The sequence below is a fragment of the Schistocerca nitens genome, chromosome 2 (assembly GCF_023898315.1).
Source record: "Schistocerca nitens isolate TAMUIC-IGC-003100 chromosome 2, iqSchNite1.1, whole genome shotgun sequence".
In the NCBI taxonomy this organism is placed as follows: Eukaryota; Metazoa; Arthropoda; class Insecta; order Orthoptera; family Acrididae; genus Schistocerca; species Schistocerca nitens.
Window position 1 is genome coordinate 369,140,352 of NC_064615.1, and position 144,179 is coordinate 369,284,530.

The following is a 144,179-nucleotide window of genomic DNA, read 5'->3' on the forward strand; positions in this document are numbered from 1 at the left end:
TATACCCAGAACGGTGGGTTATCTCCGTGGTGCAAGTTGCGCCGACCCTCGACGCTGGAATAACTGCTATCGAACTAGTTTTTTCCGCTTATTGAATTTAGATTCCCCCCTAGCCAATCAGAAAGACGCCTATGACTAGATAAGCACAAGAAGTAGATTAAAAAGTGCGTTATAGTTAATTTACATCGTAACATCATTATAAATGATATTTTGGATATTATTGGACGAACAGCTATGGGTCGAAAGTTTTCTACTAGATTCCTGTTTCCTTTATGTATATACAACGGTTTACTTTCAATGAACTCACTTTTATTTGAATTTTTTCCTTCACCCTCTCGATCTTTTGAAGTACTATTATTATGAACTCTCTGCTCCCTTCAGTTTCAAATTACCAGGAGTCGACTGTACCAGCAACTTGAGCGGTCTATTCTACATGGCATGCGAATGTTGGCTGCTCTCGTGGTTGCCTTGGTGATACTCTGTTTACAAATGGAAGACGTAAATTTGACGGAATGGAAGCTGTAGATGAGCAGTGGAAAAGTGGTGTTGTGGGACGTCTTTCAAATGCGTTGCAGAGCGATGACAAAAGACACAGGAAAAAGGCTCTGGAAGAAATTTCAAAGGAGATGTTATGTGAGAGATCTGAAATTAGAAACAATCTTGTTCCAATATTGAAAATGTGTCTTCGATGTTTTTCTGACAAAGCAGAAGTTTGTCGGGAAGCAGCAGTCCGCATAGTTACCGAGGCAGTGCAGTTAATACCTAATGTCGATGAACATATTATATCCTATATATTACCGGTGTTACTGCAACGAATTGGAGATAAGGAAATAAATGAGCCGTCAGAAGAAGTGAGGTTAAGTTTAGTGATTTTGTTACGCAGTGTCATTGTTAAATGTTCTGACAAGTTAGTACCTTTCATCGAGGATGTAATAACTATTCTTTCGCGAACCATTCCTGATCCATATCCAAAAATCAAAAAAGAAAGTTGTGATTGTGCTACTGAGTTGTCAAAGTTGGTCCCACAACATGTTCACGAACACACGGATCTTTTAATAAAGCCACTTCTCCAGAATTTCTTGTTTCAGCAATACCGGATTAGATCTGCTGCCATATTCACAGTAGGTAGGTGCAAGTGAACAATCTTGAGTTCTAGTAAAACTAAAGCTGTATTTAGGACAATCCATGGTTTGCAGTGCTGTGTTTAGTTCCTTCAATATTGCCGTGTATATTCTCATCCAAGAAGATAACTGCTCAGGGCTTGATGTCAACGAGTGCAGTGCAGTTTTTAAAACGTGCCTCAGGTTTACACTTGCCAATAATATGACTGTGCTGATACAATATTTTTAATGTTCATATTCTTAAGTTGAATTTGAAGTTGCAAAGTATAAATACACAGCAGTGTTATTCATAATTGAGTTAATGATTTGCTTTTACACTTGCATTTCATTTTGTGAATAATTGTTTGTTTACAACACTACTAAAGATGAAAATTACTGAGTGATGCTTAGGGTCATGTTGTGTGGCATAATTTGGGTATAAAGGAATGGCATTTATAAGGTTAATGGCTTATTATCATGGTACAGTTTTCCTGACAATTCCTCACATGTTAGCAACGTGACCTAGATGATTCTACTACATTTTCAAGTATGGTGATCCTTTCTTATCATAATAATAAAACTGAGTTTGAACTATACCCAAATTATCCCATGGATGGGGGGAATTTGTGTATAAGTATACTATTAAGTAAAACAGACTATGATGCTATGAATACCCCAACAAAGAGTAGGTCCATGAAATCCACAATGTACAGATCTCAAAGTTTCCAAAAAGTTTGATGAAAATTAATAACATGAGATACATGACAGGATAAACAGATAAGTCTACTTCATGTCATGCAAGAAAATTTGAAATATTTTCCAATAAAATATGGTGCAAAAAACACATTGTCCTAAATCAATCCATTTGATGTCGGTTGTCTCAGGAAAAATGTAGCAGTGAACACCCCCTAGCATTTGGATAAAAGCTTCACTGATTATTTGTTTTGCTTGTGTGGTTCTTACACTGTTACCTTTGCCCCACACTCCTTCACTAACTTACCACATTCATTTTGGTAATGCACTGAAACCCTTGATCATATTATTATTTTTGAATTTTAGTTAGTTCTTGTAATACAACCAAGTCTTCACATAACTAGGCCTAACAAAGACCACCTTAGTGTTTTGTATGGAACGTTGAATATTTTTAGCAGCATTGTACAGATTTTTATTACTTCTCTGGCCTTATCAAGATCACTTGAGTCATATCTGGCCGTTCTTTTCTTGACATACATGTGGCAAGACCTGGATGGGAAAACCAAGAGCGTTGTGCCACCCTCGCCTACAGTTATACCCAAATTACTCTACATTCATAAACTATAATTTACTAACAAACTGTTAGTGATATATTACTAATTTTTATTAAAACTGTGTTGAAAAAGTATGTAGGCCTAGTTTGAATTAGGTTACTGTAGCACAGCTGGTTTCTTAGCAAAATATCTTCAACTATCATTGTTGGTCTTCATTGCATTGTTAAGAAAAACATACATTTATTTCAAAATGACATTATCACTGGGACCAACACAAAGGACTGACACCATATTATAGCCATCTGAGAAATCTAGAACATTTGAATATTTAGAAAGATTAAAATTACCCCATTAGGCTACCTCAACTGACCCTACAATGATTTGACTGTGCAGTTACCATTTGCTATTATGATCCAGACATTAAGAGTTCGGATGAGTAAAGTGCCTTTAATAGTCATTACATTGGCATTTTTGTGGTTTACTACTTCAAATAGCAGGACACGTATATGTAGATTCAGAAAGGCTTACATATTATAATAAAGGTTGTTAGTTTTTGCTGAAAATTTTTGCAACTTATCCATATCAATCAGCTAGGATATTTTATTTTTTTAGTATGCTGTAAAGGCATTGTGATCAGTAGTAACTACAAAGTTTGGTTAGAGTCTCATAGTGGCCAACTCACATTATCATTTGGATACAGGTCCATTCACCAACTTTTTAGATGCATTTTGAAAGTTAGAAAAAAAAAAAGAATGTCATTGAAGACATAGTTATATTATTTTCATAAAGTGTATTTATCTGACAGTTATACGTTACAGGTACTGTGATTCGTTATGGCAAGAGTAAATGTATAGAGACTGTGGCTGTGCCACTGGCAGAGCGTCTCTTTGATTCAGTGCCAGCTGTACGCCGAGCTGTCACCCAGGTCGTGGCAGACTGGCTGTGCAACCTACCAGATCGTTATTCATTTTTTCATCGTTTGGTGCCTCTTGTCTTAACAAGGTAAGGTTCACATATATTTAAAGGTAAGATTCCAGAATTAGTTTCAGTTGCCAATACCAAAGCTCCCTTTACAGCATCAGCTAAATAGAGAGAGAGGGGGGGAGATTGTGTGTGTGTGTGTGTGTGTGTGTGTGAGAGAGAGAGAGAGAGAGAGAGAGAATCTGACATTTGTACATAATCAATACAGAAAATAAGCTAAGAATTGAAAACTGTAGCTGGAACTTTCTGCTTTCTGATAGATTTTGCAAGTGGAGTTGTGGTTTGTTTTAGAAAAAGCTTTGAAAATGTATGAATGCATTGTCTTATGGTGATATGGATTAATAAAATCTTCTTGAGTTGTCAGCTGCATCAGGTGATTAAAATCTCATGAGCTTTCGACTGAGCTCTCCTCAGCCATTGTCAGATGCATGCAAAATGAATGCTTGTTGGTGTGGCCTCACTGTTATGTAGCGACTCTCCTGGCTGTGACATCATTGGTGCTCTCTTCCTTGCCAACTGCAGTGATGTTTTCATCCCTTGTCCGCCACGTCCACTTCAACCCTGTGATGGCAGAGTCCCAGGCTGTGCTGAGCTGCAAACTGCCATCCTTGTTGATGGTGTTTTCAGATTTTTTTATTTCTGCCACTTCTTTTGTGATGCGACCCTATAATCCTTGACATTTTCACTGGAAAACCAGTGGGCACCTCAGCCACAGTGTGTGTAGGGAAACTACACACACCCATCCGGCACAAAAATGTGTTGTTCTGAACACCCTCATCCACCATGCTAAAGTCGTCTCAGGCGGTGGAAATCTGCACTACAACTAGAACTACGCCACATCCAAAAAGTCTTCCACGAAAACGGTTATGATCACCAAAATGCATTACAGACTACTTCTGGTGAGACAGGCAGGAAAAACACCACAGAAGAAGAGAACAAGTGAATAGTATTTTCGCCTATGTCAAGAAAGGTTAGCCAGCTCCTGGAGAGGCACATCATCTCATCAGTGCTAAGGCCCCCAGCAAAAATATGACAGCTCTTGAGGCCTGTGAAGGACAATCTAGGGCTTGGAATGCCTGGAGTTTACAAAATACCATGTCAGTGTGGCTGCTACTACGTCGACCAAACAGTATGCATTGCGGAGCAATTTCAGATGGAACACGAGAGGTGCTTACAACTATGCTAGCTTGAACAATCAGCCATAGCAGAACATGCTTCAGAAAATCAACATCGAATTCTATTTGAAAAAAAATCTGTCATTTTGAAGATGAAGGGATTTTGGGATAGCATCATAAAAGAAGCAGTAGAAATAAAAATATCTGAAAACATCATCAACAGGGATGGTCGTTTGCAGCACAGCATGGGCCCGGGCATCGTGAGATTGAAGCAGGCATAATGGACGCAGTATGAAAACATTACCACAGTTGGTGAGGATGAGAGCACCAGTGACATCACAACCAGCAGCACTGCTGTATAATGGTGAGGCCGCAATGACATGGCAGTCGTTTACCATTTGACAATGGCCGAGTAGAGCTCGGTCGAAAGCTCATGGAATTTTAACTGCCTGATGCAAATGGAAGTCTGAGAAGATTTTATTAAGCTTTAAGAACATTGTGTACAAATTTCCTAAGGATTACTTGGTAACAACATGCATCTTCATTTTTCCAGCTAGTGATTGTCAGAGCAGTGTCTTACAACTGGAGTGGAGATCAGTGTAATTTGTTTGTAAGAGTGTTGTAAGAATGGTGTTAGAAAATTGGTCCAAGAAACAAGTGAGTTGATCTACTTAAGGTGTTAGTCTCTCAAAGATCGCCTGTAACTATGCCTTTAATCCGTGAGCAATGATAAAGTGCATCAGAAAGATGATAATTATCCTGCCAAGATGAAACTGGTAAGAGCTTGCATACATTGGCCGCCTCTTTTATGTATCTGCGACATAGGGGTTGGAGCTAAAGTGGTGCACTTACACTGCGTGTTGATGTTGGTAATTAGTTGCTGCTGGTTATAGGCAGTCAGGTAATAATATAGGGTAGTGAATGAAAATTCCTTAATCTAATGATATAATTAAAATTTTCCTCCCTTAATTATCTGAATAATTTCTTTTACCTCATCATACAGTGTTTTAATCTCTCCTCCATCTTCAAAGCAAGTTAGCATAAAAATTCATACTGTTGTGCTAGGGGTTGACTTCTTGTCTATCTTGTCTATGATAACGCATTCACAGTGCTATTCATAATACCTTATCATCTTCATATTTTCTTATTCATTATTAAACCTACTCTTGCATTACCCCTGTTGTGTAATTAACTTTCACTAATACCCACTATATCTAACTTTAACCTCTCCATTTCCCCTTTTTAAATTCTCTGACCTACCTACCAACAAATTATGGAGTCTAACATTCCATGATCTGAACCATAAAATATCAGCCACCACCCCCATTGATAACATCCTCCTGAGCAGTCCCTACCCAGAGATCCAATTGTGGGGGACATCTTCACCTCCAGCATATTTTAGTGAAGAGGATGCCATTAAAATTAAGCCATACAGTAGAGATATATGCCCTTGGGAAAAATAACATATATAGTTTCCCCTTGTTTTTAGCTGTTAGCAGTACCAGCACAGCAAGGCCATGTTGGCTAATGTTGCAAGGTCAGATCAGTCAGTCATACAGACTGTTGCTGCTGAAACAACCGAAAAAGCTGCTGCTGCTCTTCAGGAACCACGAGATTGTGTGGCCTCTCCACAGATTCCCCTCTATTGTGGTCACAGCTATGTTACAAATATCTGTATCGTTAAGGCACAGAAGCCTCCCTTTCTTGACATGGTCCAATGTTCATGAAGGGTGTGGGTTAAGGAGGGTGTTAAAATTATTTTGCTACAGTGTATGACAGGAAGCAAATTGCAGATTATCCGAGGAAAAGTCAACTTGAAATACTCATGCCTTTAGACAAACGTGGAATGTTAGTGAATAAAATTAAAAAATACACACAAAATGCTTTAAACAGTAATTTGCCAGACATAGTGTTGAGGAATAGGAATGAGCCTTGTCATGCAGTAACCATGTTGGAATTTGTTTTGAAATAAGAATTTCCTCACAGTTTAAACAAACTGAAAGCCATGTTGACAAACAAAAGTGGAGCAAATCTGGAATGAGCTTAAGGAGAGCAATGCAAATAGTGTTTAATGAATTATATAGTAAAATTTTTCCTAACTGATTTTGGGAGGTAAAAATGAAGTTTCTGTGTTACATGAAGTCATTAAACTGATCTATACAGTCACCCGGTGCTCATACTGGGACCAAAATGGAAAATGACGAGTTGAAGGCCAAAATGTTGAAGTTATACTCCTGCAGATGTTTATGCAGTTTTTCTTTTCATTCATCATTCAAATGCCAAACTAACAGCCCTTGATTCAAGTGATCACAAATAGAAATTCAAATAAAACTGTTCAATAGAAAAAGGACTACTGTACCTGACGAGATACCTATACAACTATATACAGATTATGTAAAATAACTTGTTTCCCTTCTGGGGGTAGTTGATTCTTGGTTGCTGGAGCAATAAAGTGTTACAAGCAATTGGAGAAAGATTTAGATCATTCCTGTTTTCAAGAAAAGTCATCACATATATGTACATAATTATAGGCTTATATTGCTGAGGTCAATCTGTTGTCTCCCCATGTTTTATGACTGTCTTGAAAAAACAAAAATTACCTCTGTGGGAAACAACATTTATTCCACAACTGTGATTTTTTAAGTAGACCTCACTCTGTTCATCAGTGACACTCAAAAGGTAATCAATAATGATGCCTAGGTTGATGCCATGCTCCTCGAGTTACACAAGTCATTTGATACATTTTCACATTGCTACCTAGTGAACAAAATGTGAGTTTATGTGATACTGGACCAGCTCATTGTTGGTTTCTAGATTTCCTAGCAGACAGGACTCAACACATTGTTAAATGACTAAAATCATCAGATGGGAAATAGCTTTGGGAGTTTTCTAATGGAGTATTACAGGATTGTTACTATTCAGGATGTTTATAGTAGCTCATTTTGCCACAGATTCATTTAGTAAGTGAGAAAGTACCACAGAGGTGCTCAAGAAACTTCAGTGGCAGACAGTACAAGAGGGGCTTTGTAAATCACAGAGAGATTATGTTCATGAAAGTCATTCTTCCCACACACCATTCATTAATTGAACTGGAAAGGGGAGAAAATGATAGTGATACCCCAAGTATTGAAAACTTGCAGCTCTTCATTCATGAGACTCAGTGGGTAGTTAACAACAGTTCCTTGCCAACCAGAAGGCATTCAAAATGATTCCAACCTGTGAACTAGGAACAAAACACGAGCTTAAAGAATATTGGTCCAAACTTCCTGGCAGATTAAAACTGTGTGCTGGACCAGGACAGTTCCAACCTAAGACCTTCGCCTTTCATGGGCAAGTGCTCTGCTAGCTCACAGATCTACTTCCACCAGTACCTCATCTCCTACCTTCCAAACTTCACAGAAGTTCTCCCACAAGACTTGTGGGACTAGCACTCCTGGAAGGAAGGATATAACAGCAACAAGCTGTGAGGATGGGTCATAAGTCATTCTGGGTAGCTCAGTTGGTAGAGCACTTGCCCACAGATGTCAGAGATCACAGGTTAGCGTTCTGGTCCACCACACAGTTTTAATCTACAAGGAAGTTTCACATCAGCACACATTTTGCTAAAGAGTAAATATTCATTCTGGAATGTTGGACCAGCTTTGTGCTTGTACTGAAGACACAAATACAATGCAGCATGTAATTTTATCAAGGATAAATTGTCAGATGTCAAAATAGTTCTGGACCTGCCCCAAGATGGTGATATAGGAACATTAACATTTACAGTACCAAAACATAGTGATGACACTCCGAAATACCAGCAGGGAGTTGGTGCCTGGAGCAGGAACTGGCATTTGCCTTCCAAAATTAATAAATGTATCAAATCGTACACAAAAATAGAGAAAGACCAGTTGTTGTTTTATTACATGATTAATGGTTAATCACTGGTTGCAGTCACCAGCTGTTAGATATGTAGGAATTGGTTTCTGAAGGGAATAAAATGGAATTACAATATAAAACTAGTTCTAGGAAAGGTAGATGCTGGGCTCAATTCTTTGGAAGAATTATAATGAAATATAATTAACTTACCAAGTCGATCATTTACAGTATCATCATATGAGGTGGTCATCCAACACAGTGGCAGGCACTCAAAGAAAGGCATTGTACTTCACTAAGAGGTTTATGTTAACATTCTGAGAGTGTACATTCCAAGAAGAGAGAAGGAGTGTATTAATTTCTCCCATACATATTTTGCTAAGTTACTGTAGTGGTAAAATCAGAGGAAACTTGTTCATACATATGCTTACCTATACACTGTTGTGTTGGTAACAAGAAAGGAAGAAAATGGTAATGTTATATAGAGTAACCTGTACCACTCACTTTATTAAAGTGGGTTGCAAAATAGACATGTATAGTAAGTGTAAAATACCAATAGTAGTTTGTCTTTTATGGCTTTCTCACTACTGTGCAGAATTAATTCAGTGTGTACATTGCTCTTTCTTCTTGCAGCTTAAGTGATGAACTTGAAGAGATTCGTGTGGAAACATGGCAGCTTTGGGAGAATATTGGGCTACAGTATGCTAAAGAAAATGAAAATGACTTGAAAGACAAACTGGATTTCTTGGCGGAAAGCTGTGAAGATTATCCCACTGGTCGTGAGTATTATTATTATTTTAAGTATATTAATAGCTAATTATAAAGTCAATAAACTTTTCTCTTTTGTGCATCCAATAAAAGCTTACAAATAAAACTACAGACTTTTGCACTTCATTCTATAACTGTATGATGCTGATGTATATAAGTCACTGTAACAGATTTAATACTATTTATCCATAAGCCTCACAGCAGGTGGATGTGTCTCAATCTGTTACAGTGTGGTCGAATTCTGGAGTGCTGGAGTGTCCTACCAATTTTTTCTCCCCCTCCAATTATCCATCTAAATGAGTGTTTCTGGCTGTTCTTAATTTGTGAATAAAGGAGACCACCCACCAAATAGCAGAAGTATTAGCCATCAACTGACACACATAAAAGAATGAAAACTTTTTGAGTTCATGTGCCTGCACACACACACACACACACACACACACACACACACACACACACACAGAGGATAGGCACAGGGTAGCACGTACATGGACTAGGCATGTGACATACAGCACCAGAGCTGGTGAGGTGTGGTGCATGATGAAGGTAAAGGGAGGCATGGACTGGGAAGGGTGAAAGGACAGTGGAGGAGGAAACTGTTGGGTAGCGGGTGTGTGATATTGGTTAGCAGAGACTGTATTACAGGAGCAAAGTGTGTGTTGCAAGTATAGCTCCCATCAAAGTAGTTCGGAAAAGCAGGTGCAGAGGGAAGGATCCAGATGGCATGGGTTGTGAAGCAGCCACCGAATTCTAGCATGTTGTTCTCAGTAACATTTTGGGCTGCTTGATAGTCAACTCTGTTTTTGGCATAGTTCAGTGGTAACTATTCTAGTTGGTCAGCTGGTTGGTGGCTACGCCCACATAAAATTCTGTGCAGATACTGCTGCAGAGCTGGTATATGACACGACTGCTTTCACACGTGTCCCTGCCTCTGAGGGGATAGGATAAACCTGTGATAGGACTGGAGTAGGATGTACTGGTGAGTGACTCAGGCAGTTCGTGTACTGTGGTTTTCCAGAGGAATAAGTGGGTATAGAATAGTGATGGACCAGAATGTTGTGTAATTTGGATGAGCGATGGAACCACTTTAGAAGGGCTGTGAAGGATAGTATGTAAGACGTTCTTCATATCTGGGTGTGATGGCAGTCAATGCGCTGGTGAAGGATACGGTTCAGTTGCTCCAATACAGAGCGATATTGGGTGGCTGGGGGGGGGGGGGGGAGGGGGGTAGTGCCTTTATGTGAAAGCCTTTGTTAGACCATCAGTATAACTGGGCAAGGGAATTCTTGTCACTACAAAGAGACCATTCCCACTCCCAACCCCTTGCTACCTTGCTGTAGAAGACCCAGGTGAAAGACATGCCTCATTCACCAACCCTGCCCAGCATATCCTACTTGACTCCTGTCACAGGCTTACCCATCAGCTGCAGGATCATCTATGAAAGCAATCATGTCATATACCAGCTCTTTTGAAATTTCTGCACGTCATTTTATGTGGGCATGACCACCTTCTGCCAGTTGAGAAGCTACTTGATTGAGAAGTAGCTACACCACTCAGAAAAACTGATAAAGGCTGGGAGAGTGGTGTGCTGACAGTATGTCCCTCTGTATCTGCATCCGGTAATGCCTAAGAGCTGAGGATGACACGGTGGCCGGTTGGTACTATTGGGCCTTCAAGGCCTGTTCGGACAGTGCTTGTTTTTTTTGTGTTTGTGACCACCTTCCAGTCATCCACAGACATTGCATCAACAGTGACGAGAATTATCTTGCCCAATAGATAACAGTAGCATGGTGGTGTAAATGCAGTTCTGTCACCTTAAGACATACATAACGATAGCATGTAGACGTAATCAGTGTTCTAGTCCTGTCTAAAGGCCACTTACAACACTCACGGTTTCTACTCTTACCATTACGTTTAGCACTTCAGATGTTATTCTAGCTTCGGTAATTGAAGCACTTAAACACAACTACCTCCTTAACAACCACTAGTGACCTCAGATGCCGCATAATGGATAAAGCTCGGCCAAATGTGAAGTTATCGTATAGTCTTGGTTGCAGCTTTTCTATTCCATCAAACTACTTCTTGCGAGTGATAATAATACTGAAAAACATGGTCGCCAGTTTAAATGATGAATCGGTTGACGTTATTCAACAAATTCACCAAATTTGGTCTTTACTATATTTTGGGTCTTATTAAAACTTTTTCTCTTTTAATAATTTCTATCACTGAAGGAACAGGCTAATGCACATAGATAGCTGAATAATGACTGCTTTCAGAGTAGGTCACACGCGCACACTTAGAAAGTTTTGGCCCATGAAAACAATGCTCAGACGACAATAATACCTACTTCCGTTTCTGAAGGTAAGATCAGCAACACTGGCTCTGAAAACATGTGTTATACACAAGTAATATTTTACGATACTTTTGTAAGTACCAAATTGATTGCTAAAGGTTTTGTACTTGGTTTTTCTCAGTTTTATTGAAATAGTTGCTTTACATAATTTCTTGGACAGAAGGTCCCATTAACCATGTTCACACACTAGGTAGAATTGTTATTTACTTTACTTACTTTCAAGGCAATCTAATATTCTCCACATTTGCTTTAATTGTTGCACTTGAGTGATAATTTAAATTTACTTTGCAAGAAAACACTCAGTTGCCCAGTAATTGGATTCTCAGTTTCATTCTCTTTAGTATAGGAAAGGAACCGTACTTGGAACACTTTAGGTTAGATGGGTAGATTTGTGTGTGTAAAAAAAAAATTATTGAACAAAACACACAAAAACTTGGCAACACGGCTCGTATGCAGAACTGTCGACGGTTAATTTCATTAGTGTTGTTGTGAGCACAGTTGCTGGAGATTTAGGTGCTTTGAAGGCAAGTACCGTTTTGCAGTATTTTGTCTTCGTGGCATCAAATTATGTGACTTATACCATCACAAATATGAGTTTGGCTTTCCTGAGGATCTGCGGCAGACTAAGTAATAGATGCCTTAGACCGTTTCACATCCAGGAACCAACACTCATTACAGACGTAAGTTTGCATCTCCTCTAAAGTGTTGCAAACTTGTACCTTAGCACTTCCCCTTCACTCACGTCTATTAAGCAGTTAAACTTTGACTTGTTTAAACAATACTGTGGAGTACAGCGCGCATCAGTTTTCATCACCTGCCTCAACAGTGTCTTGCGCCTATCTGACTCACTCCACTTCTCCCCTCTCCTACCTGCTTCCGTTAGCAGCAAAAAATCTCCACCTTTTCCGAGCTTCCAGAACGTTAGTAAATCCCTACTGGTTTTCATCTATATTTGACTTTAGCCCTGAGCTGGTGTTGACCTCACTTTACAAACAATTATACATAGTTAAATAAAATATATTCATTGTTACTTACATAACATTATAAACATTTGTTAATTACATACAAACATTGAACTTCACACCGTCAAAGAATATTGTCTTCTGTAGACCCTCTTATACACTGTATACTGTACAAATCTCATTCTTTGCTACATTAGTGCAAAGTCTCTTGACTCTAAAAAGGTCGATAGTGTTACAAGTACACTAAAGGTCTCGCAAAGGTCTTCACAGATAGGCACTAACTACACCCAAACCCTCCTCCCTCACGCCAGCTATTATTTCTCTTTGTACTCTCAACTAGTGTAGATTTTAGTTTGTGTAATGTTCAATATTATGTTTCTTATTACAACAAAACTAGTTACATTAGAAAAGTCTGTAATTTTTTCTTTTTCTTAACTTTCAGAGAAAATTTAGTAATCTATATTAACACTAATAGAACCTTAATTGTACTTATTGTTAGCTTTATTATTACTCTGAATGCTACAGTTTTACCAAATTATAGTTTATAAGTCTGACACAAGTTACATAATGTTTGTTGAACTCTGTTATATAGTTTTATTATTACACCTTAATATTGTACCTTACCTTATTTCTCTCACACATTTTTTTTGTATTTTTAATGCGTACAACTTGTTCTATACCTTTCATACGCTGTACAACATAAGATTCATGGGACCAGAATTACGAAATAAATAAAAAGTAAAAATATGTTCTCTAAAAGGGAAAAAAGTGCCAAAACTAGTGTGCAAGAATCTGAGTTTCTGATGAATGACAGAATGATTCTATCGTTGTCTTCAATTATATGCCAGGAAACAGAAAAACAGTTGCAGTATTTAAAACCACACTGCATGACTTCTTCCTTATTAATAAATTACACAGAAATGGGAAGGATGAAACTTTTTAAGCAAGCACATATTACCATATTGTTGATTACTTGTTACTTAGCATTTAGCTCTGAAATTTTTATGTAGACATATTCAGTGTGAGAGAAATATGGCAACTGGAAAAAGTACAATTTTAGGCTCATAATTATTTTCTGTGAAGTAAATAGTGAATTATTCATGCTGTTAGTAATAAATTTGTCTGTATTGTTCACTAGAGGTATAACTTGTTATACATCAAAGGTGGGGCAGTAGTCTGTGATATACCATCTTATGTGGCCTACTGCTTTTACTGAACTTTTGTGTATTCCTATTATAGAAGTTTAAATAAAGCCATGTGTTTGAAATGGCAGTACATTGTAAATACTCCCATTGTAGAACAATTGCCATAGTTGGACTTATTGTGTTGTATAGGAACAGTATTTGCAATGTGTTGTAGGTTTATACTGCATCCTCCTATTACAGTTTTTTGTTGCCAGTATTATAAATGCAAGCATTGCAGAAAGTGCTGTATTTATTATAGAACTCATGCTTGTCATTTCTTACTGTAACAGTTAGACGCCCTAATCTGGGATGTCGCGAGCTGGTTCAAAGGCAGCTGATGAAAATAGTGGCTGCTGTCTGTGGAGATATTTGTGACTGGCGCGCAGATGTGCGGATACGAGCAGCACAGCTGGTTGTGGTATTGTTGCAACATGCAGAGCAGCATATCATGCAGCACTTGGCACGCCTGCTTCCCACACTTGTGCGCACAGCTCGTGATGATGAAAGTGTGGTTGTTGAGAATGTTAGTAAGACTTGCAGATTTGTCACTATCTTAATTATTGATCTAACAGTGTGTCCCAAAAGTCTTTCCCCAAAAACAAACATGTATAAAATAGAAAACACATGTCTTTTATTTTGAAATGCAGGAGACATATTCAAGTTTTTGTGTACATATACGCAATTAAAATAAATTTTGGTGTTTGCTCCTTTTACTGCCTCTCATCTGAGAAGAGGGCGTATTTCAGATAGTCATCATCATCCACAGTCTCAGCCAGCATGGCATCAGGAAAGTCATAACAAATGCAGTAACCCATTGGTTGGAGGGATTGCACTATCTGGACTTTGTATGCCTAGGAAAGAAGTTGTTTATGTAGGATGCGATGCACTGATGTCTTCGGAATCTGAAATTCACAAGAGGCTCTGTAGTCTGACTTCTTGTGACTGCTCACAAAGGTGTGTCTCACTGTCTGAATTGTCTGCGCACTAGGTCCAGGTCTGCCAGTCGTAGGACACACCCTTGTTTCCTTAAACTTTGCATATCACATCTTGGTGATTTTAACATCTGGTGGCTGTTTGTGGTGTGCCATCTGGCTCTTTCTCTTGACTTTTTTTGGTGATTGTCTCTCATGATACTAGAGGACACATTAGGCTTTCCTCTGGTGTGAGTGCATGTTGCTTGCAAATGGTGTACCAATTCTGCTGTTGTTATGTTACTGGACCCTGTACCAATCAATGTAACAGTAAATATGTATGCACACAAAAACCTGAATATGTCACTAGCAAATTCAAGATAAGAAGTACTTGTCTATGATCGTATTTTATGCCTTTTGAATATTTGTAATTAGAGAAATACTTCTGGGACACCCAGCATATTAATATCTCCTCTCAAATGTTTGAATCACCCACGGTGTTTCCATGGTACTGATAAAAACTTTGATGGACGGTGGTGAAAGGCAATTACATTAATTTGAAACAAAGAACTATGATGCAGAAACAACCAACTTCAAAAATTACAAAGTGAAGTAGATTTGTGATAACTCTGTCAGTGGAATGTTAGCACCTATGCAACCTAGGTTCTCTGTACTTTGTAATAAATTGGTTTATTATGTTCATCAGCAGGCCAACAGTAAAACTGAAATTTAATAATTTTTGTTTATAATGTTTCATTCAGTTGCTTCCACACCGGAGCTCCTCTTCTCAAGCTGGTAAAGTTTCCCATATCCATCATCTATAGAAGTTTATGCACTGAGTGGACAAAAATCACGGGATAGTGATATGCACATATACTGATAGCAGTATTATCACATACCGAGGTATAAAAGGGCAGTTCATTGGTGGAGCTGTTATTTGTATTCACGTGATTCATGTGAAAAGGTTTCTGATGTGATTATGGCCGCACAATGGGAATTAACAGACTTTGAATGTGGAACAGTAGTTGGAGCTATATGCTTGGGACATTCAGTTTTTGAAATCATTGGGGGAATTCAGTATTCCAACATCCATAGTGTCAGAAGGACGTGGTGAGAATTCCAAATTTCAGGCATTATCTCTCATCCCGAACAATGTAGTGGCCAACAGCATTTGCTTAACAGCTGAGAGCAGTGGCATTTACGTGGCATTGTCAGTGCTAACAGATAAGTAATACTGTGTGAAATCAGTGTGGGACACACGACAAACATATTGGTTAGGACAGTGCGACATAATTTGGCATTAATGGGCTATGATAGCAGACAACTGGCAGAAGTGCATTTCCTAACAGCACGACATCACCCATAGTGCCTCTTCTTGGCTTGTGCCCATATCAGTTGGACCCTAGTGACTGGAAAACTATGGCCTGGTCAGTTGGTCAGAGCTGATGGTTGAATTCGAGTGTGACGCAGACCTTGCAAAGCCGTGGACCCAAACTGCCAACAAGGTATTGTGCAAGCAGGTGATGGCTCCATAATAGTGTGAGTTGTGTTTACATGGAATGGACTGGGTGCTCAAGTCCAACTGAAACTGACTGGAAATGATTATGTTTGGATACTTAGAGACTATTTGCAGTCATTCATGGGCTTCATGTTCCCAAACAGTGGTGGAATTTTTATGGATGGTGCACCATGTCACTGGGCCACAGTTGTTCATGACTGGTTTGAAGAACATTCTGGACAATTTGAGTGAATGATTGGCCACCCATATCACCCAGAATGAATCCCATTGAACATTTATGGATCATAAACAAGAGGTCAGTTCATGCACAGAATCCTGCATCGACAACACTTTTGCAATTATGGATGGCTATAGAGGCAGCACTGATCAGTATTTCTGCAATGGATGTCCAGTGACTTATTGAGTCCACGACATGTAAAGTTGCTGCACTACATCAGGCAATAGGAGGTTTGACATGATGTTAGGAGGAATCCCATGATTTCTGTCACCTCAGTGTACTGTCATAATGAAAACATTAATGTGAGCCATCTGAAATAGTTTCTGATTTCTTCTCAATATTGGCATCCTTGTCTCAAAATATTGGTTAATTATAGCGGAAAGGTGTATACAGAAAGACAGAAGTAGTGATACTTCTAAAAATGTTTCTATACTTGAGCCTCATCAGAAGCTTGATATTTCTTGGTGTGTCTCCACTTTTGCTGTTACAAGAGTAAGTTAGGGCATGGAATTTTCTCAAGTTCTATAAATAATGTCAGTTGCTATCCATATTGCAGGTGGAACGTGGATGTGAACTACTAGGACATTTTGTACCTGCTGAACTATGGATAAAACTGCTGTTACCACCACTTGAGGATTCTCCAAATGATGGTGCACTTCGTATTCTGGCAGCAACAGTTCGTGGAGCTCAGCCCTCTAATTTTAGAGAACACATACCTGTAATTGCTGAATTTCTTGCACACAAAAATATCTGCTGGTCGAGACAGGTACTATTACTCAAAATAGAATACCTAACTTTTTACAAGATTTTTTTTTTATGGATATTTTGTTTGATGTAAGCACAAAATATGATGATTGCGGTTGCCCGTGAAACCATGAACCCACGAGAGCACCTTTCTTTCAGAGCAAATCGATGGGCAGGCCCACATGTTGCCAGGGTTATTTTGACTACACTGCAGAAGTTTCACCAGGAAGCCCTTACACATCATTCATACAGTCCAAATCTCTCTCCATTTGATTTCCATATTTTTCGAATCCAGAAGAAAAAAATTCTTTGCCATCAATTGGCTTCAGACAAAGATGTGCATGCTTGGATACAATCGTGGTTCTTCAAGCAACCGCAAACATTTTTCCTTGAAGACAACGACCATCTTGTCTTACAGTGGGATAATTTTTTTAACATTTATGACAATTACTTTTGAAATAACAAACATTTCTCTTACTTTTTTGTCATCTGTCTCATTTTCATTTGACTACCTTTTATAGTTACAAATTCTGCCTCCTCCTCATTGGATCAAGCAAAAATATGATGTCACACAGATAGAAATTCCATAGCAATGGTGGTACTTATTATGATGATAGTTCGCAGTGTGTTGTGAAAATGAAGAAAGGCTGCACCAGTTTCACACAATTTCCCACAGCAAAACACTGTGTATTTTTCTTGATATAAATGTGGCCATCTGACAGCTGTCTGTCTTGCACAAATTCCACCTCAGCTGGTACGAGAAACCTACTCAAAGTAATGATATCAACATGTTTGGGAGCAACTAATCTTAGTTTGGTAATATACGTTGATGAACCAAAACATTACAACCACTTGCTTAATAGCTTATTTGTAATCTTTCAACGAAATACATTACTGATTCTGCTTATCAGGGATCCAACAGTTTGTTGGTAGGTTTGTGGAGATATGCAATTGATATCAATAATGGGTCGTTGATGTGCGTATGCGGTGATGGCACCCAATAGCAACAAAGATGGGTTCCATAGGATTTACATCAGGCGAATTTGGTCACTGAGATGTCAGCTTGAGCTCACTTCAATGCTCCTTAAACTACTACAGCACGGTTCTGGCTCTGACACATGGCAGTCATACTGCTGAAAGATGACATCGCCATCAGAGAAGACATCAAGCATGAAGGGATTCAGAAGGTTCCCAGCTATCAGTGTGTCTTCAATTACTACCACAGGTCTCATGTAATGCAGGAGAATGTCTCCCATAGAATAATACTGCTCCAAACAGCGTATGTCCATGGCATGCTGCAGGTTTCGAACCACCATTCACCTCGATGACGGCATTTTTGGAGACAACCATTGACCTAGTGTAGTAAAAATGTGATTCAACTGAAGAGCCAACACATTTCCATTAATCCCGATGGTCCTGTGCACACTGTAGTTGTTTTTAATTGACAGTGTTGTTTGGTCAACATGTGAACACGTAGGGGTGGTCTGCTGTGGATCTCCATTTTCATCAATGTATGATGAACGGTGTACTCTGAAACACTTGTGCATGCACCAGCACTGTGCTCTTTTGGCAGAGATGTCACAGATCACTATCTATCCTACTTTACAGAGCAGACAAGCCTCCAAGACCCAAACTCTGTGAAGAGTCATGAATGTCCAACACCTAGTGGTAGTTTCACTGTCCTCATACCTCTTTCTGTAGAAGCTCATGACAGTAGCACATGAGTATTCGACCAGATTTGCCGTTTTTGAGATACTCGTTCACAGGCTTTGTGTAATAATAATCTGTCCTCTTGTCAGAGTCACTTATCTCAATGGATCTCTCCATTTTCTGCCTATATCTTTGTTAGGGAGATCTTCCATCTGTGTCTGCTTCACTTACATACTTTTGTTACCACGTCTAGTGCCCGCAATGCTGGAAGGCGGCATCGAATGTCATAATGGGCAGTGATCATAATGTTTTGGCTTATCAGTTTATAGTAACCATTCTGCTGCTTTAAAGGGCTAAGTAACAGTCAACATCTTATGTAAGTGTATACATAGACCATAATCAAACAATGGGAAATCCAGGATGGAATCTTGGGGGGCAGACAGGGCGTGTCTCCTCCAGTTTTATTGGGTGTTCGTTTGTTGGCGGCTGGACTATGGGTGCATGGTGTTTGGGTCAGTGAGTCCCTCTTATTTGTGGATCATAGACGCTGTCCACCATGAGGAGATTCAGCTGGTCACGGGTGCTTATCGTTCCAGTCCCTTACACAGCCTCTGTGCTAAGATGGGGGAACCGCCACTTACCATGTGGCGCCAGCTCCTCATGGTGAGCCAAGCATGTAAGTTCCTTGCAGCTCCAACTTCACACACACACACACACACACCATACTGTTGTTTGTCCACATCTGAAGCACCTTTTTTAACTGTCTGCCGCCCTGGTTACTGAAGAGGTGTAGAGTTATTTTAGATTTGGTGCAGTACAGGAGAGATAGCACTTCTGCTTCCGTTTTTAATGTGGTGAAACAGCAGTTTTATCTGAGCACCACAATCATGTAGCTGTTTCTATGGATGGGTGTAAGCAGGTTGACTCCGTTGGTTGCTCTGTTGTTTTCCTGGCTCGTGTCCTCAGACTGCCTTCCGAATTTACGTTCTTTGACGCAGAATTATATGTGATCTTGCGGGCACTAGAGCAGATGAGACATTCTCACAGTGTTAAATTTCTCATCTGTTCAGATTCTTTGAGTGCCCTTTACTTTTTGCAGTGTTTGTATCCAGCAGATAAAGTAATCACGACTATCCAGGATGCCCTCCTCCATCTACAGCGACTGGGGGGGGGGGGGGAGGAGGTGTCTCTCTACTGGGTACCAGGGTACATGGAAATTGCAGACAACAAAAGGGTAGATCGAGCAGCCAAGGAGGCGTGTTGTGATCATCAGGTCTTTCGGTGTGCTTATCCCCCTGCATGCTGTCATCTCGCTTTTGAGGTATAAAGTCCTTTTTCAATGGGAAGATGAGTGGCAAGAAGTGACCGACAACAAGCTCTGTGTCATCAAGCCCACAACCCGGCCATGGAGTACTTCCTTCCAGTCATGTCGACAGGATGAGGTCCTTCTTACTCGTCTTTGCATAGGCCACAGCCCTCTGATGCATGGAGTTTTATTCTGGTGAGAGGACCCTCCAATGATTGGTGTTTGTGGCGTGCAGATCACGGTGCGCTACATTTTATTGGACTGCATTTTATTTGCCGACCAGCGGACTGCGATGGATTTGCTGGAGGATCTGCAGTTTATTTTATGTAATGATCAAATGAATGTGGTTCATGTTTTAGTTTTGTGAATTGTCCAATGTTCTAACAAGATTTTGGGGAGATGTTTTTAATGTGTCAACAGGGTGGCTGGCTCACTCATGTTTTTTGTAAGTGGTCAGCCAGTTACATTTCCCTGTGCTTTTCTTTTAGCTTTTCTGTGTTTTGTTTTCCCTCTGTTTTAATTTCTTGATTAGCTATCTTCCCTCCTCATTGATTTTAGTGCATGTGAGATAGAGTGACTGTGTGGTCATTTTGAGTGCATGCGTGTATGATAATTTTAGCTCTTCTCCACATTCATTTGTTTTAATAAGTGTCAGGGCACTGAGAACCTCGCCATTGGGCACCCATAAGACCCTCCTAAGACACCACATAGGGGAGATGCTGAGTCGCAAATAGGCACAACAAAAAGATTCTCACAATTACATGTTTTGGCCATTAGGGCCTTCATCAACAATAGACGCACATACATACACACGCATACTCATGCAAATGCAATCCACACACACGACTGCAATCTCAGGCAATTGAAACCACACTGCGAGCAGCAGCAGCACCAGTGCATGATAGTTCGCTCACTGCTTGAATACTGCTCAGCAGTGTGGGATCCGTACCAGATAGGGCTGATAGACGAGATAGAGAAGATCCAACAGAGAGCAGCGCACTTCGTTACAGGATCATTTAGTAATCGCGAAAGCGTTACGGAGATGATAGATAAACTCCAGTGGGAGACTCTGCCGGAGAGACGCTCAGTAGCTCGGTACGGGCTTTTGTTAAAGTTTCGAGAACATACCTTCACCAAAGAGTCAAGCAGTATATTGCTCCCTCCTACGTATATCTCGCGAAGAGACCATGAGGATAAAATCAGTGAGATTAGAGCCCACACAGAAGCATACCGACAATCCTTCTTTCCACGAACGATACGAGACTGGAATAGAAGGGAGAACCGATAGAGGTACTCAGGGTACCCTCCGCCACACACCGTCAGGTGGCTTGTGGCGTATGGATGTAGATGTAGATGATGGGAGTGGCAGCTTGGTGGGAGTAAGGAGGAGGCTGGGGTGAGGAGGGGGAGGGATAGTATGTTGGGGGTGGCGGATACAGAAGTTATCACTGTCCTCACCCGTCCATCCCCTTCCCTGTTCCCATTCCAGCACTACACAGCCGTCATTCCACCACTGCACCCAGTCTTTTTATCCCTCTTTTTTTCCGCTGCTTCTCCCCCTCCCCTCCTCTCCCACCTTTCCCCTGCCCTCTGTGTATCCTGCAACACTTCACTGTGTGCCACCCTCACCATACTATCCCTCCCCCTCCCTGCCCCAGCCTCCTCCTTACCCCCACCAAGTCACTACTTCCATCATGCACTGATGCTGCTTCTTGCAGTGTGGTTTCAGTTGCCTGAGACTGCAGTCGTGTGTGTGAGTTGCATTTTCGTGTATGTGTGTGTGTGTGTGTGTGTGTGTGTGTGTGTGTGTGTAAAGAATACTCTTATATGTCTAAATCTGATCTGGGTTATGTATGAAATATTAAACCACAAATATCATTAAAACCTAATGCTTCATTTTACTTTTTGACCTACGCCCGTGCCTTTTGCTGTGATGGGAGCAGCTAAAGTGGAATTTAAGGCATGAGATGTTGTGACACCATTCACATAGTGTTTGTTATTAAAAAACCTAAAGGCAGAATTCAAATTTGTAGCAGTATTGAAGCATCTGTTAATGTTTAGTCTAATACATATGTTTATATGATTCAGTGTGTGGAAGATTTCCTGCCAAAGTTACTTGGGAGGCTAGTTTTCTTCTAACAAGGGGGGACCTTACAAACTATCCATCTTTGATCTTCTTCATAATTATAGGATTTGCAATTTCTTAAAGCAGTATAATGTAATCTCCAAAAAACTAGAAAAATTTGTCATTAAGAACTAGAAGATTTCCAAGCAGTGTTAAGTATTAAAATTGTAATTTTTTAACAAATTTGTCGGTAGCTTAACACTAGCATAATTGGATTGTAATCATAAAGTCACTGGTTCAGACCTTGCTTGGAGCATACTTCTTTTTTGTACTTTTTCTTTAATTCCTTATTTATTAACAAATGGAAATGATAAATATGGAATTACAATTATTTAATGAAATTAACATACTTTTATTTTTAATTACTCGCCTATGAAATCAAATTAAAATTTTACAAGCATGCAAAATGCCTTTTTGTTAAATGAAAAAAAAAAAAAATTGTATACATCAGCAATAGTGTTAAATCTCTAGAAATAAAAATCTTGAATTTTCTCTTCGTGTTTTGCATTTTTGTAAAAAGTTCTAAATTTGTTGATAATATACTTGCAGATGTTATTTTATTAAAAATTATGGTTACATATTTGTTGCTTGCGTATATGAAAGGTGTGTGCTTCTCTTTTGCTGATGAATGCTGTGGCCGAAAGCTTTGTGTGTGTTAATTGTGCCTGTCTGCAGCTTAACGTATCTCGTTTACAGTAAGTAGCAATCTATCTTTTCCTACATTATCAATATTCCTAGCTGGAGTTTCTATTTTTTGGTTAAGATTTCATTTTTTAATAAATTTGGAATTTAAAAAATTAAAATAAAGTATGCTTTTACCAAGAAACTGTGATTACAATTCGATTATGCTATGTACTGAACTACCAATAAATTCATTAATAAACTACAATTGTTTTATACTTAACAATGCTCAGAAATCTTCCATCATTCAAAGGCAATTTTTTTTTAGTTCTTTTGGGAACTGAATCATAATGCTCTAAGAAATTGATATCTGGACACTGACCTACAAATCTTGGAAGTATGAAGAAAATTGACAAGATCTACTCCATAAGATCCACTTGTGAAATAGTTTTATCTGGCACTTACCTGCTATTACCATTAGGTGCAGAATCAAAGTGTTGTGTGGTAACCGCTGTGATTCTCAGGTTATATCAGTACAATAGCTTACATTTTAGTGTTGCAAGTTCTCACCCAATATTTAAAAAATTCTTATAGCGGCTTATACAGAGGGTTACCGCAAGCTGTGAATTATTTAGATGACGTTACACTCACTTTGTCTACCAGAGAACAATAACTAAACAACTAGAAACATCTGTTTAATAGACTTAGTGAATGGGAATGCAAACCACACACTGCATAACGATGATTGATATTCCCCGTATGCCAAAAAATTTGAAGGAGTTCCAGTCATTCTTAGACAACATAAATTTCTATGGCAAATTTATACTGAATGTTGCACAGTTATCACACTCTCTAAATCACCTTCATGTAAAGGGAATCAAATTTCAGTTGTTTGCCTCTAGACCGGCAGTGTACTGAAAGCTAAAATAGTGATTGAATTCTGCTTCCTGCATGGTCTCACAAACCAGGAACACATTTCATCCTGGCAACAGATGCCTCTCAATTCGGGGTTGGGATTGTTCTGTCGCATAAGTCTTCCAGTGGCACAGAACAATTGATTGCATACACTTCTAAAACAGTAACAGTGGCACAAGTAAACTTCAACCACAAAGCAAAGCAGGCACTGGACAATATTTACAGTATCAAAAAATCATGTTTCCTTATTCAGAATAAAATTCCACCTGCTCATGAACCATAAGTCATTAGTTTTGTTAGGCCCCCAAGCAAATCTACCGGATATGATGCTGCTACAATTACAGTGTTTTTGTCCATTGACTTGGTGCCAATCTTGCTTTCCACACTGTGTTGTCATGCCAGTTAGCTGCCTAGTTTGTGTCAGTATGTTTTAATAATCCTTACATATGATTTTCGATAAATGCTCCACTGACACATATAACATTGTCAGTTCTACGATTACTGTCTCATCCCCTTCATTATCCCACTGTTTACAAAACAGGCACAGTGCCTTAGACAAATTCAGAACTCAAAATATAAACACAAGTTCGAGCTCTACATCGGTGTTTTGTTGTATCTGACGAGACACATTATTCCCTTCTATCTGTACCCACATATCATGCAAACACTAGTCATCCAGTAATAGCCAGAAACTTTCGATTTTTCTTAGTTGGAAACTTGTTACAAACTCAGTGTGTTCCTGGCTCTATATCGCTTGCTTTTTGTTCAGAGCCTGTTTTAAATGTAGAGATGAGTAAATGATCGCTATAATGCTCATATCCTATGCTTTGTGTCTGTATAATGCTTTTTATATTCTGACATTTAAATATCTGTATAAAGTAACTATTGCCAGAATTAAAAGCAAAATTGTTGTTTTCTGCTTTGCTATTGAGGACATACAGGTATGGTTAAAACAATGGAGATCTGAGATGATCTTTTTTACTAATAGGCATTGTGGTAATGAAAACTACTTTAGAAAATGTACATTTAGTTAGTAATCCTGATTTTGCAGGCAATATGTAGCTATTCTGCCGCGCGGGATTAGCCGAGCGGTCTCAGGCGCTGCAGCCATGGACTGCGCGGCTGGTCCCGGCGGAGGTTCGAGTCCTCCCTCGGGCATGGGTGTATGTGTTTGTCCTTAGGATAATTTAGGTTAAGTAGTGTGTAAGCTTAGGGACTGATGACCTTAGCAGTTAAGTCCCATAAGATCTCACACACATTTGAACATTTTTTGTAGCTATTCTAAACAACATACATTGTATATGATTGGAAAAGACGTTTTTAGTGACCTTTAGTGAGGTAAAACAGGAGTCTAATTCTTCTCATGATACACACGAATGCATTTGGAATCATCCATGTTGATAAACCGATTGGTATTCTTTCAGTGTTCTCCCCAAGTTAAAATACTTTTATGTTATAGATGTACAAGTGAGTGTTAGTTTACTAATTGTTAGTCTGTCCTTCATAATCCAACTTATTTGTTTGGTCTTCCATTATTAAATTATGTAAGTACTTTCCTGAATGGCTTGTGATGTTTCAGGCTGCATACCAGGAACAGCTGCTACGTTGTTGTACAGCCCTTATCAGTATAGATGCAGAGAGCATTTCCACTGCACACCAACATCTCTTCTTTGTTATTATTTCAGCTCTTGGACTGACAAATGAGCAGAAAATTGCAGATGATGCTGTAGGTAATGTTTTTAACATTTTTATATGTAAGGTTGTTAAGTCACATTGAAACAATATTGTAAACAGATTAATAATGAGTTGTGGTATTCCAAACAAAATACAGTGTGTAACAAGTATCAAGGTAAAAATGTTTATAGGATAATAGAGATAAGGCAGAATGTGAAGAATTGAACTAACTGTGATTCAACAGGGAATATTTTTATATTTGTTAAATGAAATTATTATGGCTAAAGATGAATGAGTCTTTATTAGAGTGAAATCTAGTGTTGGTGCTATCTTTGATAAGAAAAACACAAGATTGCCATTGGATATAGTGGTTCAAAGAAAGCAGTGGTCTATGGGACTGGAGAAACCATCTCCACCTCCACCCCCACCTGGCTCCTACCATTCTATACTCACTTGCTTTCTTAGACATACACTGTTTACATGAAAACCCAGGCCTAACATGCTGAGACAACACCCCATGAGCTGAATATAAAGTGACAGCTACACACTTTTTAAGTCTACTGCATGTAGTGTACCTCTCCTCTCATTCCTTACAAAAGGGATTGTATCCATGAAAGTCCAAAAGTTGTGTTTCCTTTCATCTACATACTTTTGGCTCCCTCATTAACGTTTCATTTTAAAGAATATTTGCAGTTTTTTTTAAATTTTGTTATTTACTTATTTCTTTTCTTTACCCAGTAGCTTTTTCGTCTTATCCGTTCAACCTTCCCCTACTCCATTTTCTTCTTCCTATTTATGTAAGCCATATGTTGCCTCAGCCCATTGTGAACAGTTATGTTGTATACTATATTCTAATTGTTGTTCTGAGAGCACTGGAGAGAGATTTGTGCCACTTTCTGTTCCATGGCCATTGGCTTTGCAAATTAGAGTATATGTATGATATCTGTGTGTTTATCATAAAGTATATCTCATATTTTTCATTGTATTGTGATCATTTTGTGTAACTTCAATTGTAGTTATCAGCTGCTTTTAATCTGAACAGAGTGGCTTTCTTACAGTTTTGGAGATGAAAGTTTCTTTGGAGAAATGGGAGACTATTAGGGACAATGTGAATTTTTCCATGCACAGAATTTATACGGGATAGGCAACTATTCTTCAAGGTACAATAGGAACAATTGAGCATTTGGAGGGATAGGAAGAAAAATGCTTCCATGAGGCAGACAGATATCAAGCCAGTAGATGTAACAAAATTATAAAAGGGATAATTGCTACTCACCAAATAGCGGAGATGCTGAGTCGCAGATGGGCTTGTTGTGTGTATCTGTGACTCAGCATCTGCGTTACGTGGTGAGTAGTAACTATCCTCTTCATAATAAGTCATTAGATGTAGTTGTTAGCAGAGCTGTTCGGCAAAATAGAGAAACAAAGGGAGGAGGAGGAAGAAGAAGAAGAAGAAGAAGAAGAAGAAAATTGGAAGTAATGACTGGGAAATAGGATAAATAATGCTTAGTCTGCGAAGAAAAAGAAATTGGAACATTATATGGAGGAGCTAGCACATATCTTCTTTTACTTCCTGTATCTTGCACTGCATTATGCTCATGAGCAACCTGTCGTCTGTATGAATGACCACACTCAAACAGTGGACAAGGCCAAGTTTTTTCTGCAAGTTGCAGAGCTTGCTGCTCAAGTTAGTATTGTCAGTATCAACTGTTAGATTTAAACAACATGCTAGGTAGAATTCTGTCTTCATAGTAGATGGCTGTTGTTCACATGATATGTCACTAAAAATAGAAGAAACTGCCGAAAAACTAGAATGAGAGAGGGGTGAAAATGTGAGATAAAGAAGGAGAAAAATTGTATAATAATCAAAAATAGATTTCTTAATTCCTTGAGAAGTACCTCTGTTTATTTTGGTACTCATTTTTCTTTCTAGTATTTTATCAGTTCATACTTTAAAAAAAATTTCCACTTCCCCACCTCTCTCCCCCTCTATTCTCCATACATCTACACTATTCACAAAACAGAGAATTCAGAATCTAGTCACACTGAACTTTATGTTTTATTAACAGCTTGTCATAATACCTGTAACATGGATGATTAATTGTCTCTGATACCTTTGTTTATTTAACATTAAGTACACCCATCTGAAAAGTCTTTCCCTGATTACATAAATTGACAACTCAGGCTAGAAGTAAGATACAAATATGAAACTGGTGTCTAATTGTTTACAAACTATCAAAGTGTTTTTCACACATCAGTAAACTTCCACATGAGTACGCTTGGTAGCACGTAGCACATCTAGGCGAATTTCAATTTCTGTCCACACATTAGCCACCATCACTGGAGGGATCGATTCAATGACTGTGGTTATCCGTTGCCGCAGGGTTTCAAGATCTGGTACACGTGTTCGGTAGACCTCGTCCATAAAAAGAAGTCTAATGGGGTTATGTCAGGAGAGCGTGGAGGCCAAACCGTTGGCCCATCACGACCAATCCATTGCCCAGGAAAGGTCATATCGAGATAGGCACGGACGTCCAAACCCCAGTGAGGCGGTGCACCGTCTTGCTGAAGCAAGACATCCGGGTGATACTGAAGCAGCTGAGGAACAGCATACAGTTGAAACATGTCCAGACACATTGCAGATGTGATGGTAGCCTAAGCGAAGAAGAATTGCCCGATAATTCGATCGCGCAATAGCGCGCACCAAACATTTACCTTTGGACTGCCTCTGGTGCACTCCATGAGCTCGCCAGGGGGTTGTGAAGCCCAAATGCGCACATTATGGCGATTCACTACTCCACTGACAAAAAAGGTCGCTTCATCGGAAAAGGCAATTCGTCTGAGATAACCATCATCATCCTCAATACGTGATAGCATTTCGACTGCAAAGTCATATTGACGTGTACTGTCATTGGGCAACAATGGAAGTGGAAGTTTACTTATGTATGGAAAAAACTTTGATAGTTTGTAAACAATTAGACACCAGTTTCATATTTGTATCTTACTTCTAGCCTGAGTTATCAATTTATGTAATCAGGGAAAGACTTTTTGGACACCCTGTATTTCACTTATTGTTTTCATACAGCTTTCATGTTTCTGTTTTCTTGTTGTAAAATCTTGACTTCTCTGTGTACCAATATCACTTTTTTATTGATAAAATACATTGTCCCCATCAATATCCTATGTGCTTCTTTCTTGAAATGTGTATTTTACTTTCAGAATTTATCAAATCAAAGTTTTCTCCTGTGTGTATTCTTTCTCAAAGTCATACAGTGACCAAAATTTAGAGATGTTCTGGTTAAAAATGGTACAAAATGGTCATTGTTTCTCATCTAGGTGTGCTGAAGCTGCTGGGCAATAATGAGAAATGTGATTTAGAGGGGCTATTTGAGAAATATGCATTGTCAGTGTTAGAAGATCTGCAGAGAACAGCAGAATCATGGTCTGTATGCAGTTCAGAGCGATTCATCTTTGAAGCCATATTGAGACACTCAGGTAAAGAATTTTGAATCTGAAATTTTATCATCACCATTAAAACAGCATATTTTTGATACTGTTTCATCATACTGTATGCAATAAACATGTGCATCAGTGATTCCCGACCTGGGGGTATTTATCTTCTGAGGGGTGGGTAAAAACAAAGAGGTTCAATTGTGTTTTGGTCACAAAACTAAATTATTTTTAAAACATCATTACTGTTTCATAAGACTGTTATACTGATTACATAAGTTACCAATAATTAAATTTTTTTTTTTTCAGATATAGCATTAACATGTGATTCAGTGTGGTAGAGGGTACAGCTTATTGAATGTATAACATTTTCACATATTCCATGCACTTTGTACCATGCATCTTTCTCAGTAAAACAGACATACACATCACTTATGCTTATATGTCTCATGAAAACACCTCCAAGTTGTGCGTAGACCAGAAAGTACTTCATTAAGCTAGGTATACACAAGGGTGTTTTTCATTCTACATCTACATCTACATGACTACTCTGCAATTCACATTTAAGTGCTTGGCAGAGGGTTCGTCGAACCACAATCATACTATCTCTCTACCATTCCACTCCCGAACAGCGCGCGGGAAAAACGAACACCTAAACCTTTCTGTTCGAGCTCTGATTTCTCTTATTTTATTTTGATGATCATTCCTACCTATGTAGGTTGGGCTCAACAAAATATTTTCGCATTCGGAAGAGAAAGTCGGTGACTGAAATTTCGTAAATAGATCTCGCCGCGACGAAAAACGTCTTTGCTGTAATGACTTCCATCCCAATTCGCGTATCATATCTGCCACACTCTCTCCCCTACTACGTGATAATACAAAACGAGCTGCCCTTTTTTGCATCCTTTCGATGTCCTCCGTCAGTCCCACCTGGTAAGGATCCCACATCGCGCAGCAATATTCTAACAGAGGACGAACGAGTGTAGTGTAAGCTGTCTCTTTAGTGGACTTCTTTTGTGAGCAAAACTTGTTGTGTAAACAGTGCCGAGTTTCAGCTCACCAGTAGTGTTAGAGAGTGGGTCTAGATCTCGGGTAGTTGCACTCTGTGAGTTTAGACTTCTTGTGTAGGTGGCACCTCCATGTGTTGAGAGCTGTTTGCCATAGCTCCCAGACAAGAAAAACTGTACCAGCATTGTTGGGAAGGCTGAGAGTAATACTAGGTGAGTGCTCAACAACCAGTTGCATCCAGGATTTGTGCTGTATTTCATAATTTTTATGCTACCGTTTGTTGACAATATACTCATATTTTGCCATTCTCGCGCTCACGATAAATGAAAGCACTCGTGAAATTGCATATTTTGAGCCATAATTTGTGCCCATGGCATGTTTCCGAGTGAATATATCACCCATTTTACCTCCTACATGAACAGCACAAGCAGTTAACCTATTTTGAAAGTTGTAGATTTCCAACACAGCAAAGAATTTATGAAAACAACATGGACAAATTATGTAGAACCAATAAACAAAAAAATTGTCGCCAAGGAGACTCAATCCTTCATTAATATGAGCAAGAGACTGGCATGTTAGCCATTGCGCTTCATAGACACTCCAACTAACTGCCCTATAAACATGTAGCGGCATTGTCAAGATAGTTGAAACTGCTGTCATGATGGATATGCACTGTGAAGTGATTGTTAGCGACGTGTAGGCAAAAAAAGTGATGGAGATAGCTGACAGGAAGTGGACTCAGGATGAAGTTGTGAATTTAATTAGCTTGTACAAGAAATGGCAGCATTGTGGAATGTACAGTTACTACACTATGGGAACCGACGTGTGAAGCATAGTTTGTTGACTTAAATGGCTACAGTTTTTAATGCCTCCAAAGAAGATATATACCACATTAGTCACCATTTAAGAAATCAGGCGAAGTAGTTTTATAACATAGATTAACTGATATAAAGAAACAAGTGAAGCTATCTTTGAAAGTACAGTGTGGGGCAACTAAAAGTGGCCCAGAGAACAGAGTTCCAGGTTACAAAGAAACACAGCACAGGAAAGAAAATACAATTCTATCCTGACTATAGCAGAAGTTGAAAGTGACCACCATTCATCTCCTGACACTTTTGGGCCATGGTCAGCAAGTTGCTGAAGGTGGATCAAAGCTGAAGTGTTGGAACTGCTACAGTCTCATCAAAAATGTTCTGCTGTAGTTCTTGACTACTATGAGGGTTGTTGCAGTATGCCTTAGACTTGAGGGCTCCCCACACAAAGTAGTCACACACTGATAGATAAGGTGACCTGGGTGTCCAGCTAGGGCCATAACCAGATTGACCTCTGCTAACGACTCTGTTAATCATGAAAATTGTGTGAATGTGCTCCAAGGTACAGCCAACTGTTTGAGCAGTTGCTCCATCCTGTTGGAAGTAACTGCAAGTCTTTTCCTTCTCTGTTAATGCTGCCACAAATAGTTTCAAAATGTTGGCAATGTAACATGCCAAATTTAACACATCCAATAATGTGGCATACAGACACTGCACACCAATCCCCAATATTCTGATCATGCAACAGTGTTTTGTGGAAGCTATGCAGATTCTCTGTTGCCCAGAACCTGTGATTTTTTTGAGTTGATGTAACCACTCAGGTGAAACCAGGCTTAATCAGATATAAATATGTCCAAGCCATTCATTGTTATCTCAGTTAAAAAACCACTCACGAAATTGGAGGCACTGAGGAGCATCTACTGGTTTTAATGCAAGGACAACAGGCACTCTGTAGGGATGGATATGCAGTTCCAGGTGGAGTATTTGTCCTCACGATCGATGTGATATGCCAGTCTCTTGTGATAGGCATTAGGTTGATTTGGTAGATCTCTGGAGCATTTTCTGGTGAAATGCAGCCACATTTTCTGGTGTGCAAGCAAATTTCAGACTGGTTTTTTGACTTGTTCAAAACAGACCTTGTCTTACGCCATTTATGGTCTAAGTGTTGCACGACACTTTTTCTTTGACACCACAACAGACCACACCATTTCCACGACTCTGTAGTCACATAACTTTCCACAGTGAACACCCGCTGCTCCACTGTGAGTACCATCATCCTCTTTGCACTGCTGCACTCACACTGACCAAGCTGCACTACACTCTGAACCAGTCTGGATCATGTGGTGGGCATTCACATGCTGTGTGCATCACGAGCTGTGGTTGTATGCACAATCACATCCAATTGTATCCACTAGTCTGGTAGGACTGCATCAAAATTAAGTACCGCACCCTTGTTATATTGCCACTTACCATCACAAGCAGGTTGTTCAATATTATGGTGCGGAACTGAGGATTTGACTGGTTCTTTTACATTTTTGAAGTGCTCTTTGAAGTACTGTTGAAGTAATTCACCAAATGTGTTTCTGGAAATTATGTTTTTTGTAAATATTGTGAAAACAGCCCTCAATTTATGGACTCATCTGCTCTTTATTGCTGTTGACAATGAGACAAATATGGTACAAATTTAAAGGATATTTGAAATGTCTGACTTGCTCTCTAAAATGCTAGGGAGAAGTTTTTAATGTCATAATGGTGGCTGACTCATTCATGTATTTTGAAAGTATTCAGGGAGCCACACACCTCTGTCATCTTTTTTTATAATCTGTGTTAAAAATTTTTTAGAATGTTGTACAATAGTCAGTCTTTTACCATTTGAGTGATAGCGAGAATATGTGGATGTATGTGAATAAGGAATATAGAGAGTATGTTAAAGGTGTAGTGTGTGTGTGTGTGTGTGTGTGTGTGTGTGTGTGTGTGTGTTGGTTTTTCAACAAAGTTTTTTGCCAAAAGTTCATTTTGTAACAGTCTTTTTGTTGTGACTCAGACATTTTAATGACATTTTGAAATATAGTTGACCTCCTCTTGGTTATTTAATGAATGTGTCTTATCAGTTTTAAGTTTAAAAAATTAAAACTTGCCTTGCACAAACCTTCCCAGATAATTTGTTTCTGCACTTTAAGTTCACCAAGAGAAAATACCAACCAAATTCTCAGTTCTGCTATGTAATATAGAATGACCTGCTTGTGTCAGTAAATGGCAAACTAATAGGGTTGCAGGAGTTAATTTTGACACAGACCTGTCTTCAGTTATTGCATCCCTGAAGTCTGATGACACATTTTTGACCTGATAAACATAACTTTCCTCACCTATGATGTAGTTGTGGTTACGCTGTGTTCTCATCTGTGCACCTAAATGAATCTTGCACAACTATGAAGACATTCAGAAAGGGGTTGGTACACCATTACAGAAAGTACAAACTAATCTGGTAAAGTCATCTATATCATCAAACTCCTTTGTCCTCCAGTTAAGGTGGCATACAGAATTTACAGCATTTATGAAAGTAGATGATAACATTTATCAGAATTCAGGGAGCTTGTGAGACTGAAACTAATTCCAATTGACAAAACATTTCTGCCCTGCCAAATTTTATCTACTTACACAAAAGATTATCATCATTTTACTGCCCTTCCACACAGGACTTAAACGGCAAATATACTTTTGGAATCTGCCAGCTGTAAGACACACAATTTCTCCAGGACACAAACTACGCTCACCTGTCCAGTCTCACCCAAACATTCACCATCAACGATCTATAGCAACACTGGCCAGAACCAAACTAAACTAAACTCTGTCTGAACAGACCTTGGAGGCCCAACAGTACCGACCAGCCTCCATATCATCCCTAGCCCACAGGCCAGTAGACAACTGAATAATTAACTTCATCCCACATACTGACGGTTGGATGATGATGTATGAAACATCATGAGCTGTGTTCAGTTAAATTACTCTATCCAACTCTGTAGATATTGCCACCAGAAAATTATACTTCGAAACATAAGTTAAAATCACCTCCTAAGTGACTGTATACATTGAAATGTATTTAACCTAAAATGACGAATATAAAGCATATAATGTAACTAAGGTGGACTGCCATCTAATATCTGCTTCCATAGCCCATTAACGCCAGATTTTGCCACGCTGTCCTAACAGATACATTCATCATATGTCCATATCGATTTCCTCGACTACTTCACAGTTTTGCTTGTCTGTGAGCACTGACAACTCTATGCAAACGCCACTGCTCTCAGTCGTCAAGTAAAGCCATCAGCCACTGCGTTGTCCTTGGTGAGAGGTAATGCCTGAAATGTGGTATTCTCGGGACACTCTTGACACTAGCTCTCGAATATTGAATTCCCTAATGATATCTGAAATGAAATTTCCCATGCGTCTAGCTGCAACAACCATTCTGCGTTCAAACTGTGTTATTCTCATCTTGCGACCATAAACATGTCTGAAACCGTTTCACACGAATAATCTGAGTACAAATGACAGTTCTGCCAATGTACTCCATATTTATACCTTCCACACGCAAAACTGCCGCCCTCTGTATATGACTGCGTATTGCTATCCCGTGACTCTTGTCACGTCAGTGTATATATTCTTACGTCATACCAATTAATCTGAACTGCAACTACATATTTGTAAATGAAATTGATAATAACTTTTATCAATAATATTCAGAATGGTTTTGTCACAAAAGCATCACACACAATGGTTAACCATTACAAAACGAAAATTACATCCTGTTAGAAAAACGTATGTTAGATTTACACGAATTTTGCTAATGGTAACAGTTGCTAATATTCTCATAAATGCCTCAGTCAATTCCCGACGCTTTGTCCCCCACACAGTGGTCTGTCGATCCTACTTATAACTTGACTGTGCTGTGATGTCAGACAAGCCACTTGTCAATTATTTTTCTGTCAAAATTGTAATGTCTTACATTGGTTCCTCCAGTGGAAACTGTAGGAACACTACAGGAAATAATTCTCACTTCATTCCCATTCTTATAAAATGGGTTTTTCTAGTGAGCTGCTTTTTTTTTCTGCAGCCGTCCATTCCATGGACTCAACCTTTTGCTGGTTTCCAAGGAGTGTCTGCCCTCGGAAATTGCCCCCGTACTTTTAGTTTGTGCCTTTTCATGTATTTACACCAGCCACCTGAAACTTTCCGTAAACATGGTCTCAAGTCTGCCACGATGACATGATGTCCTTGGCTGCACTGCAGCCCTACCAACACAACAATGGTAGTTACTGGCCTTCACATGGTCCCAAGAAGTCTAATTTCAGTGCTTAATTAAAATTGAAATATCTTGTGATCTACCACTTGGATCACGACACTGGTTTCACCGAACTTACTGTAGTAAAATTTCACATATATGTCTATATCATTCCACATGATTATTTCTCCCGTACATTATTTTAATTTATTAACTTACTGAATTGGAGAGCAATGAGTTTCTTCTGTGGAATGACTTATCACTGCCAAACAAACCCCACCCCCACTGTTTGTAAAATTTCCATTAGTTTTGAATAACAAAATGAAAAACACCTCTTTTCGTTATTTCTGTAACACATGGTTATATTTCACTTTTGCCCATTTTCTTTTTCCCCTCACCCATTTTCCTATTACCGCAAATATTTGGCTATACTTTGCAGACTCTAGCAAGGGTGGCAGCACCTCCCTCCACAGCAGCATCTCCATCCCCCAGCTACACTCTCTCTCTCTCTCTCTCTCTCTCTCACACACACACACACACACTGTACCAAAAATTTTTCATAGTGGACAGTTTATATTGGTAGCCTTTGCTTTAGTGCTATCATGTTACTGTGGTCAAGTGTCTTCATTCTGGAACAGGTATCAATGCAAGCTTTTGCTCCGTGTGGTTTATTTTGGAACTCAATACCAGATAAAACATGTCAGGTTTCTGTCCACTAAAGACATTGGCTCTTGCAAGAGATTGTAATCCTGCTGCACAGGTTAGTGAAAAAAACAAATCAGAAATATGTATTCTTCTTTTGTAATACCTGTAGACTTTTGGCCCTTCAGGTGCCCTTTTACCAGTAAAATATGTATGGCTGTAGTTCATGCTGCAGTTAGGAAATCCAGTCACCGTACATCAGCACCAGTAAAAGATTTCCACTGGAGATTACCTCATCAATAGTCATAACAGATTATACTGTATATACATACATCCTTCCTCTTCTCATTCTTTATTTGCATCCTCCGTTGCAAGTGAAAAGTTAGAGGTCTTTGTTTGCGTGGTCATTATCCACAACAAACATCATTACAAATATTAGTTTTATAAAGGAAAACTCCTTTCCCTTGCTGAAGTCTATGTTCATTTGTATTCCAGATGCACTTTACATTTTAAATTAAGGTATCGAAGGTGAATTTAATATGGGATAATACATTATAGTTTTTATAAGTGGTACTTGTAGATGAAAACAGTTTACATCACAATTGTTACATTAATAATTTATTACTTACAGTTACTTGTTTTTTCAGTCGAATTCTGCATTTCCTCTCATCTGGTCATAGGTAAGAGGTCGCACTGTCACTTCGTTTATGAAACATTGACACATCGTTGTAACTAGATGTTCATTTCATGTCTTTTCTCTTATGCGTTTACATAAGTGTTGTGACTCTCTCTCTCTCTCTCTCTCTCTCTCTCTCTCTCTCTCTCTGTGTGTGTGTGTGTGCGTGTGTGTGTGTGTGTGTGTGTGTGTGTGTCCATCCTCCTTCCTGTCTTCCCTCCCTTCCCCCTCTTCTCCCAGAGACAAGGCTTAGGATTTGAATTGAACTGCTGAAAGGAGAAAATATAAAAATGCAGCAAATGAATCAGGGGAAAGGGAATACAAATGTCTAAAAAAAAAGATTGACAGGAAGTCCAGAATAGCTAAGCAAGATTGGCTAGAGGACAAATGTAAGTCTTGAGAAACATATATAACTATGGGAAAGATAGATTTTGGCTACAGGCAGGTTAAAGAGGCCATTGGAGAAAAGAGAAGCAGCTTTATGAATATCAAGAGCTTACATGGTAAACAATACTAAGCAAAAAAGGAAAGCTGAAAGGTGGAAGCAATATTGAGAGGGGCTATAGAAGAGAAATTTAATGGAAGGCGGTATTGTAGTAAGAGAAGAGGAAGTAGATGAAGATAAGATGGGAGATATATGGTGAGAAGAATTGGACAGAGCACAGAAAGACTTAAGATGAAACAAGGACCCTGAAGTAGATGACATTCCCTCAGAACTGCTGGTATCTATGGCTGAGCCAGCAGTGACTAAATAATTGCATGTAGTGTGCAAAATATATGAGACAGGGGAAATACCCTCTTACTTCAGGAACAATATAACAATTCCAATTGCAAGAAATCAGGTGCTGACAGGTATAAATTATCGTTTAATAATTCATACTTACAAAATACTTACACAAGTTATTTACAGAAGAATGAAAAACCAGTAGAAGCTTACCTCAGGGACGGTCAGTTTGGGTTTCAGAGAAATGTTAGAACACGCGAGGCAATACTGGCCTTATGACGTATTTTAGAAGATAGGTTAAGGAAGGACAAATATATAGTATTTGTAGATTTGGGAAGGCTTCTGACAATGTTAACTAGAATGTTGTTGTTGTGGTCTTCAGTCCAGAGACTGGTTTGAAGCAGCTCTCCATGCTACTCTATCCTGTGCAATCTTCTTCATCTCCCAGTACCTACTGCAACCTACATCCTTCTGAATCTGTTTAGTGTATTCATCTCTTGGTCTCCCTCTACGATTTTTACCCTCCACGCTGCCCTCCAATACTAAATTGGTGATCCCTTGATGCCTCAAAATATGTCCTACCAACTGATCCCTTCTTCTAATCAAGTTGTGCCACAAATTTCTCTTCTCCCCAATTCTAGTCAATACCTCCTCATTAGTTATGTGATCTACCCATCTAATCCTCAGCATTCTTCTGTAGTACCACATTTTGAAAGCTTTAAATTTCTGAAGATAGCAGTGGTAAAATAGAGGGAGCAAATGTTATTTACAACTTCTATAGAAACCGGACAACAGTTGTAAGAGTCTAGGGGAATGAAAGGGAAGCAATGGTTGAGAAGGAAGTGAGACAGATTTGTAGCCTGTGCCCAGTGTTATATAATCTGTACATGGAGCAGTTTTTGGACTGAAGATAATGGCAACAATGACAATAAAAACACCACCACCTGATTTACATACATGAGAAAAAGAAATAGTCCCAGTATCGATCCCAGTGGCACACCCTGCATTACAGTTTCTCATAGATGGAATATTGACTTTTGTCACCCTGTTTTGATAATTTATGTTTATGTATTGTTTATAGCTTTCTAGGTATGTGGACAGGAGTCCAAGAGATGTGTGCATAGTATTGTATGCCCTTAGTGGCTGCAAGAGAAGTAGGTACTAAACCAAGATCTAAAAATACGTCGACTGAGCAAGAGCTGGACTCACACCCTAGAGGACGATGGTTCAAACTCATGTCCGGCCATCCTAATTTAGGTTTTCTGTAATTTCACTAAATCATTTCATCCAAATGCTGGGATGGTTCCTTTGAAAGGGCATGGCCAACCTCCTTCCCAGTGCTTCCCTAATCTGATGGGATTGATGGCCTCACTGTTTGGTCACTTCCCCCAAATCAACCAACCTACCTTTCGAATAACAATATGCCCACGGCATTCTTTTCTTCATATAGGTAGGTGCAGACATTGTGCAAACATTCTGTAACAGCTCGTGGGGAGTTGAGATCTTTTTGAAATCGACATTGGGTTTCCGCGAGGAAACTGTTTTCATTGAAACAGGCATTGAGCTGTGCCAGCATCACTAACACAGGTATCTTGCTATTAGTGGGAATCAGTGATGGCTCTCTCAACTCACTGTGTCCTTTTAATTAAATTTGCAGTTGGTCTCATTCTGGCCACATGCTTTAATGTTTGTGTCCATGCAGTCAACTTTGAACATAAGGCAAGGGTCAAACAATGCTCCCAAATTTTTGACAGCTTCATGGCAACTCTGCAAGATGTTGCCAAGTGGATCTTATTTATGTAATGTCATCACAATTTCTTTAAAAAGCGATGTATGTAAAATGAATGAAAAGATGTATCCTGCATGTTGACTGAAAGTGTTGGTACCATAATTATATATATATAAAATTAAGCCAAAATTGACTGACAGAAAAAATATCACAACAACAAAAAATAATTAATGGAGAGTAATGAAATTTCGTGAATACATTTGTCTAGTAACACATTTATGTGATTAACGTTGCCAAGATCACAGGTTACATAAATGTGAGATAAACCATTGCAAATGTGAAATGCTGGTACAGTAATTGGTGTAATCACCAAAATGTTGAATGCAAAAAAACATGAATTGCGTTGTACGGATTCTAGACATCAGTTTGTGGATGGAGTTCCATGCTTGTTGCAGTTGGTCAGTACAGGGACAGTTAATACTGCATGTGGATGACACTGCAGTTGTTGTCCGATGTTGTTCTGTATGTGCTCGATTGGAGACAGATTTTGTGATTGAGCAGACCAAGGCAACATGTTGACACTCTGTAGAACAGTTCGGTTACAACAGCGATATGTGGCAAGTGTTATCCTGTTGGAAAACACCCCTGGACTGCTGTTAATGAATGGCAGCACAACTGGTTGAATCACCAGATTGACGTGCAGTTTTGCAATCAGGGTGCTTGGGATAATCATGAGAGTGCGACTGCTGTCAAATGAAATCGCAACTCAGACGATAATGCCAGGTGTAGGTCCAGTGTGTCTGTCATGCCAGTGTGTCTGTCATGCCAGTGTGTCTATCATGCCAACAGATTGGTTGTTCACCCTCAACTGGCCGCCTCCTACCCAACACACAGCACTGAGGCAGAACCAGCTTTCATCAGAAAACACAACAGACACCTCCTTGCTCTCCAACGAGCTCTCTCTTAACACCACTGAAGTTGAAATGGCGGTAGCTGGGCATCAGTCTTTATTTGGTGTGGTACGTGTAAGATGAACATGACTGGACTTGGCATAAGTGCTAAAGGAAAGAAAAAAAAGGTTTGCTAAAAAAAAAAAAAATGTGCTAACAGATGGTTTAGTAACAATCAATATAAAATATCAAGAACTTCTGAAGAAATATCAGGAACTAGAAATGAAATATAAAGTATTTGACGAGAATAATCAACTAGGCCAAAACAACATTGTTGTTAAAGGTAATTCCATGCAAAACTATGGTGTTTGCTGAACAATACAAGCAAGCAAGCAAGCACTGTGTCTAAGTACTTCTGATTAAGAATCAAAAAAGAAATTTCTGATGCCAAAATGCACCAAATGGCTCCTTCCACATGCCAGCAGTCATGGAAAAGCCTATCCACTCTCTTTCATGAAAATGTACATTCGAAGCCATTCTGTTTTTGTGCTGCTTTAAATGCAGTGGTGGGGAATATTTCAGCTGAGACAGTCATGTAAAAAGAGATGACCATTTGATTATAGGAAATGTCAATGGCATGTATAAAAATGAAAGCAAGACAGCCCTGTGATATGTTTTCAATACTTATTGCCAAAGCTATTTCATATGAACATCGTCATAACAGGAGTGCCAGTGCCACAGTGGTCATTTGAAAATAAAGAAATTCAAGACTTCCACTCTGAGCTAAATAACTGTGTGAAAAGTTAAACTAAGTACATTTGCTAGACTGAAGTGAAATGAACCATGATGAACATAAAAGCCATGGATTGCACACAAATACAAAGGGGAAGGACAAGCTAGTCTCCAATATAAGTGAACTGTGGCACATGGATAGGAGGGGGTCCAGTTGCTTTGGACTACAACCACGAGACTTCTTTTTAGAATAAATGTCCTTCAGACCACTGTCCAGAGATGCAGTTTGGATGTGCACGAGTCCCATTCACTTGAAGAAAAGCTAAATTTGAAATGAATTACACAGTTCTTCCATGAATCTTACTGTTCTGCTGGACCAGAGGACGCAGATTGCAGGTATATTTTTAGGCCTGATGAAAGCATTTGACATGTAAACGACAGTTAGTTTCTAAAAAACTCAGTTATGTCATGTTGGGGATCCATCCATGAGTCTTCTAGGCACGTACTGTTGAATGCACACATACAAGCTACCCCTCCAGTCACATTCAAGTGATCACCACCTATATTCGATGTTAATGTGCAATGACCACTGACAAACAGCAGGTGGCAGCACTAGCAGTGGAGGGTATATAAAGCATGTGGATGGGGTGGGAAAAGCAGTGCTGTCAGTGTCTTACTGTGGCAATGGAGCTATTCATCTGACATCCAAAAGGGCAGCATTATTGCCTTTCAGGCTACAGGTGGATGCATTTCTGGAAGGGTTAGTTTGTAAACTGTTTGTGTGCTGCCGTGCTTAATGTACACCCTGTATGCCAAAGTGGCACTATCCACAACAGGCACTGAGGCAACTGTGGTGCACCATGGGCCACAGATGATGGATGAAGATAGCGGCAAGCCTGTGTATGGGCGAATAGATGTACAACTGTGGAGCAACCGACTGCCCAGATGAACCAAGGGGCTACCAACAGTGTCTCCTCAACAACTGTTCAGCACACGTTGCTTCATATGGGTCTCCCCAGCAGGCACCAGGTTCATGCACCCATGCTGACTGCTATTCATCAGTGATGATGGCTGGAATGTGTATGCCAGTGCCGCCACTGGACTTCTACTGATTGGTGGCAGGTGGCCTTTTGATATGGTCATTGGCGCGTAGAGTGAGAAACATCTGGAAGCAAACACCCTGCAACAATCATTGGGAAGGTCCGGGTCAGAGGATGGAGCTTTATGGTGTGGGGAATGTTTTTGTGGCATTCCGTGGGTGATCTCATCATTCTGGAAGGCTAATGGATCAACACAAATATTTATCTCTCTGGTATTATACATATAGACTGAAGCGGTGAGTGAAAATTTGTACTAAGTCCAGGAATCGAACCCAGGTCTTGTATTTACTAGGCAGGTGCGTTAACCACTAAGCCACCTTGGCATGGCAGCTCACACAATTGCACGGATTAGCCAAGCATGCCTCCCCCATCGATCCAAATTCTCACTGCTGCCACAGTCTACTTTAAATTCCCCCTTTCACACAAACAGAATTGCCAGGGCTCTCCATGTTCTGGAATAACACCTTGGCATCGAACATAAATGGGAATCCAGCCTGAAACCCTGATGCAGGTACTTACACAAATGAAATATTACAATATCAAAGATATTTCTGATCTCATACAGATACACTATGTGATAAAAAGTATCCGGATACCTGGCTGAAAATAACTTAGAAGTTTGTGGTGCCCTTCATTGGTAATAGACGTGCAATACGGTGTTGGCCCACCCTTAGCCTTGATGACAGCTTCCAATCCTGTGGGCATGTGTTCAATCAGGTGCTGGAAGGTTTCTTGAGGAATGGCAGCCCATTCTTCGTGGAGCGCTGCACTGAGGAGAGGTATCGATGTCGGTCGGTGAGGCGTGGCACGAAGTCAGCATTCCAAAACATCCCAAAGATGTTCTATAGGATCTAGGTCAGAACTCTGTGCAGGCCAGTCCATTACAGGGATGTTATTGTTGTGTTACCACTCCACCACAGGCCGTGCATTATGAACAGGTGCTCGATCATGTTGAAAAATGTAATCACCATCCCCGAATTGCTCTTAAACAGTGGGAAGCAAGAAGATGCTTAAAACATCAATGTAGACCTGTGCTGTGATAGTGCCACGCAAAACGACATGGGGTGCAAGCCACCTCCATGAAAAACATGGCCACACCATAACACCACCACCTCCGAATTTTACTGTTGGCACTACACACGCTGGCAGATGACATTCACCGGCCATTTGCCATAGCCACACCTTGCCATCGGATTGCCACATTGTGTACTGTGATTCATCACTCCATGCAATATTTTTCCACTGTTCAATAGTCCAATGTTTATGCTTCTTACACCAAGTGAGACATCGTTTGGCATGATGTGTGGCCCATGAGCAACCACTCGGTCACGAAATCCAAGTTTTCTCACCTACTGTCAAACTGACATACTACTTGCAGTGGATCCTGATGCAGTTTGGAATTCCTGTGCGATGGTCTGGACAGATGTCTGCCTATTACACATTATGACCCTCTTCAACAGTCGGCGGTCTCTGTCAGTCAGCAGACGAGGTCGGCCTGTATGCTTTTGTGCTGTATGTGTCCCTTCATGTTTTCACTTCACTATCTCATCAGAAACAGTGGACCTAAGGATGTTTAGGAGTGTGGAAAACTCGCGTACAGACGTATGACACAAGTGACACCCAGTCACCTGACCACATGTTAATTCTCCTGCGCTTGCAACCCTGGTTAATCTCCTCCGTTGTCATACCGTACGTGTCGGCAACAATTAAATTAAACTACATAAACTTTTAGTCCCATGTCCATTGTTTCTATTTAGCTTCCTATTTACTTGTACACAGTTGAACATGTTTAAAACTGTATTGTGTAACAGGTTGTGTGCCGTGTCGCCCGAAAAAAGAAATGTTGGTTCGTGGATAGGTGACCATCCTGGGACATTTACATATGACAGAATTGTTCTATATTGTTGAGTCAAGTCTTCATATCGCAGGAATGCAGAAGAAAGGACCAAGACAACAACTTCTGACAACAGCTAGTTGCAGTAGCAGGGATGTGTCCAAAGGTAACCAAAAAAGTCGGTTACACAGGGATCTATATGAAGCATCCATTGAAAGCAATATTTGTCTTCACAAACTTACAATTCCTATTATCAAAACCTTCATGCACAAATTTTGCTTAAATCAAAATATACCAGATGGATCAACATTGTACCAAAAAATTACATACTGACAATTTACGTGTATGTTCTGTGAGAAATATGCATTGGACTCAAGGACACCATTATCTGGATTTCAGTGATTGAAACTACAGACATTTGTGGCTGTTACATTGTAAGTTTCATTGTTGGTGCTTTAAAAGAAGGGCCTTCTTCTTGCTATTTAGTGACCAACAAAGAACTTGAAAAAGTAAATCATTCTACGATCACCAGATTTGTGAATGAGGATATTAGAAAAATATTTCCAGAATGTTCTGCAAATGAAAGGGTGTTCGTGTTTATTTCAGATGCTGCTCCCTAGCAGGAAACTAATGAGGAGGTATTGAATAGAATTGGGGAGAAGAGGAGTTTGTGGCACAACTTGACAAGAAGAAGGGATCGGTTGGTAGGACATGTTCTGAGGCATCAAGGGATCACAAATTTAGCATTGGAGGGCAGCGTGGAGGGTAAAAATCGTAGAGGGAGACCAAGAGATGAATACACTAAGCAGATTCAGTAGGATGTAGGTTGCAGTAAGTACTGGGAGATGAAGAAGCTTGCACAGGATAGAGTAGCGCGGAAAGCTGTATCAAACCAGTCTCAGGACTGAAGACAACAACAACAACAACAACAACAACAACAACAGCAGCAGCAGGAAAAGCCCTCCAAGTATTTTATCCCAATTTGATTCATGTGACACGCTTTGCTCATGGAGTACATCACCTTGCTGAAGAAGTACGTTCCACATTTGTGAATGTAAATAAACTGATTTTACCCAAAAAAAACTGTTTCTAAAGGCTCCTGTTCACATCAAGCCCTACAAAGAAAAACTACCAAATTGCCTTTACCTCCCGAACCAGAGGTAACTCATTGGGGTATGTGGATCGAAGCTGTGTTGTTTTACAATGAACATTTCGAGACCATTATAGGGGTAGTAAATGACTTCAATAGTACAGAGGCTTTGGCAGTTTTCCAGTGCAAGGAAGCTTTTAATGATTCCGGTATTACAAAAGACATTGCTGTGATTAACACTTATTTTTCCCATATATCTGCAAGTACTAAAAAGCTTGAAACTCAAGGTTTGGTGTTGAATGAATCTATTCAGTTAATGAATAAAATTATTCTAGTGAACTCTTCATTGCTGGAGGAATTCCCAAGAAAACTTAAAGAAACTTTGAAAACATTTTAAACAATAGCCCAGGCTTTGAACCCTTGTGCCAAATTGATAGTTTTATTAAGGGGATGGGTGAACTTTAACCAGAAACAATAAGTGCCAACATAGCACCCAAATTCAAATACTGCCCAGTTACCTTAGTTGATGTAGAATGGTTCTTTTCTGCTTATAAAAATGTTTTGAGTGATCGAAGACACATTCTTACTACCAAACATTTGGAACAGTACTATTGATAATCATTATAAAATTATGGTAAATAACCCTTGTAACAAAATATTGGTTAAAACACTAAAGTCGGTGGTGTTCATAAACAGAGCACAGTAGGCACAAAATCTAAAGCTTGTTGCTAACAGGGAGTTCACTCAGTTCAGGGAAGTCTTGGGTGAGAAAGAGAGCAGAAATTATCATGTTATGGAGCATCTTGAGGAGGAATTTTTTACGTCTGACATCAGGTCATACGAACCTAAGACTGTGCACCTAATAGTATGTCACGCAGAAGTAACAATGATTACTGAAAGCCTATTATAGAAACAGCCATCTTCAAAAGCATTGTTTATGTTTTTAAATGACTGTGAAATTGAATTAAAGCTGTTGTAATAATGCAGTGAGCAGAAGGAAGGTTACTACTAGAGTCACTATCTTCAGATCATGATTATCATTAAGGCAGTGACTCGACACACTTTCCCACCCTGCCAAACACTGCAAACCTATAATACAAGTGGCTGTGACCAAACATGGCAAAAATGAAAATCGAACTTACCACCCTAGCACTATGTTACATGATCAGTAACATTGCTTATAGTGTGCATTTTCTGCTTTGTTCCAATCCTGACTCTGAACAGGAATATGATGCCCTTTTTGCAGAAAACTTTTGCTGTGCCTAAATGGTGGATAACTTATGTAGTAGTAGTAATCAGTGGTGCCAGTGCACAGCCATGGGAAGACAATGTTTCTCCAACCTCATTTTTTTCTCATTGTCACTAAAGGCCATTTATTTTGCAGCAAACACTGTTTTACCAGTGTTAAGTAGTAACTCAGTGGTAACTTCCTAACCACCTCCTTTTGGTGGAAATGATTATTTTTTGCTGTTAGACTAATGCAAGGCTTGCCTTCAGTGTGAGTTTGTTCAGATTGATATGCCTAGTCAGATTAAGGACCTGCTCAAGACATGACCTCCTTGGTTGGGAACCACCTAACTTCTATGTAAGAATATAATCAACATGTTCAGAGATAAAGTATCATATTTTACAAGGTTTTGTAATGATGGCAGAGGACTGAAACTGATCTGAGGCTTTTTGAATCTTAAAAAGTGCATTCCAGGCTTTAATAAGGGTACAGCCATAACCATTAGAGGAGAATATGCTTGTGACTGTCAACTTTCTCCATCTATAAGTCTACATCTTTATCTACATTTATACTCCTCAAGCCACCCAACGGTGTGTGGCGGAGGGCACTTTACGTGCCACTGTCATTACCTCCCTTTCCTGTTCCAGTCGCGTATGGTTCGCGGGAAGAACGACTGTCTGAAAGCCTCCGTGCACGCTCTAATCTCTCTAATTTTACATTCGTGATCTCCTCAGGAGGTATAAGTAGGGGGAAGCAATATATTCGATACCTCATCCAGAAACGCACCCTCTCGAAACCTGGCGAGCAAGCTACACCGCGATGCAGAGCGCCTCTCTTGCAGAGTCTGCCACTTGAGTTTGCTAACCATCTCCGTAACGCTATCACGGTTACCAAATAACCCTGTGACGAAACGCGCCGCTCTTCTTTGGATCTTCTCTATCTCCTCCGTCAACCCGATGTGGTACAGATCCCACACTGATGAGCAATACTCAAGTATAGGTCGAACGAGTGTTTTGTAAGCCACCTCCTTTGTTGATGGACTACATTTTCTAAGCACTCTCCCAATGAATCTCAACCTGGTACCCACCTTACCAACAGTTAATTTTATATGATCATTCCACTTCAAATAGTTCCGCACGCATACTCCCAGATATTTTACAGAAGTAACTGCTACCAGTGTTTGTTCGCTATCATATAATCATACAATAAAGGATCCTTCTTTCTATGTATTCGCAGTACATTACATTTGTCTATGTTAAGGGACAGTTGCCACTCCCTGCACCAAGTGCCTATCCGCTGCAGATCTTCCTGCATTTCGCTACAATTTTCTAATGCTGCAACTTCTCTGTATACTACAGCATCATCCGTGAAAAGCCGCATGGAACTTCCGACACTATCTACTAGGTCATTTATATATATTGTGAAAAGCAATGGTCCCATAACACTCCCCTGTGGCACGCCAGAAGTTACTTTAACGTCTGTAGACGTCTCTCCATTGATAACAACATGCTGTGTTCTGTTTGCTAAAAACTCTTCAATCCAGCCACACAGCTGGTCTGATATTCCGTAGGCTCTTATTTTGTTTATCAGGCGACAGTGCGGAACTGTATCAAACGCCTTCCGGAAGTCAAGAAAAATGGCATCTACCTGGGAGCCTGTATCTAATATTTTCTGGGTCTCATGAACAAATAAAGCGAGTTGGGTCTCACACGATCGCTGTTTCCGGAATCCATGTTGATTCCTACATAGTAGATTCTGGGTTTCCAAAAACGACATGATACTCGAGCAAAAAACATTGTTCTAAAATTCTTCAACAGATCGACGTCAGAGATATAGGTCTATAGTTTTGCGCATCTGCTCGACGACCCTTCTTGAAGACTGGGACTACCTGTGCTCTTTTCCAGTAATTTGGAACCCTCCGTTCCTCTAGAGACTTGCGGTACACAGCTGTTAGAAGGGGGGCAAGTTCTTTCGCGTACTCTGTGTAGAATCGAATTGGTATCCCGTCAGGTCCAGTGTACTTTCCTCTGTTGAGTGATTCCAGTTGCTTTTCTATTCCTTGGACACTTATTTCGATGTCAGCCATTTTTTCGTTTGTGCGAGGATTTAGAGAAGGAACTGCAGTGCGGTCTTCCTCTGTGAAACAGCTTTGGAAAAAGGTGTTTAGTATTTCAGCTTTATGCGTGTCATCCTCTGTTTCAATGCCATCATCATCCCGAAGTGTCTGGATATGCTGTTTCGAGCCACTTGCTGATTTAACGTAAGACCAGAACTTCCTAGGATTTTCTGTCAAGTCGGTACATAGAATTTTACTTTCGAATTCACTGAACGCTTCACGCATAGCCCTCCTTACGCTAACTTTGACATCGTTTAGCTTCTGTTTGTCTGAGAGGTTTTGGCTGCGTTTAAACTTGGAGTGAAGCTCTCTTTGCTTTCGCAGTAGTTTCCTAACTTTGTTGTTGTACCACGGTGGGTTTTTCCCTTCCCTCACAGTTTTACTCGGCACGTACCTGTCTAAAACGCATTTTACGATTGCCTTGAACTTTTTCCATAAACACTCAACATTGTCAGTGTCAGAACAGAAATTTTCGTTTTGATGTTTTAGGTAGTCTGAAATCTGTCTTCTATTACTCTTGCTAAACAGATAAACCTTCCTCCCTTTTTTTGTATTCCTATTAACTTCCATATTCAGGGATGCTGCAACGGCCTTATGATCACTGATTTCCTGTTCTGCACATGCAGAGTCTAAAAGTTCGGGTCTGTTTGTTATCAGTAGGTCCAAGATATTATCTCCACGAGTCAATGAGGCACATACCAAAACAACATATATAACTGTAATGGAGAGAAATTTTTTTCTACAACACTCTAATATAATGGTGGTAGCTTCTCTGGAAAATCAGGACCTCTCAGGGAAACTTAATTTACCAGAAAAGTCAGGAAATTCCGAAAATCCCAGGAATTTCTGGTATTCTAGCCCTGTGAGCTTGAAAGCCTGGTGGATGGCATGGACCTCGATGACAGTTAGATGGCCCTGCTATAATCTGCAGGTCCTGCTGTCACTGCTGCAGCACTTATCAACAGAGACACCCAATGTGTCTGCCTACCAGTACTCATGGCAGCCATTTAAAGCCAGCAGCGCAGCCACTCTGTCCGTCAGTCATGATTTCACTGCACTGTAGTAGTGCTCTCTCTACACATAATTATTTGGTTCTAGGTTCTCTACGCCTTAGATTTCTGATCTCAGTTTATTTGTTGGACTCATTCTTCCACTTACTTTTGGTGACTCACTGTCCATGCCATCAACTGGTCGGCCAGTCCCTGAAAGTTTGAGTTTCAACACCAATGACAGCAGCAGCAGCAAACTGAATAGCTACATCAGGAAATTCAGCTTTTGAAGGTTCGGGGTATCCAATGTGTACAGGCAATGTTAACTCCTCAAGCAGAGTGGTGCCCACCCATGTTTCCACCACTTAACAATGCCAAAGAGGATTGGGAAACATATTTGCAATGGTGGAAACAGCCCATTGCCACATTTCTGGTTTCTGATGACTTGCCATATTTCGACTCTCCCTCTTTCCAGAGATCGCTCTCTCCAGGGGTTGCGTTTCTTCTCTTGGGCTTTCCTGTAGACATTTCTCTTACTAAAGAAGTTGGGTCCATTCTCAAATCCTGTCACACTCATATTTGAGGAGATGTGTTCCTTGCTTTCGAATTATTATTCGCAATGGTTCCATGTGTTTGCTTCATGTCTTGAGTTCCACTGATACCAAAAATGATCCAAACTGTCATACTGATCATGGATGATGGACTTGCATGGATTGAGCCGGCGTTGTGATTTCACTTGTTTGAACTGGGCATGCGAAACTTCACAGGTGGTTTCTTTGATTTGAGAGATAATGGTCCAATTGGCTTCCATTCTGGATGTACATACTGCAGCCCTTAAACTGGGCAACCGTGCATTGCATGATGTTTTGAACATCATATGCTCTTTTGAGATCCTGCAAGCAGGAAATAGACACCTCATGGCTAGCTCCAAATAACAATTGTCCAGCCACCACCTAGGGGATGGAATTCTCATAAGTCATTTTACTGATGGTGTCATCATGATTCATCAATTTCAGATGTGTCCATGACCTCTGTACATCCAGTCACACACTGTCATTGTCAGCAGCGTATCACGTGTCACATTGTGACTGTTTTGTAGCTGTCCAGATCACTTGGTTTGCTGCACCTGTTTTGGAAAGATGGGCATCTCCAAACTATCAAAAACTGTTGGGACAATGGGATCCCTCTCATCACATGTGTTAAGGGGCATTTCCCAAACTTACAGTACTAAGTTGTCAATGTCCGTTTCTAGGTGGACACAAGAGCTTCAGTCTCCTTGGTAAACCTCCACATGTATGCTCATTTGGGTTCCCCCGTCTTGGCCCCACCCTGCCATACAATGGACACATACAGTGACAGATTCCTCTGTGGGATCAGTTTACAATCAGTGCCTCCTACGAAAAGGTCACATGGTGGATAATACTGTTTGTTGTCGACAGTCACTTGGCCAGCAACATTTTCAGCCCAGATGCCTTCTCACTGTTTGGAGTCTCCATCACTAACAATGTTCACATTGTCTCATGCACAATTACCTTCCAAGAACTCAATGACCTAAGCACCGCCTTCGCACCTCTATTTGAACCTGGCCTTGTGTGTGCAATGGATTTTCTGGCTCATATATCCTTATGTACATCTACAGTGCCCCTTTTCTGCCTGGCACTTTCTGTTCCGTCTCCTTACAGATAGCCATTAATCAAAAACTCAGTCAGTTCCATGAACTCTGGGTGATTTAACTTGTTAAAACCAGTGTTTGAACCACACTCCTGGTAGTGGTCAAGAAACTCGGTGGCTCCTTCCGGGTATGAGGAGACTTTAAAATGACAATCAATGTCCAGGCACAAATGGATGCCTAGCTCATTCCGTGTCCAGAGGATCTCCTCGCAAAACTTGTTGGAAGTGAATATTTTTGTAAGAAAAACGTTGTCGATGTATATTTGCTGATTCCGCTGATGAGCAATTGCAACATATAGAGATCACCATGCCTTTTGACTTATACAAATACAAGTACATGCCCTTTGTGATCTCTTCACCTCCATCAGTCTTCCAGATGTAACTGGAACAGTTAACTATATCCATCATTTCTTGTACTCACAATCTCAATGACTTAATTGCCACATACGCTACACAGCAGGAACACCTGTTTCACCTTTGTATCCTCTGCTACATTGCGTGATGTGCGGCTCAAGTAACCAATTTCAAAAATGACAGTTTTTTCAGGAGCAAGTAGAATACCTCAGACATTTGTTCAACAAAGAAGGAGTCCAGCTCACTGACCACAACATATGTGCTATTGATTCTTTTCCCCATTCTCAAGACTTACAGGAACTGCCAAATCTTTTTGGGAAAGGTGAATTATTATTTGAAGTTTTCCCACAAGCAGCCCACATCATGCACCCACTCAACCAATCATGGAAGAAGGGCATTCAGTACAAGTGGACGGCTGCCTGTGAGCATGCTTTCACAGAGCTGAAGCATTTGCTGCACTCAGCACCCATCCTTAAACCCATTTTCTCATCACATCCTCTCGATTTGGCCACTGATGTTTCTCACTGTGTTATTGGTGCAATGCTGGTTCATAAGAACAATGGTGGTACTGAGCAGTTGATTGTCTTTGCGTCAAAGACACTGACACCCATTCAAAATGAATACTCGCAGATTGAAAAAGAAGCTGTGGTGATTGTCTTTCCCATCAAGAAGTTCATATTTACCTCTTTACAGGGCCAAATTTACCTCATTATGGACCCAGAAAACACTGGTAGCTCTCTTTGGGTCAAATTTCCAGCTTCCCAAGTTGACGGCAAAATCACTTCAGTCTCATGCACTTTTCCTCAGTTCCTACAGTTATGTTACTAAATGCAAGCCCATGACACAGCACACAGATGCAGCTGTCCTCTCTTGTGTAATCTTGGGACTTGACCAACAGATAATCTGTTTCCACATTGACATGGAATTACAGCCCACCTTGGACGGGTTTCCCATTACAGTTCCTTATATCAGTGTAGACGCACACAGTGACCCTGTCTTAAAGCATATCATGTACTATGTGCTCCATGGGGTCCCACTTATTTTTTGAAGTCTGCTGATCCAGAGCTCCAGACCTGGACTTGTGTCTCCCATCATTTGTCAGTCACCTCCAATGTTCACCTGCTTGACATGGAGGCAGATACTCACCATGTTCTCATCCTGTCTATCCTATGACCTCAAAATTTGCAACTCCTACATCATGGACATTTGGGTATATTACAGGTGAAAGCCCTTGCAAAGCGACATGCATGACCAAAGACTTGGAGGCCATAGTGCGCAGCTTTTCTACTTGTGCCTGCCACCAGGCTCCTCTGTCCCACCCTTTCAGCCCCTGGCCCACCCTCCATCACACCTGGGTCCACATTCATCTGGGCTTTGCTGGCCCCTTTCTAGGCTGTATGTGGCACAACTTATTCTAACTACCCCTATCTGCCCGCCCGGCTAGCCGTGCCATTTCCTTTGTAAATTTGCTTGCAGCAACTGTGTTACAAGGTGTTGTAACTGAACACTATTTCTTGAATAGTAAAATCAATAAAATCATCAGTTTAGTATACATGTTGTTTTCAACTGTAGCTGAATTTGAGATAATCACTATTAAGTACAGGGCAACTCTAAAAATTTTATTTGTGGCCACGGAAACTAGTAAAGTTAATCTTGCTCTTGCATATGACAAAAATTTCTTCAGGAAAATTTGGTATTCAGCCTGGAAATTTCAGGAAAGTTGTTTGATGGAACTCAAACTGCCATCCTGAAAATGCTGTGGGATATAGAAGAACAAAGGTAAATAATCTGCTGAAAGTAGGAAATATGAAATATATTTGATCCAAAATGTTGCCATGGCAATTGAATAGTATCATTATTTTCTCCCAAAATGGGTTACTAAAGTTGGTCTTCATCTTACATTCATGTATTACTCACATAATGAAACTTGCCAGTGTTGTCTCTTTCCTTGAGGTACACTTAATAATCTCTAGCTTTTCTCACTAATTTTAATGTTAGTATTATAGTTAGTATTAGTATAGTTAGTATTAAATATGTATTATTTTCATGTTCAGTAAATTGGAGGATCAAAAATAGTTAACATGACACACAAAAACAAATTCACATAATAAGAGATTAAACACTGTGATAATTTATGAAAAGGATCTCAAAGTTAAAAATGTAACACAGATGTTTTTGCATTGAATTTTTAAATAACACAAGAATTTTAATGCAAGAAACAAACTTACTTGTGTAGTATACTGATAAAAAGAAAAATCCCAAAGTTGTAAGATTTCTGAATGAAAGAACAATGTTAACCAAAACTTGTATTTTGTCAAAGGGAGAATGCATTTGATAAAACTGTAAAATTGCAGTGAGGCGTACTGAATTAGCACTCATCTTCAGGAGGTGAAATTCCAGTAATGCTGATAGACACATTTAAATGTAAAAATACTACTGGTAGTTTTTGGGACAGTTAACTCTTTCCTCAGAATCAAAGATGTTTGGAAAGGTTGAGATGGGGGGTATATTGCTCAGCCTCCAGATTGAGAGGGATCTACAAAATATTTATCCCCCCCCCCTCCCCCCTTGCTTCATCACTGGTGAGTCCTCGACAACCTGGGGTCTGAGTGACCTACATCTCCTTCCCAAACCTTTCCCTCTTTGTTCTGTGAGGAAGAAAATAGCAGCACTGAAATTTAGGAGTAGTATTTTCACTCTTAAATGTGTACTGGAATTTTGCCCCGTGATAGTCGTTGTTGGTCAACAATTCTGTCTCTTTGTAATTTTATAAAATTGGTATTTTATTAAATCACATGACTTCCTTTTCAATTGCAGGGACTGTGTTTGGTCTTCATGCAGATACCATCCTCTCCATATTAAAAGCAACAATGAAACCAGACAATGATGCTGAAATGAGATTGAAGAGCTTCACCATTTTGTCGGACATCCTCAAGGAGAAAGAGAAGAACTTGGAACGAGCCCAGGATGCTGGTTTATTTCTAATATCCTTTCTTCAAGGTAATTTTGAGAGTCTTAGGTATATTACAATATTACAAAAATATTAATATTGAGTTAGTTGACAACTGTATGTATAATGAAACTAGTGGAACTGATGAAGAAAGTTTTTCTTTGTGCATTTGTGAAACATTTTAGGATAATTTCCTCACAGGGTCATCCACTGTGATGCCCTATTTTTTTTTTTTTTATTCCCAAGATATCTGGCCTTTTTTCTACTACATGCTCTTACATTTCTTCATTGTTAGGAGGATATATTGTCAAAGGGATTGATGACAACGAGGATCATAGCTGATGTGTGTAGAAAATGTAATTGGCATTTCTTTTTTGTGGTAAAGCTAATTTATTTAGTACATTCATAGTTTTCTGTGGTAAACAAAACTATTAGCATGTAAACAATGTGATATTTGTGCCTCATAATATGTATATCAGTGTAATTAGAAGTAGAGTCCTGTGTTTATAGTACATGGGATAAAGAATAGGTCAGTGCTATGCTGCTGCTGCTGCTACTGCTGCTACTACTACTACTACTACTACTACTACTACTACAGTTCAGTGCCTCAGCAGGTACTAAGTCAGAGTTGCCTGACAAGAAATTGGGGCAAAGGAGAATTTCTGGTGCACACATTATCCTCTTATGTACTTTCGGTTTTCCTATATACTATATAGTGCATGATTAATATCATTTATTACAGTGGAATCATGGATGGAAAACAGCAGTGATATGGTAAAGACAGTCACTCAACAAATAGCATATACATTTACAGAAGGAGTTTAGGATTTAATATTTCATTCATTCGTTAGAGAAAGATCGCATGTGAACCACTTACTGCAGAAAGGCAACTAGTCTAAATTTAAACATTTCTATTTTTTGATGATTATGGTTCCATGTGGATCCATGCATTGTACACTGCAAAAAAGAAACCTGTTTACATGATAAATGTTGATCTGGAAACACTGTCAGTTTTCCATTTACTGCAGATAGTAACTAGTGCGGGACATGTTGGTGGACAGAGGAATGATACTACACAGTGGATGATGTTGAACCTATAAAGAATTCCTCAGAAAACAACAAAAAGTTTTCCGTTGTTCACGTGAAGGTGGATTCTTTGATTGACTACAATTCCTGGTGGCCTACATTCTATTAAAGAACCTGCCTGAACGATGATTCGTATGGTAAATCAATTCCCAGACACCTGAAAAGAATTCTCACTATTTCAGTATACCATTAGATGACCTTTCCAGCTGAAAATCAGAATCCGCATAGTGTTACACACAGCTTGAATACTGCTGGCTTGACTATGGACACTTTTAGGCTGAGAAAGCTGTACAATCTTTGGAACTCCCTATAAAGAAAGCATATGTATCTCTACTGCCTACACATAACAACAAAATAGATTAGATAAGGAATATTTGGTCTGTATCACTTAAGATAGATGCAATTTAGGAATTCATCATGGCCAGCAAAAATGGCATCTCATGATGTAGATGAAAATGACTGGATAATGCAACCATGCAAAACCTCAAATATTATTCAGAAATATAAAGCAGTGTTCATTACACTAAAAGACAGTTATATGTACAGTTCTATTTTAAAATGAGTAACTTACACCTAAAATTAATTTGAAAATCCAGTGTATTGCAGAGAGGGAACGTGTCCAACACTAACGAAGTCATCAGTCATCCTCTTTTCCCCTGACATCATACTTGATTTTTACACATATATAATAAGCAAGTATATCTTCACCAAGAAACCAGAAATACATGTCAGGATACAAGTTGCACTGAACTGGTTTTATTCAGTGTGGAGCCCCCGGTTTGAATGCAGTGTCCGGCAATGAAGGTAGTGAGGGCAACGGTAGTGATGTGATGGGGCTGTCCATCTCGGGAGGTTGTTGTGGCAGTGGCCACACTGGGAGGTTGACGTGGAACTCCTATAGGTGGTGTGGGCAGACGAGGCGTCGGCCCACACGTGAGGATGGAGCGGTGTGGGGAGGGACTGTGTCCCCTGCATGATCAGCTGGCAGCATCCGAACTGTAACCCTCCCTAGGGGAGTCACCGTAGCTCGAATGAGCATGTAGTCGACCCCTTGTGAGAGAGGGTGGGAGCTGGCAATCGACTGCTGAACCAGGTCCCCGGTCTGGTGGGGCGAGTTGTCTTGCAGCAGGATGAAGATGTGGTTGTCGTTGATGAGGACAGTGATGTCCTCCACAGGTTCAAGCGGGATGTCAATTTGCAGAACCACTAGAGGGTTTAGCAGGGAGGAGGTAGAGAGAGAGAGAGAGAGAGAGAGAGAGAGAGAGAGAGGGGGGGGGGGGGGGGGGGGGCAAGAACTCGAGGAACGGCAGGTGCTTTTGGGTGATGACTGCGGCGGCAGTTTTGAGAGGTCATAGCTTCAGTGCGAGTCCTCAGGAGTGGGAGACTGCATAATGTCTTTGGGCGTGAAAGATGCTGAGTCAAGGTGTGCCAGTTTCATGCGAGGGAGAGAAACAGTGAGTGCAAACCTTTAACTCGGATGTCCATCGTGTTAGCAGTGCAGTTTATGACCTCATATGGGCCTAAATATGGTGGGGAGAGCGGAGCCGGGACAGTATCGTCATGGAGGAAAATGAACTTGCATGAAAGGAGATTGGATGGCACATAGGAGTGGGGGGGGGGGAGTATGGCTCAAGGGGGGGTGGTCAGGGAAATATTTGCAAAATGCATTCTGACCCGGCTTACGAAGTCAGGAATGGGGGTGGGAGCGGCAGGGAGGGTGGATTGTAACAGCTCCCCAGGGAGGACAGGGTTTTCACCATAAACAAACTCACTTGTGGTGCCCTCGATATCTGGTTTGTACGATGACTGTTGGCCAAGGAGTACCCATGGGAAGCCCTCGGTCCAAAGATTGTCTTGACACTGCAGTGCTGTCTTGAAAGTGTGATGCCAACATTCTACCAGTCTGTTTCCTTGGGGGTGGTAGGCAGTGTTGTGACTTTTGCTTATGCCACACAGCTGGCAGACTTGGGCGAAGAGTGCTGATTCAAACTGCGGCCCTGGTCAGTGGTGATGGTACCGGGGCAGCCAAAGCAGGAAATGTAGGGGGAAGCAAAAGCCTTAGTCAAAGTTTTGGCGGTTATGTTGGTGAGAGGTACAGCCTCTACCCACAGAGATAAATCATGATGCAAGAAAGAACATAACAGAAGCCCTCTGAGGGGGGAAAGGGGCCGATGAGGTCCAGATACGTACTGAAAGTGGCCAGATGGAATGTCAAATTTGCGGAGAGGTTGAACAGTGTGCCTGGTGACTTTGTTGCGCTGCCAGGTGATTCAATTCTGGGCACAGGTCTGACACTCATGCTTCATGTCTCGTCACATGAATCGTTTGTACACAAGACATAACGATGACTTAATTCCCGAATGTGCCAGAGAATGTAGCGTGTCAAACATTGAATGGCAGAGGGAGGTGGGGACGAGGGGGCGGAGGGTGCGGGTGGAGGAGTCGCATCAGACCTCCTCTCAGACATTGGCAAATTTTGCTTTGGTGAAAAACAGCGAAGCGGAGTTGCTGTCTATCCTTTTCTGGTTCTGTAGGGACAAAATGTCGGAAAGGTCAATGACTGTTGGGATGGGGTTAATGCGGGAAAGGAAAACTGCAATGATGTTGAAGGCGGCTTTTATATGGTAGACGTCAATAGAGAACTGAGAAATGAAATCGAAATGCCAATAGTGACGAGGGGGGGGGGGGGGGGGAGAGGTTACGTATGACGTCTGCTACTGGTTTATGGTTGGACAGGAAGTGGAAAGGTCAGCCCTTGATGTTGGGGTGGAAGTGTTTCACCGCCTCATTAACTGCTAAAAGTTCACAGTCGAAGGCTGAGTATTTTTGCTAGGCACGTAAAAGCGTCTTCGAAAAGAACCGAAGTGGCATGACCACGTTGTTGTGGCATTGTTGTAGGACCGCACCTACTGCGGAGTCACTGGTATCCATGGTGATGAAGAGTTCAGCATCCGAGATTGGATGAGCGAGGCTGCCAGCTCATGTGAGAGAGTCTTTCAGGGTCTGGAAGGCTGCATGCAGTGGTTCGCTCCACAGAATGTGGCGTGTCCCTGAAGTTTGCTTACCAGAGGGGTCAGCCTGGGTGTCAGCTGCTGCAGGCAAATGACGACGGTAGTAGTTTATTGTTCCCAAGAACTGTGTGGTAGAGAGTGGCATGGATGAGATTGATTGCACCTTCAATTCAGGAGGGTGTATACCGTCAGCCGAGACTGTTTACCCCAAGGATTGGACAGATTGTTGACATATTTGCAGTTGTCAGTGTTAATCTAGACTCTGTTAGATGAAAGAGTGTCCTTTACTACTACGACGTGGTGTTCGTGATCTTGTGTGGATTTGCTGAAGCTCAGGATATCATCGAGATATACGAAACAGAAGTCGAACTGGAGCAAGAGAGAGTCAATAAAGTGTTGCCATATCTGTGAGGCATTACTTTAACACGATTGTCATGAAATGGTACTCGTACAACTCGATGGGGATGATAATTTCGGAATGTCCTTGGGTGTGACTGGGATTTGGTGGTAAGCGCATTTGCAATCACGTACACTGAAAATTGTAGCAGCTGCGAGAAGGTGAGTGAAGTCGGAAATGTTCGTACAGGATAATTGTCCATCACAGTTCTAGCGTTCAAGCATCTGTAGTCACCACACATATGAAAGGAGCTGTCCTGTTTAGGGTTGAGGTATATGGGCAGTGACCTGTTACTATTGGAGGGCTGTAAAATTCCCGCCTCAAGAAGTTCCTGAATTTGCTCAAGAGCCGAGCGCTACTTGAGTGGGTTGAGGCGGTGAGCCTTGAGGTGAATAGGTGGGCTCTCGGATGTGACGATGTAGTGAACAGTTCCATTCATGACGGTGGAAACTAAATATTCAATGACTGCGTGCAGGCGGGCCAAGGTGTTGGTTGAATTTTTAGGGACACATGGCTTGGAAGCAGCATAGTTGTCTGCTCGAGAGGGGGAATGGCAGTGAGAAAGTCACATGTTTGTCATGTTTATGCCAGCGCAGATGGCAATTTGAGAGTGCGGAGCATGTGGTGGGCACCGTGAGCGGTGTGCATAGAGAATGTCTGTTGTATGTAGTGTGTGAGAGAGGTGCGCTCGGCAATGGTGGCATTGCTGGCTTGCGTGGAGCTCTCAGGTATGATTAGATGTCAGCACTGGCATCCACAAGGAAGTTGTGACTCAAAGAATAGTCTTTGACGTAAAGGCAGCCATTTGACGGGGCAGTGGCATGTATGGAATTTAGTGTGGTTGGTGCTTATCAGATGATTGGTGTTTCACATGCTTGCACAGAGGGTGGCACTTTTTTGCATCGTCACCGTATACGTTGTGATACCAACAGTGAGGGTATGTTGGGTGAGGAAGCAGCCGATCATCCTCAATGTGTTCGGGTTCATACACCAGGGCATATGGAGCAGGTGCGATATGCAGTGGTTCGGTGGGTGGAGAGTGCATGCGTTGTGTGCCAGGTGGTGCAGCAGTCTGAGAAGCGAAGCATGGCCTTCCCTGCCAGAGGCTGGGAGAACTACCAGTGCAGGAATGCCAACCTGTTGCATGAGCTCCTGCTGATGACGCTGGTGTGTGAGCAAATAGTCCTGATCAGTCATTTGATCTGCACACGCGAACCAATGGATTCCAGGGTGTGGGGGAGAAGATGAATCTGAAGATCTGTAGGCAGTTTTGAAACAGGATTTCACCCGACATCATCTGCTCTCTGACCAGGAGGCATTGCCGGTGCCAAAGCTGGGATGGGCTACAGTTGCCGAGATGTTCCTCGTACAGTTTTTGCAGAATAAACTCTTGTGGGGAGCGCAAGAGGCACTCAGTGATAGTCTGTTTTGCAAAATCGTACTTTGAAGTTAGCGGCGGCATCAGAAGTAGATTGCAGATCAGGTCTATGTGCCTGTGCAGATGAGTCACGAGGCACAGGAATTTTGATTTGTCATCAGTCATGCAGTACAGTTTGAACAAGTTGTCCACCAGTGCAGTTGCTGGGTTGTCCTTGGATAGAGGGGACAGGGTCAGTAAGCGGTCTGGTGGTGCCGACGAGGGCCCACCTAGTTCTGTATCTGAGTCCCTCGTTCTCTCATATGCCATGGATGCTGGACCAGCACAGCTGATACAGATGGCCATGCTTAGGGTGCGAGCGAGTAGTCTGTCAGAGCAGATGAGAATGGCACTGAAGCATTAAGAAATGTTGCTGTAGAACTGTCCGACGCAAAGCTCACAGCACGGAAGTCCAACACGGAAGGCATGGCTAGAGCCATGTGAATAGTGAGCGGGTGAACAGTTGCAGCTGAAACCCCCTGAAAGTTTACTTGTGGTGACATGGGAGCGGAGAGTGGTGGTGGGGGAGGGGGGAGGGGAGCACAGTTAAATGTTGCCACCAGGCTGTTGACGTGACGAGCCGGGGCATGTTCGGAGGTGCAGAAACCACAGTTAATATCACTGTGCAGCACATTGCTCACGTCAGGTGGGGGCCCATAAAGTGTACTGAGGGGCCGAACGGTCACTGGGGGCGGAAACATGCCTGGAAATGTTCATGATATACAATGGGCGTTGTCCACTTTGTAAAACGATGAAGCAGTAAAGCACTCAGGCATTGCGGGAGCACGATCGGTAAACGTGGTCTGTCCTAACAAAGGCGAGGTTGCGCACGGCACTGTTGTAACGGTTGCTCAGGTGGCCGACGTCTGATACATAGTTTGTGTACGAAATGCAGAATCCACATTAGCATGATGAAATGCAGGAACTTTGCTCACCTCATCATCATTTTTGAAATGCACATGTTAATGTATACTCGCTGGAGAGGTAAAGCCTGAGTCTACAGTCACATGTTGCTCTGTTGAGTGGCGAACGTGTTGAGGCGATGAAACTGCAGGAAATGTGTTGTAGAATCCAGGTGCTAGTGAAGTGACAAAATGTCACATTGTGCGTGTAGGAGTTTTGACATCAGTGTACTTCGTGGCAGTATACCTTGAACAAAGAAAAGTGTGAAGTTATTCACATGAATCCTAAAAGAAATCCACTACTTTTTGATTACGCGATAAGTCACACAAATCTGAAGGCTGTAAATTCAACTAAATAATTAGAGATTACACTTAAAAATAACCTAAATTGGAAAAATCACATAGATAATGTTGTGGGTTGAGCAAACCAAAGACTGTGACTCATTGGCAGAACACTTAGAAGGTGCAACAGGTCTGCTAAATAGACTGGTTACACCACGCTTGTCCGCCCTATTCTGAAGTATTGCTGTGCGGTGTGGGATCCGTATCAGGTGGGACTGACAGATGACATCAAAAAAGTACAAAAAATGGCGGCTCATTTTGTATTATTGCGAAATAGGGGAGATAGTGCCACAGACATGATACGTGAAGTGGAGTGGCAATCATTAAAACAAAGGCATTTTTCATTGCTATGGGATCTTCTCATGAAATTTCAATCACCAGTTTTCTCCTCCAATTGCGAAAACATTCTTTTGGCACCCACCTACATAGGGAGGAATGATCATCACGATAAAATAAGAGAAATCAGGGCTCACACAGAAAAATTTAAGTGCTTGTTTTTCCCATGTGCCGTTCGAGAGTGGAATGGTAGAGAGACAGTTTTAAGGTGGTTCATTGAACCCTCTGCCAGGCACTTCTTTGTGAATAGCAGAGTAATCTTGTAGATATAGATGTAGGTACATGGACAAGTGGAACGAATGAAGGCGCAAACAAAGCCAACGTAGTAGACAAGAAAATACTTACACTAGAGGAAAAGGCATGCAAATTCTTATTCAGGGTCACCACTTTGTGAATTATGTTGGGTTGTAGCCCAAGGAAGACACACTTAATACATTTTGTATCGGTAAGTACAAATGTCCACATTACAGAAAGTCATACAATGAACAGAATAAGCAAGATGGCACGGGCCGTTAGGTTAGAGTCCAAAATCTTGTGATGGCAGAGATATGTTGTTTGTACTTGTCGATGCCACACATTTAACACTGGACTTCTTACTATGACCAGTCACAAAAATGATGTCTGTCACTGCTGATATTGTTGAATTTAGAAGAAAACTTCTCAGAAGATAACTTTGTGATGAAATAGACTTCAGTAGTTATACCATGGTATGGTATGGAACTGGGGACCTAGAAATGATGGAGAGGTTTCGTCCCACAACAGGCTGCAACAGTCCAATCACCCCACCGCCGCCCCACTCTGAACCCAGGGTTATTGTGTGGTTCGGCTCCCACCACCCCCCTCCCCCCTCTGGGAACGTCTCACACGAGATGAGTGTAACCCCAATGTTTGCGTGGTAAAGTAATTATGGTGTACACATATGTGGAGAAAATGTTTGTGCAGCAATTGCTGACATAGTGTAACTGATGTGGAATAAGAGGAACCAGCCCGCATTCGCCGAGTCAGATGGAAAACCGCCTTAAAAACCATCCACAGACTGGCCGGCACACTGGACCTGGATGCAAATCTGTCAGGCCTTCCCGCGCGGAAAGCAGCGCATTAGACCACATGGCTAACCGGGCGGGCAGTTATACCATACTCAGTCTTACAGATTTTGCAGAATATCATTTGCATCATTAACAATAATATTTAATCTCAAGCATAGAAACTAACAGAAAAAAGAATATGTCCCTGAATATTGTTTATTGCTTACCAAAAATGACTTCCAGCCATGTGGTTGTACCTTTTTGGTTTACTTAGTGGACTCAGTGACTAGGCACAAAACTTGCATTTGAAAAGAGTGGAATTCAAATTTTCATCTATATTTTCCCTAATTTTCATAAATCACGTAAGATAAAAGCTTATGGTTGTAAATAACTTGTATGGCATGCTACCTGGGTGCTGAACTGTGGCTTGATAACATTTGTCATTTGTTCACATTGCATGTTGGCATGAAACAACATAGAGATATACTGCCACAGTGTCTCCTTACTTTTAACAGGCAGTAAATTAAACAGTTCAGATAGTCGCCATGATCATGTTTGATAAAACAAGTGGGGCAAGAAGGAAGTGGATGGGAGAAGGCATATGTCAGTGGAGCCTGCTTCTGATGAGGTTTTGTTGATGCAGTTTTACAGGCATGCTGCACTGCTGCTATTTCTGCCTCACTGAATGTGACAGAGCACGAGCACTTATTGTGGTCACTGTTTACTGCTGCAACATCTGCTGAGGACTCTTATCTGGTGGCCAGGCGCTCGCAAAACTTTAAATAACTGAGCAAGTGTTACGACTTCTTCATCAGTGGGGTCATAAAAATGTAAAGTCTGTTGGCAGACCTGTTTGTCTGGTGCCAAACAAATGATTGCAACCCTGACAATGATATCTGCACATCACTCTTTGTAATTTATAGTGACAAATCTGCACCTCCTACTAGGCCCTTGTAATTCTGCTGCCGAAGCTTGTTATGTTTGGTTAGGTTGCTTCCCACATTAATAGAACTGTACCCTCGAAGATATCACATGAGCAAGGTGGTGATTGGCACGGAAGTGACACATTGCCCCAAATTATAGCAATGTGGGTTCCATGACGAGAGCCAACTATCCATGATAGAAAGAGAGCTTTAATGCTGCCCTTGAGTGCTGTGAAGTGTTGCTTTTTATGACTCCCAATCTTTGGCTGATTTGTCATAGGCTTGAAATTGTGGTGGATGGGCTGCCTTTTGTTGCTTTTTGGCAAATACTACTGTCGGCACCTTTTCCAAAATATCCGTTTTTACTTGCTGTTTTGGTTCCAAGCATTGCTGGGACTCCAATTACTGCTGTAGCAGGCTTTGAAGTACTGTTACTAACAAAACAATTGTTGTCATCATAGTACTTGTTGTTGACACACGTGAAAATCTGGATGTCCACATTGCCACTTTTGTGGTAACTAAGAACACTTAAAAGAACGTACAGCAGTTTAACAGTTTTAATAATCACACAAATTTCACAGTACAGTGCAGGCATTATAATAAAAGTCTCAAAATCATAGCAAATTTAGTTTCGCAAGAGGAGATTACAACATAAGAGTTGTAACAGTGCCAACGAGAGAATGAAAGCAATTAGTGCGTGCTCTCAGTTATATGCTGTCAGTTTTGTAACTCTGAGACATGGCGGAACTGGCACTCGGATGCTACCTTGCTGCTGCACTGTCACCCTGCAGCTGTCAGCCACCATCTGCCAGCATGCTGTGGTAGCCAGGCTGCTGCTACTGTCCACAGGAAATGCTTATATTGGCATGCCCATGCCAGTGTGCTGGGGTCAGAGGATCACCTCCTGTCACCTCCAGTAAGTCTGTTTTAGATGTGCTGAACTAGGCCTGTTCATGTTCACCAATAAAGTGTTATATCAACTGATTGGCTGCCTTCTTCATTTACTCCATCACCAACCTCCACCAGAGAACTATTTGCTCACTCCTACCCAGCTGTAGATAGTATTGTATATAGGTGTGTTACCACATGATCCATGTATTTAGGAAGCTGATCTGCCATTGCCACCATCAAAGACCATTACTTTTCCATTGGTGGTTGTCATGTCGTCTGAGTCACCTCAAGGGCATCAGTTCATTACATGGGATATAAATGGTCTTATTAAGGTTATAGGTGAACTCAAGCTACTTGGAAAGCCAGGATTGAATTTCATCATTAAATAACTGACAGTTACAAATATTAGTAAACTGCTACCCACAAATTTACAGTATTGTTACATGAGAGCAGGAAAAGAGCCAAAATTTATAAAATGACATTAAAAAGTGCTGATTTCATGTCTGCTGTGTGCCGTGTTGCCAGAAGGCAAGTGCGTAAGTGTAGGGGTGTGTAATCATCAGCAATTGAAATATTCAGTGAATAACAGTATCCACAAGGGAAGTGTCAGCAAAGATTGGGAAGAATCAACTTATTCATTCTTTGTGTATGCCTGGAGGTGTCATTGAAGAGTCTGCTTCAGAAGCCATTAAGAGAACATGTTGCAACAAACTGCAGATTTTTTTTAAGGAAAATATTGTTCATTGTGGTCTGTAAAATATTTCATTTGTTTCCTGCTATTGGCCAGTTTTGACTGTGCAGTCATTATCAAGCACTTACAAAAACGTACCAACCATGGAAGAGTAAATCACATAACAAATCCCAAAAGCTTAAAAATATAATAAATAGCACAGTTATGGATTCAACATACGGTACTGTCTAGTACCTACATACGTAGTATCTTTCTACATTGTGTTGTAGGAAATGTGACACATAAATTAATCTATCAGTCCACATGTGAAACGAGATCGTTATTGGTATGATCTGTATCTAATGTTACATATAACTTAATTTAGACATGCAGCTATGAAAGTACACACTTGTTCCTTATTTTTCATCTCATCTTTAGCTAGATTGAAATGAATTCATAGTTTTTAACACCGTCGCACACTGAATGCATATGCTATTCATGTAATTGTCCACCACCAATGATGCTAAAAAGATTTATACATAGATATTATTATTCTCACTATATAGAGATACAGTTATCACTCTTGCCATAAGTTTCTATTGCCCTGACAATGTAGCTAATGTTGCATGTCGTATATTTTTGGCATGTAAAATCGAATTATCACCATTCTGTATGCCAGTGAACTATCTGCTATGCTTAGGTGCACAGTTTTGATATACATGTGTAATGTCTTTGATTGTATCTTTGGTATAGACTATATTAGACTGCAGTATGCATACGGATGTAACAAATGTATAAGTTGAGGTCATATGATGATAAAATGTGGTTCCTCAGTCAACAGATGTCGAGTTCATCTCTAATCTATATTTTACAGGGTTCTTCATTTTACCATCTTTCTGTTCATATTTGATACAGATCATGCCAATGTTAATGTGTGGGTCCACTTGTGGACTAATAGATTAATTTATGAGACACTTCTCCTATCGCATGACGTATAGAAATACCATATAAGTAAGTACTGGATGTTGCAATTTGTAAAATCCACAGCTCTGCTATTTATTATATTTTTAAGAGCTTTTGGGTTTGTTATACAAGTTGTGTGATTCATTGTTCCATGGTTAATATGTTTTTTGCAGCTGTTTGATAACAAAAATAAATGAAAAATTTTATGGCTTATGACAGTGTGTTCTCTTTTGAAAAATATATTGAGGCAGTGGGCCCTCATGCAAACAAGATTTTCAACTGCAGATTGTGGTGCGTGGTGCCAGTCACCTTGGGTCATTACTGTGACTGGTAAAGAGGGTTCAGAAGACCAGCCTTCCTTGTGAAGTTTCAGTTAAGCCTGATCTGCAGTGTTGTTCCCAAAGTGGGTGCTCTGGAAAGCTTGAGCCAGAGACATCAAAGTTTTGTAACAGACTGAATTGTGATTTCGTAGCCTTATGAATAGGATTGCAAATTGTAAGGTCCGTCAAAATGAGTCAGGGGTACACTACACATTGTGCTAGGTTCTTTTAACTTAGATGGCTGTCCGTCCATGCCAGATAGTGACAGCTGTGAACTACTGGGTTAAGACCCAAAGAGACTGTCATCAAAGATAAAATGACTAAAGTCCTATTAATCAACTGCTGAAGTTTTCACAACGAAGTGCCAAAATCTGAAGCAGTTGTGAAAGGCAGTGGAGCTCAAATTGGATACATAAAGCTAGCTAGAAACCAAAATTGATATCAGTGAGATTTTGTTGGGTAATTCAAAGGTATATCGAAAGTATAGGCAAATGGGAAATGGAGGCGGTATATTTGTCTCTGTATACAAGAAACTCAAATCCGCTGAAATAGAAATTGAAATTCCATGCCACATTGTTTGAGCAAGACTCACTATTAAGATTCAAATATAAATTTATAACTGGATCTTCCTATCAATGACCAGTTTGACTTCCAGAGTTATCCAGAACCTTAGTTCACTAGTATACATGTTTCCTAATCAAAATGTCATAATTGAATGAGACATTAATCATCCTACAAATGATTAGAGTAATTACAGTTTTGTAAGTGGCAATGTGAGAAGACATTCTGTGAAATATTACTAAACGCCTTTTTTGAAAACTGCCAAGATGAGATAGTTCGGAATTGTATATAATGGTGGCAAAAATACCTGCCCTCTTTGAGGCTGTCCCCATTGGAACTGGTATCAGTTTGTAATCTTCCCCCCCCCCCCCCCCCTCCTTTCTTCTTCCATCTGCATCCACATCAAACAATGTTAAGTCCAAGTAGTTAATAAGCAAAGTCTTTTAAGAAGATTTGAGAGGAGCGAAGACTGCAGTAAACTTTCAGGTTTACTTAGATTGTGATGTTGAGATGGCTGCAGTTTTTCTTGTCTAGGGGTCTGATTCTTGAAGTTGAAAATCTAACTACTTGTCCTCATGGTTCGTCTGAACTAAATAAATTGGAATATTGTTGTTGCAGAATTTTTTACGTAAATATATTTTCCACTGATTTTCTCACATTTTAATATATCATACAGTACTTTGATTTTTCACATTAAGAAAGCCAAAATTACATTGTTCACACCTATTATACAAAAATACATGTGATCACATCAGAGGCAGGCTTACTACTCTCACACTCTGTGGAAATAACAATTTTCCAAAGAGTTTATAATTTTTCTTAACAAATGAATTCCTACTAGTTTTCGTTACATTATCAATTTGGATTATTATTCCATAAATGAATCCAGAAATAAACATAGTAAACAGTACAGAATTACATAATTAATAGTAGAAATTTTAAATGTGTAAATAATTCGTAATTTCAAATGTTCCTTAAAAAAAAATTTTAACTGTACATTCAGAACTAGTAATTATTTATTATAACATACAATTAAATATTTGTAAAGTAATTTCTTTTCAGAAATTGTAGCTTGAAATATAGCATATTGTGTATAAAATTATATGAAAGTTTCCTGAAAAGCAACTGAGATAATATTAACTTGTCCAAAATTCAAAAAATAATACTGGTATCGATAACTACTGTTGAGGAAAAGTAGTGCTAGAAGAGAGTATCCCTTTACAAGTTATACCAATAATGATTACCAAAATACAAAAGGCAGCCAAAACAAGTAGGCAGTTTTAGTGCAGGCAACATTGGACTGAGACCACTGTTGTTTTTCTATCCCTTTGTCAGTCAAATCCAATCAAACCAATGGTGACAAAGTGACCCTTTGAGGATGTCCATATTGAAACAGGCATCTATGACCATGAGGTAATTGTTGCCCTGATAGCTGAGTGGTCAGTGTGACGGATTGCCGTCCTACGGGCCCAGGTTAGATTCCTGGCTGGGTTGGGGATTTTCTACACTCAGGGACTGGGTGTTGTGCTGTCTTCATCATTATTTCATCCCCATCCGGCATGCGGGTCGCCCAATGTGGCGTTGAATGTAATAAGACCTGCATCAAGGTGGCCGGACCTGCCCTGTAAGGGGCCTCCTGGCCAATGATGCAAGACACTCTTTTTCATTTTCCATGAGGCAATTGTAGCAACAGTGATCACTCAAAAAGTAAGACAGCTAAAACAAGTAAGCAAGATAAAATTAAGTAGGAAGATTTGCATTTTCAATAAGCTAAACTAAGAGGTAGTTATGTCATTTCTCAAAGAACTGAAGACATTTACATCTGGGCAAGAACATGTAGAGAATTGCAGCTCAACTTTAGCTGGATAGATGCTCATGTACTGAATAGACATATACCTAGTAGAACATTTCATGGTGGGAAGGACTCTCTAAGGCACGCAATCACTGTAAAGAAACAGTGACAACTGCATAATAGCTGTAAACAAAGCATAGAGATATAGATACATGCAAAATGGAACACATTTGGCTGTCGAGAGAGCTGTGCGTGAATCCTTCAGTGACTCCCACTGAAAAAACTTCTCAAAATCCAAAGAAATTCTGTTCATATGTTGAGGTTGTGTCACCAAAGTTAGTGTCATGACACAGTGCCTAAGAGAAATGGAAAGTAGCAAAGCAAAAGCCAGAATTCTGATATCAGGGTTAAGTGTTCAGTTACTAAGGAAAGCATAGATATTCTGGTGTTCAGTTATTGTAGGAAGCACAGTTCACACATCTACAAAAAGGGTAGCAGAAGTGATCCACAAAACTAATGTCCAATCTTATTGATGTCCATCTGCTGTAGATTCCTAGAACATATTCTAAGCTCAAACATAGTGAGATATCTCAAACAGAATAACCTCCTCTGTGACAACTATCATGGGTTCAGAAAACATTGGTTATGGGAAACTCAAGTTGCACTTTTCTCACATGATATCCAGAAAGTTATAAATCAAGGCAATCAGATGAATGCAATATTTTTTGATGCCCAAAAACATTTAACTTTCTACCACACCAACATTTATTAACAAAAATAGTGATATATGGGGTACAAAACAAAATTTGAGAGAGGATGGAGGATTTCTTGGTTGGGAGGACACATCATGTTGTATTGGATGGAGAGCCTTTTACAGAAGTAAGAGTAACTTTGCACACTCCTCAGGGATGTGTGTTGGAACATTAGCTGTACACATTGAATATTAATGATCTGGCAGATGGTATTGATAGTAACCTTAGACTTTTTGAAGAGTATCTATAGTGAAGTGCTATCTGGAAAAAAGCTACACAAATATCTAGTCAGATGTGGATGAAACTTCAAAGTAGTTCAGAGATTGGCAGCTCACTTTTAATGTTGAGAAGCATACTCTTGTGCATTTTTCAAAATGATGAAGTACCCTATGACTACAGACAGCATCAATGAGTCACAGTTGGAATCAGTCAACTCATATAAATATCTGGGTGCATCTATTTGTAGGGATATGAACTGGGATGATCACTTGTACTCAGTCATAGGTAAGGCAGGTGGCAGGCTTAGGTTCATTGGTAGAATACTGGGAAATTGCTGTCAGTATACAAAGGCTGCTCTTAATTCAGCCAATTGCCTTTTCATGTCTAGCCTATGCTCACTACTCAAAAGAAATAAAGCAAAAATCATAGTAAATTCCTATGTAACCCTGCCACTTTTTCTCCTGCTAAACAAAAATGTAGTCCTTTTACCTCATCCAGCTGTTGCCTTCTACCTTGTATATAAATCTATCCCGTTATTACCTTGCAATATTTTACAGTGGCTCAAGCATCCACTTCAGTATCGGAGATTCAAAGCACTCTACTTTGCATACATTACTACGTCACAAATCACAGTTTTAGCTCTGTCATATCACCATGATCGATGTGCTGGCTCAGGCAAGAACTACTTTCAATTCAACCATAATTACTAAAATGGATAAAGGGACGATGCTTAGATTCTTTACTATGACAACCTCCAATTTTAGCAGCCAAAATACAGTGTTTTTTTCTTGCAGTTCCTTTAACTGCAGCTATCACGTGGTAGTGTTATCGTGAGATAGCATCCATGGTCCATATTACTACCACCCTCACTAGTCATCTCTGCTCTCTCAAGCACCATCCTAACCATGCTTCATAAGAAATAACAGCAATTAATATACATTTGAATACAAAATCATTAAATTTACATTGATTCTAACAGGAAAGAGTTTTTAATGAGTGGCCAAAATTTTGATGGGTGAAAATATGATGTCAGTCTGTAAAGGAGAGCGCTTACAATCACTTGTGTGCCACATCTTAGAATATTCCTCAAGTGTTTCGGACCAACACCAAACAGAACTAATAGAAAATAGTGAACATACAGAAAGAAGGGCAGCACCGATGACCACAGGTTTGAGTGATTAACAGGAAAACATCATGGAAATGCTAAAATATTGTGACTGGCTGACACTTCAAGGTAAATGGCAGTCACATCACGAAAGCTTATTTCAAAATTTCAAGAGCCAGTACTAAGTGAATGATTGGGATATATTCTTCAGATACTATGTATTGTTCCCATAGGGGTTGTGAAGACAAGATTAGACTAATTACAGTGTGTACAGAGACACTTAATCAGTCATTCTTCCCGCTCCATATGCAGGCAGAACGGAAGGAAACACTAACATGTCATACCACATTGTTTGCAGATTTTGTATGTGGATGATACTATATTCAAAATTTTAATGTCCTTATCTATGAGGTATTAGCATTGATAAAAAGAAAATCAATAGCTGTACCACAAAGCATAATTTATGATACTACATTTATTTCTTATGATCTGTATGTCATTATTCACTTTAAAAAGGTGTTTAATGTTTTTGTTCTGATCATTACTTTATTGTTTACTTGGACATAGGTACATCTCTTTTTGTGTAGTTACCATAAAATATGTTTAATATCAATAAAGCTAATTTTTCTATCTCTGGCACTAGTCCTCTTGCTGCTTAAGCTTTTCTGCCACATCACAGACTGTCTGATGGTATGTCTCAAAGTAATTTGTCTGAGGAATTTCCATTAGTTTCAGAGGCTGTGATTTCCACAAACAGTGTCAAATATTTCATCTCTTCATTCTGGACTTTTTGAAATCCAGTCTGCTAGTGTATCTTATTTCTGCACAACTTTAATTATTACTACAGCAGTGTTGTAATACTTTGTGATGTCTAAACATTTGGTGGTCCATTTTTAAACCATATTATGAATTGACTAGATTTTGTATGTTCTCTTACTGCTTGCAGTTGGTTGAATCTCTCATAGTCTCTTTAGTTGTACAACTTATCCTTTAAACCTCTCCCGTGTTTCTCTTCAGTAGTCATTCTATCTGTCTACTGCAACTTGAGAGACACAGTACCCAATTTATCAAATAAATGAGCAAGTCAAGTGTTGGAAACAGAGAGGGAAGAAATATTAGGTGAAAAGCTAAGAATCTTCATATGGCTCAAAACTTTAGTTTTATATTCTGAAATCTGCACTTTTAGGACATGATATTCCCAGTTCTGTATTTGGAACCTAAAGAGAAGTCAGAAGAGTGACAATTTGGAGGGGAAGATTATTCAACCCTAAATGTGGAATAAAGAAAGATCAAACAATTCTGGAGAAAAATGGTGATGTATGTATTGTTGGTTACCAATTATCTACAAAATTGTTGTTGCAAAATGTATACAAGAGATTTGATTTTGTCCTCTTTATCAAAAATATAATTTTTACCATTCGTGGTGTGTGCATTTATCATGCAGTTGTTGATTATTCATGCTCGTATAGTAGTGTCATTTATAAATTGGAGAACTGGTGACTAAGAAGAACCACTAGTTATAGTGAGGAGGATGAGAGAGACAAAGGAGACACAACAGTATATCTTAAATAATCATTATAGAGCCAGGCATGATTGATGAAAGTAAGGTTATATTATGTGTTTTGAGATTGTCCTTAATAATTGTATATTTATTGTGACACATGCACAGATGTGGCAGTTCCAAACATGGCATGGCGTGCAGGCCGGTCAGCAGAGGCTGTGCGTACTGCATGTGTGGCATGTGTATGGGCAGCAGTGAACCCTGGAGTCTGTGGTGCCCTTTCTGATCCACGTGTTCTGGCACCAGTTGGCTCTGCTCTTTTCCCAACACTGCTTGCTTTAATTGAAGACCAGGTACGATATGTTGTGAAGCTGAATGCCATAGCAATAGATCAGTTAGCAGATACCAATGCTCTTTTCTCTATATCATGTATTTGATCAATTGTTTTGAAGAAATGTTATTGTTTCCTAATTAATCAACTTCTTCTTGTTGGTTTTAGTGGTGTTTGTGCCTTGTATAGATATGTTTCCTAGCAATCCCTATTAAGTTCAGTTAATGGACATTGCTAAATGTTGCTGTTTCTTACCTACAAGAAACAGGTTCCAGTGTAATGAATCACTGTTAATACATTTACATTACATGGTAGAGAGAGTGCTGATCACGGTGGTAGGTTCACTTGTTCATGTAGTCAGGTAGTGGGCCTGTCCAACCATTTAAGAAGAGACATACCATGTAATGTTTAATGTGTGATCCAATCTGTGGTGTTTCTTATCATATTTCTCATGCACAAATAATTGCCAAGTGTAGAAACCATATAAATTTTAGTATATCTTTACACCAACCAAGCTGGTCACTTCACAGTGTAGTGGCTGGCATCGCTAATTACTAATGCACAGATTTCGGGCTCAGTTTCTGGTACTGGAAAAGTCCTGAACGAAGTCTATTCGGCCTCATTCAACTAGATGTGTAGCTACTTGGATAAGCAGCAAAATTGATATGCAAACTGTTAAAATAGGACCAAAATAAAAGGCTTCAACCAGGCTTGGAGTCATACAACATTTATTTGTGTACCTGTCGGAAACTGAATTGGAGTTCTAGGTATGAACACAGAAAAAGGTGACACAGTGATAAGGCAATTGACTTGTATTTGGGAAGACAGGGCTTAAATCCCTATTTGGCCATCCAGGGTTAGTTTCCCTGTTGTTTCCCTAAACACTTCAGACAAATGCCCAGATGGTTCCTTTTAAAGGACATGGTGTACATTCTTTCCTGTCTTCCTCAACTCAAGCTTGTGATCAGTTTCACTTCATAGTTGACTGTACATTTAGCTCTAAACTTCCTTCCTCCTTGTGATTATTGGCGTAATGCCGTAACTAAGTCATTTCTTGATAACCAGTTTATTACTTTATTTTTCAGTTTCTTTACTTTATTCACCTGAAATAATTCAAATACCTTACATTCATTCTGACACTGAAATACAGGATTTCTCTGAATAAGCCGTGACTGACTTTCTGGATTTGCAGGCCATGTGTCTTGAATTCACCTATGTGTAGATTAACATATTCAGGTTTTGTTCTCAGGATTTCTGTTGTAAATTGGTCTGCTTAATTTTCTTATTTTGGTGCTCAAATACATTGGAAATCTTATCACAGTTGTGTGCTGAAAATTGTGACATTTGTGTTGTGTTCTCCAGTTGAAATGTCTCTGAATGTTCTCTGTGCAAAAAAACTCAAATTTTTCTAGAGTTTTTCTGTGTTATCCATACTTACCATCAATTCATATTTTCAGTTTGCTTGTTTACCATGTTTACTTTCCTCAGCCATACACAATTCAACAGTACACAACATTTCATTTGATTTAATCATAGCAATGATGTTTTGAAGAAATGTCGCTATTTTACTGTATACAAATGGCCTGGTGCAACCCACTGTCTTAGAATTGCGTACATTTTATGCTGCCCCAGTGTGCTGACATTTATGAAGACTCAAGTCTGTATACAGATTTATAGTGGAGTACCTGTGTTGCAAAAGATTTGAAAGATGATTATAGTGCTACATCCATATAAAGTTTACAGAGTCTTTAAAATATAAACTAAAGAGCAGTGTGTACTCTAGTCCTCAAAGTTTGTATGATTTTCTACAATTACTATGCACCTTTATTATAAGTTATGTAAATGAAGTGGCTTATGCTAATAATTCATAGTTAATCTTCGTAATTTGGCACCCATAAAACATATTGAACATAGTCTTTAGAAAAAGCAGTCACTTCTACAAGAGGGGGAAGTAGTAACAGACTAAAAGATGCACTAGGGCAGAAGGAACAACAAACTGATTCTCTGCACCTGCATGTATTTCTTGGCTGCATGCTTCAAATAACTTCTTTTTACTAAAGCTACTTGTATGACTTTCCTTCATATTTACATTTTACTCGCTGCCTTTTCCATCCTACAGGAAAGTACTAATGTCTAAAGGCAAAATTTAACACATTATTCGTGTTAATAGAGACTTTGTTGTGATCATTCCTCTTTTTGACAACAGGTATTCTTCTCTTTCTGTTCATAGTTTTGTAATTGTAGCTAATTTGCCCAAAAATCTGCAATACTTGCCCTATGAACTGTGGCTTTCACATCACTGGAATACTAAGGAACATTCAGCCTACCTGAATTATTTGCTGTGATAGAAGGCAAATCTTATAAAAGACCTATCTTACATGTGATAATAGTTACATACTTAAATACCTTTGTATTTGTATGTGCAGCATTGTAATGTACTGTTTTGTGTATATTTCCGTCATTCTATTTATTTAAAAATGCCTGTCAAAGTACTTCATACATTCAGTACAAAAATGAAAGATCAAAATGTAATTTTCTGTTGATTGATAGGCCCACCGAAGTCGCCTTCTTGCGTTGTATTCTCTTTGTCGACTGATTGTGATTAGTAGATCTGCAGGGCTGTTCAATGCAGAACACATACGGCAGATATATCCAGGTTAGTATGAGTTATTTCCATTTGTGTATTCATTACTGCAGAGAACTCCTCAGAAGGAGATGTCAGTTTTTTTTATAGCTTTCAATATGATAATATTAACTCACTTTAAGAGAAAGTCCTATTACAGTTGATGGAAACCTGTTGTTTTTCATATTACACTAATGTGAGTTATAAAAAAATAAACAGTATTTCATAAAAGTGAAATTTTTAATACTGCCAAAAGAATCACTTCAAAAAGTTGCAAAAAACTTTCAAGGCTTTATATTGAGAGGGACCCATAGGTTGTGAGGCCTCATTACAAGATTGCAGGTTTAACTTCACACTGAGTGACCTTTACTGCCTTTCCACCCTTTCCCAACTAATTACTCTTTGCTCTCTGGTAAAGGAACAGAAAAGTTCTGAAACCATGGAAAGTTTTTCTGTTTTTAAGTGTTCCTCTTGGCAGTATTGGAAATTTTGGCTTCTGAAGATAGGTAAGTAATGGCAAGTATTGGCCAGCCATTTTATTTCCTTGTTTTCTCAATTGAATTTTCTGGTGACATAACATAACATTTCACAGTAAGCTTGTCTGTGTTCCTTCCTTTTTTACTTCCCTCTCCATTTCTTGCTTTTCATATTATTATTAAAAACTAATTATTGGATTTTTCATCCAGTATAACATGTCTGATGGCTTGATAAAGTTAGTAATTAGTGCATGTAGAACTGGTTTAATCTGGTCGGAAATCCTACCACCAATGAAAGTTTTCAAATTCATTTCAAGTCTTTGCTCTGTCAAAGCAGTGAGGACTCAAAAAGGTTCAGAAACATTTCTAATTTTGAAAATACTCATTATTCAAATTATATAATTCCTTTCATTTAAGAGACAATTATTTATAACTCAATGTTATGTACATTTGTCAGCTTACATCATATTTGTGAAGAACCTTTTACACAGAAACATGCAAGTTCAACTATGACAAAATAGTCTTTTGTCAAAATGGAGCATTTTGGAATGCAATTGACACTATAGTCATGCGATTGTGACCTATACCATGAAATGCCCTCTCCTTGGTCATCTGCACAATCACATCTTTATCCATTTTTGCTGTTGCTTAGGCAGAATACAAATTCTGTGAACGTGTACAGGATAACATGAACAAATTAAAAATAGTTTTTACTAAAAAAATTCCATGATTTCAAATCTCTCAAGTACACTTCCCTTTTTGACCATTAGTTGGTTGTGGTATCTTAACAGTAATACATTGACATGGAGACGATCATCTGTAGATGGCCACTGATTCTATTCAAAGAACATGTTAGACATACTTGTGATGCAGGATGCTACTTGTCAGTCATTTTGCAAATGAAAGATGTCTTATCCATGGGAGCAACTGCTACTGGGCACTAGGTCCATTTACAACTTTCATGTAATTCCTTTCTCGTTTGTATTTGTCTAATCAGCGAAACATTGCCCATGAATGAAGAACACAGCTCAACTGTTATTTACAATCATTCAAGGCACAGATTGACACTCCAGTCCATTGTGAATCCATTAAAAAATTAATTGCAGAGAAATGTTCCCACTTTAGGGCCAATGTTGATAGAGAGTGAATAATGTGTGAAGCGTGTGAGGGAAGGCCTATCCATCTCTTTTAATCTTCAATATTGTTAACACATGGAAATTATGGCTTAGGTCAAATGTTGGAATTATGTCTTTCTTTGATGCTTGACAAGAGACCAGAACCAGTCATTCTAAAAACTTTCAGACTGCACTCACAATATATAAACTACAATACATTTATCAGAACTAATACTCATTCAACTTAAGTTCACTCTGGTCTTGATTTCAGTGGTGTTAAAGCGGCTAGATGATGTTAATGATGAGGTACGAACTTCAGCTGTGGAAGCACTTGTGCTGCTGTTTAATGACCTGCCAGCTGATTATAGTGTGGAGACTTCCATTGCCCACATTGAGACACTGTACAGCACTATGCTCATTCACCTAGATGATCCAGATGAAGCATTCCGTGACATCATGTTCCGTGAGTCATTTAGCTTACTTTTTTTACTTAAGTCGGGGTATTGAGTACTGGAGTCATATGTCTACCATTTGTAGATGTAAATAGAAATAGGAAAAAGAGTTTTATTCTATGGCCAATGTCAGTATAATTTTTTGCCAGTTTAGGTGTTATTTTTCACCAGTTTAGGTGTTATTTTTGACAATTTTAGTGCTAGTCCTTCATTTTTGGATTATTTCATTGTTTTTCAGTTACATCGAAGATGAAAGGATGTGTATCAATCATAAGGGGTGAAGGAAAAGTACTGTCGAGATTTAGGAAATGGGGAAAGTTATGGAAAAGTTGCTCAGAACCCTTTGTCAAGGGAGACTTACCTGACAGGATTAGAATGAAAGACGAATTGTTGGAGATTGCACTGGATGAGATTTGAAAACCTGAGAGCTTAACAGTGGAAGATAGGCTAATAAACAAGATAGTGAATACTGACAAAACATCATGCCAAGAGTTAATAAGAACAGAAAAGCTAAGTGCTTTATACATGGTAGGTATGTGAGGCAGATTAACATAAATTATGGTCAGGTGGGAGGTGAGAACCAAGGAAATGTAATGCCAGTTTCCACATGCATAGTTCTGAGAAACGGGTCACCTACATGGCTGAGACCTGCCATTCCAGGAACACATAACAGACAGGTAATCATGCTGGGATTAACAGAGTTTCCCATTATCATCTTAAGGTTAAAACAAGTACCTTGGACAGCAAACACAGACTTGCATGGATTTGTGGTCTTAACAGTTGTTAGCCGAGCATTTGAGTGTGCTTCAGGTTGTCTGCACCACTGGCTGGAGGATTTGCTCTTTCATGTTTTTCAAAATCTTGCTGGTTTCACCACCAAATATTACTTTTCCTACAGTGGTTAAACAATTTTCAAACTCTTTTTAACCTGTAAAAAAGGTAGTGCTTTTACACGGTGACTAAAACTGTTGCCAGAGTGCAGTTCGTTGGAATCAGTGTATTTTTAATTAAAATCACATCCTGAGCCACAAACAAGAAATGATGAAATGTTATTGCAAGAATATACATAGACCTCAGCCTTGAGAAAAAGTTAAATCAGATTTGAGCATTCAGTAACAATCAGTTACCAGTATTAGCTAACTGCTAATCTCAGATTAATGACATTTTTCCACAGGAATGGGAAAAATGACAAATTTAACAACATTTTATAAAAATTATCAATTTAACATTATGTCACTTTTTTGTGATAATGTTTACATGAAATTTTCCCATCCTTGATATAAGTTATCAGTTATGTACACAAGAATTGTTACAAGAGATGTTCATTGATAAATTGGGATAGGCAATGGTGTTTTGATGATGACATGTTAATGTGTACATTCTGGTCAGTTGTAAACCACATTGTGAACAGTGTAACTGCAGCTCTGCAAATACTACATAATAAAGAATGAGCTACGTTTTCATTGCACTAGCCACAGTACAACTTCACAATGAATACTGTTCTGAGGGAAATCGCTCTGACTGCTGTCAGGTGATTGGAAGCTGCTGTAAGTGTGTGTGTTGGTAGAGCTTCTGAGGGTCCTGTACTAGAGATACCAAAGGTACCTCAATTACTGTCCCCTCCTATAGAGACTGTCTCCTCAGCAGTTAGTCCAGGATTTGTCACTACTTGTTCATTTGACTGTGAATGGCATGTCAATGGTAGGGCTAGGCATCCTGTACAGCGGAGACGGGGACCAGAGAAAAGTTAGGGTGTTCCACCCATCCCCCTAACTAACAAGTTCAAGGTGCTGTCCACAAATGAAGCTGAAACTGAGCTAATAGGCTCATTCCAGGAGAAGCAAGCACAAGATGGTACAGATGTATTATGTATTGGAAGTTCAAATGTATAGCAAACAATGATACCTCTTAGGAAAAGGTAGAACAGGGTGGGAAAGAACTTCAGGTGAACTCATTGCACATGCTTGGGGCCTCATTGAAAATGTTGAGGAATATGTTCAAGTAGCCATTGAGGGAGCAGGATGCAACCGGCTGCGGATTGTGCCACATGCTGGGAAGGGGGGAAAAAAAAAAATTAAGTGTTCATTGAATGCATCGGCTAATGGGAAATGAAGATGGCAGGTGTATTTGTTGCAGTAGACAAGAAACTTAAACTCACTAGATAGAAATTGAAGCTGCATGCAAAACTGCCTGGGCAAGACTCAGTATCGAGGATAGGCACAAACTTATAGATGGATTCTTCTATCGACCACCAGATTTGTACCCAGATGTAATTGATAACTGTAGAGAAAACATCAGTTTGCTAGTATGTAAATTGCCCAGTCATATTGTCATCATTGGAGGAGACTTTAATAATCTGACAATGGATTGTAATAATTACAATTTTGTAAGTGGTAAGTGTGTCAAGACATCCTGCGAAATGTTACTGAATGCCTTTTTTGAAAACTGCCTAGAACAATTAGTTTGGAAACACAGTCATGATAGAAGGGTAGTGTGTCTTGGCCCTGAGCCTAGATCATGAAGATATCATCAATGAACCAGAAGCAGACCAGTGATATTTGGGGGGGGGGGGGGGGGTTGGAGGCTAGGAATGTTTTCTGTAGATGGACCATGAACAGGTGAGCATAGGAGGGTGTCATGCATATGCCCATGGATGTGCAGTGGATATTTTTGTATCTCCTCACTTTAAAGAAGAACTTGCACAGCCATGGGCACCTGTATGGCACCCTGTCCTCATTCCTTCACAAGCTCAGCATCTTATCTCCTATCCACATCACATGGTCCTCCTCAACCCAGTGTGCCACCTTCCTGGACATAGACCTCCTCCTCTCCCATGGCTGCATCCACACCTGTCTACATTAAACCCACTAACTAACAACAGTACCTGCATTTCCACGGCTGCCATCCCTTCCACACCAAAAAATACCTCTCATACAGCCTGCAGTGAAAAGAACTCCCTTGCCCAGTATGCTGAGTGTCTCAAAAAGGCCTTTACAGACAAACACTGTTTCCCAGACCTAGTCCACAAGCAATTTTTAGTGCCATATTCCCACACACTCCAAATCCTCTCACCACTGCCGAGAACAAGCTACAAATAGGATCCCCTTCATCATCCTGCCCTGATATGAGGCACTTCATACCCAGGATACATCCCACCCTTCCTAAAGTTCTGTCACCCACCCAACCTCTATGACATCCTAATCCATCCCTATGCCACTCCCTGTATAAGATTCAGGTCTAAGACCTGCCCAATCCACCCATCCAGCACTCCCTATACCAGTCCTATTACAAGCTTATCCTACCCCACCAGACGCCAGGCCACCTGTGAAAGCAGCCTTGTCATATACCAGCTCTGCTGCAGTCATTGCACAGCCTTTTATATTGGTATGACTACCAACCAGCTGTCCACAAGGATGAATGGTCACAGCAAAGCTGTGGCCAAGAGCAGAGTGAATCACCCTGTGGCACAACATTCAGCTGAACATAACAGGCTTGATTTCAATGGCTGCTTCACAATCCGGGCCATCTGGATCCTCCCTTCCACCAGCAGCTTTCCTTAACTGCGCAGATGTGAGTTATCCTTACAACGCATTCTCCATTCCCAAAATCATCTCAGCCTCAACATACAATTATCTATTGTTCCAACACCCTCCACCCAACATTTTCAACCCCCTTTGCCCTACCCCCCCCTCCCCTCCCCCTCCCCATTTTGTGTCCCATCACCTTTATTGTGCGCTGCTGTCAGTTCACTGAAAGATCTTTTCCTCTTCAGTGCTTCTCTCCTTTTCCGTTCCCCATGCCCCCCTCCTCTCCCTCCCGCCGTCTAGACCCTGCACAGTCCAGCAAACAGTGCTCTTCTCCACCCACCTCCCCACTTGTATTTTGCTATCCTTCCCCCTCCCCCTTCCCCACCCTGCTCCAGATTGCTGCTGTTCTTGAACACGAGAGATACATTCTGTCCGCAGCAGCTGGAGATAGCAGTCGTGTGTGTGAGGTGTGCCTGCTTTTGTGAATGTTCTCCTCCACTCCCCCTCCCGCCCTTGTGTGACAATCTTTTTGTTGTGCCTGTCTGCATCTCAACAAGTCCTCTTTATGATGAGCAGCAATTTATACTTTTAAGAATATTGTTGATATACCAACCTGGACTCTGCACTGTTTGACTGTGTTGAAAATACTCATTGATACATTCTTCTTACCCTGAAGTACATGTTACCGAGTACAGTGAAACCTCTCTGTTACTCTATTCAGGGGTCTTTAAAGAAATTGCAAATTATGGGAAAATGGAAATAGTGGAAAATTACTTTTTTTATGTACGTATCCGTATATAAATTTTACATCTCATGAACACATTGATAGTTTATACTTTTGATGAAAAAAATGAGAATTATAGTTTGTTTTACTAACTTCTCATGAAATTTTTTGTCAGGTTTTCTAGTTTATCAATACATTCAAAAGTTTTTGTTTACATCAAAAATGTAGCAGAAGTCTGAAACCAGTTACAAAACCTAGATGTATGTTACATACATATGTATGACATTGAACTGTAGACAAGAAGTATATCTGACAAAAAATAATAAAACTTGCTACAGCATATGCTAAAACCGAGATACAGAATAGCGGTTGGCAACAGGTGGTATTGACTTATAACTTTAGATGGAGGACTTAATGACAGAGTTACATTCTAAAAAGTTCATCATGTACATGTGCATATAGTGAAATATAGTCCTGTTGGATATCATATACAGCAGGAAGAACATCTGAATTTTAACTGGTCTGTGAGGTCGCATCCTAATCGACATCTCAGGAATCGGGATGCATTTCAAAAGAAGTGCCAAAAGTAAGAGACAATTATAGTAGTATGTAATTTTTTTAGGCTGTTGATTTCCAACCTAAGCACCACTTCAGAAAGCACTACATTCCTGGAAAAAACTGAATGTCATTACCACTTGATAACATGTTACTTACAAAATAATAAGTCAACAGTTTTCATTTCATACTTTTCTCACAAGAGGCATCATACCTGTTACTATTTGAAGGAACTTTGTGTATTATCCAGAAGAGGTGCTACCCTACCTCTTCTTCATCTTTGCCAACTTTCCTTCTGTGTAGATTAATTCTGAAGTTTTAGCCCAACCCAGCACCTCGATAGCAAACAAGACTCCCCCACAATATAGCTATTGTTAGGTTGGCAGTGTTGGCACACAAACCATTAGTGGCATGAATTTTTCTGACTTTAACAACCACTACTGTTTTAGAACTAGAAAACACATGTGACTTTCACCTGCTTTATTTCTTCGTTGTTAGTCCTCGGTGTCAACATACTGCATTGTTATACTAACTACTGTAAATGATGTAGCTGACAGTTGCACAATTGCGTTTCACAGTTCTTTACTTCCACTGTTCACAACCCTCGCAATATTACATAATTATATGGCCAGTTCACTATTGGTAAAAGTTGATAAGCATCATTAATAGGTTGCAGACAACATCAGCACACTGCTACAATAGTCTGCTGTTGAACATCTGTGAGCAGTAAAAATCTAACCACACAATTCATAGCTCATGCATAATAACATGGTATGTGTGACACTATTTTTCAAATAAATTAAACAGACATTTTCATTAATTGTTCTAACAAACAGCCTGTTCGTGTTACACTTATTCCACTGTTAAGTAGATTCATTGTTGTTAATCTAACCAATACATGTTTCATGTCTAAAATTCGGCCATGGACTGACTGACTGTCTCAGGACCAAAAATTGGTCCTTTATATACAATAATAGGCACGGAAACTATACATGTTCGATGTTTAAGTTACAGAAATTACAATTAAAACATAACTCATTCAATTAATTGAATCCAGTGAAAAATTCCTTCTTTTTAACAGTTCCTTCTACCAAAAAGGTTAGGCCAAATTATTTGTTTAAATATTGAAATTAACGGATATAGTTACACAAACAGTATGTTGACAAACCTGGTAATTATTTTGGAATTAATTAAGGGCTGGATTTTCTAATATGTTTTTGAATAGAGCCAAATAAATACTTTAAGAATCCTAGTAGTTCTTCCAAATATTTATGATTAGTACAGAATTTATATTTGTTTATGAGTCAATAATAGAATCTGCCATGAAACAATTACTGATTTCACCCTATAATTATCTGTAGCAAAAGATATTAACAAGGAATGGTCAAAATAATTTAGGAAATTAATTACATACACAAGACTAAGCTCAAAATTAGATGTGGTGCTATATTCATTAAGACTTAGGACACCTTCCTCTTTTATGGATATGTAGATTATACTCATGCATGTTAATGTTAATTAGGCAAAAATGAATTTAAGGAGACAAATGGCAAAACATGAGAGGAAGTAAAGAGATCCCAACTTGCTTCATCACACACGGAGCTCAAGAAAGTTTATTGCATGATATTTGCAAATACTACTTAAACACTAACACCTTGTCAGTGTCATTGTATCTCAGTTTCATATTCTTCCCTCTTTATTTGTTTCATTAAGTGTAAATTGCAGGAAATTTGGAAGTATGATAACGTCAGAGTTGGTGTAAATTATCATTCACGACATAGAGGATTTAAAGGAACCAATAAAAAATGTTTCAAACTGGAGGAAAACATTAATTCTAGAAATGTAAAATCTATGTTATACTGTATTTAGAAACTTATTAGCTGAAGAACAACTTGTGCCTTATTGGTTGTGTTTATTGGAGCCTTGTACTCCAGCAGTAAAACCGCTGTTTGCAATTTTCAATCCATCATTCATTTGATGACCTTGTGTAATTTAAGTATAACTTCAACACAGTTTGCCACATAACTATAGTTCCACATGATAGATATTCTACCAGTAATGCACCCACAAGTTCTTAGAAGACTGAAGCCACTGCTTTTACAGTAGACACAAATATCCAGAAGTATTTTTAATTAGATATGAAATTTTTTTCAGAGTCTGACCAAAAGTATGAAATCAGGCTTCGTCTATTTTTGTGTTGGCAGAAGAGCCAACACCGTGTTACGAGAGGAGGCCGAAATGCACGCGTTTTAGCTCACACAGGTGGGCGTGAAGAGGGAAGAACTATACTGACATGAGATCTGGAACATGACAAGGAATGAGAATTCAGAAAGCGGACGTAATAAGTTTGATACTTAACTTTAATCCATTAATAATGAACGTCGCTCTTGACGGTACATGATTCACAATATTATCTGTTCAGGATACGTAGTAATTGAATATGGTACCTTGCTAGGTCGTAGCAAATGACGTAGCTGAGGGCTATGCTAAACTGTCGTCTCTGCAAATGAGAGCGTATGCAGGCAGTGAACCATCGCTAGCAAAGTCGGCTGTACAACTGGGGCAAGTGCTAGGGAGTCTCTCTAGACTAGACCTGCAGTGTGGCGGAGCTCGGTCTGCAATCATGATAGTGGCGACACGCGGGTCCGACGTATACAAACGGACCGCAGCCGATTTAAAGGCTAGCACCTAGCAAGTGTGGTGTCTGGCAGTGACACCACAGTCAACAGGCACTATTCAGCGCAGCAGTGTGCTGCTAGAGTTGAATCAAACTGTAGAAATCTACATTTACACAACATTGTGTATACACAATTGATTTTACTGATGCACAATTGACTTCACTGAGTCTAAGTTATTGGGTCAGAATGGAATCTATACTAGTGTGACACCTTTTTAAGAGTATCTCCTATTGCACTAATAGTGTATGATTACTCAATGTCAAAGAGGTCTTGAACACAGCAGATGTTTATCTTAATGATGAATAGTGAAAACCACATTATGCAGTCTTATCATCAGTCTGAGGTGTGTTGTCACCATTCACAAATCATTTTTCTCCCTTCTAATGACTGATGTCAAAATTGTGATTAATGAAATTGTGAAACAGTAGTGTTCGTAGTTAGAATTCTAAGATCAGGACACCTTACAAGACAAGAAGATTTAGCTACAAAAAGTGTGTGCTTGCCTAGCAAGTAGTTGGGACATAAAATTGTTAAGCCCCTGTCTCTGATATCAGTATCATGTATTCATACATTATTGACTGGGATGTCTGTTGTAGAGTGGGGTACTTCATGATTTTGTGAAGTCATGATTTTGTCTCTTTTTTGCTGACAGCATTTTTATTAAAGTGTAATGTCCTTAAATTCTGTAAATTTATCTCTCAGCATTCATGATCTTTTCTGTGAGCTAAACATGTGAAATATTTTATTCTTAACATCGCAGTCATTGTATATGAAGAAAGATCAATTTATAATTGTGTTCAGCATTTTGTTCTAAGACCCCAGACCTAATTACCACTGATGTGGCTACACAGATTGTTTACGTATTCACAGTTACATTCCAAAAATTTCTGTTATCTTTTTTCAGTTTCTCTAATATGACAAATACTAAATATACACTTGACTGATCACTAGTTTGTAACCACCTTTCCAATCTAAAGACTCAGTTATGCAAGCACATTAAGTCTAACAATGAATCTCCATATTATCCTTAGTGCATAGCTGCTAGAATCTTCATTCAGTAGATAATAATTTTCAAGAGTTATTGAGAAATTAAATAATTTATCAGTATTTCACAGTAGATCATGGAGGCCCAGTTAATTAGTCTCCTCAAAAGTTATTACTATTGGGTGTTTCGTAGCTGTAATAGAAAAAAAAGTATTGTGGTATCTGTCACTATGAAAAGACAATGAATTGTCAACAGAGCTGTGTAGGGTATAAATGCCATGGTTGTATGTTACGTACTATGGAACTATTAAGAAACCTTCTGCAGTTTGTCACTAGTAAGCACTAGGTATGATAAACCAAAAATTGATAGTAGATGTACCAGAGACTTTTATGATACATTAATTCATCAGTCTTTCTTTCTCTATGGTGACCACTTTTTCAGAATTTGGCGATTTTATTTTATTACTTAACGTGTGGCCAGATGCCATTCTTTGCACCACAGTCATGAAAACAACCTAATGGAGAGAAATTGTGTGCACCATGTGTCTGTTCTCTGTGTTATCATATTTTTAGCTGTTTGTATTTCATATTCTCTGAACAGATATTTTGGGACTAGCTCTGCATTTGCCTGAACGAGTAAGGGAAAATGCCTAAAAACCACATTCAGTTTGCCCAGTGATCAGAGGGTTGTTAATCTGATGTGTGGATTCAGTCTCATGTCTTGCTGTCTAGTTCATTGTGTGTTATGCAGTATGAGCAGGTCACTGTAATTCTTTGGTATTATTAGTATTTATCTTTCTTGGATCTCGAACATGTCTATTGTGCTTGCAGCTTAGGTATGTAGATCCATAGCTGAACAGATGGCTGAAAGCAGGGGGTAGTGCTCAGACTATTGCAACTGTGCAAATTCAATGTTACAAGCTTATGTGGCTGCAGGATAACTAAGAATTATAATCTCAAAATAACAATGGAAACAGTTGAAGGGTCAGTGGAAGAAAATGCTAATCCTCTGTTTAGTAAAGATTAATTTGCTCATGTTATCTCGTATGTTTTTGAGTATACCATACAATAATAACAAGTGGTTCTGTATACAAGGTGAACATTAATAAAATCAACAAATTGCAAGGATAGATTCCTGACTGGAAATGGAAGAAAAAGGTCCTGTGTACGCGTGTCTGGAAATGCATCTTTGCCACGGTAGATGGCGCTGACGAATGAAAGTTTCTCTGACCACGTGCCGTGTGTTCCTTGTGTTTTGCAGACTGTGTGATTGATGCAGCTACTGTAAGCAGCAGAATGGTCCAGAAGTCATGTCAGGAACAAGATGAGTTTGTGTACAGCCAAGCAGATGTAAATGGTAGAGAGGCAGCACGGCTATACTAAAACAAGTACCATCACACACACCAACCACATCGCACAAAATTTCAAGTCGTTTTTGGGTGTTTGTGTGATCATGCATCATTTTGAACAGGAGAATGTGCAGGGAGGTGGTGGACTGTGCTTAACCAGATTTGGAGGACCGGATTTCTACAGGATACGGAGATGAACCCTAGGACAAGCTCCAGGCAAGTGGCCCACCAACTTGGTGTTGGCCAAAGTACAATTACATATATCCTGCATGACAACCACTACCATCCCTATCACATGCAATGAGTGCAGTGATTATCAGCAGTGGATTTCCCTCTGTGGGTTGGATTTTGATGATGGTTTTTGCATCAGACCGTCACAATTATGGGATTGCTGTCATCATTCCTCTTTACCGATAAAGCAAACTTTACCAGAACTATGAACACTTGCATTGCAGTCCATGGTCACTTTGAACATCTGTTTTGATGTGGATGTGGTGCAGCTCTGTACAGTGTACTGGGTCGATTTGTCGTTGTTGGACGCACACCGTCCATTTCCAGACGCATGTTCATAGAACATTTTTCCTCCAGTTCCACTCAGGAATCTGTCCTGGCAGTTTGTCAGTTTTAATAGTTTTCAACTTGTATATTGCTGGAATATCCTGTCTACAATATAAATTGCTTTGTGTTCTTGTATTTATGTTGTTGTCTTTGAATTTAACTAAACATATAACATGCAGTAACACTAAATGTGCTATTGTGTGTTAGCATTTTCTTCCATCAACCCCTTCATTTTTGAAACAGATTATGATATTGAATAATCATTGTGTCATTTATTACAGAACAAGTACACAAACAGAACTCTGTTGCAGACCTAATGATCAAGATTTTCACTTGTGATAAAGAACAAAGTCTCCAAAATGCATCATCACCAATAAACCTAAAAATAAGTGACTGGTTGGTATGCAGTCTTGTTAACAAAACTATGCCAGTAATGCTGAACAATTCAGCAAAACCGTATCTGTAGTTAGTGAAACAAAATTGAATAACCAATAATTCAAGAAGCAATCGATGAGTCAGGTCATAGTAGTGTTTATTAAAGCTGTAATATTTATGAACATGGCTGGAAAGTTGAGAAGGGATGGTGAACAAACTGTAGACAAAAGATGAAAGTAAGGAGGCAAGACAAAATATTTATTCAGAGAAGTGGAAATAGAACAGTAAGCTTAGCAGGAAGAGCATTTTTAATTGGTAAGTAATTGTATGCCTCCAACTACTCACTTATTTATTGGAGATCATTTAACAAATGTACACTGCACTGTACTTCTGAGCCCCATCCATCTCCTGGCATACCTAGTATGAAAGATGACTGCAATGTTGATAATAATATATTATCAGCATTAACATTAAAATAAAGTCTGACAGTAAAGAAATTATGATTCTTCAAAAGATTAGTAAAAGCAAGAAACATGAGGTACCTGAATGTAATATGTAGATTGCAAAATACCACTGATTTGAAACAAATCAAGTTGATGGTGGAATCTGAGTTAAAGCAACAAGATGATCATGACCAAGAACTGAAAGCTATGGGTGGGAGGTGGTCTACTAGAAGTTGAGGAAAATGTGTCTGGAGGAAAGTCAGATGCAGCACAGCTAATAGATTAGATTATGTGCGAGGATGTGCTAAAAAGGAATGCTCCAATTTTTTTATATGAAAACTCTTAAAGCCTTTAAATAAAACAAACTGTACTAACATTGTACATCATTGTTCCTCATACCTACATTTAGGTGTGATCAAAAAACAATGCAAAGCTTTGTTTTTCATAAAGAAATTGCATTTATTCATCAGCATCGACACTATCCCCTTCAAAGTAAGCCCCGTCAGATATAATGACTTGTGCAAGTGCATTATCCAATTTTGGAAGCACTTTTGGAACTCACTTTTCACTATGGTTTTTACCTCCATCAGTGATTCTGTTTTTATATCATCAATGGTGACAAAACGACATCCTTTCATGATTCTCTTCAGTCTTGGAAATAGAAAAAAGTTGTAGGGGGCTATGTCCAGTGAATACAGTGGATGAGGCAACATAACAGTTTTGTTTTTTCACCAGAAAATCAAGGACAAGCATTGAGATGAGAGCGGGAGCATTATCATGATACAATTTCCACGAGTGGATTTGCCACAATTCGAGTTGGTTTCTTCAGACTGCTTCACGCAAACAACACATAACTTCCAGGTAGTATTCCTTATTGACTGTACAACCATAAGACAGGAGCTCATGATGTACTGTGCTATTGTAATCAAAGGAAATAGTGAGAAGAACCTTCACATGTGATCTAACTTGTTGAATGTTTTTCAGTCTTGGGTCTAGGTAATTTCCATTGGGACAGTTGGGCCTTGGTTTCAATGTCCTAGCTGTATACCCAAGTTTTTTCACCTGTTACAACATTCTTTAAAAGCTCTAGATTGTTGCCAACTCCATTCAGCAATTCCTGTAGAATGTCTACGCGATATGGTTTTGGTCAAAATTCAACAATTCCAGATCAAAGTTTGCTGCTACACGTTTCATACCCAAAAGAGCCAAAAAAATTGCTTGGTGTGAGCCAAAGGGTATGTCAATATCCTCAGCAACCTCCCTGATGGTGATACAGCAATTTTTCCAGAACCAATTTCTTTACTTGTTCCACATTGTCATCAGTAATTAGTATGCTAGGGTGTCCATGGTGGTCGTCGTCGTGTACACAATCTTCTCAACTTTCTTTGAAATGTTTATACCTCTCATAAATTGCTTGCCTTACTCACAGTAAATTCACCAAAAGCCCCAGTCAATATTTCAAATGCAGTGCTGCACTTTATTCCATTTTTCAAGCAAAATTTAATGCAAAACCCTTGATCCATCTTTTACGAAAATAAAAATTCACTGAGCACTCAAAAGTGCATTGAACCTTCTCAGCTGTCAACAATGAATGAACATGTGCAGAGTTGAAAATGGGATGCATAAATTTAAAAAAAATCCCTCTACTTTTTGATCACAATCCATATTTGTTTCTCAACCTAGTCTCCCTGGTGACCAACACATTTCTCCCAATGGAAGACCAGTTTGTTCATACCGTCACTGTAGTATGTTTGAATTCGTTAGCCACAACTTCACCTCTGTTTCATCACTATCAAAGTGAAGTCCTCAACGGTGTTCTTTAAGTATTGGAAACGGCTGAAAACCGGATGGGGCCAAATCGAGACTGTACAGAGAATGATCGATGACAGTAAATCCACGGCATTAGATCATTGCAGATGTTTCAGTACTTGTGTGTGGTCTGGCATTGTCATGCTGAAGGAAAGGGTTCTCCACGGGTTGATGAACTCTTTGAATTCATGCTTTCAGATATTTAATTACAGCATGCTTTTTCTCACTCACCAACATAGTTACATTTCACACTACCATGTTATACGCTACAATTCAGAGTCCTCTAGCAGCAGAGAGTTGCAACTTGGATCAGCAAAGCAGGAATGTCAGCCAGATAATACGCATGACATGTAATACCACAATCGATATTGAGAACAGAATAAAAAATTCAAGGGCATTACTTTTCAGCAAGTCCTCATAGTAACGCAGAGAATGAAAAAGTAGTTACAGAGGAACACGAGTTTGTCTGTGAGTTTTATGAATGCCATCTACTAGTGTAAAAGTGAACAGTAATTTAATCTTGGATTACAGGAATAATAATTTGGCACACGTGTGGAGAACATGCGCATTGGAATGTTTCCACGGTACAGCAATTTGTGCCATTAAAATTGTGACCTGCTACACTTATTTTTGATGGCTACACAAATGACAGTGACAGAAAGCTACAAACTGTTGTGGTACAGATCTACATCTACATATACATATATTCCACAAACGATTGTATGGTGTATGGCAGAGGGTACATTGTACCATTACCAGTCATTTCCTTTCCTGTTGCCAAAAGAGCAAGGGAAACATGATTGTCTAAAAGCCTCCATATGAGCCCTAATTTCTTGCATCTTATCTTCATGGTCATTAGCTGAAATGTAAGTCGTCAGCAGTAGAATCATTCTGCAGTTGGCCTCAAATACCAGTTCTGTAAATTTTTGCAATAGTGCTTTGCAGAAAGAGTATCATCTTCCTTCCATGGATTGCCATCTGAGCTTATGAGGCATCTCCTTAATCCTTCTAAGTTGATCAAATCTACCAGTAACAAATCTAGTGGTACTGAACAAATGGTCATGCTAGCATTCTGTATGCCGTCACCTTTAAGGATGAGCTATCCTTTCCCAAAATTCTCCCAATAAAATGAAGTCGAGCATTCGCCTTCCCTATGACCAACCTGATGTGCTCATTCCATTTCATATTGCCGTGCAACTTTAATGCTAGAATATTTAACGAAAGTGATTTCAGCGAGCTGCCCTAGTAATGCTGTATTCAAATGTCACAGAACTGCTTTTCCTACTCATCCACATTATCTTACATTTTTCCACATTTAGAGCAAGCTGTCATTCATCACACCAGCTAGAAACAGTGTCTATGTAAAGTCTTCGACCCACTCACATACCTGGGAGCCTAAACCATATGCTTGGATCTTCGTCAACAATATGCAGTGGGGCACCATGTCAAATGCCTGTTGCCATCCATCCATGGTTTGTAGGATATCAAGTGAGAAAAGGGCAAGCTGACATTTGCACGAACAATGCTTTTTAAATCTGTGCTGATTTGTGGACAGAAGCTTTTCTGTCTCAAGTAAATTTATTATATTCAGACTCAGAATGTGTTCAAGAATTCTGCAGCAAACCAATGTTAAGGATAATGGTCTGTAATTATGGGGGTCAGTTCTTTTACCTTTCTTGTATACAGGAGTCACCTGCACTTTCTTCATTCGCATGGGAGTTTTCGTTAGGCTAGTAATTCATAATAAATTCAATGCCAATGCTGTATGATACTTCCTGCAAAATCAAATTAGGATTCCTTGTGGGCCTGGTGACTTATTTGTTTTCAACTCCTTCAGTTGTTTCTCTACATAACGGATGCCAATTTCTGTTTCCTCCTTGCAGGAGACTGTATGACAGTCAAATGATGGTGTGTTTGCATGATGATCTTATATGATTGATCTCTTAAATGCGAAATTTAAAATTTCAGCTTCCCTTTTGCTGTCTTCTATTGCCACAACAGGCTACTTCACACATAAAATCATTCAACCTGCTTAGTGATTTTTACGTACGACCAGAATTTTCTCTGGTTCTTGGCAAGATCATTCACTAAGGTATGACAGCGGAAATTGTATCTGAGCACATTGTTCTTCTTATGGACACACAAATTTATGCTAACTTTTGCCTGTTAACATTTGTATGCTCTTTTTTTGAACCAAGAGTGTGACAATCTTTGTTTCCTCAGCATTTTCCAAATTTGATTATTAAACCACGGAGGGTCCTTTCCATCCTTAATCCATTTAAGGTGCATTTACATTTGTGTGCTTTGTGGCCAGTCATTGTGCGGCTCTAGCTTGCCAGACAGGGAAGTAGACGCACACGTTGTGAAAATGGGTGTGAATGGAATCACTCACATGCGCATATTGAGGAAGAGGCATACAATGTACCTGCATGTGGGGTAAGCACAGTCACACTTCAAATAGGCACATGGCACACAGGTGTAACCGCATCATTAGTTGGGACGTACACCTACAGGTGCAATTTACAATCGGTTTAAACTTTGCCCATAATTCCTCTACATCCATCACAGGATGATTAGCCGGCTGAAGTGGCCGTGTGGTTAAAGGCGCTGCAGACTGGAACCGCAAGACCGCTACGGTCGCAGGTTCGAATCCTGCCTCGGGCATGGATGTTTGTGATGTCCTTAGGTTAGTTAGGTTTAACTAGTTCTAAGTTCTAGGGGACTAATGACCTCAGCAGTTGAGTCCCATAGTGCTCAGAGCCATTTGAACCATTTGAACAGGATGATTATTCATTGTCTGAGTGGGATGCCAACAACTGCTTATGTGCTTTTTCTAGCGTAAATACTTTGCTAGCCTTCTTAACAGATTTATTAACTTAAGTAGTCATTGTCATTATGATGATGTTGTGATCACTAGTCCCTGTCTCTCTACGGATGCTGTCAATAAGATCAGACCTGTGTGAAGCTTCAAGATCTAAAATATGTCCATTGTGTGTGGGTTGTCTAACTAGTTGTTTGAGGCAGTTTTCAGGAAACGTGTTCAAAAGTACATCACAAGACTATCTGTCTGTGCCACCTGCATTGAATTCATAGATGTTCCAGTCAATACTCAGTAGATAAAAACCACCTCCACCTAATATTGTGTGATCTGAGTATTTCCACACCATTGATCATAGACTTTCTTTGAATGACTCTAAAAACAACCAACAATTAACTTGAGTTCAACTAGGTCTGTTATACGCGTCCAGATAACTTCACATACACACTAAAATTCAACCTCAGTAGAGACAGTGTTTTTGTCAATTGAACATTCTTCCTGCCTATATAATCTAATCTGTCTTTCCGATATACAGGGTGATTATAATTAAAGTTAAACTTTCAAACCTCTGTAGAAATAATACCACTGCTCAGAATGACGTCAATTTGCAACAAAATATTATCGGAGAAGGGGGAAAATGTATGGCAGAAGAAAACTAAATAGTTAATGTAGCAATAGATGGTGCTGTAAGCATCATAATTTAATAGTGGTCAACTAAAAATGGCAAATTAATCATACAACAATGCCTAAGGTGAATGTCTGACATTAAACAAACTGTACTACTCAGTGTGCATGGGTGTAAAGATGTGATACTGTTAGTTACGTAAGCCCATCCATCACAGCAAGGTCATGTCACATCGGATGGGAAAAATCGGCTTTTAATTGTCCTGAGGCCAAAAACCACATAAAAAGCATCAATCAAAATCAAATCAGATTATTAATTTCTGTGTGACTGTTGCAAAACATGTTCAACATGCTGCCCACCGTTTTCTGCAACAATTTCAAATCAGAAAACAGTATGTTTCACAACTGATCAAAGTGTTTCCGGTGTCACATTCATAATGTGTTGCGCAATGTTTGCCTTCAGTGCAGCTAAGTTTGCAATTGGAACACTGAACACAATATCTTTCAGATAGCCCCACAGCCAGAAGTCACACGGATTAAGATCAGGTGACCGGGAGAGCCAGGGTGTAGGGAAATGGCAGCTGATTAATTCTACCATTTCCGAAATTGCGCTTCAGCAGCTGCTTAACTGGATTTGCAATGTGCAAAGGTGTGCCATCTTGCGTAAAAATGATACCATCCACACATCCACGCTGTTGGATTGCTGGAATGATATGGTTTGTGGAAAAGACACTCGTAGCGCTTACCAGCGACTTTACAGGTAACAGGACCAGAAGCACCTATCTCTTCGAAAAAATATGGCCCTATGATAAATGATGCTGTAAACCTGCACCACACAGTGACCTTTTCAGGATGAAGTGGTACTGGTTGATTTGTGTGTGGATTTTTCGTGTATTTGACATATCCTGTCAGGTAGAAGTGGATTTCGCCTGTCCACAAAATCTTCCACAGCCGATCATTGTCCACCTCCATGCAAGCAAGAAATTCTAAAGCAAAGGTCTCTCTTGCTGGAATGTAAACATGAAGCAACTTGTGCGCTTGGGTAATTTTGAATGGATAGCAAAAAAGGATGTTTTGTAGGTATTTACGCACCGTGCTCACAGGTATGTCCAACGTTTGGGTAGTTCTCTGTGCACTACACATTTGCACACTGCCACTCGTCTCCTCCTGCATTGCTATGGCCAATGCTTCCATTGGCATCAAATCAATTCATTTCCTCCCTCTACAGGTTGCACACCAAAAGAACCCGTCTTTTCAAATTTCCAAATCTTTTCTCCAGACCCAAGGCAGTCATCGGACCAACGCCTTTTTTCAAACCCTTAAGTGTCCGGAACTTCTGCAGAGTGACATGCCCACAGTCATCATTCTTTTAATACAGCTTTACAAGCAGAGCATGATCCTGCATTGAGACAGTCACGGCAAATGTCACAGACGTGCCAATGTGTCGTGTGCATGACAGGTGTTTTCATTTACGTATTCTGACACATACAGCGCCATCTATTGATCAATTTTCACACTATTTTTTTTCTTCGGCCATACTTTTTCCCCCTTCTCCGATAATATTTCATTGCAACTTGACGTCATTCTGACCAGTGGTGTTATTTCTACAGCGTTTTGAAAGTTTAATTATAATCACCCTGCACATTCCATTGAATTGCTACTTCAGGCTTCAGCCAGCGTTTGATCCTGAGAATAATTTGAGTGTATGAAATTTTCTGAAGGGCAATAAATTTGGGAACTTTGTTACAAATATGTCAGTATTGGTGCTAATATATTTCTGGGTTGCATGTACCATTTTTGATGGCAAGACAAAGTTTTTGTGTGTAGCTCATTCCCTTTAGGAAAACTGGAATGTAGTTGTTTATCTTCTAGCGCTACTTTCTGTTCAGCTATTCCTATTTTAATATAATATTTTGTATTGGAATGAATTTGTTCATGTTCTCTGAGAGGCGTTTTTGATCAGACTTTTTTATGCTAACATTGGTTTTACTTCTATTTGGGAAAAGATGTCCATAACAGTAGCCTATTACCTCTCGAAAGAAATCCGTTTTCAAGGTTTGCACTGACCTGCCACACATTATTGATGCCTTGTATCCTATTCCTTTTCGGTGTGAATGTAATAGGATTGCAGGGAGACAGACAAAAAGATGAGTTCATGAAACTTCCTGGCAGATTAAAACTGTATGCCGGACCGAGACTTGAACTCGGGACCTACCAACTGAGCTACCCAAGCACGACTCATGCCCTGTCCTCACAGCTTTACTTCTGCCAGTACCTCGTCTCCAACCTTCCAAACTTTACAGAAGCTCTCCTTCATTCTAGAAACATCCCCCAGGCTGTGGCTAAGCCATGTCTCCGCAATATCCTTTCTTTCAGGAGTGCTACTTCTGCAGGTTCGCAGGAGAGCTTCTGTAAAGTTTAGAAGGTTGGAGACTAGGTACTGGCAGAAGTAAAGCTGTGAGGACGGGGCGTGAGTCGTGCTTGGGTAGCTCAGTTGGTAGAGCACTTGCCCGCAAAAGGCAAAGGTCCCGAGTTCGAGTCTCGGTCCAGTACACAGTTTTAATCTGCCAGGAAGTTTCATATCAACGCACACTCCACTGTAGAGTGAAAATTTCATTCTAGATGAGTTCATACTTGACTCTTTTTAAGGTCTTCACGAGATCTTAGACAGAAGTATGCTCTTTCATACTTTCATATTGTACAGTGACACCCATTATTTTCTTTTATTTATTTATTTATTTTTTCTTTTTTGTTTTGCATCAACCCTGTCTCTACATACATACATCTCCCAGCCAGTGAAAGATAGTGGATATATTTCTCAAAGAATTAACCCCTTGCTTTAATAGATGTAAGGATCTCTGTGTTCATGCTAACCTCATCTTAATATAATTATTCATTGTTAAAATCACTGCCTTAGCCTAAATGCTATTGTTCTAATATGATTTTATATTCTTGTTCTTGTTTTACTCATTAGCATTTACACACACACACACACACACACACACACACACACACACACACACACAATGGATTGCTCAAATGTGTCAGGCACTAATATGCAGGTATATATCTTTAAGGCACATTACCATAATTTTAATTTTTATGATGAATGACATACCATCCATTTCTGTGATTTCAGGGGCACTGAAGGACTTGTCACATTTGAGTCCAAGCACACTTCGGGGAAGATTAGAGTCCATTCTGCACAATTTCCGCAATGAGAAGGCTTGCAGACAGTTACTCGATCATTTGACTAACATACCTGTACTGGAAAGTACCAGTTGATGAATATTGAACAACAGTGCTCAGTGTACATTAGTTCTAAAGCAGAATGCTGAAGTTATACACAGTGGAGTCAATAATTATTTTATGTAAAATATTATGTAGGTAATTCCTTTGTAAGAAATAATGTTTCAAAGTGAGGACTGTTTGCTTGTAATATCCATAAAAATATTTCCTTGTCTGTTACCAGAAAGAGGATTTTTTAAATTGTTAATAAAGAAAATGAAGCAGAAGCAATGCTGCATAAGTCAAACACAGGCAAAAATAGGTGAGAATACTGCATAACTGGAGTGTTGTGGCTGTGTTAAACAATTTCACATAAATGCAAAAGTACACACAGCCACAGAACATTGTTATTGCTTGCTACGTATATCTCCATGTTTGAAAGCAGTTGTTTATAGTTTTAGCTCATGAAAATGGGTTGTGTTTCACCAGACAATCCTTACCGACGAAGAAAATGTTTCTCAACTTTCAGCAGATATTCCTTCCTGAGAGTGGTTGACAGCAGTAAGAAAATTTTTTACATTATTACTCTCACATGAACAGTGATCCAATATCACGACAAAACCTAGTAGTATCTCATCTGTTTTATTTTATTGCTTTGACTGTTACTTATTATTATATGAAACCAAATGCCTTAGTCATTTCTGACAAAGATTTTTAGAATATTCACGTAACTGTAGGCTTTCCTGTCAATGCAGAGTGAACAGCGTGCGAGAACAGTACTAAATGCAGTGAAGTTCTTTACGCAGAAGAAGAATTAATTTTGCATGTGGAGTTCTCAATCACTTTTTATGAATAATCCAATAATACAGTTAGTAGTGTTAGTGTAATCATTGTAAAGTAGGAACTTTGGCTTCGTTTCAGTCTTCTTAACCTGTTAAGTGGGTAGTTTGTGTGCGCGCGCCTCTTCCACAGTGGGTAATATATGCCAGCGCGCCTGTTCGCGGTGGTGCTGCGCACTGTTCTCACATTTTCCTTTGCATTTTCATTGTTAAATTTAAATTGATATTGGGTGGAAATGAATAAAATATATTGCAGAAGGTAACAAAACTGTATTTTCACAATATTACATATCGTTTTCAGTGTGAAACATTTTAAAACAAGGTGCTGCACACAAGGAAACTTCGCATTCTGCGCACCAGTATGAAGTCTCTTTGCGAAGGCCTTTTCTCGTACATACCACACACCTCCTTGTTGGTCTTTTCTTCGTTGTGGGTGGCAGAAGGTCTGGAAAATGCCTGGCTGTAAGGCTTGTTTCTTTTGGTGTTCGAGGTGGGCATCCTACTGATGTCCCTTGATGTGGTGAAGATATGGTCAACAGTTCATGAAGACTAATCAGGAAGCTCATTCTACTTTGTTCGCCACCATGCTTCTTGTACAGAATGTATGCATTGTAGCGTGCAATGTCCAACAAGTGGCAGAAAAGCTTCTGATAGTATTTTTTCAGCCTGCTTCTGGCCATCTGGTAGCTTTGTAACTGAGAATCGCACCTATCCACGCCACCCATATTCTTGTTGTAGTCAACAACAACTTGTGGCTTTTGAACGATTCCCTTCTTAGAGTTTACATTTACAAATGTATCGTCATGGAAGGTGCTGACCATAACAACGTCTCTTTTGTCTTTCCATTTCATTACCATCTGCTTGCCTTTGAACCCTGTTATGTACTCCCCTTTCTTCAGTTTTTCCTTTTTTACGAAGTCAGGGAACCCCATCCTGCCTGGCTGCATTGTGCCGACAACATCGGTGTTATTGCTGGTTAGTTTATCCACCAAATCTGTACTGGTGTACCAGTTGTCAAGATAAATACAGTGGCCTTTCCCGAGTAGATCCTGTGCAAGCTCCAAACCAATTCTAGAGGTTACTTTTTCGTCTGGATAGTGGCTACCATAATTAGTGTCCTTTCCAGTGTAAACAATAAAGTCCCATACATACCCGGAACTGCTTTCACAGAGTTCGTACAATTTGATGCCAAATCTGCTACGCTTTGATGGAATATATTGCTTCCATCCAAGACGTCCTTTCCAGAGCAACAACGATTCGTCAACGGTGATGTTCCTTTCTGGCATGTACAGTGATCTGAATTTACACCACAGATGCTCCATAATGGGGCAGAATTTTGAATAGTTTTCTGCTGATAGTGCCTAGTGGATCATATGAGGTATTGTCAGCAAAGTGGAGGAATTTCAATAGAAAATGAAACCGCTTTTCACTCATCACTTTCCTGAAGAAAGGTGTGTCAACTGATTCCCTCTTTGAAAAGTACATTTTGTGGTCTAGTTTGTGAAGAATTCCTTGAAGTACAAGCATTCCAATAAGTGTTTTTACCTCGTCGCGTGTAGTATTCTCCCAACTGTGAACCCTGGAGTGTGCTGCTAAATTGGGATGAGAAGCTATGAATTGTTCTGCATATAAGTTCATCTGTTCAGCTATCATTGTGCACAAAGCATCATCCACAAAACGCATAAAACAACTCGTCACATTGTTTTGTTTTAGAGGCACAACTGTACCACTATTACCACTGAACAAATATTGAATACGAACTGAACTAGCACGCACAAATTCACTAGGTACTGTCTGCTGCAGTAGTGTCTCGTCATCAGATGTTTCTGAATCGAAGCCACTTTCACTAGCCTCAACATCTGTATCTTGAAAACTTTCAGAACTGTCACTGAAATTATCATCACTTTCTAAAAGCAGCTTCTCAATCTCCAAATCTGATAAACAACTTCTTTTTGCCATTGCAAAAGATCACTCACGAACGCTGCGGTAAACACATATGACAAAGGCAGGCCAATAACTCGTCATTCCCACTAGCTACTAGCCACAGAATGCAGTGGACGGATATATCCGTCGAACCCACTGTGCAATTGCAGAGCATGGACGGATATATCCGTCATGCCCACTTAAAAGGTTAAGCTGATTTACAAGAAACTTCAGTGGCTTTATCCAAGAAACCCCAAAATGCTACTGCAGTCTCAGTTGCCACTGGATGTAGCAGTGATTCCTCACACTCATTTCTAGATGCTGATGCTGAATTATTATGAGAAAAATCTGGAGAACTCTTTGGAAGATGACAAAACTAAGGATGTTGAAAGTCAAGGCCAAACATTTTATGGTGACAAGGAATGACCTTGAAAGGAAGTTCGAAGCCTTCTCCAGAGACTGAAAGTGAAACATCAATATAATGCTGTGAGATAAAGGCATCGTGGCATTACTCACAATACTTGCAGAAAGCCACAAAAATGAGGTCCGATGTGTACTTTGAAAGTGTGTAAAAAATATTTTCAAAAAAGTTTTATGAATTTTCTGCTGCCAGTAGGCACGCAGTGCTTAACACATTCTGGGCTTAGAGAAGTATTTGACTAATCAGCCATGTGAACATAATTCTAACCAAATCCAGAAGAAAAGGCAGAGTGATTTTACATTTTATAAATGAGATGGGAAAACAAATAATACAGAAAATGTATTTCAATACTCTTGCAGTTACAGGATTGACTGCCCGATATTGGCTATATTATTTCACATAGGGGATGAGCCCTGATTCAGGAAGTCAAATTATTGATTAAAATAAGTGAAGAAAAATGATGAGAAAACATTTATGAAAGAATATCAGGGCTTCCTTCCAAACCTGTCATTGCATTATTGCAAAAAATCCCCCTTCAAGCTGTACCTTGAACCTGTTGCCGCCCTGCCCATATTACAACTGTACAGACTGGGAAAAAGAAATATTAATCTTATCTTAACCCTTTAACTGCTCTGGATATGTTTACGCGCACGCCTTTGTACCTGTCCCTGTGTGCTCTGAACATGTTTACACGCGTCTACGTGTAGACATGTTCAGTGTACCAGGTAGAAGGACTGGTGGCGCGTGTAAACATGGTCAGAGCACACACCCCACCTATGTCCCTGTGTGCTCTGAACATCTTTACATGCGTCTACGTATAGACATGTTCAGTGTACCAGGTAGAAGGACTGGTGGCGCCTGTAAACATGGTCAGAGCACACAGGGACAGGTACAAAGGCCCGCACGTTAACACATTTAGAGCATTTAAATGGTTAACCCATCCCTCCACCCCCCCCCCCCCCCAAAAAAAAAGGAAAAAATTCGATTTTTCTGACAATTATAAGTTTGTAAACTTGAGTAAAGATGTCTGTAAGCAGCACATAGACCAGAAAATGCAGGAAAGACTGCTAAAAGATGAAGATCAGGAAGATGTACAGCAAAAGCTCTACTGAGTGTCCAACATGTACTTGCAGGCCATCAAATTAGCTCCATATTTACAGGCAAGAGGAACTTTTACTAAAGGTGAGTTACACATGAAACTAGAAGTCACTTGGCTCAATTTATTTACAACAAGAAATAAATGCAGAATGCTCCTCAGAGAAAATGCAAGCTAACTTAAGTCTGTATTCCAAAGCAAAGTCCATTCCACACCATATCAAAGTACCACCTATAACAGAGTCCACAGTATTAGCATCAGACACACATTGGTAACACACTTGCCTCACATATCACAGATCGCATCACAGCTGACTGAGAACAACCCTGGACCAGCTTATATGCCAGATTCTGGCGTGGTCCCATCAGAGGCGACTCCTGATGACCTTCTGGGTAATAGTGCCAGAGTGGATGACAGTAATGTTCCGCCAGCTATTTGATGTCAATAGTACATCAGGCAGTGCCATTACATCTCTTCCTTACCCTTTAACCCCCATCCTGTAATGGCCACTGGGTGAGAAGTTGCAGATGGCGCATGGTCCAGAGATACTACCAGCAGAAAGGCAGTGAGTCAACATCAATAAGCATCACTGTGAAAGGCAGGCTCTATGGGGGATGCAAGATTCACTATGGGGCCAGAGAATCCACTAAGGGTGGAGAAACAGACAGCTGCTGACCGGGATGGAAGAGGTAAACTTGATTTTGGTAGCAGCACAGATGCTGCAGACGGAAACCACTGCATACATTATGGACACACAGTGGATGGAGATCATCTTGTTGATCTCATGGGTCCTCACTGACAACATGTACCAACGATGGGAACAACATTTGTGAAGGAGTGTGGTGAGGTTTGACATGTAGCCGATCCAGGTCAGCAACTTGGTCACCCCACTGCGGGGCTGTAGCCTTCAATCGTGATGGCCCTATAAGTTGCTAGTAAATCTCAGAGGGCATTAAGTGTGGTGTTGGACTGCATTTCCTTGTATGTGGCATCTGCAACATAGTCTTCCTCTTGTTTGACTCCAATGGCTGAGAGGTTGAACCCTAAATCTGTCAGGCAGTTCTTGGTCATCTTAGTCCTTTGCTGATTCATGAATTATAAATCCAAAAGGGTGAAAAGAGTCTGTCCCAGAAATATTGCCCTCTGTAGGATCAGCCACCACAAGAAACTGTAGGGGAGAGTAATGACCTGATTGTCTATAACATGAAAGCTTTCCCATCAGGGGCACACAGTGATGTCCACAGATCAAAGATTTACCTCTTCTGTCTGCAAAGGTGGTCATAATTAAGTGGTTCTGGTTTAGTAATTACACAAAAGCACCGGTGTCCAGAACTAATTTCATAGGGAGTTTTCCTGCGAATGTAACATTTACTGGGTTGTGACCTGAGAAGTCTGCATTTCTGTAGCTTTATCACTCACTTGGAACAATTCCATAGGTTGGGATGTCACTGCAGTGGAACTGCTACAACATACCTCTTGCAAGTGTCCCTTTTTGTCACACCTGCGGCATGTTGTATGCTGTTGGAGGCATATGGAGTGTGATGGTGAAGAAAGCAATGTTTACAGTCAGGCCCTGGCACTGCCACCAACGTGGTTCATTGTTGCTAATGTATTTTTATTAGGCTGTCAGGGCCCTGGAACACATAAGATGTTGAAAGCTGGCTGTTGCTATGTCTTCTCCCACCATAAACAAACTTTGGGGTGCGTGCACAGTTTCACAAACTTTAGCTATTCTCATTACTTCTGAGACGGATCTGACTCCCACAATGTGTTTCTCACTTCTGAATCAGTGGTAAGACACACTATAATGTCAGAAAGTCTGTGTAATTCTGCCCAAACATACATCTGAAATTGCAATTCCTAGTTAATCCACGTAGGTTTATGGCCCAATCCACACAAGATTCATTGGGGCCCTTTTTCTGCTGGCAGAATTAACATGGCAGTGATAAGTCATCTCTTCACTGAAAAACGTTCTTGCAGTAAAGATAATAATCTAGACAACTTTAAGTCCTGCCAGATTCATTAACAACTCTGGTTTCTGTATTAGGTGTTACAGTACAGGATCTCCTGGCAAGAACATGGCTTTTTACCTCTGTGTGTCTGAAATTCAGCAAGCTATAAAATTTTACTGTAAGTATCCCATTCTTCACTTTGTTAATTAGTGGAAATTCCATAAGCTTGGGTGCATGGAAGACATACATGTTACACTCACTAAGGCTTGCACTGCCTGTACTATTTCTGCCGTTAGCTCATGATAGCATTATGTAATTTGTGTTAGTAGTTGTTATAGTTCCTCCATGGCTGAAAAACCCACTGTCTTGCCTAATTACAAGACAAAGTGAACTAGTTGCATCAATTTTTGCCTTGACTGCAATGGATCCCTTGTTCATAACAAATAAGGAAAATCATGTCCAAGTCATTTTGTATTATGAGGGTTGCATTTGCCAGAATATAAACATGATATTGCCAAAAGCTCTTTTAAGATTAGCATTTGACATGGGGGTTTTGATTACACATAAGTTTTTGGAAAAAGGTCATGCTCATATGGAATGTGACTCAGTTAAGGGTTCCATTGAGTGCAAACTTCTTCAGTATGGTATGATATTTAAAGAGACGAGAAAAAGTCTGCAGCAAAGATTGTGGCTGTATGATTCAGTTTGACACGAAAGAGCAGTAAGAAAAAAATGAATGTACCAGAACAGACCTGAAAGGGATACGGTATTGTCTGGATGGTATTGTTATTAAAAGTGCACTTTCAACAAAGACAGGCAATAATCTCCAAAAAACTCTAGAAGATTTCTTGAAGAAGGTCACTTAGAGATGCTGAAAAAGACTGAAGATCAGGGAAGCTAAATTGGATCATTTAGAATGACTCAAAGCAGTTCTTCCTATGGATTGTCATGGCTATTATGATATTATTCTTAATGAATGAATCTCTTCTCGGAGGTCACTGCATGAGCAGTGTCAGTGTAACGTTGTGCTTTCCTACTGCCAAAGGAATTTGTTACAACATGTGATCACAAAGTAACCTCTTGAACTTTGTTTTGAAGAAAAGGAAAAATCAACATATAGACAGTATCAGAACCACAATAATAGTGTCTGTATTTGAATTATGTTGTTTCTTTAAGTTCATTCAATAAAAACAATTAATCTGTCCAATGCAGTCTTGTTAGCTGATTTTTTCAGAGCCATGAACATCGCACACAGGTACAGTGTAGAAGACATTTGACAAACAATGACAGTGTAAGTAACATAACATATCATAGTTTTAATACCAAGACAGTACCATGTATCTGCCACTACCATAACTAAGCCTTTGAAAGAGTCTATTGTTTGTTTCACATTTTGATGTGATACAAAATTTCATTGTGGTGCTAAAATGCAATTTTTCCATTTACAAAATTTTTCCCATATTCTAAATAGCATTTTCCTGCATGTATAATTTGTGTTTTATTAATTACTTGAGACTGTTTTTTTTTGTGATGTTATACTCTGTACAGATTTAAAATCTACTAACTGCTTCCACATCCAAGTGAATTGTTTCCATACATACATCTACAAAACAGTTATAACACAAATAAAAATAAATAAAAGAATATTTCTCCTATAAAGGCAGGAAGGTTGCCTAAACTTATCTGCTCAGTTGCCTCTTATGATGAACCCATTGACAGACAGAGAGAGAGAGAGAGAGAGAGAGAGAGAGTGTACATACACTGCTGCTAATTATTTTTATGTAAAATGTAAGTAATAGTTGAAATTGTCATTATGGTGAGTGGAAGAGTTCAGCCTGTCTCATGACTGGGGCGTCATCAGATCTTGTACTGGCCTTCAACAAAACAGTGTATTGAAGGATGGGGCAATTTTTGTGATAGCATTGCTTTTGCCTATGGCTAGATCATGGTTACACATTGCATGTCTGAGGTCATGGGTTTTCTGTGTGCCCTATGTCTAGCTACCTTGTTCTACGAGAATGATGTGGTTTACTGTTGATCAACAGGCAGGCCACAATGCAAGAAATCAAATAATTGAAGTAATTGAACCTATTTTCTGGCAGCTATTCCACAATACAAGAATTCAGAAGAGCTAACTGGACAACTAAATAAATTAATGCTGTACAACAACCACAGTTGTTCAACCAGCCAGTGACAGAAGAACCAATTTGTAGAATGATATGCTTACTGAATTGAATAGAATGGTAATATTGCTTTCATATCTGTACAGAATACTCAAAAAAATGTTAAAAAAAAACTTGCATGGCAGTGCAAGAGAAATGCACTACTACTAGAAATACAATTTGGATTCTTTAAAGGCAATGATATGATTGACATGGTCATGTACTTTTGACCTGCTCAAAAACGACAACAAACGTAACTGTTGAGACTTGAGGATAATAAGTACTTCCTTGTCGCATGCATAGATATTTAGAGAGTTTAAAGTAATGCATCATCTTAAAACAGTGTGTCATTAGTTGTCCTTGGACACGAAACGCAACTACATATTAGTCCAGAAAACTTCTATACTAGCCGGATAAAGTTAATATCTAAGATGTTAATTATTGAACACAAAGATATACTTTTTGGACTGTCAACTTCTGGTGAAATGTTTTTCTTTCCTTTACTGGTATTTGGCCATCGCCATACAGCTATCCGTAACATTTGCAGAATGTCATTCTTGGTTACCTTACTATGCATTTCATTATGTGCCATTTATAGAAAAACTAATGAAGACATGAATAAATGAGTAAAATATGACACTACTAAAAATATTTATAAAGTAATTGTATCATTAATGAATTTAAAAAATAAAGTTGTACAAAACTTCATAAGCACAGAATCTCTAGGTGCCGTATGACTAGGGCCTCCCATTGAGTAGACCATTCACCGGGTGCAAGTCTTTCAATTTGACGCCACTTCGACGACTTGTGCATCAATGGGGATGAAATGGTGTTGATGAGGACAACACAACACCCAGTCCCTGAGCGGAGAAAATCTCCGACCCAGCCGGGAATTGAACCCGGGCCCTTAGGGTTGACATTCTGTCACGCTGACCACTCAGCTACCAGGGGCAGACAGTCTCTAGATAGTAAACAATTCAGATGATGATATTTTAGGCTCCACTTCACCATAATGCAACCCTTTCCAGATCTTAGTCAAATCTTGCTGTGTTTGCCAGTTGTTTCTTACTTTAGATTGTTTAAGCTCAACAGTTCTTGGTAAGGAGACATATCGTTTAGAATGTCACTGAAGCTCATTGGTCATTTAGCTAAGCTATCCCCTGTGTCAGTATGAAAGATGCCACTGTGCACTTGAATCCACAAAAAATTTATTACTATCCCTGCTTGCTTATCTGTAGCAATATCTTTAATAATTTCTATAATTACGGGCAAATATCCTTCATTCCATGCTGGTTTTTAAGGCTCTTCAGTACACTCAGGGTATTGGGTAAAATCATCATACTGCTTTGTATGCAAGATCTGCCATGTTTTACTGCTTCCCTAATTTCAGAAGCTTTCACAGAGTAGACTGTCGCATAATTAGGTAGAGAATATAGCACATGAAAATTTTGTACAGGCTTGTATATTGTGCATCCTGCTTTGTCATCATCAACAGTCTTTGGTCCATCCATATAAATTTTGACTGAATTGTTGAAGATAGTATTGAGCGAAACTCTGATCTCAGTCTCCAAGGTTTGAGAATCGTTATATTGAATCATATTATCGAAGAATAATATGTTTACATCTCAGGAGGTGACTGGAGCAGGTAAGATTTCATATTTCTGTAGTTTATTTTCATACAAAGCCCACCACTCCAGTGATTTCATAATTACTTTCTTTCCACATTTTCCAGTGCAGTATTTACATTTTTCAGTGTCTGTCAGATTCTTAAATAATCTCATGATGAAAGGCTGTCCTGTCAGTGACATTCATTGCAACACGAATATGATCCTAAATTTTTCCTTCCTGATAATGGTTGTTCTCCTGCCTCAACAAGGATAGTATTTGTAGGTGTGGATCACATGTCTCCACTGCAGATTCAAACACAAATGTCTGAAGTCTGTCCAACTTGGATATCAAATTTCTTGTCTTTCAGCATAAAATATGCCTACACAATCCAAGAATTATCTCAGTAGAGTCCTATACAAAGTGTGCAGCACTCAACCACTCATTGGTGTTTCATTGTATAACCTACTTGGTAAGGAAAGTGCCTCAGATTGTTTTGTAATTTATTCCTATGTTAGCTGTTGCTGTATTGGATAAATTTTAAAAGCATTAATCAATAATTATCACTCTGTCTAAGAGATACACAGTTCATGCTGTTTCAGTCCCATGAAAGTAAACATAGTTGTTTCGAATAATGGCTGATACAGCTGTTCATAAACAGCTCCAACCAATTGATTTTTAGTTCCTACATCTGTAATATCTAATCTTTTGCCAGACCCCTGTCATTTTGGTATCCCGTGTATCGAAAGCCAGCTTTCCCTCATGTGTGCCTTCAAACTGTTTTTTATTTCTTTCTATTTGGGTTATAAAACATTTTCTGACATTGGTGTCTTTCTGTACTCCAGCTGTGCTAATCTTCTCTGTTCTATACCTCTGAAGCATTCTTTATGTTCCTCTAGACAACTATCTGGTCTTTGTCTATATTGTTGGTTCATAGGGGAGCTATTTTCTGCTTCTTTCAGTACTGATATGAAATTTATATACCCTTAATTTCCTTGAGAATACAGAAATTTTCATTTATTTCTTCTGACTTTCCCATTTTGCAATGATAACATTCCATCCAACTGTGGGATATGTGTATTGATAGTGACTATTCACACCCAGTCTTCATTATTGTAGTACAATGATCCATTCCAAGGGTATCCTGAAATGCTTGCTACATAGACGTTACTGTAGTGTGAGGGGAATATAGGTTATTTTTGATACAGCTTTTCCTAATCACTTCTGGGAACTGTCAGATTCAGTCCTTCTGTTCCCTTTTCAAGGGGTCATATACATCTACATACATGCTCCAGAAGCCACCATTTGTTGCATGGCAGAAGGTATCTTGTACCATTACTAGTGCTTTCGTTTCCTACTCTACCTGCAAATGGAGGGAGCACCAAACGACTGTCTGTACTACTCCATACCAACCCAAATTTCTCTTGTCTTGTCTGCATAGTCCTTTAGCAAAATGTGCATTGCTGGTAGTAGAATCATTCTGCAGTCAGCTGCAAATGCCAGTTCTCTAAATTGTCTAAATAGTGCCTTGTAAAAAAATTAAAAAAATAAATAAAAAGATTGTCTTATTGAAGCTTCTCTGTAATACTCATATGTTGATCAAACCTACTGTTAACAAGGCTAGCAGCACACCTCTGAATTGCTTCGATGTCTTCCTGACATGGTTGGGATCCCAAACACTAGCAATACCCAAAAATGGATCACACTAGTGTTCCGTAAGTGGTCTCCTGTCTAGGTAAGCTATACCAAGGTTGATCATTTATCTTCTCTTCTATTACCCTTATGTGCTTATTCCATTTCACATCACTCTGTAATGTTACACCTAGATATTTAATTGATGTTACTGTGTCAAGCAGCACACTGTAATAAAGTTGCAGGATTGTTTTTCATGTCATCACAGCAAGTAGAAATTCTGTCTAAGTCATCTTGTATATTCCTGTATCCTCATACAGTCATTCAATTATGACATCTTTGTGTACACCACAGTATAAACAGCAAACAGCCACAGATAGCTACTCACCCTATCAGTCAGATAATTTATGTAGATAGAGAACAAGAACAGTTATCATGCTTCCATGGGGCACTCCTGACAATACCTGCACTTTGATTGCATTTATCATAAGTCTCTTGCACACTCACTATCGAGGAACATGTACTGCGTTCTATATTTTTAAGAAGCCTTCGAGCCACTCGTGTATCTGGAAACCTATACTCTGTGCTCGGGTCTTTGTTAACAGTCTGCAGTGTAGCACTGTGTCAAATGCTTTTTGGTAATCTAGTAGTACGGAATCTGCATGCTGCCCTTCAGACACAGTTTGCAAGAAATCATGAGAAAAGGGCAAGCTGATTTTTGCACAAGTGATACTTTTAAAATCCATACTGATTTGTGGACAGAAGCATTTCTTTCTCAAGGAAATTTGTTATATTCAGTTAGATATGTTCAACAATTCTGCAGAAAACTGATGTTAAACACATTGGTCTGTGATTTTGCAGGACTATTATTTTACCCATGTTATATAAATGAGTCACCTCCACTTTTCTCCAGCCACTTGAGACTTCGCACTGTGCAAAAGATTTATGATAAATGCAACCAAAGTAAGGAGCCAATGCCTTAGAGTTCTCTCTGTAATACGGAATTGGGAATTCATCCAGATGTGCCAACATGTTCGTTTTCAAGTCTTGCAGTTGTTTCCCTATGCCAGGGGTGCCTATGATCCATTGGTTGACACAGCCAAGTATTTTCCTTGTTTAGTTTTCACTGAATTTTTTCCAAGAATTATTAGCCGAGTGCTTTTTTGTATTATCTATCTATCCAAGTTTGCATAGTAGTTTCCTGGAAATCATTCTTCATTTGTTGCACTTTCAGCAGCTTCCTGGTGTCGACATCCATTGGTACCGTTTCATAACTTACTTCCTCTTAGTCTCCTAGTGCGTGTTTTTCTTCTTCTGTTGTCTATATAACTTCCAAGAGCACTCTGACACCGTATTCTATATGCAAGTACTCCCTGTCCACATCACTGTGAGAGTACAATGCACGATGAATTTTCAGATGTTTTCTTATTTTCTTGTCCAGCTCAGCTTATCTTCTGTTCTCAATGCTGGCGGTGTATGTTATTACAGGTATGACCCAAGCATCCATAGCCTTTGTGATACTGCTCCCATTCACTTTGCTTTACAAGCTATTTCTGATGTGTATGTAGTCTTTGCTGAGCACTTTGCTTATGCTTGATGTTGTCCATTTGCATAATGTCCAGGTTTTTAAAGGCTTCAAGCTGATGGCACTTAACAGCTTATCCATTTGGCACTGCCATGCTTTCCTTCAATTAATTCTACTGTGGTGCATTTCTTCAAGTCGAATTTCATGTTACATCAGCACTGAAGATTGCAAATGTGTTGGTCAGTGATTGGATTGCAATTTCTGACTCTGCATAAGTCACCCATGTGTAGTCTGTGATAAACTTTCTGTGAACTTCTATCTTTTTGATAGCCCAGGTTTGTATTCTGTCAAGTTATCAATAATTGGACCGTTGCAATTATGAACACCAGTAAAGAGAGTGAGTCACTTTGAGAGACTCCTCACTTAATATTGACCAATCAGTAACCTATAGTTCCACAAAATATTCTGACTTCTGGTGCTCCATAACATTTTCTTTGAACTTCCTGATGATTTTGGTGACTATAAAAATTTCCAGGAACATCATGATCTACCTCGAGGCAGTAAATCAAAGGGCGTTTTCTTTTGTCAATCTGCATTATATGCAGTTTAGTTTTCCAGATTTTACATTTCTGCAGAATCATTTTGTCAGTCAGGAACTGATCTATTATACCATTTCTTCGTTTGTTGCCTTTTTGCTACGTTGACAGGAAGTTATTTTTCTTTCAAGTGGAAGCTCTGTCAGCAGTTTAAACTAAGTGGGCTGACATGTTATTGGCCTGTAATTCTCTGGCATTGCTGCTTTTGTTCATCCTTTTGTATTAAGTCTTTTCCTGTCGGTAGTCATTCACAATACGTTCTCCATCTGGCAGTTTTATTATAATCCTTCTTACTCTCCCAGATATCTTTTCAGAATTGTGTTACTACTACTTTTTCTGGTTCTCAACTTTTGTGTCTATTTCCTGGCTGAAGTTCTGATGGAACTGCATCAGATTCAATTGAAAAATTTAGTTTTGCCTGTACTGGATGTTCCTTGCTTCATACCTTTCATTGTTTCCAGAATTTGCTATTACTTGTTGCTTCACAGTTTTCTAATGCTTTCTCAATTTTCCTCATATTTAGCCGGTACTTTTTGACCAAGTTTTATTTGGTTTTCAAGAGTTTCTATTTCTGTTTTTCATGTTCTTTGGGTTATTTGCTTCTGATCTCAAGGTTTGGTTAAACTAACCCCCAATTCTTGAGTTGCTGTGTCTGCTGTTCTCCAGGCAACCTGGTTCGTTTATTGGACTGACATAATCTAGGCAATCACTAAGCCATAACTGGCATCCTGCATCAGCAGAGGCGGATTTTTTTAGGCACAATTTTCAAGATTGACAGTCATCTCCTTTCCACATTTGATGAGACATTTTGTCTTACAGTCCTTGTTGTCTTTGAGTCAACATGTCAGGCATTTCATAGTCCTCCCTCTTCTTGCCATATATCCAAATTTTCATCTGATAAACTGACACTGATTAAACACCCATGGTTATTTTTTATTTGAGTCTGGACATTTTTGTTTCAATAAGTGGCACATTTAGTCCTGGTAACCATGTTTTCCTGGTTGTGATTCGGAGTAGCACATCATAACATTGCATTTGTCTGATATACAGTATTGCTGCTCTTTTTGAATTCATTTTATTTCTGTAGCCAACTTGTTGAACGTATGCCAATGCTCCTCGGCTCCCGGGATGGCCCATTTATCCTGGCCAGTGGCCACATTATGGTAACATAGACTTACTTTTGGTTTATTGCTTCACTGGGGTACATTCATTTAGTGCATTCTGTCTTTCTTGCCTACTGCGACTTCTCTGTTATTGTTGAAAACGTCAGTATCTACATCTATGTCTATACTCTGCAAACCACCATTATTAGGGGTTCTTCCCAATCCATTCACAAATGGAGCACAGGAGGAATGGTTGTTTGAATGCCTCGGTGCGTGCAGTAATTACTCTAATCTCATCCTCATTATCCCTGTGTGAGTGAAACGTAGGGGACTGTAGTATATTTCTAGAGTAATCATTTAAATCCGGTTCTCGAAACTTTATTAATAGACTTTCTCAGGATAGTTTACGTCTATCTTCAAGAGTCTTCCAGTTCAATACCTTCAGTTGTTTGCTTTGTGCACAGTACAGCTCTCAACTTCAGTGAAGGAGTTAAGCTCTTAGTTATGATAATGTAGCACCCCTTCAGGGTGGTATTGCTGCTGCTGCTACTACTGCATTCGCAAGATGTATTTCCATTAAAATGCATTGTATTCATCCTTATGTCCTCTGTACACTTGTCTTTCATGAGAGTAATGTATGTGAGACAGTCAACCAAATTCAGGAATTGTTTAAAAGCATTTTGACTCATATTACTGAAAATATTATTTGAGGAATTCAAAAACCTGCACAAAAAATTTAAGAAATATCAAGTATGTTTCCACACAACTTTTTTATTTGCAAAAAGCGTTTTACAACATTCTTTTCTGTAGAATCAAAAAATAATTTGATTGAATGAACACTGACATTGAGAATATTTAATAGCAGTTGGGTCTCCAGCAACAGTGTGTAAAACAAATTGTTTCTCAGATTCGTATTTTGTGAAAATGTTATTGTAGTTCTAAATGAATTTGACATCTATTTCTGCAACAACAACTTTTTGAATTTCACTTCTGTTATGAGGGTCATCTTCCGATGTTGAAGGGTCTTTGTGCAGATAAATGGTACTGATAGAAAACCTTGTGAAGAAAGTTTTTGTGATAGGTGTTACAAAAGGTGAAGAGCCAATAATTGTAAAAGAAGGAAGGTCGTTTTTGTGTATAATATACCTTTTCTTACCTTTTATTCACCTTCTTCCAATCCCAAGATAACTTCAGCCATATTTACCTCGACCTTTGTTGGAACATTGTCATCAAAGTAAGCTAAAGCCACAAATTCCTGGACCAAAGAACAGAGGTGATTTGAAAATTTGCAGCAGCCTTACTGATTACTGAATCAATATCGTGATAATTTATCAGTTGACTCATGAATAGGAAATAATGATGTGATGCCTTAATAGCATCTGTTAGCAGAAAGTACTTCTCCACATCAGATAAGTGTAACTGATCTTGAAACATTGCCTGAACGCTTATATGGCCTTTGTCAAATACCTAGTATGAGTTACAGGCCCTGGGATGCAAAATGACATCCCATTCTTTAGAATGCCACCAAGGAAGATCATCGTTAACTCCAGCAGTCTTTGGCAATAATCTCACGGTTTTTTCTGCATAGAAAGTTGCTTTTCAAGAAATCTGAGAATACTTGACCATAAATCATTGGATACTTCAATGCTGTTGGTTAGGTAAGCTTTCTTGTCAAGTTTTGACCAAGTTATTCTATATTTCTTGAAAAACTCCAGGTTCAGGTTGGAAGTTGCCCCAGCTAGTGAGTTGAAACAGGTCCTCAACACCAGCTCAAGAATGTAATGATAGCAAGGGAGGTGTAAAAGGTCACAACTGAACAATTATTCTAAATTTATACAACTGACATTCACTCAACCTGTACTGCTTGCTGTCATTCAAGCTAAGTGCCTGAAATTTATTAGCTATACTCCACTTTCTACTGCCTGGTAAACAGCCATGGCTTGAATCTTCTGCAGAAGATATTGGGATTTCAGTTACTCCTTGCCTTCTGCTACGCAAACAGCCATGGCTTGAATTTTCTCCAGAACATATTGGAATTTAAATTGCTCCTTGCCTTCAAAAGTTATTAATATTACTAGTCTGTCTACCTTTTCAACACGTTTGAACACTGGAGCAACTTTCCGTCCAGTGCAACACAAACAATAACATAGCAGACAATCACATGCCACTACCACCACAAAAATTGCTACCAGTACTACAGAAGTCTCTTTGTTTGGTTTTAAGTGTTCATCATTAGGCTGCAACACACTCTAAATCAATAAAAGGAAGAGGCCAGTTTTACTCCATCTGGCTGCTACCACTGTCTCTATTTATTAATGTTTTACTATCAAGCAAGGTGGTGCAGTGATTAGTACACTAGACTCACATTCTGGAGTACGATGGCTCAAATCCAGGTCCAGCCATCCTCATTTAGGTTTTCTGTGATTTCCCTAAATCGCTTCAGACAATTGCTGTGACAATTCCTTTGAAAGGGCACAGCAGCCAATTTTCTTCCCCATCCTTCCCTAATCCAAGCTTGTGCTTCGTCTCAAATGATCTCGTTGTCATTGGGATGTTAGAGACTAATCTCCTCCTCCCTTTTCCAATGTTTTTCTATTAATAAAATTTATATTTATCATATATTACATTATTAGGATCAAATTCTTAAACAAGGTTATCAGAAATAAGAATCTCTAATAATAAGACTTTATTTAATAATGCTAATAATAATAATAATAATAATAACAATATAAAAAACTGCAAAACAAAATTCACACAGCAATTTTCAAAACTTCATGGTCGATGAGGAACACCCTGCAGTTGTCAAATTCAGCTAAAATTTGGCCATATCTTTTTTTATTGATTGAAAGTTGAGAAATAAGGGTCACCCTCCTGTGCAGTGTATCTTTTGATTATGATAGTGTATTCTATTGGCAGAATGTGCTTTTTTAGTCTTATTGGTATAAATTAATGGGACCATTTCCACATGATATTTCAAATATTATTTTCTCTTCCAGTTGCCATTAAGATAAACCGGAAAACTGACTCCATGTAACTTAGTGTTGTACAGGTAGGTCGGGCAATGATTTCTTCTGGCCAATTTTTTTCACTTTTAAGTTTACACTGGTGACAGGTGTGAAGAGGATTTACAGCAGTTTGAGTTGACATTATGAACTTTGTTAGTCTTTACAAAACTCAGTTTCATTTTTCTACTTATTCCAGATGATGTGATCAATAGGTTATGATTTATTGTGTGTGAAAAGTTAAAACATTCAGCCAACGTAGTTTACACTACATGAAAATGAAAAGCATATACATTTTCCTAAAGGTGGTTACTGCACGACATCATTGGAGAGCTTTAGCATACTTGGTTGTATTGAACAAAACAACACAGCTTGCTAAAGACTGATTTTTCAGCTATAATGTAGAATGCAGACTTAATTTCTCACGGCTTGGTGGCTATTGGATGTCAGACTATAAATCCAGAAGCCTAACATTCCATCCCATTTTATGTTTTTTTCCTGTTAGTTATGAGTTCTTTCATCCTTGCCAGTGATTTATTAATGTTGAAATTGTCATGTTCTACCCTGTTTCTTAGACTACATCAAACTTTAAGTCTCCCCTGAATGGCTGGGTAAGTAATTCCAAAAGGTCAGAGGAATGTAAGGACACATAAGAACACACTTGTAAGGACACACTTGTGCCTTCAGACCAATGTTCTGGTTGAGAACAGCTTTTACCTTTGCCTGTGCAATCATTACTGTATAGGTGCCTACTCTGTAAAGAGTATAAAACGAATTAATCAGAGATATAATGACTTCCTCCCCACTTCAGTGCTCTTGATTGTCTTCACTGTTTGTAAGTCCTTAGCTGAGAAAATAAATTTCGGGAAACTCGCCTAGCATTGGCTACTTCACATTTTGACTGAACATTTATATCCTGCTAATGTTTGTCATGCTATACATTCCAGTTCATTCCTTCATTCCATAGATCCCTTTAAGAATGGGGATCCTCTGGGATGTGGGAGGAGTCAAGACACAAATTAAAGACTACAAAATCATAGAAACTTAATCTGCATACTATATTAACAGTAAACTCTCACTACATTGCTTAGTGCTATTCGTGCTTATGCCAGCTAAAGTTAATCAAATAAATTAGAAAGAAATCTGGTATTTGCAAAAAGAATCTGCCTCATACTAAATAGCTGCTGTCTATCTTCCATTGGTAGCTTTATGTTTACTTGATTACAGTGGTATTTTTCAGTGAAAGTAGTTATCAACATCTGTAAAAACTGTGTCTTGCCTACAGTACATTACTGCTTGTGTTGCAGCTTAACAGCATATAGTGATACTTGCCTAGTAGTTAATGTGACTTTTAATTTCTTGAATACAGATATTAAGAAAAAGTGGCTAATGAGGTTTGGTGTGTGCCTCCCCCCGTCGGAGTTTTGAGTCCTCCCTTGGGCGTGTGTGTGTGTGTGTGTGTGTGTGCGTGTGTGTGTGTGTGTGTGTGTGTGTGTGGGTTGTTCTTAGCGTAAGTTAGTTTAAGTTAGGTTAAGTAGTGTGTAAGCCCAGGGACCGATGACCCCTGCAGTTTGGCCCCATAGGACTTACCACCAAATGAGGTTTCGCTTTATGTTTCTTCTGAAGTTGTTGGGATTCACACTTTGTTTCATTATATTCTTGTGATTTTATTTTGCATTAGAATATGTTACTCCACACTGAGCTATCAACAAGCAGGCAAAGTCTACATAAAAATTGTTTGACTCTTGTATTATGATTATGTATTTACACAATTGAACTAAAACTAATTTTTATTAAGATGAAAGAAATGTATTGAGAAGTGAGTGTAACATTTTCAAAATCTTTATAAGCTTTTCTGCAATATGTATGGATTTTACGAAATTTACTTTCTGCTTGTGGTACTGAATAAATACTTTATTTACTGTAGGTTTACTGCCCCAGAAGATAAATCTACAATCAAATAAATAGAAAAAATGTGTAAAACAAAACAACAATTTTATCTGTTAAGTCTAGACAATCGGAGTTGGTTCTAAGGGGAAAACATGCTGGACTGAGCTTCTGATTACTTTACCTATGTATGGACACCATTTAAACCTGTTATCCAACTGGGCCCCCAAGTAGTTTTACACAGGATATTTAATTTGTCTTTAGCCATTAAATTCTACTTCTGAGCATGTAAGTTTTGCTTGTCTGAAATTGCATTATGTCAGTGTTTGTTAACTTAAGAAATTGTTAGCTGTGAACTGTTTGTATGCCTGTCCAGCTTACATCTAAACCATGCTTGGTAAGGGTGAGTTTGGACCTTCGATTAGTATGCTTGTGTCATCAGCAAACATTACACATTTTGTACCACCCTTTTAAGCCATTGGAAGGTAATTTATGTAGATTAAGCACAAGAGTGGGCATGGTACTAATACTTCCTTTTTTCTGTTTATTTATTTACAGCATGCTCCATTGCAGTATATGTATGTTTGTAGAGTAGTGTAGTGTAGTGTTTGTGTTGGATGGTGATGAAAGAAGGGAGAGGCTGAAACCTGGTGCTGGCACAAGCCTCCTACTCATGAATAGCACCAAGGGTGCCACCAAGCTTAATGTCAATGGACAGATCATATGCCCTCACTTCATGAGACACTGCAGAGAGGTTTGGTATTTAAACTAGGACATTGGAGCAAAGTGATGAGGAACTTAACACCACAACCTCTCCTCTCCTTGCTGGGCAAATAATGGCAGTGAAAATTTTTTCCACCTCCAGAATTTGAACCAGCTTACTCTCAGGTCCAGCACCACTGCACGAGCGTGTGTTAGCAACCTCAGCCATGGGGACGGGTCTACTGATAAAAGTGGGACAGAAACTTTTATGTTCCTTATTCTGTGTGTAGTTTCGCACCTGTGACAGCCTATCAGATAAGCACCATCTTTTCAAGGAGGATGCCAAATCACTTTAGTTTATCAAGCAGATCGACACAATTGAAGACTTTGTCAGTGTCACAGAATACGTCAACAAGAGATTTTTTCCCTTGTCTAATTTTCTGGTTTAAGAATTGTTTTATTGCTTCCTCTGTGGAGAGTCAGTTAATTACATTGTAGAGAAAATGTATCATCTTTACTCATTTCAAAACGAACTAGACAGTGAGCTCTGACTATTCCTCAAGCACCAGCATTTCAGCAGTCTCTTTCATTTAAACCACATGTCTAACGATTTTGTATTCGTTTCATAGGAGACTTTATCAGATGTAAATTAGTAAATGACAGAAAATTCGCAGGTGGTATATATAATCTTACCAGTTTCATCAAACTGGAACTAATACAGTTGTCACAGTTTGCATGTGTCACATTAATTACTTTAGAAGAGACAACCTATATCATAAAGCATAGTTTTTTGGTTATAGTCTTAAGGTAAAATAGACGTTCAAGCCGCCAAGTCTCCATTATAAGGTGACCACTGCAAACTCGCGTCCTTCGCGAGTGTGCCCATGGTATGCATGCTAACGAGTATCACGGTAGCGCACATATGAAGGCTATCTGATTAAAATGCTTCGCATGAGTACTGAGCGCGTTGCGTGCAGCTAAGCAATACGTAGTTGCTTGCGAGATATAACCATGCAATGCCCTTATTATCACCACAAGCTAAGCAAACCATTTCATGTTGACTGAGCTCGTATTCTAGTTACACTGCATGACGAACATCAATGTGTTGTACCTTGCCGTAATGGTGGAAACGTCTACTTTTATTTGGTATATGAATATTATGTTTTTGTTAGAAAGGGGGCGATAATATTTAAGAGAAAGTGTGCATTTTCGTGTAGTTTTGGGCGAGTGTCAATTTTCAGGAGTTATACATAGAAGTTGGACCATAAATAGGAGAAACATTTCCCCTGCGCAGATAAAACTACAACATTGTTCTATTTGTAGGCAGATTTGCGTTATTTTTTGATCAGTGGGCTCATCGGTGTAATGTCACGTGCAAGACGCTACCATCGAGCTTACCGTTGTAGCTATTCCGATGGAGAGAGCATGGGTGTAAATCTTGAATGTTTATAGTTACATCGTATGTCAATACTAACGAATACTACCCGTGTTCGACAGTTATAGAGTTTGTAAAGTAACTGCAGTAGTAGCTGCAATACATGCGAGGCTTTAGTGGACCATAGTTCTCACGTCAACGTACCGTCACTGCTACAATACGCGGTAAGTGCCTTTCACCAGCGAAGAAAGGCAACTACGTAGTCGCTTGCCAATACAGCACTGTCGCGTTAAGTTGCCGCTGCGATTAGAGGATAATAATTAGTAAACTGCAAGTGAACGCTTGGTGTAAAGCCGTTCACAATAAATGTACAGTGAATTGTATTGTACATTTTAACAGAAAATGAAAAATCGATTCGCTGCAAAAGAATTTGCAAGAAAGAATGATGAATGAAGTAAGACACACCTTAACCGCTTTCGATGCTGCTATTATAGTCGTCTATCTTGAATCAGCGCCGCTTTTGTATCTAAATCTACATACAAACTCCGTTTTCATGTACGGTGCGTGGCGGAGGGTACTATAGTCCTTTCCCTCCCTGTCCCATTCGCAGATAGAGGGTGGGAAAAATAGCTGTCTATACGCCTCCGTGCGAGTCCTAATTTCTCTTATCTGGGTGGTCCTTGCACGAAATGTGCGTTTGCGGCAGTAGGATCGTTCTGCAGTCAGTTCCAAATACCGTTTTTCTAAACTTTCTCTGCAGCCTTCCTCAAAAAGAACTTCGTTTCCCCTCCACTTCCCACCAGGGATTCCAGTTCGAGTTAACGAAGCATCTCCGTAATACGTGATCGAAACTACTGGTGACATATCTACCATCCCGGCTCAATTGCTTCGATGTCTTCCTTTGATCCGATATGGTGGGGATCCCAAACACTCGAGCAATACTCAAGAATGGGTCACACTGGTGTCCTGTATGTCCCCTCCTTTAAAAATTAACCACACCTTTCTAAAACTCTCCCAATAAACCGAAGTCGACTATTCGCCCTCCCCACTGCAATGCACACATGCTTGTTCCATTTCCTATCCCTCTGGAAGGTTAGACGTAGATATTTAATCGCTGTAACTGTAAAGCTGCACCCACTAATGCCATATTTTAACATTATGGATTCGTTTTTCCTACATATCCGCATTAACTTACATTTTTTTTACATTTAGATATGAGATGCCCCTGCTATCCCATTATTCCACAAAACTTTATCTTTCGTTGAATAGTAATTTGGTTTATCTTTTGCTAAACAATAATATCATCAGCAGATTGCTGCTCAACGTTTCCGCCAGACCATTTATGTACGTAGAGAATAATAACGGTCTTATCACACTTCCCTGGCGCTTCCTGACGATACCCTTCTCTCTGATGAACACTAGTCGTCTAGGATAACGCGCTGGTTCCTGTTACGTACGATATCTTCGAGCCACTCACATATCTGTGAACCTATTCCGTATGCTCGTATCTTCATTAATAGTCGGCAGTAGGGCACCGTGTTAAACGCTTTTCGGAAATGTTGGAATATGGAATCAGCCTGTTGCCCTCCATACATAATTCGCAGGAAATCATGTGAGAATAGAGCAAGCCGAATTTCGCAACGACGATGCTTTCGAAAAACGTGCTGGTTTGTGGAAAAAAAGCTCTTCCGCCTCAAGAAAATTTATTAAATTCAAACCGAGAAAATATTCAAGAGCTCTGCAGCAAGCCGATGTTAATTATATTGGTCTGTTCTTTTACCCGTCTTATATACAGAAGTCACTTGCGCTTTTCTCCAGTCGCTTGGGACTTTTTTGCACGGAGCGAGCGATTCGCGATCAATGCAAACTAAGTAAGGGGCCAATGCTGCACCGTGCTGTCTTATTTGTTTTCATCTTTTTCAGTTACTTGTCTCCGCCAGGGATGCCTATTACTATGTCCTCCATACGGGAGTCTGCGATATTCAAACGACGGTATGTACGATCCAACCACGTGATCGATTTCTTAAACGCGAAAAACTTCGAGCTGGTAGATAGGCTCTTTTTTCAAGTCTGTGTACATGAGTCAAATCCTCCACACATTTTGACGATTGGGGAACACATTACAGAGCGGAGCAACACAACAGTAAATTATCGTTTATCTTATAATTCTTGTTCTCCTTTGCTAAGTTGTTCTTGTCAAATCCGCAAATAAGTTCAGTGCCGATGAATTCGCAGTGCTACACAGGCAACCACAGAAGTTTAATTTCGTTGACCTTGTGACCTGAAGTGCGGTCAGGCGTGTTGCTTTAGGCCAGCTTTAGTAAATTTCTCACATAATGTGGGATTAGATGGCTCTGCATCATAGCTTTCATCCATTCAATAATAAGTGGGTTTCGTGATCTAGGATTTATCCTCGTGTGTTATGGAGCGTTGGCTGAAACAATCGCAGGATTGTTTGATAATTTTTCGAGACCGCTCCTAAATCGCCGTTCATCTCAGAATGATAATGTGCACCTTCTTTGTGTCCAGTAAAACATAAGCCAGCATTTTGCACAAAACCATTTTCTTTCCCAATGAGAAACATTATAATTCTTTTTCCAAAATCGTGTTGTGTTTGAATTCCTTCTTTCCAGCCATTCCACTGTTAAACACGCCTGTGCTAAGCGTATGCAATGTCTGTTGCGTAAGGCATTCTTCGTTCTTACCATCCAAACTTTATGGAACGATTTGCATCACACCAACTCTCATGAATGTAATAAATTGTCCATCCAGTGTTTCGCCGGTGTTTTATTTCCCGCAAGAACTCCTCTCTTTTTTCCTGTTACTCATTTATTTTCCATTAGCAAAGATTTTTTTTGAACCTTTTTAATCTGAAGCCCAGTTTCCGAATAGTCCGCCAAATAGTGTTCTCTCATATCAGGTAAGTCTTCCACTTCTCTTAAGACACATTTCCAATACGTCTGTAGGGAACTGCTTTTCCACACCGAAGTCGTGCATTTTCCATCTTATGACTCCCTGTGTAATGTTGTCCAACGCAATGTGGGGGGGGGGGGGGGGGTTACGAGACATACCGATAAGTCAGAATTTGTCTTTGATACGAAACTACACGCGCCCTGTCCTTTTTGCGGCCTCACAGTAAGCTTCTGCGCTGATCACCATGGACTTCTCACAAATCCGTGAATGATGCTTGGTTTCACACAAGTGCAAGGCAACTAATTATGTTACGAGGAATGTGTCACACGAATACACAACACCGAATGGGAGTACGATTGCTTCCCATCCGACGGTAACCCACTACGTAAATACGGCAACAATGAAGTGGAAGTACAGTTCGGAGGTCAGGCAACATTGCATTCGCGAGCATGAGGCGCTTAAGGATGTAAAGGCAAACAAGTTATAGATGTGATATTAACGCTTTATGTAGATTTATGTGCATAAAACATAACAGCTATGAAAGGCACAACAGAGCTTGAATTCACACTCTGTCTTGTATTGCATAATCAGTACGTAGCATCAACAGGTTAGTGTTAATCACGAACGTGGTTTTGCAGTCAGTGCAATGTTTACAAATGCGGAGTTGGCTGATGCCCATTTGATGTATGGATTAGCACGAGGCAATAGCCGTGGCGCGGTACGCTTGTATCGAGACAGATTTCCAGAACGAAGGTGTCCCGACAGGAAGACGTTCAAAGCAATTGATCGGAGTCTTAGGGAGCACGGAACATTCCATCCTATGACTCGCGACTGGGGAAGACCGAGAACGACGAGGACACCTGCAATGGACGAGGCAATTCTTCGTGCAGTTGACGATAACCCTAATGTTAGCGTCAGAGAAGTTGCTGCTGCACAAGGTAACGTTGACCACGTCACTGTATGGAGAGTGCTACGGGAGAACCAGTAGTTTCCGTACCATGCACAGCGTGTGCAGGCACTATCAGCAGCTGATTGGCCTCCACGGGTACACTTCTGCGAATGGTTCATCCAACAATGTGTCAATCCTCGTTTCAGTGCAAATGTTCTCTTTACGGATGAGGCTTCATTCCGACGTGATCAAATTGTAAATTTTCACAATCAACATGTGTGGGCTGACGAGAATCCGCACGCAATTGTGCAATCACGTCATCAACACAGATTTTCTGTGACCGTTTGGGCAGGCATTGTTGGTGATGTCTTGATTGGGCCCCATGTTCTTCCACCTACGCTCAATGGAGCACGTTATCATGGTTTCATACGGGAGACTCTACCTGTGCTGCTAGAACATGTGCCTTTACAAGTACGACACAACATGTGTTTCATGCACGATGGAGCTCCTGCACATTTCAGTCGAAGTGTTCGTACACTTCTCAACAACAGATTCGCTGCCTGATGGATTGGTAGAGGCGGACCAATTCCATGGCCTCCACGCTCTCCTGACCTCAACCCTCTTGACTTTCATTTATGGGGACATTTGAAAGCTCTTGTCTACGCAACCCCGGTACCAAATGTAGAGACTCTTCGTGCTCGTATTGTGGACGGCTGTGATACAATACGCCATTCTCCAGGGCTGCATCAGCGCATCAGGGATTCCATGCGACGGAGGGTGGATACATGTATCCTCGCTAACGGAGGACATTTTGAACATTTCCTGTAACAAAGTGTTTGAAGTCACGCTGGTACATTCTGTTGCTGTGTGTTTGCATTCCATGATTAATGTGATTTGAAGAGAAGTAATAAAATGAGCTCTAACATGGAAAGTAAGCGTTTCCGGACACATGTCCACATAACATATTTTCTTTCTTTGTGTGTGAGCTATGTTTCCTGAAAGTTTGGCCGTACCTTTTTGTAACATCCTGTATATCACCAGTAGGCGAACTGCGACAGTCTTTATCCATCATTATTAGGACAAAACGAGTAATCGGATAGCAAAGAAAATTTTGCCTGTAAGTAGAGAATGTTTTCATCTTTTAAAAATGTAATTTTTCTCCTAATTATACTGTGACTTCTATGACTCCTCAAAGTTGACACTTCACAAAAAACGCTCGAGAGGGTACGATTTCACTAAGTATTCCCGCGTATGTCGCCCTTTTCAAGTAATATGTTACATTCACACACCAACTAATAGCAGACATTTCCACAAAACCGACAAGATACAACACATCGACGTTCGTCGTGCAATGTAACCAAAATATGAGCTCAGTCAGTGGTGAATTGTTATGAAATGGATATGTCCCAGCCATTATTAATAGTCAAGGTACCTCTTTAAATCGATACATAAGCTTTAAAACCAAACGGAGATTAATATTGTGTCGAATACTTTGTTACTTAATAGTTCTGACAAGAAGAACCAGCGCAAACCAACGTGTAATTAACGTCGTTAGTGCTAAGTGACGACTTCAGTCGCGCAAAGCTGCCAGGTATGACGCGCGATTCCCTTATACGATAGACACGAGGACAGAGTTGTGCTAATAAGGCGGGAGAGATGAGCTTAATTGGATATATACAGTCCTTCCAATGGACAATGGATACCGAGAAATACTGACAGGATTGCTCTTTAAAGTCGCCTTCTGGCTCCTTAAGTGGAAAGCAGTTAAAGCAGTTTACTGTGTAAGTGTACCGCACGCGTAATTTTTTTTTTTTTTTTTTTTTTTAATTTACATAGCGGTTCCGTCGGTGAAAGGCAAGAGCTGGAGCACTTATTCTTCAAGACGCACTAATTCAGATAGTTTGTGACAGCACTAGCAGTTTATCACTGTATCATGTGATGGACCTGATGAGCCAAAATGGTCACGTAATCCTTGGCAATAATGTGACCTTGCAAAGTAACCATGAGGCCCGTGGAATACCACGATGTGGCTCCCCACTTCATCATCGAACCCCCTCCATGTTTCACTCTTGGGACGGAAATTCGGCCATAAGTTGGAATAAAATGTGAAGCCAGACTCATCCGACTGAATGACTTCCTTCCATTGCTTTGTAAGCGCAGGTTATGTTGCTTTGACACTACGTTTACCCGTTACGGGCACTTGCATCACTGATGAGTGTTTCTGGAATTCCAACTCGCCGTGCAATTTCCTGCCTCTGGAGTCTCTTCGTTTTTTTACGACATTCAGTTCTGTAGTGACTTTTGCATCTGTCGTCGTCGTATTTTTTGTCACAATTCTCTTCAATTACCGTCTGTCACGGTCACTCGACTCACACTTTCGTCAGCGCTGTGACTTAGCTGATAATGGTATTTTGCTCTCTGTGTACGCGGTATAATCTTCTAAATTTTCGATATGGCGCCTCTTGAAACATCAAATACTTTGGTTACCGAAAAACCAACCGTAGACCTAGAAGCACCAACAATTTGCTCACTTTCCAATTCACTTAGCTCCGACATAATTCACTTACAACTACCCGAAATACTGTCCTGATGACGACTGATTCTTGCAGCGTCTTCAGGACATTGCACAGGTGCTGTTCGTTGTTAAACACGACAGCATCTGTATTTGTGTTAAAGCATAAATTTCTCGTGGCGCTTCCATATTTTTGGCCAGTCCCTGTATCTTTTGATTTTTATCCGATAATATTCCTAACCGTTAGGTTCCTACAATCGTTAAGAAAATTAAACTTTTTCCTAACTCTTATACTCACAGGCAGCAAATAATAAACTCAAATTACAAAAAAGTAGGAAATTATATAGTGTCTGTTACTGTGTTGAGAAAGCTTAGCTACCAAGACTAAAGCTACACAAGCAAGATCGTACCCACGAACTGGACTAAGAGGAAATCACAGTTTAGTGGTAGGCGGAGAGCTTGAAATAAAACACAATTTCTTACAAAAAGAAACTCAAAACTTTTAACTTTTGAAGAAAAGTGTTTTTTATTCATTAAATATAATACATAATCTACTACCTACAATTTATCTGACGGGAAAGTATAGTTTGTATGAGATTTGTACGTATTGTAGAAGTAGTAGTAGTAGTTACGCAATGAGGCGGGTAAAGTTCAGATACATGTAAATAAATACTTGCTGGATTAGGAATTGTAGTAGTTCTTGACACTAACTGGTAACATGTTGAGAGAAACAGGTCGGGAATTGAAGGTTCAACGCCACTGGAAGATGTTAGAACCCAGAGTATCTGTCATTTACTGTTGCAGGAAGAACAGCGGCGAACGGCGAAATAGTTTTGAGATTTCATTGCAAATTGTCCTACGTACATCCTACCACTCAATGACCATTACATGTTCTGGTCCAGGGTTTCTTCAAGCTGATTCTGAATTGATGAGTATGTTATGTGAGGTGGGACAGGATGCCAGTTTGGAAAAAAACAATGTTGTGAAATAAATTAAGTCTATTGTCTGCTTGATCCGTGGGATAGTATTGTTTATACAGTTTTTCAAAGTGGTCAAAAAACAGGAATACTGCACCGCCATAAAATTCTTTCGGGAAGCTTACCGCCAACGGAGATCTGTCCAAAGCTGATTTAGGGAGTCTTCCCTTTATTTTCAATTGTTAAGATATGATTGACTGAATTCAAACGTGCCATTACTACGCTTGAAGATGATGGCTGTCCCAAAACTGCAGTCAAAGGTATAGGAGGTCCACAATATTGTATTGTATGATCGGTGGTCGAAGATGCGCCATGTCAGTTGAGAAGAAGGAGTTGGCACTTTTTAAGTGAAGAATTAACTCTGATGAGACATCAGCAAATGGGCTTGGCATAGACAAATGTGAAAAAGAATTCTTCGGCAGTGCTTGGATGGTAGGAAAAACAACTGATTTTGTACGCCAATTTGTTACCAGTGAGACGTGAGTCCACCTTCGCGCGCCAGAAGTAAAACAGAAATCTAAGTAATAGGTGGGAGCTATCGGTCCCGCAGCGTTAAAGGCAAAGTCCATTTCATGTGCCAGAAAAGTCATGGCCACATTTTTCTGGGATGTAAATGGGTTTCTTTTCATTGATTCCTGTATAAGTAGTAAAAGCCACATCGTCTGTGTGCTACAGTAGCAGCTGCAGCCTTCTACTCGCACACTCACCCGGAATCTATAGTGCCGTCCCTCGCGTGACCGGAAAGGTCAGTGTTACGCAACCGTAGAGCTGCCGGACTAACAATGAGTGGAAACGTGAAAGCAGGTGTGAGTGTCCGTCAACGTCAAAGAGTGCAGTATCAGCGTGAAGGGAATTATGACGGGTCTCGAGAAAATGAGGTCGTATAGTTTTGAGATTTCACTACATATGGCCCTAGGTACACTAGCTACCACTCAAAGACCTTGTATCATCACGCTGCTACGACAGTGATTAATGTGTGAAACAAATAGAACAGAGCCGCGTACTGTAAATGTGGACCACACAGTGTGATGGTGGTATTGGCTGTATGGTTATTAAGGGGAGCTGGAGGTGGTCAAATCCAAAAAATTACGATTTTTTTTTTTGCTACCGAAAATTAATTGGAACATTCCTCTTTAATGTAAACTTTGAATTATTGTTCTACTCGCCCTAGAAGTGGAGTTATTACCATTTTCCCCCACGCCTGCAGAGGAAATGGGCGGCCGCTGAATGCATCTAACACCCTCTCGTGACTTCCTGGCGAACTGCTTGGGATTTTCTCGGCCTGTTACGCATACAGCGCCTTATGTTACGTATACAGCGAGTGTGCAAGGGTTGGCTACATTGTTTTCTGTGACAAATGAAGCGCTAAGAGCGCGGAACATCGTCTCTCTGCTGTTTACCGTTTCGAATTAGTTCAGTGTTGCGCCTGTTGTTGGTAGTATTATACTTCTTGTGTAAAGCGTTGTTCTGGTTACGATGCCACGGTTTAGTAACCGTGTATATAAGAAAAGGAAGAACGTAGGGAAAAGAAAATTAACACTAATACCAAGTTGCGATACTACAATTACTGAAACAGTGCGTTCTTCTGCTAAGCAACACATGACCGGCCATAGCCCTGTGACATCTTATAGCAAGAAGCTGACTGGTGGAAGTGACAGATTTCGTGAATATGTTAGTGACAGTGATGATATTAACGAAGTACTGAATGTTGGATTATTATCTTCTGTGCTGAAAGAAAGTGTTCTGTGCAAAATGTGTTCAAGTGTAGGAGTGGGACTAGAGATAACAAAGCACTTTGGTTTAGCTTGTGAGATGAAGATAATCCGTGCATGTTGCAAGTATCAAGTGACTTTCTACAATTCACATGCCAGTCTCTTTGGTGAAAATGGACGATCTAGAGTGTTTGATGTGAATGTTCGACTTGTGTATGGTCTTCGATCCATTGGAAAAGGGTCTGCTGCTGGTAAACTGTTTTGTGGTATTATGAACTTGCCATCGCCTCCAAGCAAATTTGGGTACTACTGTGAACTGGTAGGATCCTCTGTTGAAGATGTGGCTTTGAAAACCATGAAGGAAGCAGTGGAGGAATCTGTAGAAATGAATGGTGGTTCTAGGGATTTGCTAGTGGCATTAGATGGTTCCTGGCAAAAGAGGGGTCATAAATGCCTGAATGGGGTTGTAACTGCTACTTGTGGTGATAGTGCAAAAGTGATAGATGTTGCAATATTATCAAAACATTGTAGGTGCAAAAATAAAATCAAAGGAGAGCGCAGTGGAACCTGTGAGGCAAATTTTAGTGGATCAAGTGGAGCAATGGAAGTGGATGGAGTGAAACAAATTTTTGAACGTTCAGTTCCCAGATACAATGTTAGGTACAAATACTACCTTGGGGATGGTGACTCCAAAGGTTTCAAGACTATAGAGGAACTGAAACCATATGGAAATGAATTTGTAGTTGAAAAGTTGGAATGCATTGGGAATGTGCAAAAGCGTATGGGTGCACGGCTTCGAAGGCTCAAACAAACTTTGGGTTCAAGTAAGCTCAGTGATGGAAAGACAATAGGATGGAGAGGCAGGCTTACTGATGAGGTGATTGAACGTCTACAGAGATACTATGGGTATGCTATAAGGCAAAATACTAGTAATGTTACTGACATGCGAAAAGCAGTGTGGGCATTGTTCCTTCATACTGCCTCTTCCAATGAATACCCTCAACACAACCTGTGCCCAAAAGATTCCTGGTGCAAATATAATGTAAAAAAGGACTATGATCACAAACATGGTTTGCCAGCAGCTGTGATAAATGCAATAAAACCAATTTTTCATGACTTAGCACAGCCAGAATTGTTACACAAATGTCTACACGGAAAGACGCAGAATCCTAATGAGAGCGTAAATAATTTGATTTGGAAAGTGATTCCTAAAAAGGTGTTTGTAAGCATAAAAACACTACACTTTGGCATTTATGATGCAATAGCAACCTACAACCAAGGGAACAGTGTGAAGTTCTGAAGGCATGGGGTAGGATTTACAGCTGGGGTGAACACTGTACGAGCACTAAGAAATATTGACAGAGAAAGGAAAAGAGGAGCAGAAAGAAGAGAAAGGCATATGAAGTATGATGGAACAACAGGCCAGAAAAGAAGACAGAAGAGGAAGCTTTTGGAGGATGAAGAAGAAGACCCTGATAATCCATCCTATAGTGCAGGAATGTATTGAGAAACTTTGATAGCCATTTCCTGTAAATTATAATTTTTCGAATATAAGGAACATTTTCTCAAAATCCACTCAAGCTAGAGAGATGAAATTTTTATACAGCACTCCTAGTGGTCAAACTTACATTGTAACACAGCCATTTGGCAATATGTTCAGTAGTTTCATTTCAGTTTAATTATAAAGCAATTTTTTTAAAAAAATTTGGGTCATTAATAAAAAAAATAATTGGAAGGAAACTAGAAAAGATACTCCAAAATCCCTCTGTCATAACTGCAATACTAAACCACTCTATATGTAAAAAAAAATTCAAATTTTTCTATTTGGTAGTTTATTCATAAATGTTCCTCAAACTTAGTGATTTTAACATGGGCAGCATAGGCACCTCCGGCTCCCCTTAACAGACATACAGCTCCGTCCACAGTGCTGCTTGGCAGCAGATCACTGCAATGAATCGAGAACCGCCTGCGACAACATTTCGATCTTGTGTCCCGTGAGCTACACTGGTACCGCACATTTCATGTAGGAAAAATGAATACTTCGAAATCGATAGCACTTAATGTGCAAAATAGTTAGTACAGCTGAGCAGATAAAAAAAGTACTTATTTTCCTCTGGAAAGTTCTCATCAGCTGACGTCCCCATCATCACAAGAATATGACACTTAAATAATTGGGTTAGCCAGCTTCCATTGACTAGAATCCACAATCGCCTCACCCTGAAATTGGCATGTGAACTCTGTAGTTGGTGTGTTGAGTGGGAAAACAGTATTTCTGAACAAGTTTCGCTTCAGTATGTCCTGTAATGACAGCCATATACGCGATAGATGGTACTTGATGATAACAGACTGGCAGCTTGTGCTGTCAAGAGGCACATCGGACTAACAGCAAATGTAATTGATGGCATGGGACTCCATTTGATACAAATGCAATTTCGACTTCTAAGTGTTAAGGGTAATATGAGTAGCAGGGCAAGGAAAGAACGAGATTACCTCCAAATGACTTTTGGGGTCATATTACAGCTGAGGCAATTGTGCATGCTAGATTTCGTTGACAGCAACATCAGCACTGAGGCCATACTGGCAACCACATGCCAAGGCCAAGGAGGGGATGTGAGAACCCTCCCACATCCCTGCAATCATACAATATGCATGAACCCCCCCCCCCCCCCCCTCCCCAACCCCACGTGCCCCCACTCTGCATTTGTGGGAGCGAGAGTCAATTGCAGTTCACATCCAAGTCATATTTCGATAACAACAGCATCAGCACTTGCTTATCATTCCAGGAACCACATACCAAGGCCAAGGAACGTAAGCTACAGGGAATCATGTCATATCAGCATCAGCACTACCTTGTCTCCAAGGACGTACCAGAAATCATGACATCAGTAGCAGCATATCCAGCCACATGCCAAGGGCATGTAGGTTGAGGGAAAGGGAAGCCCCCATGCCTCGAGCACCCCAGCTTGGCAGACAAATGAAGTGCCTGAAAAGCCGAAAATTTTGGCAAGTGACTCCCAAAAATTCGTTTAAGGACTGGCTCACCAGTCATATTGGTAACTTTTTCTTTATTATTTCATCCTCCTCGCCCCATATGGATGGGAATGAGCTGTAAGTGGATACAATTTGCCACTTTTCGGCCACACGAGAGAAAAACATAGTTTAAAAATTGGACGTGACAGTTGACAAAAATGAATGCTTTGAACAATAAAAAGACACACAGTCACTTGCATAACTTAAAATATAGACACTGATGAATGTAAAATGTGTGTTTCACACGAATATATAAAAACAGTGGGAGAGTTGGGTAAGTTAAAAGGTAAAAGGCTGATGTGTTGACTGATTAAAATAGATGCATACATGAGTGAAGTGATGAGTGGATGTAGACTGCCAGGGATAAGGATATGATGGGAAAGTAGCATTCAGGGTAGTGCATAGGAGGGTGATGGTGTTGATGTACATTTGGAGGAAGAACTTCGGAAGACTGAAGAGGGATGTAGTTCTGAACCAAGATTTACGATGTGGGTGGAGAGGAGTGGAGGGGAGGGAGCCCTGATGAGGGGAGTATGGTAGGGATCTCCTAGATACGATAGGAAGGTATATATCGGGACGGATTTAATGATCTGGTGGTAAACGAGGGGGGGGGGGGGGGAGACTAGAGGACGTGTAGTGTCGAGTTCAGGGGTACCATAGGATACTTGGAGGTGATCAAGATGGAAGAGTAGGACTCGAAATTTTATAAATTGGTAGAGTATGTGGGTGGGGGAAGGTAAGCAGATCCGAAAGGCTTGGCGGAGTGCAAGGCAGTCCAGTATCTGTAGGGCATGGTAAAAGGAGGGAAGAGTGGAAGTCCATGTCACATTTGTGTTGTAGAGGATGGATCAGGTCAGGGATTTATAGGTATGGAGGATTGTGGGAGGGTGCAACCCCACAATCAGATGATTAGTAGTTTTAGTAATTTTAGACTATTGTGAGCTTTGTGTTGAATGTTTAGTAGATGGGGCTACCACGTTAGTCAGAGATCAAGTGCCGCGCGGTCGAAGGTATCTTGTCATGGTCCGCGCGGCTCCCCCCCACCCCCACCCCCCATCGGAGGTTCGAGTCCTCCCTCGGGCCTAGGTGTGTGTGTTGTCCATAGCGTAAGTTAGTTTAAGTACCGTGTAAGCTTAGGAAGCGATGATCTAAGCAGTTTGGTCGGCATAAGATCTTACCACAAATTTACAAAATCCAGTGATCAAGTGTTTGTTCACGGTGTTTTAGTGTGTTAGTTAAGCGGATGTGACATAAATGGTAAGGTAAAAGTCGTGGGTTTTGGTGTGGTTGATTTTGAGGAGCCACTGGTTGCACCAGGAGTTGAACTGAGATGGAGCTGGAGGGATCACTGAGACTTCTGGAGGGTAGTGTAGAGGGCAAGGAATGTGGTGTCATTGGCATACTGGAGGAGATGAACAGGAGGAGGGGGCTTTGGCATATCAGCAATGTAGAGGACTTTCAGCAGAGGTGAGAGGACATATCCTTGGGGCACACCTGCAGTGAGATGGATCTTGAGGTTGGTCCCTCAATTGTAGGGGGTAAGGCTGCTTACTGGAGACACCATTTATTTATATAAAATGGGGAACCATTTTTTGTCTTTTAGGAGCGTTTGGGCACTCCTTGTGAGTCCTTTAGGCCCTCATATCTGGTATTCGTAAGGAGATTTTTCTCCTGTTTTTGAATTTTACAATTAGAATCTAAGTTACTAGTAGCACTGATCTTGACATTTGAAGTATTCGAAACTGTTAGTCGTAATTTAGAATAACCAGAGTACTTTTATTTTATGCCAGTGTGCTGGTTGAATTGTAGCCAAATCTTGAAGTTGGTCGCATGTAGGTCTTAGCCTTTGAATCTTGTTGAAAGTATTTCTTGTAGTCTGGATGATTTGCGTATCAACTGTTGGCATAGCAAGTTCTGCGTGAATTTGATCTGTGCTAGTCGACCATGGACTGTTTAGAATAAGTTTCAGACATCTGTTTTGTAATATTTGTAACGGTCTTCTGTTTGATTTGGATGTGATTCCCTACGACAAGCAGCCACAGAGCATCATGGGTTGTTTTATGGCTATATAAATGTGGAGTTTGGTGCGTTGGTGCATGTCCTTGCTTGCTAGTAATGGATAGATAGTGTGGACTGCTCTTGAGATTCTGCGTCTTTTGTCTTCAGTGTTGTGTTTGAATGTCTTCTTGCTGTAAATGGTTACTCCTAAGTACTTTACTGTTGTGGTCCATTGTAGTAGTCTTCCGTAAAGTTCTATATGGTCACGGAGTGGTGGTCGACGGCGAGTGAACATGATTGCGGTTTCTTTTCTGGGTTTATCTTGATTTTATTTAGTTTTGCCCATTTCTCAGTATTATTGACTTGTTGCTGTAGTCTGGTTACTGTTGTACTAATTCGTCGGTGTGTGGCCAGGAATGCGGTGTCGTCAGCAAGTTAGGCGATGAGAAGTTTTCGGTCGTGGGAATGTCATTAACGTAAACTTTAAATATTGTCGGAAAGAGGACCCAGCCCTGTGGAATGCCTTCTTGTAACACTAATTTCTGATCGTCTGCCGTCGACTTGAACAAAACATCTTCTGTCCTGTAGGTAGCTGTTGATGATTTTAATGTAGCAGTCTGGTATGGCTGTGTCTTTTCTAAGTTTTGCGATCAGGTTGTCTTTCCAAACTTTATCATAGGCCTTTTCTACATCGAGGAAAACTACAGCTGTGTACCTTGAGTAGTTCATATTATTTGTAATGTACTCTGTTATTCTGAGAAGTTGTAATTCCGCGGAGAGTGTTTCCTGGAGTGCAAACTGTTCTCTTCTATGAAAACTTCCTGGCAGATTAAAACTGTGTGCCCGACCGAGACTCGAACTCGGGACCTTTGCCTTTCGCGGGCAAGTGCTCTACCATCTGAGCTACCGAAGCACGACTCACGCCCGGTACTCACAGCTTTACTTCTGCCAGTATCTCGTCTCCTACCTTCCAAACTTTACAGAAGCTCTTCTGCGAACCTTGCAGAACCCCCAGGCTGTGGCTAAGCCATGTCTCCGCATATCCTTTCTTTCAGGAGTGCTAGTTCTGCAAGGTTCGCAGAAGAGCTTCTGTAAAGTTTGGAAGGTAGGAGACGAGATACTGGCAGAAGTAAAGCTGTGAGTACCGGGCGTGAGTCGTGCTTCGGTAGCTCAGATGGTAGAGCACTTGCCCGCGAAAGGCAAAGGTCCCGAGTTCGAGTCTCGGTCGGGCACACAGTTTTAATCTGCCAGGAAGTTTCATATCAGCGCACACTCCGCTGCAGAGTGAAAATCTCATTCTGTTCTCTTCTAATTATTTTGCCATCTAGGAGTGGTTGTCTTATTCTTGGGAGAAGGACTCGTTCGAGGATTTTTGTCATAGTGGGAAGCAGGCTGATGAGTTTGTAATTTTCAGACTTTTTAAAAGTCTTTTGCAGGTTTAGGACTTAGTACGATTTTTGAAATTTTCCAGGCTTCAGGGAAGTAGTGGTTTAACAAGCAGGCGTTGATGATTCTTGTGAACAGGACAACTGGTTTTCTTGGTAGGTTTTTAATTTGTAGGTGGGATATAAGGTCCGGTCCAGGAGCAGAATTTGTGCCGAGTCTGTTTATGATTCTCTTGACTTTTGCAGGTGTGGTGAGTTCCGGTCGGTCGCGGGGCGGTGTCTCTCGTATGATTCGAACTATGGCCATAATATGTTGCTCAAACTGAATGACGTCTTGCTGTGGGTGTGCTTGTGGTGCGATCGTATTTTGTTGTTCGTAGATTGTTGCAAATAGTTCCGCCTGACGTAGTGAGTTGAATACGAGGTTGTTGTTCCGTAGGAGGGCCGGTTTGTGTGTTCTGTTGCCTCCGAGGTTTCTAATTAATTTCCAGTCGTCCCTATTTCGGAGTTGGTGTACGCTCATTTTGTCTTCCCATACTTTCGCTCTCCACTCTAGTGCGCGCCAATGAATTTCTTTTGTAAGTCTATTTACTTCTCTTCTATCTTGCGGGTTTAGTGTGTGGAGCCATCTGCGTCTTGCGGTTTTCTTTAAGTATTTTAGATCTTGAATGAGAGGCGGAAGAGTGGAAGTTTGATTCTTGGAATATGACTTTTGTGGATGCTTTTCTGTACACTGTTTTAATTTTATCGGTCACTGTCCCTACTGCTTCTTCTATCTTTTGGTGAGAGTTAAGATCTAGTGTCGGTCGGATGTTGTTATTGAGCCATCTCTGATAATGGTCCCAGTTTACTGTAGTTTTGTGGCGTGGTTGAAGTGGTTCTGCGGCATTACCTATATGTCCAATTACAGGAAAATGGTCGGAAGTGAGCTCTTGTATTGTTCGTAGGTGGAGGTCGGGATCCAGGTTTTTGGTGATAAATGTATCCAGGACATCAGGTTGTTGGCGATGGTTGAAGGGGATGCAGATACAACCTTATGGAGCGGTTATGGCAGCATGTAGTCGTCCTTCTAGGTTGTGAAGTAGGTTTCCGCGTGCATTGTTTCTGCGTGCATTCCATGAGGTGTTTTTAGCGTTCAGGTCCCCGCCAAGTAAGACGCGATTATGATTATCGAATATTTGTAGCAGGTCGTTTTCATCGAAGGCTGCCCTGGGGCTGAGATATGCAGCCACGAGGGTGACTTTACCTTGTGATGTTTCTATTGTTTCTATCGTAGCTTCTAATGATGTCATTTGCGGGCGGATGTGAGAACGGATAAAAATGGCTATTCCACCTCCCTGTATGTTTGTACGGTCGGTAGGATGGCAGAACATTTTGCGTAGTTTGAATGTTTCAGTAGGCCGTAAGTGTGTCTCTGTTACGAAAAGTACATCAGTTTTATGATTTTCGACCAATTCGTTTAGGAGGTCTCTTTCATTTTTCAATCCAGCAGCGTTAAAATTGCAAAAACGTAGGTTGTATCGTTTTGTCGGTCTAATTTCCATTAGTGTTGCCAAAGAATTTCATTACACCTTCGAAACCTGCCATAATTTTAGATAGTAGGTCCGGAGCTGTGGTGAATTGGTGGATTCTTGACGTGATGATTGATATGATGTTTGACCATTGAAATCGGTTCCATATGTTTTTGATTTGATTTATGAAGTCAAAGAAGGCTGCTGATCCTTACGTTGATTGGTTTGTTGCGGAGTTTTGAGTTTGCTGTGACTGGGTGCCTGAGGTTTTATCTTCATTGGTTTGCAAGTTTGCCCAGGTTTTCCTTCCCTTGCGGTGAGCTTCAGCGGGTGTGGGCATTGGAGTGTTCTTTATGCTCGGGTGGATGGCTGAAGTTACTGTGTGGTGGTCTGTGGACTTTGGATGTGATATGCTCGGATTGCTTTCTGAAATTCTTCGCAACCTCTAAAGAAAGCGGGGTGACCATCTTTGTTGCAGTTTACGCAGTGAGGGGTAGCGTTTCTTGCTAGTCTGCAATCTCTTGCTCTGTGATCTGCTCCGCATCGGACGCAGCGGGTTGGCATGGAACAATAGTTAGCTGTGTGGAAAAATCCTTCACACTTTTTACACTGAGGCGGTCCGTCTTTGTTTTGCTACGATTCAGTTGTGACTTTTGTATCCAATAGATAGCGCACATGGTAGATGGCATCGTTCTCTGGTTTTCTATCTAGAGTAACGCAGAAAACGTCCATGGCGCGTAACTCCTTTGTTTATATATTGATGAACGGTATGTGGGAGGAAATTTAGAAATCTGAAGTCTTGTTCTAATTCTGTCTCTGTGACTGTTTCAGGTAGGCCTTTAATCACAACTTTGAAGAGTCTGTCGCTTTGTGGTTGATGGGTAAAATTGTTAATATTGTGGTGTCGGAAAAAATCCAATGCAGTTCTTTGATCTTTAAGTGATTCGAAGCGGTATTTAATGGTTTCTCTTTTTTAGATTGCTTCTATGGGTCCTTCCATGTGCTTCTTTAAGGTTGCATTTAGTGTTAGGTAATGGCCTTCATACTGGATAGTGATTGGTAGTACGCGTGGTTTCCTCGATACTGCTTGAGATGGTGGGACGATGTTGCTGGTGGTTGAGTTGCTGCAGGAGTTCTGGTAGTGTCAGTTTTTTGTACGTGAGCGGTTATGGGTCGAAGCGGTTCTCTGTATAGACGTTGAATTGTTTATGAGGTGCAGTGTCATCCCCAGAATTTTTTCGTTTTACTGTTTTTTTTGGGGGGTGGGGGGGGGGGTTAAAATTCCCCTTCACTCTCGTCCTGTTCCATTCCTTCGACCTCTGTCGATTCCTGTTCGGATGAGTGATAGTACTGGGAAAAATTGTCATCTTTGCCTGTTTAAGTGTTGACCTCGTCGATCGTAATATGTTCGCTTTCATGATGTGGTGTGTTGTGATTGGTCGACTTGTTGTCTCGGTTAGCTGCCATGTCAGAGTCCTCTTGTCTCATTTGTAGTTTTTTAATCTGTTGTCTTAGAGCCGCCTCGACGCTTTTTTCGGATGTAGTGATGGGGTTTGGCTCAGACCCACACGCGGTTTCTGTCTCATCACTGCTCTTTAGGCTTTGTCTTGAAGAACGCGGACGTACAGCGCGCTGGTGGCCGGCCTCCTCTTGGTCGGGCACCCGCGTCTCAGGCCCTGGCTCTTCTTCTTGCCCTTTTCTATCCATTTCCTACTCCCAGCTAGTCTGGGACGTCTCGCCCAATTTCCTGATACGCCCTAGCTCACGACAATTTTTCTATACACGCGCACGGAGGCAAAGCGAGAACCACCCTCCATGCGCACGTACACACAGCGCAAGCTGCTTGGAGACCGATGGCAGTGAGATGGAAGATATGGGAGTTCGTATTATTGATGGTGATATAAGATGGGCAGTTAGAAAGAGAGGAGGCAATGAGGCGTAAATAATTCATGGTAAGTGCACAAGTCGAGCTTGAAGACCAAGCCAGAATGTCATACATGGTCATATGCTTTTTTTGAGATCAAGAAAGACAAAATGGCAGATTTTCAATTGTTGATTTGATGGAATACATCTCCTCGAAGTTTGGCAATATAATTTTGAAACACCGTGCATAGACAGGGTGATTCTTATTAACGTTTCAAAAAGCTTGAAGCGACATATTTGATGCTGAGACAAGAAATTTAATACAGGACACGTGGGGCCACAAATACAAGGGAATACCCCAAAAGGGATGACAAATGTTGGACATGTGATATCACCAGATGACGTACCTCATTGGACATGCAGCAATGGAGCCTATTGCTCTGTTACACCTGATCATCCCAACCCATATCAAGTGTTCACATCAGTGTGGCTCCAGACCCACGTGCGCCAGTTTAGTAGGATCGATAAGCTCAACCGCTCCACTGTCCCTGAGGTATGTCATCTGGTGACATCACATCTCAACATTTGCCATCCACTTTTGAGGGTATATCCTGGCATTTGCAGCACCATATGTCTTATATTAAATTACTTGTCTCAGAGTCATTTACGTCGCTTTTGGGGTTTCTAAATGTTAATAAGAATTACCCTCTGTGTGTGTGTGTGTGTGTGTGTGTGTGTGTGTGTGTGTGATGGGAGAGAGAGCGAGAGAGAAATATACACACACATCCAAGATGGTTACACGATCATTAACGATCTCCAACTGTTGTTAACTCGACTCACAGTATGCACTGCCGCACAACATGCAACTTCATTGGAATCGGAGAACTGATGACTCAGCACAGCAATGCCGTACTTGCTTCGACCCGCTGGTGCGAAACCTGAGAGACAGTGCAGAACCGCAAGGCTCGTTTTGGTATTACCTAAGACTGAGAACTTGACAACTGATGACTGAGCTCTGCGCCTGCTGGGACCTGCTGGTGCAACTAGAGAACAGGTGGGTCTCCCTGTTAGCAGCAACACTTGTGCCGTGTCTGCTGCATACATGAACGCCAAGAAGCGAGTTCACTTTGTAGATGTGTATTATGCTTAGCTCAAACGCTGAGAGCTAACTCTGGCCGCTATCGCGTGAAAATGCACATGGTCGGCTGTGGCATGAATGTCTACACTAGGCTGGTTGGTTCTGCAAAATACGATCATGTAGTCCGACAGTAAATAATTTCTTTTTCTGAGCAGAACTTTGTATTTATTTATTCAATGACGATTTCCCACCTACTCACTTACAGACTATAGGTAAGTATTTAACATAACAACAAGTATTAATGTAATGTAATGTCGTCTGTGCTTGTCTCGAAGAATAGGAGAAATAATTTTCGAGACATTGTCAATGTGACGATAAAAGCGCCAGCAGTCGATTGCTACTTGTATCCAGGGTGCCCTGCGAGACTCTCTGTATAATGTAAAAGTAAAGTGATGTGCACACAGAGTCCAGAAAGTGAACACTCTTCTTGGCATCTGATGAACTTGTGGATATTATGCCACGACGGATGCAGGCATGCGTCAATGCAAGAGGACGTGCTTCTGGGTATTAGAGGTACCGCTGTGTACAGAAATCTGGTTAGGTTAGGTTAGTGGTGTTTAACGTCCCGTCGACAACGAGGTCATTAGAGACGGAGCGCAAGCTCGGGTTAGGGAAGGATGGGGAAGGAAATCGGCCGTGCCCTTTCAAAGGAACCATCCCGGCATTTGCCTGAAACGATTTAGGGAAATCACGGAAAACCTAAATCAGGATGGCCGGAGACGGGATTGAACCGTCGTCCTGCCGAATGCGAGTCCAGTGTGCTAACCACTGCGCCACCTCGCTCGGTCAGAAATCTGGACCACCACCTCTGAAGGTCTCGCTGTATCGTGGTACAACTCGCAATGTGTGGTTTTCATGAGCAACAAAAAGAGCGGAAATGATGTTTATGAAAATGGCTCTACAGTCGAAATCGCGACACTGAACTAAATACACACATCAAAAAAAGGTTTGCATCACCTCAGTTCCGAGAGTTCCGGAACCTGTACAGAAAATTGGAATAGAGATCAACATAAACATCATTTCCGCCCTTTTATTGTTCATGGAAACAACACATTGCACGTTGTACCACCATACAGCGAGACCTTCAGAGGTGGTGGTCCAGATTGCTGTACACACCGGTACCTTGAATACCCAGAAGCACGTCCTCTTGCATTGATGCATGCCTGTGTTCGTCGTGGCATAATATCCACAAGTTCATCAAGGCGTTGTTGATCCAGATTGCCCCACTCCTCAACGGTGATTTTGCATGGGTCCCTCTGCGTGGCTGGCATGCCACCTCGTCCATAAACAGCCGTTTTCAATCTATCCCAGGCATGTTCGATAGGATTCATGTCTGGAGAACATGCTGGCCACTCTAGTCGAGCGATGTCGTTATCCTGAAGGAAGTTATTCATAAGATGTGCACAATGGGGGTGCGAATTGTCGTCCATGAAGACCAATGCCTCGCCAATATGCAGCCGATAAGGTTGCACTGTTGGTCGGAGGATGGCATTCACGTATCGTACAGCCGTTACGGCGCCTTCCATGACCACCAGCGGCGTACGTCGGCCCCTCACAATGCCACCCCAAAACATCAGGGAACCTCAACCTTCCTGCACTCGCTGGACAGTGTGTCTAAGGCGTTCAGCCTGACTAGATTGCCTCCAAACACGTCTCTGACAATTGTCTGGTAGAAGGCATATGCGACACTCATCGGTGAAGAGAACGTGATGCGAATCCTGAGCAGTCCATTCGGCATGTTGCTGGGCCCACCTGTACGGCACTGCATGATGTTGTGGTTGCAAAGATGGACCTCGCCATGGACGTCGGGAGTGAAGATGCACATCATGCAGCCTATTGCGCACGACTCATGTCGTAACACGACGTCCTGTGGTTGCACGAAAAACATGGTGGCGTTGCTGTCAGGGTTCCTCCGAGTCATAATCCGTAGGTAGCGGTCGTCCACTGCAGTAGTAGCCCTTGGGCAGCTAGAGCGAGGTATGTCATCGACAGTTCCTGTCTCTCTGTGTCTCCTCCATGTCCAAACAACATTGCTTTCGTTCACTCTGAGACTCCTGGACACTTCCCTTGTTGAGAGCCCTTCCTGGCACAAAGTAACAATGTGGACGCTATCGAAACGCGATATTGACCGTCTAGGCATGGTTGAACTACAGAAAATACGAGTCATGTACCTCCTTCCTGGTGGAATGACGAACTGATTGGCTGTCAGACCCCCTCCTTCTAATAGGTGCTGCTCGTGCATGCTTGTTTACATCTTCGGGCATGTTTAGTGGCATCTCTGAACAGTCAAAAGACTGTGTCTGTGATACAATATCCACAGTCAACGTCTATCTTCAGGAGTTCTGGGAACCAGGATGATGCAAAAATTTGTTGGTATGTGTAGATGTTGCTGGAGGTTCCGGCAACCACTGGTTGTCATGTTATGAAAAATGCTGATACCGTCTACTATTCAGACTCATTTGGTGACATGCAACCGCCAGAAGAATTACAACAATACTTCACTCCCAGAAGACGCGTGTTCTACAATTTTCCGCGCTATCAGGTGTTTAATACGCACCTCTGCGGACATCCATGCATCATGGTTTTCTTGACGTTTACAAAGAAGAAGAAGAATATATAAGGAAGAGCTTTAAACATTCCTTCGTCAGTTGACGTCAGATGCAATGTCGTACACTTTGACTTTAAAAGAATGATAATCTCTATTACTGTACATGCAAATTACTTCCCACCAATTGATTTGGGCGTCGGAGAATGGAGTAATGCATTGATTGGACTGGAGACGTTCAACAGCATCCCAAATATCACTGAGACTAGCAACAAACTGCATCTGGATATTAATTATGAAAAAGACATTGTGGAAATAGAACCTGGTGCATACAATATCGACGATTTAAACGAAGTCTTAAAACAGTGTGGAAGTGGTACTGAAATACGTGCAAATATCAATACACTTTAATCTGAAATAAGGACTGTGAATGCAACGATTGACTTCAACCAGAAAGGTTCAATAGGACGCCTACTGGGTTTCATAAAAGGGCAGGGTTTGAAGAAGAACCTTAGTAAATTTTACAAATCAATTTCGACTGTGGACATACTGCCTGTCAGCACAATCCGAGTCGAGTGTAACACTGCAACGAACCCCTATCTCAACGACATTCTGATTCATACTATTTACGGGTTCATCCCCTCAGTTGCAACAGGGTATACGATTGTTGGGACTCCCACCAATGCAGTATACCTTCCAGTAACAGTTAAGACACTGGACTATTTGGAGTTGCGTATTTTGGACCAGTATAATTAACTCGTCGATTTTCGTGGCGAGGAAATCATTGTATGATTACATCTAAGGTAGGACCGGTGTACGGTATAAAACCAGTTCACCTAGTTCACAGCACGTCACTTCGCTGCCTAACCGCAAAGTGCGAACTAAGAGTTTCTTAAATCAGTTGGCTTAAAACCTCGCAATAACGTCCTCACTAAATATAACCGGTCCAGTAGAGTATGATGAGAGACTTATACGTCAGGAATATTTCTTGCATAAACCTTACGCTTCAACCACATTTAACAAGAATGATGAAATTAGGTTTGTTATCGAGCTTCAAAACACGCTGACGCATCCATACAAGAGTTTCATATATTTGGAGGGGTCATTCAAGAAAACCGACAGCAGCACTACAATGGGATTCAAGCTAACACATAATGCTTTAGTATTCCTGTTTCAAGAGATACGCTATAAACTCAACGGGTCTGAGATCGACTGTACACGCGATGCCAGCATAACATCAACCCTTAAAACATACGTCCCTGCATCACCCAGGGATTTTAATGGTTTAGAAAATGCGGTATGGTTCATTGACGATCCGGCGGATAGAGTAGATGCAGAGTACAAGCGATTTACTGCATGCATACCTCTAAAAATGCTTATGGGCTACTTTGAGGACTTGAGGCAGATTATTTTGAGTGCTAAACAGGAACTCATTCCGGTAAGGAGTGCGACGGATAGTAACTCATACATTCAAGGTGCTCAAGAGGAGAATATGATCACAATCAGTAAGATAATTTGAAAAATGCCTCACATCAGCGTATCAGGCAAGGAGCGTTTGAAGCTTTTAAAAACCCTGATTTCCGTTACATTTCTATCACTAACATTTCGCTTGTGGGAAGTTTTCGAGTACCCAGTGCTACCAACTGCAAGCAGACAAGCATGGGCTATTAAAACCTCTTCGCATCTAAAGACGACTGGATTCATCATACTTGGGTTTCAGACTGATAGAAGAGGGAATATAGCAAATTTTTCCACTGTATTCGACAACTGCAAGTTAGCTAATGCCAGAGTCTACCTGAATTCAGAATTCTACGCATATGACAATTTACACCTGCTGTGGGACGAAACTGTATACGGTCTAGCATATGACATGTATGTGAGGTTTCGTGCTTCTTACTACGAAAGTACTGAAGAAGAAGGATGAGGGTACCTACTCAGCCCACGGGAATTCAAGGAGCTATTACCGATCATCGTAATACATTGCTCGAAACAGAACGAGATAATTAAGTCTGGACCTATAGATGTACGAACTGAACTTGAATCTTCAGCAATTTTGCCGCTCACATTGCCGCATATGCCCTAGTTCCGCATGACCATGTGATCAACTACTGCCCGCTCATTGGTGTTGTGCAACGAGCCGTATAAATTAACAGGAGCTGCACCACACCTAGAGCATTCCACAGTGGCATCTCAAGGTGTGAACGTCATGCAGACACTCAGAGTTTCTGTGATGGTGAGTGTAGACAGTTCGTATTTAAAGATGTTGCATTCGTAGTGTACACAAAAGATGCAGGAATAATAGAGACATTCTCAGCAAATATTGCATCACCAAGGTCTTTCAAGGATATTAAGTGCGCTAAAACACGGAAGAGTGCAAAGGGCTCACACATTTCCACCATGGAATTCACTGGGATGATCCTGGTATACCCTATACAGAGTTGGTGACGTCGCTTCGATTATTCGACCACACAGATACCATCGTCTATGTGAAGGACAAGGAGAAGATCTCATGGATGTGTCGAATCTTCAAGTATGCTGCTATTCAAGACCTGGAATTCTGCGGGTGTCCTGCTCTCCATCGACACAGGAAGAAGAATATGGGTGAAAACAGTGTTGCTGTGTCTGCTTATGAAAATGTAAAATTACTTTTAAGTTGGATGAGAAATAAATGAATTTTACCTCATAATGTCTATGTTCTTTGTTCAAGCCTGTTCCCTGTTTGCCTGTGTAGAGTTTTAACCAGATACTATGTCTGTCGTTTTCTTCAAGCACTGGAGACATAATTTCAGACCTGTTTGCTATATGTCTCTGGAAGCGGACGCGGTCACGTTCCTCCTGCTCCCGTAACCCAATATGTGCTGCGTGATAGGCGAAATCCCCTGCAACCATTCTACATATTTTGTTATTCTCGTTGTTCAACTTCACCTCCTCAATAACACTCATGTTCAGAAAAACTAATGTCATTTGTGACCTGCACAGCCTATGCAATAGGGGATAGTGCTTTTTTTTTGTAAATAACAACAACAAAGACGTATCATAACAATTTTTTTTCATTTATTCAGTTCAAACAAATACAATACAGTTCTTGTGGTACAATAGAGTATTCTTGGGGTACAATTTGTCTCTGCTATGCCAGTGCAGAGGTACTTTTAACTCACATGCTACAACAGTAACATTGGTCGAGAATACATTTTTACATTTTTTTCCAGAAGCACTGCAATTTTTTTTATAAATTTGGACTAAAAACTAATGTGGAGATACTTTCTTTACTACAACTAAATTCCACAACTTTTACAATTATTCTGATGGACTGTGAATACTTAGAATCTAACTTCAACAGCCCCAATAACAAAGTTTCTTACAATAAAAATTCTGATGAACTGTGAGAAAATTGATATATATACACTTAAAGACTATTCTGACTTGGATGGCTAGCAGCAGGCGAAGAACTTAAAAACTATCATATTTACAAGATGCACATGG

At 40.1% G+C, this 144,179-nt stretch overlaps 1 protein-coding gene across 1 annotated transcript; it reads left to right on the plus strand.

The window, feature by feature from the left end:
• Positions 1-448: 448 nt before the first annotated feature.
• Positions 449-96,581, plus strand: LOC126236192 (dynein axonemal assembly factor 5). The gene is made up of 12 exons (XM_049945295.1): positions 449-1,125; positions 3,166-3,349; positions 8,932-9,077; positions 13,856-14,088; positions 16,769-16,978; positions 25,153-25,303; positions 28,584-28,742; positions 53,389-53,571; positions 71,903-72,087; positions 74,616-74,721; positions 76,551-76,742; positions 96,315-96,581. Exons 1-12 carry the CDS (start codon positions 513-515, stop codon positions 96,458-96,460), a joined length of 2,508 nt encoding a protein of 835 aa, XP_049801252.1. The 5' UTR covers positions 449-512; the 3' UTR covers positions 96,461-96,581.
• The last annotated feature ends 47,598 nt before the right edge of the window (positions 96,582-144,179 follow it).

What these genes read in the sequence shown, in the direction of transcription:
- LOC126236192 (XM_049945295.1), top strand. Translation starts at nt 513, where the DNA reads ATGGAAGCTGTAGATGAGCAGTGGAAAAGTGGTGTTGTGGGACGTCTT. An exon ending in AGCCATATTGAGACACTCAG is followed by an intron (nt 28,743 to 53,388) that starts GTAAAGAATTTT and finishes TTTCAATTGCAG; the next exon opens with GGACTGTGTTTGGTCTTCAT. An exon ending in TCTAATATCCTTTCTTCAAG is followed by an intron (nt 53,572 to 71,902) that starts GTAATTTTGAGA and finishes ACACATGCACAG; the next exon opens with ATGTGGCAGTTCCAAACATG.